Source organism: Adiantum capillus-veneris, chromosome 14 (assembly GCF_014529385.1).
Source record: "Adiantum capillus-veneris isolate H3 chromosome 14, ASM1452938v2, whole genome shotgun sequence".
Taxonomy (NCBI): Eukaryota; Viridiplantae; Streptophyta; class Polypodiopsida; order Polypodiales; family Pteridaceae; genus Adiantum; species Adiantum capillus-veneris.
This window is the reverse complement of record NC_140944.1, coordinates 64,995,361-65,139,539: the sequence shown is the minus strand read 5'-3', so window position 1 is coordinate 65,139,539 and position 144,179 is coordinate 64,995,361. Positions and strand designations below refer to the sequence as shown.

General features: G+C 41.8%; 3 protein-coding genes and 1 pseudogene across 4 annotated transcripts; 2 read left to right on the top strand and 2 right to left on the bottom strand.

Annotated features, from left to right (window-relative positions):
• Positions 1-6,484: 6,484 nt before the first annotated feature.
• On the bottom strand, positions 6,485-10,235 carry LOC147442516 (pentatricopeptide repeat-containing protein At5g27110-like). The gene has a single exon (XM_086528674.1). It carries the CDS (start codon positions 9,701-9,703, stop codon positions 7,130-7,132), a length of 2,574 nt encoding a protein of 857 aa, XP_086384800.1. The 5' UTR covers positions 9,704-10,235; the 3' UTR covers positions 6,485-7,129.
• A 28,182-nt stretch (positions 10,236-38,417) lies between these two features.
• Positions 38,418-68,084, top strand: LOC147442515 (S-adenosyl-L-methionine-dependent methyltransferases superfamily protein). 2 transcript variants are annotated; one of them, XM_086528673.1, is made up of 9 exons: positions 38,418-38,686; positions 41,107-41,251; positions 41,327-41,417; positions 41,488-41,909; positions 66,701-66,832; positions 66,920-66,987; positions 67,420-67,481; positions 67,608-67,698; positions 67,853-68,084. In XM_086528673.1, exons 1-8 carry the CDS (start codon positions 38,487-38,489, stop codon positions 67,676-67,678), a joined length of 1,191 nt encoding a protein of 396 aa, XP_086384799.1. In that variant the 5' UTR covers positions 38,418-38,486; the 3' UTR covers positions 67,679-67,698; positions 67,853-68,084. The 2 variants fall into 2 exon arrangements, with proteins under 2 accessions (XP_086384799.1, XP_086384798.1); XM_086528672.1 differs by lacking the exon at positions 67,608-67,698 and having other exon boundaries at positions 38,422-38,686.
• Positions 68,085-84,588: 16,504 nt separating this feature from the next.
• LOC147442514 (nuclear receptor coactivator) lies at positions 84,589-89,577 on the bottom strand. Its single transcript, XM_086528671.1, has 11 exons — positions 89,305-89,577; positions 89,159-89,223; positions 88,947-89,027; positions 88,784-88,864; positions 88,479-88,655; positions 88,297-88,386; positions 87,122-88,221; positions 86,817-87,037; positions 86,580-86,731; positions 86,453-86,491; positions 84,589-86,364 (listed from the first exon to the last, which is right to left on the bottom strand). The coding sequence occupies exons 1-11, from the start codon at positions 89,387-89,389 to the stop codon at positions 84,757-84,759; spliced, it is 3,699 nt and encodes a 1,232-aa protein (XP_086384797.1). The 5' UTR covers positions 89,390-89,577; the 3' UTR covers positions 84,589-84,756.
• A 6,284-nt stretch (positions 89,578-95,861) lies between these two features.
• On the top strand, positions 95,862-96,253 carry LOC147442513 (V-type proton ATPase subunit F pseudogene; annotated as a pseudogene).
• Positions 96,254-144,179: the final 47,926 nt, after the last annotated feature.

Sequence of the window (144,179 nt, the reverse complement as noted above, 5' to 3'; positions counted from 1 at the left end):
AGATCATTGTGAGTTGCTATAGACACCACATTTACCCTTGGTCGTTGTGAAAGTGCATCGACCACTTGAATGTACTTGCCAACAATGTGAGCAATATGAAATTTAAATTGCAAAAGAAAATTTTCCCACCTCATTTGTTTGTCGGAGAGCTTGGTTTGTGTCATAAAGTTCTTGAGGCTTTGTGATCATTTCGTAGGATGAATGGAGTCCCCAAGAGATAGTGTTTCCACGTGTTGAGGACATATAGAATATCTAGTAGCTCTTTTTCATATTTGCCCAATACTCACTTATCGAAGTCGAGTCTTTGACTCTCATATGCTATGGCATGCCCTTCTTGAAGCAAAATAGCTCGAAGGCAATCACCACAAGCATCACATTGGACCTCAAATGTCGTTGAGAGATCTAATAGTGTGAGCACACGTTGAGAGATAAGCTTCTCCTTAAGCTTCTCAAAAGCTTCTTGCACTTTTGCAGTCCATGAATACCTAAAGTTTTTTTTTGTTAAGTCATGTAATAAACCTGCTATTAGCGAGATTTTTTTTTTTTAATGAAGTATATGTAGTATGCACACATACCTATAAAGCTTCTACCTCCTGTAGATTCCTTGGATTAGGCCATCCTCTTATTATCTCTAACTTTGTTGGATCCATACGGATGCCATCCTTAGAGATAATGTGACCTAACTATTGAATCTCTTGTAGGAAAAAATCACTTTTCTTTTGATTAATTAAAAGCTTATTCTCTCTCACAACTTGAAAGATTACCTAGAGGTGTCGCTTGTACTCCTCAAGAGAATTTGAATGGCCTGAAGATTTTTGTCCATCATGAGTTTGAATGCGTCTTGAGCATTTTTTATTCCAAAACTTGTAAATTATCAAACAAATCTTCTACGCGCGGCACGAAAAATCTATTTTTGATTATAATCTTATTTAGTACTTTATAGTCGACACACATGTGATATGTGTCGTCTTTCTTTTGCACTAAAAGCAATGGTGAACAAATTGGAGAGGAGCTAGACCTCACCATCCCTTTTTCCACCAATTCATGCACTTGTCTCATGATCTCCTCTTGTTGAGCTTGTGAAACTCGATAAGGAGGCTTGTTAGGTAGTGAGCTTCTTGGTAGGAGCTCAATTGCATGGTCATCATCCCTCATTTTAGAGGTAGCTCACTAGGGATTGCATCAATGAAAACATCTTGGGATCCATTTAGGAAATTAGACAACTCTAATTCCTCTTGATTCCCTTTATTGCAAGGATATGGTGTTCCCCAACTCATTAGCATCTATGTACATGCTCCTTTCCCTGTAGGTGAAGTAGATTCTCCTTTCAAGGAAATTCATGTTGGAAGCCATGCAGATAAACCATGGTGCCCCAACGATTAACATTCTCATGTTTGAGAGGGGAGATGAAGAAATCCTTTTTGTCCACATAGCTTTGGACATGAAGCCTCAATTTTCCAATCAAGGGAGTAATTGAGAGGTCTTGTCCCTTGATAGCTCCATCAAATTTCAATGTATCTCCCATCTTGTGGGCTTGTATGCCTAGCTTAGTGGTCAACTCCGTGGATATGAAGTTGTGAGTTGAACTAGGGTCAAACAAAATAAAGTCATCATGCTCTTGCATCTTTTCCCAAACATAGGAAATGAGAAATCCTTGGCAATGAGCATTCTCTTTTGGAGCTTCATACATAGAGGCTCTAGGAGTCTCATTGCGGACAATTCTCTTGGGGCAAGGACGATAACCATGGCCTTGCTCCCCATACTTAAAACATTTGTGGTCCTTATGAAAAGATTATAGCTCTTTAGGAGAGATTTTATATTTACCTTTGTAAACTCCCTTCTCCTTGGACCAATTGTTGTTGTTGTTGGAATAGCCTTGGTAAGAATTTTGGGCATTGGTTTTCCCCTTGGCATCACTTTTGTCTTTATTTTCCATGGGCTTGACATTCCATCTAGCCCCTTGTTGGAAATTGATGCGCGAAGCAACCATGATGTGGTGGATTAATTTGGTGATAGAACCAGGCCGTTGAGAGTTGACATACTCGGCCATCTCTTTGGGTAATCCTGCAAAAAATTGTTTCTTTTGCACGTCAAAGTCTATCTTTTGAAAGATAGTAGTCTTGAGATAAAATCCCAAAACTTGTCCACATATTTGTGGATAGACTCATAAGAGAGAGAAGCCTAAAACTCCACCATTTGGTGAGCACTTTGTCCTTTGCATCTCTTGGAAGAAATTGCTTCATGATGGAAACTCGTAGAGTTTTCCATGTCTTTGGGGCTTCGCCGTTGCCACAAAGGCTAGCACGAGCCGATTTTTGGAAGTGCATAGCTACATGGCGTAGCATGGAGGACTCCGTGAAGCCCTCGTCTCCAAAGGCCGCGTGAAATTGTTGGATGAAGGCCAACACTTTGTCGGTAGCACCAAAGGTGCCATCATAGGTGTGAAAGGAGATACTCTTTCCTCCCTCTTTGAACTTCTTGAGCTTTTGTGACCTTCGTCATGCAAGATAAGATTTGCGATGTCCTCCCCTCTTGTATTCTCTAGGAGAATAACTATTGCTTTCATCGGAAGAGAGGGAAGGTGAAGAAGAAGGAGAAGAGGGTGACCTCTTTCTTGTCCTTTTCTTCTTTTGTTTCCTCTCTTCCCTTTTTAAAGTGATGAGGAGAAGGACTATGGGTTAACCGTTTCTTCTTGGGAGGAGTTGACGATCGTATAGTCCGCCATCTTCGTGGAGCCACATCTTCAGAGGAACTTAGGGATTCATTACTTTCTTGTTCTTTGGATTCCTTCTCTCGTATAGGAGAGAGTCTTCTTTTGGGGGTCTCATCAAGAGGCCTCCTAAGCTCTCTCTCCTCTTGGAGAGGGAAGGAAATCCCATAAGCGCAAAGTTGTTGAGCAACTTCGGCTTGCAAAGCGGGGTTTCCCATAGCTTGTTGCAACCTAGTAACAAGATAATTAATAAACATGGGGGCATCATCATTAGCACCTTCATATGCAAAATCAAAATTATCAATGTTCATTCCACTCTCTTGGTTATTGTCAGCTATGTTAATTAAACTTATGTGTTTACTTAGTGTATGCTTTGGCAATTCAAAACCTTAGTTGCTACTCCCCTTAGCCTTTGAATATAGGCACTTAAGTATCTACACCCACGGCTCGAATTGGTTAATTATAGAAAGTAGTGGAGTGAGTCTAACATAGCTAAGTTGTCGAGGGATAGTTCCTTTCAGACTTCTTATGGCTCAATAATGGTAAAGCCGTAGGCAAGTCTAGAAAGACTCCATTATTAAGACCAAAGCTCCCTAGGTATGCACATATCCCACATAGTGGGCTCAACAAAACCGATAATAGATCCCATTCCCACATTCCCTAATATAATTAACAAAAACAAACATTAATAGGCTACTTAACGACCTCTCTTCTTAAGCAAGAAAAGAGAAACCAAATGCTCTGATATCAATGTAATGGAAATGGCCTATGAACTTTGAGAGTAGTGGAATTAGAAAATTAGGTGAAGCACTTTTGTGAGATTACTTTGTGAGCATAGCGAGTGAACTTAAACAATGGTAGCAACATAAATATGGTACTTAGTTAACTTGGCATGAACAATACTTTTGCAAGAGAGAGAGTTTAGAGAACATGACAATAGTTGAGGACCGGATTCATATGGAGCCGGTCCCCCCTCCAATAGGCATTTGTATTATAGTTTCTCCCATCAAGAGAGACTTGGTACAATACAATCTTTGTGTTCCTTGTGAGTTAGGTGATGCAATGAAGATGGAAAGCTTCATGCATCACAAGCATAACATAAACTTTGTAGAAAGCATTAACTATCCCAAGCCTCAGTTCCAAGGCCTCAAACACCTTTGAAGGTGGAGAGAGCTAGTAGGGAATGAGGATAGGGAAGAGGAAGAAGAAACATTCCATAGGAGAAAGAAATAGTTCCTCACTTATCATTACTCTTCTTGCTAGCAGACATAATAGCATAGTAATGAATATGGAGAAGATGGTAAGCTTAAGCATTGAAGCATGGCTCTTGGTTGGATTTGCATTCCATAGCCAAGAGTGTTGATGTAGGCTCTCACTTCTCACAAGCTTGGAGAAGGAGGTGGTGTTCCTCAACTTTCACCAAGTGAGAATGGTCCACCAAATGAGTGTGTGTCTGTGGTGTATATCCCCCTAGCACCCCCCTTGCTTGCTTGGGGCGAGTTGCAACTTTTTCACATGCTGCAAGCTCATTGGACCCCTCTCCCCTTAGCCAAGCACATGCAACATGCAGTCAAGTACATGGGTAGTCTTTTGACAAGTGTCCTCCTTACCCCTTAGAGAGAGAGAGAGAGAGAGAGAGAGAGAGAGAGCTTGAAAATATCTAGATATTTGTTGGATGGAACTAAAAGCTCATTGGACCCCTCTTTAGTCCAACCAATAGCATTCAAGCACACCATGTGGATAAGATTAGTGAGAGTCTGACATGTGTCCCATATGCCCTTTTGGAAAAGGGATGCCCTTTGGGTGAGTGGAAGGTTAGGTCAAAGATTCCCCTAACTTCGGGACTTTCATGCATCAGAAGCTTCTCAAGCAACTTCCTCATTAAGTTTGTAGGGTCTCTTTTTGACTCAAGCACCTTACCCCCCATGCATAGGAAGCTTTTGAAGCAACTTCCTCATTAAGTTTGTAGAATCTCTTTTTTACTCAAGCACCTTACCCCCCATGCATAGGAAGCTTCTCAAACAACTTCCTCATTAAGTTTGTAGGGTCTCTTTTTGACTCAAGCACCTTATCCCCCATGCATAGGAAGCTTCTCAAGCACCTTCCTCATTAAGTATGACAAGTACCTTAGTCATTAAGCATGACAAGCACCTTAGGTGGAGTTCCCACCTCAAGCTTGCTTAAGGTCAAAGGCAAGTTTAGATCGTGTTCCCACCTCAAGCTCAGCCCTAGGTTGCCTAAGGTCAAAGGCAAGTTTAGGTCGGGTTCCCACCTCAAGCTCAGCCCTATCTTGCCTAGGGTCAAAGGACTTTTAACACTAACCATTGGAGGTCTTTAATGAAGCTAACCCTAAGGTCTTTTAAGCTCCATTAGATGCACATTGCTCTTTGATAGACTACCTCCTTTTAGTCCCCTATTGAGATGTAAACATCTCTCCTCTTGGTCCCCTGCTCTAAAAGCGCTTATTGCACATTGCTCTTTGATAGACCATCTCCTTTTGGACCCCTATTGAGATGTAACCATATCTCTTTTTGGTCCCATGTTGAGATAGATCTAGAAGCACATGTCTCTATTCTAACTCTTGTTCTTGTTTATTCTCCCACATTAAATGATCAGTTTAATATGAGAAAATCATTTGGTAAAGTTAGATATCATATTTTATGACAATCTCTATTTATAGAAGATTCTACAATAGCTACACTGGTAGTAGATCCAACTTCTTTCTTCTTAGATTCTTTGGCCTTCAACTTGGGACATTGCTTGATCAAGTGATCATTAGCCTTGCAATAATAGATGTTACCATATATAATGTAGTGATGTGTGTGAACACAGTTAGGACCGCAGCGGCATTTTTTTTTCCCTCACTAGGAGGTTTTTTCCCCGTGCATTGTATATACTCCCATCATTCTAGGACTAACTTATATTTCTAGTATGCACTAAGCAATATACTCCGTTGTGTTCCTTGAGCTTCTTCAGCTTCTCCAAGCTGTGTGTGTTTTCCTACAACCTATTTCCAATAATTGGTATCAGAGCAGGTTGTGTCCTTCCAGGTATAGTCGCCAATGTCACCAACACACGCCTATTCATTTTCTTCGATTTGAGTGAACTTTGGTGAGCGTCAGCACATCAACAGATGCTTTGGGCAAGCCCGTAGAGCTTGGTTTGCTCTTAATTTTGATTCGGACTCATTTCGGCTTCCGATTTCACTACAGACAGTACTGCGCAGGCAATTTCATCCTTTTGTGCAGAATTTTTGTCATTAAATTTTTTTGTAGAACAAGTCCTTACAGTCCTCTTTGGGTTGTGCTATATAGCACGTGGTGGTCCTACTTCGTTTTACCTCCTTCTATATAATTTTCACATCAGCCGCAGTTACTCGCCATGGCTAACAACAACACAGATATTTTCAAGATGTTTGATGTTGAGGATAAACTAGATGGGAATAACTATCCAATGTGGGCTTACATGATGCAACATGTTCTTGTGTCGAAGGACATTTGGAATGTTGTGCATGGCATTGATCAACGTCTGTCTTCTGTGGAGACACTCTTTTGAGGATGTTGCAGGTCTTGGTCGCAGGACAATTGCTGTTAGAGTTGTTTTGCCTACGGCTGAGCAGTCTCATTTGGATGTTAGAGATGCGCAAGCTCATGCATTAATTGCATTATCTTTGAAGCACACTATTACTTCTCACATTCACTCAGCTAAATCAGCAAGCCTGAAATCAGCAAAACATGCTTGGGATATTCTGGCACGTCTTTATGCAAGTCGAAATGAGGCTCAAAATGTATTGCTGCGTAGAGCAAAGATTATGCATGAGGAAGATGACATTGACATTTTCCTTGTTGGTATCAAGGATGTTGATGAGCAACTCATTTCTACAGTTGAAGTCCTTTCTGACAGTTCGACAGTTCACTTGTGCAGAGTGTTCTTGATGCATTGTCAAATTCTTGGAGACTTATGACCCAAGGAAATCTTGATGTTGTCAAGTTTGATGCATTATACACACTGTTGTTGCAAAAGTTACTTTTAAGAAAGAACAAGGCTAAACAAAGTGTACTTGAGCAGGCTTTTGTTACTGCTCAAAGAAAAGGTGGTAACAGCAATGTAGCCACTTCTCATGGTTCTTTAGTGAGTGGCAAATCACCTATTCCCAATGCTTCTGTTGGCACAACCTCGTCTAGGAATCTGGTGAAAAAGGCAAGAAGAAGATGCGTTGCCATTATTGCAAAACTAATGATCACTTGATTAAGCAGTGTCCTAAACTGAAGGCAAAAAAAGCCAAAAAGAAAGAGGCTGGTTTGACAACAAGTGCACCTATTGTAGAATCTTCTCTCAAAGGAGATTGTGATGCTGATGTAGATGCAAAAACTATCCTAGTTCAAACTAACAAAGACTTCCTAAAACAACAAACACAAATTATGTAGTTGCAAAGAACTTCAAGAGACTCTTGGATGGATTCAAGAGATATGAAAGATTACCTTCATCAAAACAGCTCTCAAACTTAATTGATGTAGTTTGTGGTATGGTGTTGGGTTTTGTTGGATACGCCAAAATAGAATCAAACTGTGGAAAGTACCCTTTCCCCTGCATTGCATCTCTCAAATTTTCCAATTTGCTGTGTATCTTGTCATACAAAGGGTGGGTCTTGTCTCCAACAATGAACTCGTGTACATTGCCCATTACCTCCAGCCAAGCCTTTCCAGGTCTTTTCCACGCCTTGTTCATAGCCCTTACCTCATGTAGTCTTTGAGCAGTATCATTGTCTTGAACATCAGCGTATATGTCTGCAAGAAATTCGTAACCAGCTGCATAACTCAGATCTTGCTCTGATATGCTATCAAAGGATTGCTGGCCTAGCTTCTTATTTCCATGAGTTCTGCATGCAGTCAACAAAGACATCCACCCCATAAGGTCCGGCTGGCCTGGCATACTTTGGAGCAGCCGCTTGGCCTCTTCTAAGCAGCCCGAATGTCCAAGAAGGTCTGCCATGCAATTCACATGCTCTAAACTTGGCATGATGCCATAATACTCTACCATGAGCCCAAAGTAGCGATGCCCATTCTCCACATGGCCTGCACGACCACATGCCGAGAGAATTGATGTGAACATAATTGGGTTCGGTGCCAGTCCTTGTCTTTCCATTTTCTGCATGCACTCCCAAGCCAAATCAAAACATCCATGCTCTGCATAACCTGAAATCATTGCACCCCAAGAAATGGTATCTGGCCTTGCCAGAGCATTGAAGACTTTCAATGAATCTTCTATACTACCGCTTCTGGCGTACATATCGATGAGTGCATTTCCAACAGCCACGTCTGCGTCAGCTTCAGTGCGTCGAATGTAATCGTGCAACAACCTACCCTGTTCTAAAGCTTTTATTATTCCACATGCTTTTAATATACAGAGCACTGTGACCCTATCTGGCTTCATGCCCTCTTGGTGCATTAGTGTGAAATATCCAAACGCACCTGGGACATTCCCATAAGCTGCATGGCCTGTAATCACAGCACTCCAAGATGCAGCATCTCGAGCGGACATCTTGTCAAAAACTCGACACGCAGATTCAACTAGTCCACAATTGCAATACATGTGCATCAAGGCATTTCCTATCATAACATCACATTCAAGTCCAGCAACAATTATAAGGTTATGCATTAGGGTGCCTTGCTCTTCCATTTCAAGAATGCCAATTGCTTTTAAGGCGCATAGGAAAGTGACCTTGTCCGGTTTCAGTCCCTCCTCCTGCATCCCTCCAAACAACTCCAACGCCATCAAGTCATGACCATGACATGTATGGCCTCTAATGATAGCACTCCAAGAAATGACATTTTGGCTTGGCAAGTTTTTGAAAATATTACAAGCTTCCTCTAAACTTCCACACATGACGTACATATCAATAAGAGAGCTTCCAACCACCTCATCCACTTCAAGTCCACCTTCAAACAGGTGCCCATGTAGAGTGTTGCCATCTTTTAAAGCTCCCAGATTACCAGATGCTTGCATAACGTACAGGTACGTCGCTTTGTTTGGTTTTATCTTTTCAAAATTCATCTTATCAAACAAATGCAGTGCATGTTCATACTGCCCATGATGGACATACCCACAAATCATCACATTCCAAGAGACGATGTTTCTGCCTTTCAACCTGTCAAACACATAAAAGGCCTCACCTAAACATGCACACTCAGCATACATGTCGATAAGGCTACTTCCAATGACAGTGTCCACCTCGAGCATATTTCTAATAATCTGGTCATGTGTTATTCTTCCCTGTTTTGAAGCTTCCATGGTACCACAAGCCTTCAAAATACATGAAAAAACGAAGCTATTCGGTCTCACACCATCAAAATACATTCGCTCAAAAAGCTCAAGCGCAAGAAAGCCTTGGCCTTGCTGCATATACCCAGCAATCATTGCACACCATGATACAACATTTCTGCCTGTCAAAGTCCAGAATATTCTCTCTGCTTCTGCTAAACTCCCACCTTTGCTATACATAACAACAAGAGTGTTCCCAATAGCTACATCTGCTTCAAACCCGTATCTGACACTCTTGTCATGCAACAGCCTGCCTTCTCGCAAGCTTCTTCTTGATGCACACGCCTTCAACACACTCAGAAGAATGACTCGGTTCGGCCTGATACCCTCCTGAATCATCCTTGCAAAGAGGTCTGATGCGATAGAGCTATAGCCATGCTGTACATAGCCAGCAATCAGGGATCCCCAAGTTATAATGTTTCTATTGGGCAGGTTGTTGAACAAAAAATGAGTGTCCTCAAGGCGTCTACATTTGCAATACATGTCAATTAGCGCACTGCTGATGACTACATCTGTTTCCAATTCATGCCTAAGGACATGGTCATGAATAACCCTGCCTTGTTGCAAGTCACCAAGATCCCCGCAAGCTTTCAAGGTGGAAGGGTATATGTACTTACTGGGTGCAACAAGGGCATGCTGAGCTTCCTCATATAGTCGAAGAGATTTAGCCATGTCAAATATGACCCATAATCAGGTATACAACATTGTACAATCTGCGACTGCCTTGTTGAGGAGAAATGGCATGTCGAGCCAAGCCCACATCCATAATTACACTGCTCCGACATTCTGCAGCCTGCACAAGAGCAAGCCGCCTTCGGATGCGCTGTGAAGGTATTGGTGGACTTGCCTGTTTTCCTATACGTGCAAAAACACACTGTGCTTGCCGCAGCATGAGAAGGGTTAGCGCACTCGTGCATCCACAGAGGATCATTTTATTGCACTCTCGTTTCGACACACGCAGTTCAAACTTCACAAGCTGGCCACCCACAGAACAGATCTCCGCTCACCCCAAGTTTGAGCACAAGAACACGCTCACTGATTTTGGAGTGAAAATCGTGACAGATTTGTGGTTGGTTGGCTCGCTGCCTGTAAAATACGAGGCTTAATTTTCCAGGTCTGGCTTCCAGTCCTGCTCAGTGCTGACCCAAGAAGGCGCTCCTGTAAGGAGGTGACTGACTGGCCGGCTGCTTATGCACGTAAGGGTAGCTACTAGCCAGCATTTATGTGGGTCAATGGTACCTACTAGGCACTTTTAATTGATTTCTTGGGTCCGTCCAAAACCCTGAATGTGACGACCCGGGAGCTGGGCCGTCAATGCGGAGAAGCGTGGTGGGCGCGTTTGCGAACGCTTGCGGAGAAAAGGGTCCGGCTCGGGTCAAGGTGCGTTTGTCTTCAAGGGGCTTGGCTCGGACGGGACCGGCTCAGGGGGCCCGGCTCGGACGGGACCGGCTCGGGCGGGGTGCTTGTCTTCAAGGGGCCTGGCTCGGATGGGACCGGCTCGGACGGGACCGGCTCGAGTCGAGGTGTTTGTCTTCAAGAGGGCCTGGCTCGGACGGGACCGGCTCGGGCGAGTTGCGGCTCAAAGGGGCCCGGCTCGGACGGGATCGGCTCGAGCGTGGTTGCGTTCCATGGGTCGACGGCCGTGGTGCGTTTCGCGAGTCTTGCGTTCCGGGTCCCTAGCCCCACGTAGCCTCAGGCTCCCCCGCACTCCCGGAGGGTCATAGCGTGCCCTGGGGAACCTTGCGTGGAGTCCCCACGGTGCACGAGTGCGTGGAGTGAGGCTAGCGTGTCTAGGTGGGGGGTCCCCTCCCGTGGCCGTTTTCATGGTTCTTTTCGTTCCTTCTTAGAATCGTCTTTCTTTGTGGAGAAAGAGAGGCAATAGAGCTTTGAGCTATGATACCATTATCACAAACGGAAGCAATCAATAAGCTGAATTTTACGAACAATTCCTTCTGTCTCACTTCGAGAAGGATATCCGAAAAGAATGGAACTGGCTCGCCTAAAAGGAACATGAGAAATTCACGGCCTATGTTGACAAGTATTGGTTGATTCTTTTTAAATTCACCCCTTTCATGAAGATTTCAAACGAGGAAAAGATGCGAAAGTTCGAAGTAGACCTTCAACCACAACTTCGAAAGAGAATGAAGGTGTATCCTCATCATATCCTTCAGAGGATGATAGAGTGGGAAATTATTGTTGGGATCTACACTCCACTGGTATCCCCATCTAGATGGAACAAAGCACGTACCCTACAAGACAAAGAGTGGTATATGATGATCATGGAAACCAAGACAAAAAGCGTTCTTTCATAGGACCCTGATCAGTCTAAGAAGCCAGAGGGCATAGGAAAACGGCTTAAATATCTTTCGCATGTCCAAGTGCTAACCTTCAAGGAAGAAGGAAGATGTTTCAACTGTGGAGAGGAAGGACGCATGAAGCCCAACCGCCCTGTTCGACAGCAACAGCGAGAACAAACATCTTCGAAGAAAGAACAAACGAAGAAGGAACCCGCTCCACCAAACTCGAATTCCGGTGTACAAGGGAATACGAAAACGGAGAAAGGGAAGCCTCAACTTCTAAAGGACTGGGGATCTCTAAATAACCAGTGAGTATTGATCCTCTATGATCCAGGATCAACGAACAACTTTATCTCACTTGATACTGCAAAATGCTTAGCTAGGCACGTCGGTCGCATCCGGATTAGCATGCGAGGGGTTGCCCACCAATGCAAGTCCCATGCAAGGATAAGTCAATCTTCAGATTGGCAAGTACAAGGACTGCGAATCATTCTTGATGGCACCCATCGAGGGATGTGATATCATCTTGGGAATGACATAGCACTTCCACATCCAACCAATCCCAGATTATGTGCAGAAGTCCCTCAATTTTGAGCATGAGGGCAAGAAAGTTAAATTTTTTGTTGATATTGGGGTCTTGGCTATTCTCTATTGTAATCCATATCTCCATCAATACGGAAAAGTGTGTTTCTTCTTACTTGATATTTGCACAAGAAAAGGATAAGTCTAAGGAGAGTTCGCTTTCAACTCTTGAAATTAAATGTTTTCAATTTATTGAAAGGTCGGAAGACTGTTTCACTAAGAGCCTCCTCAATAAGCTACCTCTAAAACGTCCGGAAGATCATCGCATTGATCTCATATCGAGTAGCTCTCCTCCAAACCAACCCCCTTATAGGGAGGTAAGTCTTGCTCAACAAGAGGAAATTTTGAAGCAAGTCAACGAACTTCTAGAGAAAGGTCTAGTACAACCAAGTATTGCCCCCTATTGCTCTCTAGTTTTATTGGTGCAGAAGAAAGATGGCACATTTCAAAAGTGCATAAACTACCAATCTCTGAACAAGATCACCATCAAGAATCCCTTTTTGATCAGATACGTATCGCCACTGAAGATGTCCACAAGACTGCTTTTCGCACTACTTTTGGACTTTATGAATTTTTGGTGATGCCTATCGGCTTGAGCAATGCTCTTGCCGCAATCAATCGAATGATGGATTGGATCTTAAGTTCGCACTGAGCTTTTATAAGAGTATTCTTTGATGATATACTCATCTTTTCGAAGGCAAAGGAGGAAGATCAAAAGCACTTGGATGTAGTGTTTCAGGATCTGCATAAGCATGAGTTGCATGTAAATGCAAAGAAAAGTGAGTTCTTTATTACAGAGATACACTATCTCCGTCATATAGTCTCTCACGACCAAGTGAGTATGGATCCACCAACAAATATCCAGGCAGTACAAGACTGGCAAACTCCCTGTATGATGTGATTAGCTTTTTGGGATTGTGCTCATATTATCGGAGGTTTATCGCAGGCTTTTCTCATGCAACAGGACCACTCCATGACCTAACAAGAAAGAAGATCCCTTCTAAATGGGGATCAAGACAACAAGGTGCCTTAGCTAAAGTATTTATGGAGTCATGGTCCTATTTTTATAGTGCCAAACTTAAGGAAACCATTCGAGGTTCACTGTGATGCTTCAGGTGATTGCATGAGAGCAGTGCTTAGCCAAGAAGCCCATATGGATTATGAAAGTTGACAGCTTAAGGATGTGGAATTTGCATGCCTGGATCTTTGAGAAGGAACTTATGGCTGTGATTCACACCTTGTCTGCCTGGAAGCATTACCTTCCAAGAGCGGATTTTGTGACCAAGACTAATCATCAGAGTCTGTGGTATTTCCTTATGCAATGGAAATTATTTGAGAAACAGATACGACGGGAAAACTTCTTATCCATGTTCCATTTCTAGATCCTTTATACGGTTGGGAGTAAGAACGTGGCTGCAAATGCACTATCCAGACAGCCAAGGGTGAATGCAATCACTTCTATATATCACCAAGAACTAGAATCACTTCTCGATTTGTATCCAGATGACTAGACTTCTCCTCCATTTGGAGAAAGTTACAAAATGGAGACAATGATTATCCCTATTCAATTTAGGATTGTTACTTCTACTACCACCAAACAATTTGCATGGCAGTGCCATTGAAGAAGAAATCATGGATGAAGTACATGATTCGCCTTATGCGGGTCATTGAGGTATTCTCCCTACAACCTAAGCACTGGAACAATATTTCTTTTGGCCAAGCCCAAAAGCAAACATTGATCAGTATGTCAAGGAATGCTTAGTTTGCAAAAAAGTCAAGTACAACTGACATAAGATGCCTGGGTTATAAAAACCTTTGCATGTGCCAAATCAACATGGGAGAGTACTGCCATGGATTTTATTATGGACCTCCCTAAGACTCATACTAGAAATGATGCAATCTAGATCATTGTAGACAGATTTAGCAAGCAAGTTCATTTTATTCCAATCAAGAAAACAATCAAAGTAGATCATATGGCTAGGGTTTTTCTAACACATATTTTCAAGCATCATGGGATACCCAAGTCTATTTTGAGTGATCGTATGTGTCATAAAATCTAATATATAACTAACCCAAATGATTTTCGCATATTAAACTGATCACTTAATGTGGGAGAATAAACAGGGACAAGAGTTAGAATATAGACATGTGATTATGGATCCATCTCAGCACGGGACCAAAGCCAATGGGTCCAAATGAAAGATGGTCTATCAAAGAGCAAAGCTAGCTAAAGGAGCTTGAAAGAACTTAGGGTTAGCTTCATTAAAGATCTCCAAAGGTTAGTGTTAAAAGTCCTTAGACCTAGGACCTTAGGCAAGCTAGGGTTGAGCTTGAGGTGGGAACCCGGCCCAAGCTTGAGGTGCTTGTCGTGCTTGGTGACTAAGGTGCTTGAGGTGATTCATGACTAAGGTGCTCAAGGGATGAGATGTTCCAAAATTCAACATGCATCCTTACACAAGGGGGGGCGAGCCCTACAAGTAGGGTCATGAGAGAGAACACACACACACACTCACTCAAGGCAAGGCAAGATCCTCCCCATGTTGCTCTCATAAGGTGCTAAAGCCTATTGGTTGACCTCTAAAGGGGTCCAATGAGAATTTAGTTTGTTTAATTAATTGTTTAAAGCATTTTTCAAGCCCTCTCTCTCAAAGGGGAAAGGAGGACATGTTATAAAATCTAATAACTAACCAACCCAATGTTAACCCTCACGGCTCACGGACACCCCATCACCTACGACGGACGTGTATTATGTATTTGGTAGAGTCAGGTACCGGGCTTGTCAGACCAATAGGAAAAGGGTAAGAGTGATCGCCGATGAGAGGCGCACTCTAACTGGGACATTCAAGGGATTAGTTGGCTAAGCATGGGCGCCCAAGTGTGAATGGGGTGAGCTCATATAAAAGCCAGCTAAACCTAAAATTCACTTATTCTCTCATTTGTGCAATAGAAGAGTGCTCTTGCTCCATCTCCATCTCCACCTTCTTCTTCTTCACCTCCTTGTGTGTGTGTGTATGTGAGAGAGAGAGAGAGAGTGGGCGATCGAGCATTGCGACGACGGCACGGCGGCGGCGAAGCGGCGGCTCCTTCTTCTTCGCGGCGAGGAATCCTCCACGAAGTAAGCGTAGAGCGGTGAGTGACACACCATCTCTTTCTTTGAGCTTCCTAGTTAAGCTAGTTGTGTGCTTGGAGCCGTCTGTGGCTCGCACACAGTGTTAGGCAAGTCCCTTGCTTCGACATTGCGGCAAGGAGCACACATTTTTGGCGCCGTTGCCGGGGAAATGCCCAACACTAAGCTCGGTTAAGCACCTTACGCTTTCTTGTGATGCAATTTCAATTGAAGGATTTGTGAAGAAGGAAGGTGTGTGGTTGTGTGGAGAAGGATTTGTGAAGAAGGAAGGTGTGTGGTTGTGTGGAGAAGATTTTTGTTACACTGTACTGTCTTTTTTGTTTTCTGTAAAGAAGGAGTTACAATTTTTTTGCAATCTATTGTTAGATATAAGGTATTAGCTATGGAATGTTAGTTCTGTAAGGTTAGTTTTGTAGATCTGTTAGCTACTGTAGTACTGTGTAAACAGTGTTAGAGTGTGTGTGGCAGTATCTCTATTAGCTGTAAGTAGATAAGTTAGGTGTAGGTTAAGTGTGTGTGTGCGCGCGTGCGCGGCGCGGCCGCGGCGCGGCCGCGGCGATTTTTTTTTATTTTTTTTAACTTTAAAAAAAAATTAAAAAAAGGATCGAGCTGGGGATCATTCCCCAAGCCCAAGCTCAAACCCAGACCTCAGTCCTCAGTTTTAAAATATAGTTTATACACCTTTTTATATTTAAAAACTATTTTTAGGATTTCGAGGACTATAAAGACTATTTTTAGGATTTCGAGGGCTTCACGTAGCCGAATAGGGAGCTGTAAAGCACGGCACGTTCCTTTAGCCAAAACGCTCGTCTTGAGCTATTACATTCCATATTTTGTGGCTTGGTTACAAAAAATAACCAAGAATAACGAAAAACTTGGGTTATAAACACCAAAAAAAAAAAAACTAAGTGAGCGGCCTTCACGGGCACTCACCAACGCGTTTAGAGTGTGAAGGTCACATATACCTACGCTCTGGACGATTGTTAGAGCACGAGCATATTGGTAGTGCCTCCATTTACGCAGGCACCCATTATTCCTCCACCCTAGGTTCTGGACCTTCGGTCGAGACTCAAGGTAGCGCGAACCAAGATCCTCATATCGCGTCTAGTGATTCTTCCTCTGACTACGAAGTCATGGAGGGGTATCCTACACCAAACCCGGATAGTTCAAGTCAAGACATGCATGCCATGGGCCCACGGCCCGGGTCCAGCGTGTTTAGCCGCTTAAAAGAGACCCTTAGTAGAGCTACTCACTCTGAACATGCGGTTAATGAAATAAATGAAGGGAGTAGGGAAGTAAATTCGTCATTCATGCCTAAAATAGACCCTATGCTTCTTGAGAGTGTGCATGTGAATGTTCCATCCACTGCACCTCCTGATCCTTTAGGACTATCTCCCTCTGAGGTTCTACTACCCGATGGTAGGAGTCTTGCCAAAGTGCAAGAGATCGAACGCTATATGCAAGCAACAAGGGAGAGGGAAATTGAGAACCTACGAAGGCTAGAACAAAGTCGAGCCCTGAAAGCAAAGGCTCCTATGACAACAATCATGCCAGCCGAGCAACCGAGTGCTCCCAAGGTATCACGGAGGGGCAAGCGATGGGGAGCAATAATGCTTCCACCTTGAGGGAAACCTCCAGCACGCCAAGCCTAGATGGGATATTCCTAAACGAAAATTGGGAGTATGACCTACAAGCGGAAGCTTTAACTGATCGGTACACAGGACACACCTATCATGTGGGTTGGTTAGATGTTCTACAATCCACATCGGGTGCTACTAGCATAGATGAGCAACAACAGAAAGTCTATGATGTCCTCCATAGGATTGTCGAGTTAGAAAGGCAGAACACAGGGATCAACATGCCTTCAACAGGCCTAATGAGATTCTTGGATACGGGAAAGGCCAACCAACCAACCCTATCACAAATGGAGACTCCCTCAGTGAGCCCCATTGATCCTCCATATGTTGTTTCGCCAGGAGCCTCAGTACAATCTGAGCCCACAAGTAGCAGCTTTACCTTCCCAGATCTAGCTCATCTTTCTCTTAATGACACTACGGCTACCATGCATATCCTAGTGGTGAGCGTGACAAGAAGTACACCATGGAGTTCATTTGTTAATACTGCGCTGATGCCTAGTAGCACAGTGCCCCCAACTATACCTACATGTATGTATCAATCATGTGCACCTGTCGTACCTCAGCCTCATGTAGCTCCTACACCTCCGATTATTCCAAGAGCTTACAATCCACAATGGCATTATCCAAGCTCTTATACAAGTGGAGCCATGCCATTTAATAATAACATGCCATATCAGGCACCCCCTATGCTTAGGGCCACGCCTGTAAACTTTGGACCACCGTCTGGTACACCACCATACGAAATATGGGACCCAAGAGCCGCGCGTATGCCAAGGCCAAGGCCAACTCCCATCTCACATGTGGTTCCAGGAGCACATACACCCATTATACCTGCTCAAATAGGAGATTTGGCAGCATTTGCTCAAACTATCGGTCGCTCTATTGCGGAAAACATGCGTAGTGCGCCTGATAGAGAGCCTAGGAGCAAGGCAGTTCAAGTAGCTAAGCTCACACAGAAATTCAGTGGAGACGGAGATGTTAGAAAGCATATGGAAGTCTTTGAACATGTGAGCGATTCCTTGGAAGAGCACAATGAGCTACATAAGTGTAAGGCTTTGAGTTTGACCCTAAGCGGAAAGGCTGGAGATTGGTATAGAACCTTAAGAGTAGAAGAGAAAACGATCTACTCTACTCTTAGGAGACTGTTCTTAAAAGAATACATACGAGAGGGAGTACTTTGGGGTGTAGCCTCTCAGCTCCAGAAAGCCCAACGAGAAGAAGGTGAATCCGTGAGAGACTTCATTAGTCGCCTAAAGAATTTGAATTCTCGATGCAATCCAAACGAGCGATTCAACAACAACCAATTGCTCGATAGATTCATTAGGGGACTACGACATGAAAGTATCTATAATGGCCTAGTCATTAGAGTTATCACTACTTGGGAAGCAGTCACCATGAATGCAACCCAATTGGAGGATAATTTAATGATTGCAGGAGAAAGAGTGTCTGCCGAGCCGAAGTCTAGTAGCTCGCAAGCGTCAGGGCATGAGCCAATGAAGATAAAGCCAATCGTAAAAGAGCAAACGATATCTGAGATGACTTTGGCAGATCTCACCAAGGCCATCCAAGAAAGCCTTAGGGGTAATCGTGCTCCACAAAACACTCATATGTATCCAAGAAGGGAGCAACAATGGTGCTCAATTTTCTTGGGCCCACATACTACGAGTGAATGCCCTACTTTCAAAGTAAAGTTTAACGGGACTTGTAACGCGTGTGGTAGGTATGGCCATCAAGTAAAGGATTCCCTAATGCTTAAACGCATCATGGAAAATAGACCGCCTATAGCTTGGGCAGACTCACCTCGAGTTCCTGCATTGATGCCTACCCCACCCATGGAGCAATAGTTGCCATTACAGCACATGGTCCCTAGAACCCAAAATGTGGTCCAAACCACACCGTTGCCACCTCCGGTGATAGGACCGCAACCCCCTCATCCAAGAGTTACTCCTATGAACCAAATAGGTTGCGAGTCATCTAGTACTTATGTAGATTGCGAAGAGGACATAGATTCTAGTATCACCTATGGAGTCGACATGCTTGAGGAGTGTCCCATGTACTATATGGAAGACCATTGGGGACAAATCAAACCGGTATATCAAGCTACTGCGCTAGTAGCAAGAGGCCAAAACATTAATAGTTTTGCCCGGAGACCACCTCTTCAGTGCTACGAATGTGGTGGACCACATCGAGTAGCTGAGTGCCCCATTAGAATGCAAAAGAATGCCGCACTAATGCAAACAAGTCAAGGGAGTGCATTGGCAATGCCAATACTCACTTGTAATCGTTGTGGCATAGATCATTTGATCGCACAGTGTCCTAACAATCCAAACGCACCGAAAATCACACCATTGAACATAATAGAGATTTTTGATGGGACACCACCAACTATAAACATAGCACCAGTGAATGCACTCACACGGTCGATGCTCCAAAAGCAAAATTACATCCTCGAAGAGAGGGATGCTGCATCCATTGGCCGAGCGAGAAAGAAGAAAATACGAAGAAAGAAATCCCTTAATGCTTCTAGCTCAAAACCTAGTTCAAAGACTAACATAGGGAAAGGAGAGGATCCCGTGTATATGAATGACCCTGAGGATGACTCAGATTCGATAGAGACCACGGAGACCAAAACTGTTACTACAAAGGAAAAAGCCAGTGAGGAGGATCACGAGAGGGAATTACGACGAACACCAAAAGAGTATTCAAAGTTAAACCACCCAGTTGCGAACCCCCAAGATAAGCCACGAGAGACAAAAAATGAGGATTGCAAGAGAAAGATTGGAACCTATCCAAACCCAATAGTGGAAATTGAACTAGTCCAACAACTGAGGGGTTTGGTGGAAGAAACTCAACGAAAATTAGAACCTGAACCCAAACATATCCAGATGTCGGGCACAGTGTTTCCCACACAAGTTCAACCTCACAAGAACTACAGGCCGTTAGCTATACCCAGTATCATTCGGGAAGAGAGTGAGGGTAGGACATCTGAAAGTGGACACACACCTTTCCTACTAGAGAGAATGTTCAATGAGGGAATGCCCGACCCCCTTGAGGAAGTGGAGATTCCATCTTCACCATTCTCTTGTCAGGGTCTTACGTCCCACAAGATGCCATTAAATGTTGCCAAGCTGATGGATTTCATGTCCTCAGAAACACGTACGACTATCATATCTAAGTTATACGGAGATCCAAAATTATTCCTAGCACTGCGAGCGCTTCTCAATGGAGAATTACAGGCCGGATTACCACAGTTTGCAAATATGAACAAACCTGACTCGGTGATGAATGATGAGGAACATTTAGCACCACCATCTGACCTAGCGGGACATGAATCTGTAATTGAAATACCCGTTAACAAGTTGGGGCAATACTTTGAAGGTGATGAATCTAATGCTACTCTACCAATCACTACTAAAGGATTAACTGTAAAGGGGGTCCTTGACGGTGGTGCGGGAGTCAGCATGGTGACAAAGAGTTGTTGGGAGTCTATGGGGAGACCTCACCTTGATGCCACAACCGTAGTGGTAAAAATGGCTAATGGATCTATTGTTACGCCTATTGGAATGCTAAAGGATCTCAGGATCAAGGTCTTGGGACACAAGGTAAGGTAGACTTTCATTGTTATGGATTTTTCCAAGCATCCTATGTCATTTGAGATGATCTTAGGGCATCCATTCATGAGGGAAGCAAAAATGGTGCATGACTGGTCTAAAAACCACGTCTACTTACAGTTCCAAGACTGTGTCATTCGAGTTGATCTTTTAAGTGGTCGAACGCATCCTCTAGGAAATAAATTCATCATTGATAATCGATCAGACACAACAATTCACTCAGCTCCATTACAGTATTGTTACACATGTAACGAAGACACGGATATTGGGGAGAACTCTCCTTATATGGATATCCTACCTGGGATGACTGAGTTGGACAATGTGGATTGGGTCCACCTAGTAGCAACCATAGACACTTGGGGAAATAGGGGGACAACCTGGGTAACACCTGAGGGGGATGAAATGCCTGTACCCTTAAATATGCTACAAGCAATGCATATAGCTTCTGACAAGACTCATCCTAATGTAATGAAGAAAACATACAAGTGGGTCCCTAAAGCTTCTTTAGTGACCATAGCTAGTGCTAAAGAACAGAAGCCTTGTAAGAAACGTACCACTCGCTCCAAGAAAAGTAAGAAAATATTGCGATGGATCCCTAAACGACTATTTGGGTACCTAAACGTAAAATGTGTCCTTCCCTATCGACAACAAACCCATATGAGTCAAACAGTGTAACGCTAAAGTCAATGGCAGACCGTGGGAAGGGAAAGATCACAGAATGCTACACACCTAGTCCAGAGCTAGTTTGGGCTCCAAGGCAAAACCAATTTATTCCACCTAGCTCAGGAAGGGGGGAGTTCCATGAAGCTTCTAGCTCCTCATGTAATACATCCATAGAGGTAAAAGCTTCTACACAGCCTCCATCTATAGTAGTGGACCTCCATGAAGCTACAAAAGAATCCACACCTCCCAGTGTTCAAGAATCACCTGATGAACCACTTCAAGTTCGATCCTGGGAGAGTACCTTACCACCCTTGCAACTTGACGAGGCACCTAGGGTAATAGAAAACTATTGGCAAAAATCCTCACCTATTACCAACTGGAACAATTGGTTTCAAAGGGTGATGACATCATTTCAAACGGTATGATCTACCCAAGGGAGGGGGGAGTGTTTGTTGACATCCATTATTCACTTGCTTCCCTCTCAACCTTTCTCCCTGGCCTCTTAATCTCCAATCTTAGGGAATGTATATATAAAGCCTTATACTCACAAAAACAAGATAAAAAAGTAAAAGAGCAAGAGCCATAACACAAAATCATAAAAACAAATTATGCACAAGAACACGACCCTTGTAATATTTGCACTCTAACCATCATCTATTTGCGTGTACAGATATGGCTAGTACGCTAGAGTCATCCACTCCTGCCTTGGGTGAGAGGTACCCTCGTTACTTTTTACAAATATTTCACATGGTCTTTCCAGTGCTTGCATGTGAATGGGATTTGATAGGTACGCTAGCATGTGAGAGGAATTTTGAGGAGTTAGAATGGTTGGTACGTCTCTTGACCACGTCTTATCCATACTTAGTAGAGAGCGTTTCTCCCATTGCACAAGCCTACCCTTTTGACCAAGATGACTATAGGCGTCTAGTGACCTTCTTAGTAAACATGGACACCTATGATGAAGAAGAAAATTTACAGGACTACACAGATGGCACATATGGTCTCATGGATGATGACTTTGTTTATCTCGACGACGAGGATAGGGGTTTAGCCTTAGGGTTTCCCCCCAACCTCTACAATATACTATTCCCTTGACTCTCTAGGGGGAGTGCAACTAATTAGGTTAGGGTTCCTTATGTTTTTTGTTGTGTTCAATAAGTGTTGGTACATTTTCCCACTAATGTGCCTCCTAGAGGTATTCCTTTTGTTTCCTAGTGTGTACAGGAGCGTGTTGCTATTGATAGGATTTGGACCTTCATGGAACCTTTCTCTCGTTCACTTTTCTGTTCAAGCACCACCATCAACACAAACAGGTGTTTCTTGTCCATTAGCATTGTCCCTTATCTTTTTTGCATCTATGATTGTCTGCTTTGATTGTGATTGGTTGCATAATATCCAACACATTTACTTAGTATCAAACATTTAATTCAATGTCTTTTTTGTCATAATCCCTTGTCTAGGTTTAAACATCAAGCAAGTCCGACTAAGCTAGTTTGACCAAGTTAGGTGTTAGAGATCTTCTCTTAATACCATGGGGAATGCCTTCCTAATAATTAATGGTTACTTAGGTTCTTAATCCGATTTAAGCAGCATTGTGTGAAATGTACTAGGGCTTTCTAGTGGGCTTGACCCTATTGACCTTTAGCTTAAGTATTATAAAGAGAGTTTACTAGTGTGATGAGCCTGGGGAGGTGTATCAGTGTTATATGACCCCCCAAAGTTACAAAATTAAAATGATGAAAATGAACAAACAAAAAATCAAAGTGCCACATTGTAAAATCTTAAGCTGGAAGAGAAATCTCAGCTTGATTGGGGACTTCACTCACATGTATCGCCTGTGGTACTAGAGCCCTAGAGGTTCCCAGTATGGGCGCTTTTTCTTGAAAAGCAAAAAACCCAAGGCATACAAAATAAGCACACACATCAAAATTGAATCACTGTGAAAAGAATTTGGGGGGTCAAAGAAAAAGTAATCAGTCAGGCGATGATTTCATGAGAAATTCCTTTTATGGTAGCTTAACTACAAGGTCTTCTAGATATAGCCTCTAGTCAGCCCTCGAACATGAATACTTGGCTCTCGCGATTAAACAACTTAATTGACCACAGAAAATTAAGAAGCTTACCCATGGTATTAATATTCGATCTCTAGTGCCTTTCGACCGTCAAATTAGTGTCCCCAGACTTGTTTAATTTTTTACCTTTACATCTGTTTATGCATTTGATTACATTGCAATTTAATGTTCATTGCTGACAAATTGTTTGAAATTCTTTTACCAATCAATTTGTCTATCTAAAACTGCATATGCTTTTTAATCACTTATGAGAATGCAATTACTGTGCCAATGTTGTTTGATTTTGCAGTGACTGAAGAAGGCTAAGGACATTCATCTCAAATGCTCTTCCACCTCGACGAACGAGCTTCAACTCAATAGCTTACGTGGACGGAATCTACATCAGGAAGGGGGGCATGTTAACCCTCACGGCTCACGGACACCCCATCACCTACGACGGACGTGTATTATGTATTTGGTAGAGTCAGGTACCGGGCTTGTCGGACCAATAGGAAAAGGGTAAGAGTGATCGCCGATGAGAGGCGCACTCTAACTGGGACATTCAAGGGATTAGTTGGCTAAGCATGGGCGTCCAAGTGTGAATGGGGTGAGCTCATATAAAAGCCAACTAAACCTAAAATTCACTTATTCTCTCATTTGTGCAATAGAAGAGTGCTCTTGCTCCATCTCCATCTCCATCTTCTTCTTCTTCACCTCCTTGTGTGTGTGTGTGTGTATGTGTGTGAGAGAGAGAGAGAGAGAGTGTGGGCGATCGAGCATTGCGACGACGGCACGGCGGTGGCAAAGCGGCGGCTCCTTCTTCTTCGCGGCGAGGAATCCTCCACGAAGTAAGCGTAGAGCGGTGAGTGACACACCATCGCTTTCTTTGAGCTTACTAGTTAAGCTAGTTGTGTGCTTGGAGCCGTCTGTGGCTCGCACACAGTGTTAGGCAAGTCCTTTGCTTCAACAGTGCGGCAAGGAGCGCACACCCAAATGATTTTCTCATATTAAATTGATCATTTAATGTGGGAGAATAAACGGGAACAATTGTTAGAATATAGACATGTGCTTATGGATCTATCTCAACACGGGACCAATGGTAAAGGGGTCCAAATGAGAGATGGTCTATCAAAGAGCAAGGGCTAGCTAATGGAGCTTAAAGAATTTAGGGTTAGCTTCATTAAAGACCTCGAAAGGCACTGCTAAAAGTCCTTTGACTTAGGCAAGCTAGGGCTGTGCTTGAGGTGGGAACCCGACCCAAGCTTGAGGTGCTTGTCGTGCTTGCTGACTAAGGTGCTTGAGGTGCTAAGGTGCTCCATGACTAAGGTGCTTGAGGGATTAAGGTGTTCAAAAAGTCAATGCACATCCCTACACGAGGGGGGGGGGGGGGAGCCCTCATTATAGGAGCAAGAGAGAGAACACACACATCCTCACACAAGGCAAGCTTGGTCTAAAGCAAGCAAATAGGACACTTGTCAAGTTCCTTCATGTTGCTCTCATGGTGTACGTAAAGCCTATTGGTTGACCTCTCAAGGGGTCCAATGATAATTTAATTAATTAAATTAATTGTTTATGCATTTATCAAGTCCTCTCTCTCAAAGGGGAAAGAGGGACACTTGTCCCAAGGCTAGCATGCTTGCTTGATATGCACTCTACATGTGATTTGCCAGGCTTGAAGGGGTCCAATGAGCTTCCATCATGAGCTAAGAGAGGGGGTCGACCAAAGCAAGGAGGGGACTAGCTTGGAGGATATACTCTCTCTCTCTCTCTCTCTCTCTCTCTCTCTCTCTCTCATATTGTGAGGTGCAAAGTGCAAGAGCTCCATCTCCTTCTCCAAGCTTGTAGAGAAGTTGAGAGCCTACACCAACACTCTTGGCTATGGAATGCAAATCCAACCAGGAGCCATGCTCCAATGCTTAAGCTTGTTATCTTCTCCATCTTCATCACTATGCTATTATGTATGCTAAGCAAGAAGAGTGATGATAAGTGAGGAACTAATTCTTTCTCCTATGAATGTTTCTTCTTCGTCTTCCCTACCATCATTCCCCACTAGCTCTCTCCACCTTCAAAGATGTTTGAGGCCTTGGGACTGAGGACGAGGATGGTTAATGCTTTCTACAAATTCTATGTTATGCTCTTGATGCACAAAGCTTTCCATATTCATTGCATCACCTAGGTCACAAGGAACACAAATATTGTATTGTACCAAGTCTCTCTTGATGGGAGAATCTATAATACAAAAGCCTATTGGAGGGGGGACCGGCTCCACATAAATCCGGTCCTCAACTATTGTCAAGTTCTCTAAACTCTCTCTCTTGCAAAAGTATTGTTCATTCCAAGTTAATTAAGTACTATGGTTATGTTGCTACCGCTAATTAAGTTCACCCTCTATGTTCTCAAAGTAGTCTCACAAAAATGCTCACTCTAATTCTCTTAATTCCTCTATTCTCAAAGTTCATAGGCCATTTCCATTACATTGGTATCAGATCTTTTGGTTTCTCTTTTCTGGCTTAAGAAGAGAGGTCCTTAAGTTGTCCATGAAAGGTCGAGCATGTTTATTGCAATAGGGTAAGTGGGACAGGATCTAATATCTTGGTTGAGAAGGACTTAGTTCGAGGTACACCGTTGGGAACTATGGTCTTAATCATGGAGCCTCTCGGGGCTTGCTTTTGGCTTAACCATTATTGAGCTACGAGCAAGCTCAATAGGAACCATAATCAATCGAGCAATGTTAGACCCTCTCCACTAGTCTTTGCAATCAACAATGTCTAAACCACGGGTGCAGCTGCTTGAAAACTGATTTTCAAAGGTAAAGAAGAGTAGCGACTAAGGTTTTTGAGGGTACCAAAGCACAAAATTATCTATACATAAGTTTAATTAGCATGGCTGACAATAACCAAGAGAGTAGAATGAACATTGATAACTTTGATTTTGCACATGAAGGTGCTAATGATGATGTCCCCATGTTTGTCAATTATCTTGTTACTAGGTTGGAGCAAGCTATGGGCAACCCTGCTTTGCAAGCTGAAGTTACTCAACAACTTCATGCTTATGGGATTTCCCTTCCTCTCCAAGAGGATAGAGAGCTTAGGAGGCCTCTTGATGAGACCCCCAAAAGAAGACTCTCTCTCATAAGAGAGGAGGAATCCAAAGAACGAGAAAGAAGCAAATCCCTAAGTTCCTCTAAAGATGTGGCTCCACGAAGACGGTGGTCTAGACGGTCGCCAACTCCTCACAAGAGGAGAGGACAACGCAAATCTTACCCTGCATGGTGAAGGTTCCAAAAGCTCAAGAAGTCCAAAGAGGGAGGAAAGAGTATCTCTTTTTTCACCTATGATGGCACATTTGGTGCTACCGACAAAGTATTGGCCTTCGTCTAGCAATTTGATGCGGCCTTTGGAGACGAGGGCTTCACAGAGTCCTCTAAGCTACACCATGTAGCTATGTACTTTTAGAAATTTGCTCGTGAATGGTGGGCTAGCCTTCGTGGCTACGGCAAAGCCCCAAAGACATGGGAAACTCTACAAGTTTCCATCTTGAAGCAATTCCTTGCAAGCGATGCAAAAGACAAAGTGCTTACCAAATGGTAGAGTTTGAAGCTTCTCTCCCATGAGTCTATCCACAAATATGTGAAGAAGTTTTGAGATTTATATCTCAAGGCTACTGTCTTTCAAAAGATAGAATTCGCCAGCAAAAGCAACAATTATGTGCGGGATTAGCCCAGTATGTCAACTCCCAACAATGGCATGGTTCTATCACCGGAGTAATCCACCACCCCATGGTTGCTTCGCGCATCAATTTCCAACAAGGGGCTAGAAGAAATGCAAAGCCCATGGAAAGCAAAGACAAAAGTGATGCAAAGGGGAAAACCAATGCCCCAAATTCTTCCCAGGGCAATTCCAACAACAACAACAACAACAATCGATCCAAGGAGAAGGGAGTTTACAAGGGTAAAAATAAAATCTCTCCTGAAGAGCTTGAAGATTTTTGTAAGGACCACAAATGTTTTAAGTGTGAGGAGCAAGAACATGGCTATCGTTCTTGCCCCAAGAGAAATGCCCGCAATGAGACTCCTAGAGCTTCCACAATCGAAGCTCCAAAAGAGGATGCTCATTGCAAAGGATCACCTCTCTTATATGCTTGGGGAAAGGTAAGGGAGCATGATGCCTTCATCTTGTCTGACCCTGGCTCTACTCATAACTTCATATCAATGGAGTTGGCCACCAAGTTGGGCATTCAAGCTTTTGAGATGGGAGATAATGTAACCGCCGATGCAGCTTTCAAGGGACAACAAGCCTCCGTTACTCTCTTGATTGGGAAGTTGAGGCTTCATGTCCAAAGCTACATTGACAAAGAAGACTTTTTCATCTCTCCTCTCCAACATGAGGATGTTATTCTAGGAGCACCATGGTTCAACCGCATGATTGCCAACATGAAGTTCCCTAAAAGGAGAATTTACTTCACCTACAAGGAAAAGAGCATGTATATAGATGCTAGTGAGTCTGGTCGTACTATACCACTTGTAAATCCTCCTGCTTTTGATAAATCAATGAAAAGCTCAATTTCTACGTACATGATTTTTGTCGAAGAATCCCTAAAAGGTCCTAATGTTTCATCAAATGTAAATGGTAGAAATCAAGAAGAGTTAGACTTGTCTAATTCTCTAAATGGATTCCAAGATGTATTCATCGATGATATCCCTATGGACTTACCTCCAAAACGAGGAGATGATGACCATCAAATTGAGCTCCTGCCAAGAAGCTCACCGCCTAACAAGCCTCCTTATCGAGTTTCCCAAGCTCAACAAGAAGAGATCATGAGGCAAGTACAAGAATCCATAGACAAAGGGATGGTGAGGCCTAGCTCTCCTCCCTTTTGCTCTCCAGTCCTTTTAGTGCAAAAGAAAGATGGTACATATTGCATGTGTGTGGACTATCGAGCACTAAACCATATCACTATCAAAAATAGATTCCATGTACCACGGGTAGAAGATCTATTTGATAAGCTACAAGGCTCTACCTACTTCAGTAGGATTGACCTTAAAAGTGGCTATTATCAAATAAGGATAGTGAATGAAGATATCCTAAAGACCGCGATTCGTACAATGTTTGGTCTTTATGAATATCTAGCCGTGCCTTTTGGCTTGAGTAATGCACTAGTCACGTTCAATCATTTAATGGAGAAAATCTTTACACCTTATCTTAAATTCACTCGAGTGTTCTTTGATGATATCATCATCTACTCCAAGTCCTTGGAGGAACACAAGCAACATCTCCAAGTAATTTTTCAAGCTTTGAGGGAGAACAAACCTTTTATCAATCAAAAGAAGAGGAAATTTTTCCTTCAAGAGATTCAATACTTAGGTCATATTATTTCTCAAGATGGTATTCGTATGGATCCATCAAAGTTGAAGGTAATAAAAGCATGGCCTAATCCAAGGAATCTACATGAGCTAAGAAGATTTATTGGTATGTGTGCATACTATAGACGCTTCATAGCCAGATTCTCTCAAATAGTAGGACCATCACGTGACTTAACAAAGAAGAACATTAAGTACTCATGGACTGCTAAGGAGCAAAATGCTTTTGACAAGCTCAAAGAGAAGCTTACATCTAAACCAGTCCTTATGCTTCTAAATCTCTAAAAGCCATTTGAGGTCTAATGTGATGCTTGTGGTGATTGCCTTGGAGCATTCTTGCTTCAAGAAGGGCATGACATAGCATACGAGAGGCGAAGGCTCAATGTCGATAAGCGAGTCTTGGGCATATACGAAAAAGAGCTTCTAGTTGTTCTACATGTCCTAGACATATGGAAGCACTATCTACTTGGGGACTCCATTTATTTTGCGAACAGACCACCAAAGTCTCAAGTACTTCATGATGCAAACCAAGCTTTCCAACAAACAAATGAGGTGGGAAAATTTTATTTTGCAATTTTATTTTCATATTGCTCACATTGCTGGTAAGCACAATCAAGTGGCCGACGCACTTTCACGACGACCAAAAGCTAATGCGATGTCTATAGCAACTCGCAATGTATATCTTCTATGATAGATGAGTATGCTACTGACCCTAACTTTAAAGACGTAATGTCACCCCTTGCAGTGGAAAAGAAAGAAGAACCATTCACCTTGCAGGATGGTTATCTTCTCCATGGCAATAGGCTATGTGTTACCCACTCCCTTCGTGAGAAAGTCATGTATGAATCCCATGCTTCTCCCTATGCGGGGCATAGAGGCATTCAACCTACTCTTTGAGGAGTAGAGACGTAATACTATTGGCCTACCATGAAAGTGGACATACAAGAGTATGTTTCAAAATGTGTGGTATGCCCAAAGACTAAGTATGATAGAGGGAAGCAGCATGGATTACTTCAGCCATTGCCAATCCCTAATTCACCATGGGAGAGTATATCCATGGATTTTATCTTTGGATTAGCCAAGTCTATCCATGGGAATATGGGAATATGGACAATAATCGACAGGTTTAGCAAGCAAGCACACTTTATTCCTATCAAAAAGACTATTAAGGCACAACAAATGGCAACTCTCTTCATATCTCAGATTTTCAAACATCATGGATTGCCAACATCCATCGTGTCAAATAGAGATCCTCATGGTGTCACAAGGAACACAAAGATTGTAGTGTACCAAGTCTCTCTTGATGGGAGAATCTATAATACAAAAGCCTATTGGAGGGGGGACCGACTCCACATAAATCCGGTCCTCAACTATTGTCAAGTTCTCTAAACTCTCTCTCTTGCAAAAGTATTGTTCATGCCAAGTACTGGTCTACAATTGGTGTTCCATTTTTTTTAATAGCTGAGATTATGATGGTTGAGATATATGTTGGATTAGGGCCCTCCTTGTTGCCATCTAGCCGTTGGTGCTCTATTATAATCCTTTTATCGGTAAATCCCTTTTTAAATGAACAAAGCTCAAAAAATTTACTGTTCGTGTGCATATGAGATGATAGTGACATCGATAACAAGTGTGGGGGTGCCCCAACACCTGTCTTCTAATCCAATTGGTATTAATTTTGTCTAGATCTTTTATTTTGATGGTGGTAGTTAACAAACCCTCCACTTTTGGATTCTTCGTATCTACACATTGACTTGGATCCTCAATATGCGCCTTTATGTAAGCGAAGCAAAACCAACACACAAGTCATAGAAGTAGGAAAAGAGAGACTCAAAGCAAAGGGAGCACAACATGTAGACACTTGGACACATGGATCCCTCTATCCTTTTAATCCTAAGACCAATGCCTCTCCTGCATTTACAAATCCTAATGGTCTATTGACCTTTGCTGCTAATGGAGAGAATGGGTTGTTTGGCTATTGCAAAGCTTTAATTGGCCAAATTGAAAATCACAAATGCAAGCTTCATGATCAAGCAAAGGAGATTCTACGACTCTCTAGTTTGCATTGTAATGACCAGAAAACCATATTGCAGCACAAAGCGGAATTACATGTCCTGCAAGAAAAGGTGCACAAGTTATGAAAGAAAGATACGAGATTGGGTGCTCGTGTGCGAAAGAAGAAACTACGAAATCTTGCAACCTTGAAGGTTGGATCTAGTGGTCTTAAAGAATCCATCCAAGCATTGAAGTGAGGAGTCCAATCTTTCTCTCTCTCTCTCTCTCTCTCTCTCTCTCTCCCCAACACAATAAATGATTGGACCATTAGCGCCATGCACGGTATTATGGCCAATTAAATTTTCACACGTGTCAGCATGCTAATCATATCATAAATGCATCGACTCCACTTACTTTTGGTGATTTGGTCCAACGGATCGCATATGCATGGAGAGAGAGAGAGAGAGAGAGAGAGAGAGAGATCAGCACTACCAATAAAGTTTCCCATCTAGAACCAACAATGAGACACAAAGCCTATTTTTTCAATTAGAGCAAAGCAGTAGGTATTGTTTTGTCTTAACGTAATGCCATCTATTCATATTGTCTCTGTTTACCTAGTTTCATGCTCCGAAGAATCGTATATGCCATTTTATTGAACCTAAGGCCAACGGTGCACGAGTGCTACATAGTTCATTCTAGAAGTGCCCTTGCGCACCGTTGATGCAATATTAAGCGCATACACGTGTGCACACACACACATGCATATTAATCCAATCTTGTTGGTGCCAACACACACACACACACACACACACACACACACACACACACACACACACAGAAAGAGAGAGAGAGAGAGAGATTTACTTAAGATTGATGTTGCTCTAGGGGGTCACACACACACACACACACACACACACACACACACACACACACACACACACACACAGAGAGAGAGAGAGAGAGAGAGAGAGAGATATTATAGTCTTACAAGGCAATGGCAAGAACAAAGGCTACTGCTAGAAAGGCTAGAAAAGGTTTGGATTTAGTTGTTAAACTAGGGGGCAGGTCTGCCAACAAGAAGAAGAGACCTTGAAATCTTATGAAGATTTTGAAGGCTCCAAAGATGAAGAGGATACAAAGAAACCTAAAGCTATTCAAGGAAACCTGGAATGCTCAGAAATGCATTGACCTTATTGTACCAAAGCATCTCTTTTAGAGGTTAGTCCCGTCAATATGCGAAGAGGCATGTTTTAGCACAATGAGGTGGAGGCTTGTTGCACAGTTGGAACTTCAAGAGGCAGCAAAAGATTTTTTGCTTGAATAATTCAATGATATAAATATTGTTGCAGCACGTGCACACAGGATAACCATTATGGACAAGGACAACAAATCCTTGAAGAGACTAAGATGGAGATATGATAAACTGCTTGTACCCACAAATTTATAAACAAGAAAATGACCAACATTTTGCTTATGCCTCCATCAAGGCCACAGTCAAAGGTGAAGATTGTGGAGGTCACCCATGATGTCAATACCAAGGCCAGAGCTCAATGGGAAAATCAACGCGCAAAGGAAAGGAAGAAACTAAAAGAGAAAGAAAAAGTACCACCCACTTTTGAAGAAGAGATTAAAAGCTATGACTCAATAACACTGGTACATGCAAAGTTGGTCGAGGCTAGAAGTAGTGCCAAGCAGTGCCAGGGGTGCTCTCGTGACCATGCTATGGCGTATGGCGATAAGGCGCTACGTGTCGCGCACGGGGCGACCCGTTTGGCGGGCGTTGGTTGTGTTTTGACGGCTACAATGAAAGTCGGTGGCGGGTGGCATTGTTCGGCAACGAGACGGTGATGATGATGTGGTAGACCCAAATATGGGCAGTTTCACACGGACCATTGGTCCCCCAATACTACGCCCCCCCCCCCCCCCCTCTCGAGCTTGAGAGTGGCAATGTGAGTAAGAGAGGGAGAAGTTGATCTCAGGAGATTTAATCCTTGTGAGAATTTTCAAACGGAGCCTCCGAATGGTCCAATCAAATTGGAGTTACTAAAAAAGGGCGAGGCTCTCCTGTAGACCCCTTTTTTGCTCATTTTAATGGGTCCCCCCCCCCCCCATTTTGAATAGTCAAGTGCTAAAATAGCCAAGAGTGAGCCCTTGGGGTCGTTTTTTGTAAGCTCGCCGTTTGTGGCATATGGGTGCTTGTATAGGCCTCGGATAAGCAATCAAAAGTCGTTCCCCTTGTTCTCTGGTGTCATTTCCCCCTTCCCCTCTCTTTTCTCTTGCTCTTTGCGTGTGTATTGGTGCTGACAAATTTATGTGCCCACGGACCGCCTTGTGGTGCAAAGGGAGTGAAAAGTGAGTTGTGTGGGCATTGGGTGTGTCGAAACAAGCATTGGCAATGTGTGTGAGCTGAATGGTAGCCTTGCTAGAATGTGTGAGTTGAAAGGTGTGCATGTAATGGCCTGTCAGAGTGTGTGCGTTAGGTGTGTCGAAACAAGCATTGGCAATGTGTGTAAGCTGAATGGTAGCCTTGCTAGCATGTGTGAGTTGAAAGGTGTGCATGTAATGGCCTGTCAGAGTGTGCTGTAACATTTGAAGGTCAGGTGAAGAGAGGCCAGATGAGTGGATTGCAGATTTTGAGTTGCATATGTTGTCACTACGTATGCCGAATGAGGATAGCAAGATGCAAATTTTTTTGTTGGTGATGCACAATACAACAAAAGTGTGGTACAAAGCTTTGAAAGGTGAGTCAAGGCATGCTTGGCCGACTCTATGGGCACATTTCCTACATGATTCTGCAAAGAGGCATCCCCACTTGAGATGGATGCCGGACTGAAGGCGCTCAAACAGGATGTAAGTGAAGAATTTAGTTTGTTTTTGGATCGTTTTATAGCTTGTTGGGTAGAGTTAGCGGCGGCCATGCAATTGTCTAATGGCGACTACTTTAAGCTGGATAAGTTCATGGCTGCATTGGAGAAGTACACATTATTGTATTTGCACCGATATCGTGCCACTCTCATCAAGCATTTGCTTTCTATTTCAAATCATGTAAGTATGGCCAGGCACCAAGGAATTTTTGCAATTTCTTCTTCCAAGGTTGCACATTGTGATATGGTCTTTTGTGCAGTAGAAAAATCTCAACCCCCTCATAATCGTAGTTTGCAACGTAGCCGAAATCGAGCGTTGGCAAGTTAATTTTATGTATTGCCAAACGCAGTGTCTATTCATCAATGGCCACTACCACCCTACAAAACCAGATGTATACCTTTATTACAAATCTTTTTCTCAAATCCATGTCCCATTTGATGTTGAAAACACTTTGTTGATAGACGACACACCACATAAGGGTTTACTTAATCCATCGGGCACAACTCTCTCTCCGTCCTCATTTGAAAGGCATGAACGTAACTTCTACCTGGAGGATATTTTGATCTCGTATCTGTAGAATTTATATTATAGCCCATTGACTGTTCCAAAATTTGTACTTACAGATACTCTTTGAAATGCTAACTATGTACATTAATATGATTCTGTGTACATGTCAATGTGGTGCCAATGATGTGTGTGTGTGTGTGTGTGTGTAGCTGTTTAAATCTTAACTAATAAGACATAATTGAATTTTTACATTCAAAAGATAGCTAGCCAAGAAATAATGAACTGATATGTACAAAAATAACTCAGTATCAGAATTATTTAGGTACAATGATTGTAGGAAAGAGATCCTCTTTTAGTAAGACAAGTAGTAAATGAACTTCCCCATTCCTCAGTGAGTACATCATTAAAGTAAGGTTGCTTGTCAAAGAAAAGAAAACCCTCCAAGATAAGATAGAGTCCTTACCTGCATCCATCCAAACAAGACAACAATTCAGTTAGCCTTGGATGTGTTTTACAGGTATCAATGGACCATATCAGTTGTTATCCATGTCCATCTTACATAATTTAATTACTTTAGACAAGCTAGGTCTTTTATTAGAATTTGTATGTTTAGCAGTCTTTACATATTTCTTCCAAATGAGTGGTACAATCTACCTTTTAATCTGATTGGTGAAGTCCACCAGGAATTAAAAATAAATAAATTATATATAGTGAGGTTTACTTGTTTAGCCATAGCTCGGTAGCTATGCTTAAGCTCACAGTAGCAACCATATACTTACCAATCAAATAGAGTATAAAAAACACTCCATTTTTACCGAGTGGAACCTCATGTCACGAGCCATAGTCCAGTATTTATGCCAAAAGCTGAGAGTAACCACCATATACTTACCTTCAAGCTTCCAATATTTCTATTAAGTCCTTAACATCCCATACAGTACTGTACTGTTCGGCCCTGTTTGAGTTAAGATACCTTCAAGTTTCCACCGCATGGGTACTAGATGGGCTAAGAAATCCCCAACACCTTCTCCTCATATAAAATCATGAGGGAAAGTATTGTACAGAAGTCCAAGTGTTGCCATAGTTCATCAAAGAAAAAACCAGACGTATCCATGCAAGTGTCCGACAGAGATCATCACCATTTTTGATGAAAAAACGAGTTTTTAATACCCAAGGTTCCATTTATATCAAGTGTACTTATAAATCACCAGCCATAGCCAAAGCCAAATGTATGAGCTATATACTTACCTTCAGAATCCCAAGTGATTAGTCTTCACACAAAAAACTGTAGTGTCCGGCTAATGCTGAGCCTGCAAAAGTCCTGTAGTGGCTAAAACAGAGCCAAAAAAAGTTGATTTGAATGTGCCTTACTTCAAAGAATAAACTCCTCCCTCCCCCTTTTTTTTGAGAAAAAAACTTAGTTAAGGCGGCAGTCGTCAAGACCCGCAGCGGCTTGAACAAAGCCAAGAGAACCCGAGAGATGCCAAATGATGCACATTTATTTTTCCAAAAAAACCAGTCGACAGAAAATCCCCAACCTCTCTAACAAATCCAATTAGGTAAGCTTTTAGCAATCAAATGTCTTGCTATAAGATCTAAGAGCCACAGCGGATAGCTGTCGAAAAAAACCAGTCAAGTAGAATACTGTCGAAAAAAACCAGTCAAGTAGAACCACTAGTTGAAAAAGATTGTATGTATACAGTTCAACGCTACTGCATGCTATGAGAGCTAATGCAAGCAGTAGCAACCAAAAGTTATGCTACTAGAAACAACTAATAATCAAAGCAAATGACTATTGAACCATCAAGCAGTTCTTCCTTTCCTTAAAGATTTTTACTCAAACACAGGCATGAGGTAAAAAAAGCCTAGAAGAAAACCTGAGAAGTTTGAGTAGTGAGCTCCATAGCTCGAACCGTGAAGCGATAAGAGAGGCCAGCCGCCCTGCTGTGTGGTGTCATCAAGCGGTGCATAGAAAGCATTGCAAGGGGAGATCCATAGCCAAGAAGCGCAGGCCGCCTACCAAGTGTAATGAGAACCCGACGTTTTACTCACGCTCGTTATTCCGGGAGAGACATTCTTTATGCTTTGTTATGCAAGGGCATAGTCCCGTGGCCCATTAGTGGCTTTTTGTGAGCAGTATCCCATTGCTGTTTGACAAGTTTAATGAGTGCTAAAGGGGGGGGATATATAGACGGAGGGAAAAAGAACCAAAGTAATCATAGTACCAAAGTGTGTGTGTGTGTGTGTGTGTGTGTGTGTGTGTGTGTGAGAGAGAGAGAGAGAGAGAGAGAGAGAGAGAGAGAGAGATACAAATTCATCTTACTATTCAAATAAAGATACAACCAACTAAAGAATTCAATTGAAAGAAACATTGCAATGGAGTTCATCAATATAGATTTCAATTGAAGGAAAAGTTACACCCAATAGAATTCATCCAAGTTACATTGGCACAATTTGAACTCATCCATGGCATGGATGCAAGGGTGAAACAATAGCCCGGATCTACTTGGCACAATTGGTAAGTCTCTTCCAAATCTCTTGAAACCTCCTCCCTTGAGAGAGAGAGACAAGCACACTGCTCCAATTTGCAACTCAAAAACACGAAATCTACAGCACACTAGACTCAAGTTGACCCAGTAACCACGAGAGCTGGTCGCAAAGATAGGCTTCCTTGTTGGCCATATCCCACAACCAATGCACTCCAAGAGACAACATTCCAGACAGAAAGCGCGTGAAGCAAGTTTTGTGCTTTTTGAATTACTCCACATTTGACATACATGTCGACCAAGGCAGTGTCAAGCACGATGTTTTTTCTAGATGATCCTTGACTAGCAGTATCATCCTGAATATTTTTGTCCATCTTAACGTCTTGCATAGTGCCACATGCCTTCAAAATGCAAGCATAGGTGTTTGCATCTAGAGAGATGCCATCTCTTTGCATCCGTTGAAAACAACCCAGAGCTTGCAGGCCCTATCCTTGTTGGGCATATCTTGCAATCAATACGTTGCAAGAAACGACATTCATGACAAAAAGCTCAATGCACTCCAAGGAACAACATTCAAAACAGAAAGCACCTGATCAAGTTTTGTGCTTTTTGAGATACACCACATTTGGAATATATGTCAACCAAGACAGTGCCAAGCACGATGTTTTTTCTAAACGACCCCTGACTAACAGTATCATCATGAATATTTGGGTCCATATCAACGTCTTGCATAGAGACACGTGCCTTCAAAATGCAAGCATAGGTGTTTGCATCTGCATTTGCTATGAAAATAGCCCAAAGCTTGTTGGCCCTGTCCTTGTTGGGCTTATCCCGCAATCAATGCGTTGCAAGGAACGACATTCCATACATGAAGCTCAATGCACTCCAAGAGACGACATTTCAGACAGAAAGTGCCTAAAGCAAGTTTTCTGCTTTTAGAAGTACACCACATTTGGCATACATGTCGATCAAGGCAGTGCCAAGCATGATGTTTTTTCAAAACTACCCCTGACTTACAATATCATCATGAATATTTTGGTCCATATCAGCGTCTTGCATAGTGCCACATGTCTTCATAATGCAAGCATAGGTGTTTGCATCTGGAGAGATGCCATCTCTTTGCATCCGCTAAAAACAGCTCAGAGGTAGCTCGCCCTATCCTTGTTGGGATACCCCGCTGAAAACAACCCAGAGGTTGTTGGCCCTGTCCTTATTGGGCATATCACGCAATCAATGCATTGCAAGGAACGACATTCTAGATAGGAAGCTCGTCAAGCACTTTTTTGAGCCATCTGAAATATTTAACATACATGTCAACCAAGCAACAACATCTTGTGTAATGCCACATGCCTTTAAGATGCAAGTGTAAGTAGGTGATTGCATATGGAGAGATGCAATCTCTTTGCATCTACTGAAAATGCCTTTAAGATGCAAGTGTACGCAGGTGATTGCAAATGGAGAGATGCAATCTCTTTGCATCTACTAAAAATAGCCCAAAGCTTCCTGGCCCTGTCCTTGTTGAGCAAATCCCGCAATCAATGCGTTGCAAGGAACGACATTCCGGACAGGAAGCTCATCAGGCACTTTTTTGAGCCATTTGAAATATTTAACATACATGTCAACCAATCAACAACAGCTTGTGTAATGCCACACGCCTTTAAGATACAAGTGTATGGAGGTGATTGCATCCGGAGCCTATTCCATCTCCTTACATCTGCTGAAAACAGCCTAGAGCTCTTGGCCTTGTCCCTGTTGGGAAAATCCCGCAATCAATGCACTCCAAGAGATGACATTCCGGACAAGAAGTTCCTAAAGCAGGTTTTGTGATTTTTGAAGTACACCACATTTGGCATACTTGTCAACCAGTCGACCAAGGCAGTATCAAGCACGAAAGCGTAGGTGATTGCATCTTGAGAGATATCTCTCTCTTCTCACGTGCTGAAAACAACCCAAAGCTTCCTAGCCCTACCGACCCTTGTGGGGCATATCCTACAATCTGCAATCAGTGCGTTCCAAGGACACGACGTGCCAATAAATTGAGAGCAGCTCATATTGAGATTGAAAAGCTACGAGCATGGTAGCAATTGGCCGCACGATAATGGCAGTAATCGCACGTCGATTAATTGCTCTATGTGGATGAGCGTACTGCCTAATTTCATTTGAAAAGAAGAGCTTTAGGCTGTATATGAACTTCAGCCTAATATTTATGAACTTGAATTCATGAAAGAAATAATCTTACATATATTTGTCGCTGTGGGCGGAAGGCAAGCGTAGCGGTATGGGGGAAATTGCAGTGGAATCTTGCAGGCTACTCCCTGCGTATCACCCGCATTACTGCCAGGAGGTGCAGAAGAACTCCACAGCGCATCCTCAACGCAGCTCCCTGCCACTGCCTAAACCTTTCCTCGATTACCTAGAGTGCAGTGGAATTTCGCCCTCTATCTACTCTATCGCTCAAACTCTTCCCCGCTACATCAGGTACGCATTCTGTAGCTCTCCTAGTACTTCAAGTTTGGAAGGGGTACCTGCTTGTTCTTGGTACACCATGGATTGTTGCCGTGAGTTCATTGTGGCCTCTTCGCACTCCAAATACATGATTATGGCTTAGTGCAAACCATCCGGGGAAAATCATAAATCACTGTGTCCTTGGGAGCAGGGGTATTATGTCAACTATCTGCGCAAATTCTACTCGACTTTGAGCCACTTCTTTTCCAGATCATTTACAGCTGAGAGACATCAGAAGTCATATATCCTTCTTGATATATCAAATAGATCAACTTTTCTCGGGTGAGCACAAAGTTGATAGCTTTGGAGGTTGCATCAAGAATCTGTTCGAGACATTAGACCAGGCTAGTCAAGCTCTTGCATGGAATACCTAGACTTGGCTAGAATTTTTTGTTATTGGTGCAAATGGAGACATGGAATGGATCTTGCTAGCTTGAGGGTCTTTCTATCATAGCAGATTTCCATGTTTATTACCACTATTCCAGCCGCAAAATTTCAGAGAGTGGTAGTAGTTTGGGTGTTGTGTTCAGTGACGATGGAGCACTGTATGATGGTGTTTTCACTCCTACTCTTTGGCTTATTCTTCACCCTTTTTTGTGAAGAGCCCTCCTCGTTTCATCTCTTTCTACAATACAAATTTTGGTGCCCAAGGAAACTCTTCACGGCTCAAGGCTATTACCAAGGGATCTTGGCACACTTTTCAGAGAGTTGGAAGCTGGATGGAGAAGACGAGTGGAACGTCCAAAGCAGAGACAACAGATAGATGCCATTATGTAGATGACAAGTGGAACTCTAAAGCAGAGATAACAGACAGATGTCCTTTGTAGGTGAATCTGGGCTCTTCCTGGATTCATCTTTGTATATATTTTAATCGTATTAGGGGACATGCAGATTTCACGTGAAATTTTTGTTCAAGTTGCCAAGTAGTTGATATTTTGGAAATTCTTCCTATTCTTAGTGGTGCGTATGCCTTTCACTACCTTTTTTGTTGCACTAATTCTTTCTATCTAAGCTTTTTTTCTCTCTGTGGTGATTGGTATGTGTGTGTATTTTCTTATGACATAGTAGAAGGACAATTTCCAACCCTCTTGGAGTTGATAAAAATGCATATGTTGGGAGATTTAAGAGATTGAAAACTAAGAAATAGTCTTGGTGCTTGTATTGTATATTTTGTGGATTTTTCGGAGCACATCTTTGTGGTGATTGGAGTATGTATTTATTTTATGTTGGGGATTTTGGGATTGCACCTCTGTGGTGATTGGTGTATGTGTCTATATCATCTTGGGGATTTTGTCCTCAGGCTTTTCGATTTAATATATATATATATATATATATATATATATATATATATATATATATGTATATATGTATATATATATATATGTATATATGTGTATATATATATATATATGTATATATGTATATATATATATGTATATATGTGTATATATATATATATATATATGTATATATGTATATATATATATGTATATATGTGTATATATATATATATATATATACATATATATATATATATGTATATATATATATATATATATATATGTATATATATATATATATGTATATATATATACATATATATATATATACATATATATATATATATACATATATATATATATATATATATGTATATATATATATATATATGTATATATATATATATATATATATATATATATATATAGAGAGAGAGAGAGAGAGAGAGAGAGAGAGAGAGAGAGAGAGAGAGAGAGAGAGAGAGAGAGAGAGAGAGAGAGAGAGAGAGAGATGAAATGTTATATTAACGTCTTCAAAAGGCCAAAGTGACCTATGAGACCAGAAAGTTACAATGTGGTGGATCTGATACAGAGTCAGAGTAACAAGATGACAAAAATGAAATGACAAATGTCACAATAAAATACTATGGATCCTAAACTACCAGGTGGGACCTAAGCAGCTAGCTGGGATAGCTAGATCACAAGAGATCCAGCATCGGTCGCTGGCGGATCTCATCAATCTCCTCCATGGTCAGTAGTCTGACCGGGCGTCGTGCATGTCGAGCCAAAGTGATCCGAATCCTCTGATGCAGCCTCCGTCGATGCTGTGTAGTCCTCCGCAGTCGTGGGCGTCTGGATCTCCCCAGCTCAGTCGCTCGGTCGATGAGAGAGAGAGAGAGAGAGAGAGAGAGAGAGAGAGAGAGAGAGAGAGAGAGAGAGAGAGAGAGACGCTTGGCTGAACAAGCAGCACATACAGGGCGCACGCACATGTTTATAGACACATGCATCTCATCTTTTTCTTATGAAACTAGTGGTTGGTTGGGTAGATGCTTTGACAGTCTTTTTAGGATTGAGCTTGTGTTTCTTATGTGTATTCTTGAACTGTCTTGCAAGGGTTAAACCTGGATTTGAAGATAAGATTCCTAGCCTTGAAATCGAATTAGGCTGTAAACTTTCTCCCCTTTCTTGGTTACAAGGGTTTTATAGTTTGCCACATGATGCTCACATCGCTAGCTCTGAAGCGTATCGAGCAGGCAAGGTAAGTTCGACCCTCACTTCTTGGAACTTAAGCATTTTAAGCCACTATGAGAAGTCTTGTTTCTGTTTTTTTCAGATATATGGGATAGATGCAGCTTCTGGAGCTGCTGTATGTGCCTTGGGTGTTTTAGAAGGGGACCATGTTCTCGACCTATGTGCTGCCCCAGGTACTTCATTAACTTTTCTGCACACCAACTTGTATAAACTTGGTACTTGAGCTTGCCTGTCGCATTGTAGGAGCTAAACTCTGTATGGTGGCGGATCAGTTGGGTAATTCTGGCACATTAACGGGCGTAGACATTGCACGCCATCGATTGGCTGCTTGCCGCACAATGCTCTTAAAATATGGGCTTGGGAAGTATTGCCGACTTTTTGTTGCAGATGGAACCAGCTTTACCCTGCTTCCATCACAGCAGGGCTTAGTCAGCATAGAGGTCGAATCCACGTCAAACAAAGTAGTGGATGGAGTGTTAAAAGAGTGGACTTCTCGAAGAACACGCAAGGAAAAGAAGCGTGATGCGAGACTTCAAAGAGAAGGTGGAAAGCCAGAGCTGCTTTTCTATGGAAGCAGTTCGGGTGTGGTTGGATTGACAAAGGAGCAGATTTTTGAGAACTGTTGCATGATTGAGAGGAATTGCTCAGAGAATGGTTATGACAAGGTGCTTTTATACTATTTAGCAGAAATTTGGTTCTTTTTAGTCTTGATTAGAGAAGAGGCATTTAAATGCAAAAAGAACAAGATTAAGTTGCTGCTTGCATACGGTTATCAGGGTGTGTGTGTGTGTGGGTGTATGCATGCGGCACGCTTTGGTGTGCCTCTTCTTCAACACAACTGGTCGTTGCTCTCGTCATTTTGTTTGGTGCTCAAACATCCACAGTATCAGGTTGTGTCGCTGGCCTCATCTGTGCAGTGTAGTGGACACCACTTGGAGGGGCTTCCCAAATCTTCTTTCACAAGCCAAAGGCCCTACTTTGAGTTGCGTTCGATGGTCTTTGTGGAGGTGTAGAAGTTGCTCAGCCTGGTGAATTCTTGGTATCGGTTGATGAGCGGGTTTGCATTTCTTTATTTGCTTTCTAGGTTTTGCTTGTTTTGTTTTTCATTTCTTTCAGCTTGCTTTTCTTACTCTGCTTTATGTGTGCATGTAAGTATGTTTGGTGGATGCATAGAGTTTTGTTTTGCATGCGGTAATTTTCCTCGTGCTCTTAAAATTGCCTTTTGGGTGGGTGAGTGTATGTGTGTGTATGGGTGGGTGTGTGGGTGTAGGTGAAGTCGGTTTAAGAGCATGCTTTTTGTTTTCTTTCACTGGTTTCCTTCTTTTTGTTTCCTCCTTTGTATTCCGCGTCTTCCTTGATTTCTTGTATTCTGTGCCTTGGGTTGGTTGGGTTTATTGTTGCTCGCTTGCTGCTCTGCTCTTTGCTCGCTCTACTAGGTTCTTACATCAGGTTCCTCAAGGTTGTTCCCATTAAAGCCTCCTTTATTGTCTTCTTGGAGTTCTCTCTCCAGCTCAGGTCGTCGGAAGCCACCTTCAGCAAGTGGACTGATTTCTATCCTGGATGCTAGCACATTGTCAGCTCTAGTGCAGTGTTTGGTTGCTCATTTTGTGGCTTCTTCTTGCAGTTTCTTGGTGATGTCAAGTGCCTCTTCTTCCTCATCTTCGTCATCAACTGCTACCTTGGCTTCTGTGTATCCATTGCTTTTGCTCTCAGATCCTATCAGTTGGCAGGCGATGCCCGACCTTTGAGCTATTGCAGATGTTCCTTTTCCTCACCAATGGTAGCTTTTGGTGGTTCAGGTTCTTAGTATACAATAGCAGAGTATGCACGCTTTTTTGGATCTCACTCAACCATCTGTTGAGGGGTTAATTGGAAATGCGATTTGGTGTTCGTGAGGTCCAGAAGTTTGTTGCAATTGAGTTGGAGTGTTATGGGAAGCCGTGTTCCGTTGTGGATGTGTTAGAGGTGTGGTTTGAGAGATCGATTCCTTTTTTATGATGTGGTATCTCACTCTGGCATGTGACATAAGGTGACGCATATTTGAAACCACTTTTCCTTTGCAGTAATCCTGCAATGGAAAAGGCAAGCCCTCTTGGTACTTTCCAATATGATCTGCAAGAGCAATGTTTCTGAAGGTGGGAAATAGGTAGATAAGCGTCCTAAAATTGTTGGTTGTATGTGTCCAAGGGGTATATCCTGAGGCTAGATGAAGCTGAAAGTATGTCCACTCTAAAAGTTTCATCAAGGAAGCTCGGATAGAAGGCAAGTTTGAAGTTACGCCAGGTTTTGGGACTATGAGGTTTCTTGGTTAAGGTAGCCCACCATATGAGAGCGCTATCTTTGAGGACTGTAACTTGCAGCACTTGGATTCCTCGGTGAAGTTACGGTTGCTGAATAGAATGTCGAACTTTTGTAAATACTTGAGAGCATTGTGAGAATCTTGGATGGGTGAAAAGGTGAAAAACTTGATTGTAGCACCACCATCCTTGAAAGCTTTGGGACCAGAATCTGTCGTGTTAGGTGCAGCGGAATGAATGTTGTATTTTCTCAAGATTAGTGATCTCTATTGCTCAAGGTTCCTTTTAGTTCTTTAGGGAAAGAGAGAGCTTTCCGTCTTGAAGAGTGCTGTGGTCACGAACAAAGTGAGTGGATGTTGTGCGTGCAAGTAAATGAGACTGAGAGAAGGAGAGAGAAGAGATACGACACCGAGAGGTTGTAAAACCCTCCTCTGAAGGCCCCACTCTCGTCGGCGAGAGTGGTCTATTCTTTGATTGCACAAAGGTGTACAATGCGTATGCAATGGACAGGTGTAAGTTGGACTATGCCGATGACGATGACGGTGATGACGACAACGACTCGACCCCGACTCGATGGCTAAAATTTGTAGGCTTCTAATCGCTGAATTTGGGGACTGTTTCGGTGGCTGAAAATGACTGTTTTGGCTGCGTTTTCTTGGGCTAGACTTGGGGGATCATCTGCAACTGAATGGGGGACTGATCTGCTACTATCCCTCTGATGAGAAGCTGCGTTTATCTATGGCTGAAATCTGCGTTTTCTTAAATGCTGAAACTGAGGATCTGCTAGCGGTAGTGATGGGCTGAAAAATGCTGGGAAGAACTAAGGTCTACTTGCGTTTTTGCATGAGAAAACGCTGGCTGAAAATGGAGTGGGAAATCGCTAGGCAATGGCTGATCTGGCGATGGATGAGGAAAGGCAAAAACGCTAATGCTGCTGTGGTTCTGTCGCGGGAAAAACACCGAGGGTGATGGGAGGTATGGCGATGGGGGGTCATGAGGGGGGGTACTGCTGAGAAGTTGCCTGTTGAGCGGGAAGCTCCTGCTGCCTCTTCTGCCAGAAAGTGCTAACTTGGGTTTGCTTATATATTAACATAGCAAAATTGCCCTACCTACTTTTGTTGGAAAGTCACTTAAAAATAATAAGTGAAAATCCCAATAAATAGGAAAATAGGCTAAATGCATTGGAAAATTCCCCTAACTGATGCTAATGGATTCTGATGGGAATTCCGATGATCATGCTGTGTGCAACCGGAGGATATGCATCTATGCTAAGTGATTGGGCATGCACGCTCTACGAATAGACTCACAAAAGTGCCGGATCACTGCTAATCTAACTTGATCGGACTGACTGAACCCTGTTGTGGTGTAGCTTGTCCACGGACACATAGGGTTGGGATGTGTCACGTGACACGCCGAGGGTGCCGAATAATAATAATAGTGATGATGCTGCCCATCTGATGAGTAAGATGGCGGAGGATGAGGAGTAGGTGGAGGTCTAGTGGGCAATGGTGGTGGTACTTCGGAAGTGACAAGTCGATGTTTTCGTGACGCCATATGCTTGAATGTCACGTGCACATTTAACCCTATGTGCAGGTGGACAAGCTACTTCATGACAAGGGTTCAGTTAGCGTAGGAAGTGTTCTAGCACCTTTTTGAGTCTGTTCGTAGACCGTGCATGTCCAGACTCTTAGAGTAGTTGCATTTCCTCTGGCTGCACACAACATGATCATCATATTACAATAAGCACCCATCAGGAGCATTTTAGAGTGCATAGAACCCATTTTCCCTATTTTAGCCATTTTTCACTTATTATTATTAAGTGACTTTGTTGGGAAACTGGGTAGGGCAATTTGGCTAAGTTAATATATAAGAAAGCTAGCACTAGCACTTTCTCGCAAAAAAGGCAGCATGAGTCCAACTCACAGGCACCTTCTCAGCAAGACCGGCAGAATCCCTAGCGTTTTCAGCCATCAAGAAGCCTAGTGTTTTCATCAACTGCAGATCAGCCCCAGCGTTTTGCAGATTGCAGCAGATTCCCTAGCGTTTTTGAAGCAAACAATAGATCAGCCTAGCGTTTTTGCACATGCAGATTACCACTAGCGTTTGCAGATTCCCGGCGATAGAACCATCTAATGCATCAGCGTTTTCAGTTTTCAGCAGTCAGAGTCCGCACCGCAGCCCCCAAACCTTGTAGATCTCACCTTCCTGCAGCAAATCCTCGCCGCACAGTCAGATCAGCTAGCGTTGGCAGATTCAGCCCACTATTTGCAGATTTCAGCATCTGCGTTTCAACGCATCGTCGTCGTCACCGCCGTCGTCACCGATATAGAGTCAGGATTTAGCAGATACCAGATTTGCAGATTTCAGCCCTTAGCGTTTTCAGATTTCAGCCCGTCTCGTCGCTGTCCTCATTGTCGTCGACATCGTCGGCAAGTCCATTGCATTTAGACCATTGTACGAGGATTGTGCAATCAATAGCATAGAGATCTCTCGCCGTAGAGAGTGGGGCCCTTGGAGGAGGATTTGACAACATTCTAGCGTCGTATTCTTCTCTCTCTATCTCTCAGTCTCAGTACCTTCATTTACAGTGTCTTTCCACTTTGTTTGTGATCATTTGCACTCTCTCACTAAAGGAACGGAAGGCTCTCCCTTCTGTAAGTAAAAGGAACCCTTGAGCACAGTTCGGAGCACTCATCTTGAGCAAAGTTCAACATTCACTTCCGCTGCACCTTACATTGGTATCAGAGCTTTGGCAGTGCTCTATATCACTCAAGGAAAGAACCACAATAATTTTTTTGCTTGTTGCGGTCGCACGTAACCCAAGTCCACTTGGGCGTGTCGATTCCTAATCGTGTTTTTGAAGAGTGACAGGTAACCCAAGAAAGAAGGGCTTGTCCGGCTTCCCCTTGTGCCTCTTTTCACTCATTGAGAGACTGAGAGCGGACCGTGCATTTAGCGGCCGGCCAATCGACGTGAGGTGGGAAAAAGCAACCTTGGTGTGAGCGCAAGGCCGCTAAGGGGTGCGTCCGCAGGGAAGAGTAGAGCTCGGGTAAGAGAAAAGCCTTCTTTAACACAAATTGCAAGCTAAAGAAGAACCTCAAGACCTCAAGAACTCAAGGACTCAAGAACCACAAGAACCCAAGTTCTTCGTGAACTTAAGAACCCAAGATCTCAGTGTATGGTCATCACCCAAAGCGGAATGGATACTTTATGTGAAGGTGATGAGCATGGAGGTGGTGAAGAAGAATATTCCCCACGAGGAGGTTTTTCCGACCCTCCCCCTTTCCCATCTACGCCGCGGTTTGCACCAAATTTGACGGAGGCTTTGGTCAAGTCAATGATTGACATGATGCCACAACAAGAGGCGCAACGCGCTACCTTGGAGCGTGAGCGCGATGAACGAAGGTTAGCCTTTGAGCGTGAGCGTGAGCAAGTGCGCTTGGCGACTGAAGAAAGACGAGCGGCCTTGGAGTTAGAGCGTGAGGCAGTTCTACATGTACTTACCTCGAAACTCGAGCCGGTCAAAGATGTTGGTAGTTCATCAAGTAGCAGAGACTCGAACTCCAACAACCCCGTCACAGAGAAGATCACGTTCCGTAAGTATGACGGTAAGATGGATGCTAGTGTGATTCATTCTTGGTTGCATCAATTTAATGCTTATTTCGTGACAACTAAGAAGACAGGGAATAACAAGGTTTTGACGACAGCTATGTACGTTGCCGGTGATGCCATTAATTGGTACCACACCTGGCAAGAGGCACAGTTGACCGCGCACCTAGAGGAAGCCGAGGAAGACGTGCCCCTTTCTTTCAATTGGGCCGACTACCAAGACAAGCTCAAGGCGCGGTTATGGCCACCCCAATACCTCGCACGGTTGAAGGACGATTGGCGCAGTCTCGAGCAAAATGGTTTGCCTGTTACGTTTTTCTCTAATCGTGTTTTGTAGCTCGGCACCCAATTACGCGAATCGGATGATGAGTGCAAGGAGGCTTTTATTTTCAGGTTAGACGACTATATCACGACCCCGTAGATCTCAACAAGGCGGTAGCGATTGCTCTCGCACAGGAGATGAATCACAATAAGGGAATGCCTAAGGAGAACAAGACTTCTCAAAGTACCTCTCAGACTTCTCAGATTCCGCAGAACGGTAAGAATGGTAACTCTTCTAACCAATCTTTCTCTAGTTTCTTGGAAAAGAACTCACACAATGAATTTAAGGGTAAAGCTAACACAATTGCTAAACCTAAGCTCACTCCAGATGAAAAAGCAGCATAAGGAATTTTAGGAGGGTACATCACGTCAGAAGAACAAGTCATTTATTGTAAGGAAGGTCGATGTTATCATTGTCACATCAAGGGACATATAAAGAAAACATGTCCTAAGATTGAATCTAGCAAATCTAAAGAACCCACATCCTCTGTTAATGCCATAAATGAGAACACTCGTGTGTCCCAAGTTTCTCATGATCCTCCCATTGATGAGTCTCTCATTAAGTGTTATAGTCATGTGAAGGGTCAACGTTTTGTCATCTTGTTTGATCCAAGCATTATGCATGATGTGATTAGTGACTCTCTTGTCGAAAGAGCCTGCTTGGAGGTTAGCTAGACATCTCCTTTCGAGGTGTCGGGCTTCGCGCTCGGTATGGACTCTCTCATTACATGAGAGTGCCTTGATGTGTTGTTCATTATTCAACAAGCGTCCTTTTGCAGAAAATTTGTAGTATCTCTTCTTTCAGGATGTGATATGCTTTTAGGCATTCGATGGTTTCGTGAGCATAACCCTCTCATTGATTGGGCAGCCAATACTTTCACTTTCAATGCCAAAAGCGACTCTCGCATTGTCATTCATGGGGAGGAAGTTGTTCATTCTTCATCTCTCATTTCTAATGTGCAGGCGAAGCTTGAAAAGAATCAGGAGGAGACTCTTTCAGTCTTGTCTTCTCCAAAGCACGACACATATGTTTTGCATGATAAAGATGTGATTATTCACAATGATGATGATTTGCAGGATAAAGATGTGATTGTTCACAGGGATGATGATTTAGTTGATGCTTTTTCTAGTGAAGCTAACCTCATTGCAGATTTGATCAATCACGAAGAACCGATCTTGGCTCTCGAGTCAAGATCTAAGGAACCCCACAGGAAGTATTATGCGTTCGCATGATTAGTCAGCACGCATTGTGTTGGAATTAGGGTTGCAGAGAGACACACAGCTTGGAGAAGACGAAGGAAGCTCAAGGCACACAATAGAGAGTGTGTTACTTAGTATACAATGGAAAGATAGATAGCCTTAGAGTGATGGGCGTATATACAATGCACGGGGGAAAAAACCTCCTAAAGAGAGAAAAAATGCCCCGGCGGTCCTAGTGTGTTCACACACATCACTACCGCATGTATATGCCATATGGTAACAAATCCCCCCTGGAGTGATGCGGTGAACGAGAGCTGGCACTTGAGTAAAGGGAAGTGCTATGCCCTGAGGACATGGTCAGTCCACAGAGGGGAGCAAGCCCAAAGCTTTGCGGAAAGCTTCGAGCTTCTCACGAGACAATGTCTTTGTGAAAAGATCTGCAAGGTTGTCCTGTGTTGGCACATAAGCCAAGCTGATCTCTCCTGCTGAGAGCCTCTTCCTGACATAGTGGTAATGCACCTCAATGTGCTTTGTGCGAGCATGAAAAACTGGGTTCCTCGCAACTGCTAATGCGCTCTGACTGTTAGTGTAGATAGTGTTGGCAGTGTCCTGTCCAACACCCAAATCAGCCATAAGGCATTTGAGCCATACACACTCAACCGTAGTTGTGAAGACTGCCCTGTACTCGGCCTCACAACTCGAAGTGGCCACAGTAGGTTGCTTTCTGCTCAACCATGATATACATGAACTGCCAAGCATGAAACAAAACCCACTTGTGGACACTCTCGTGTCAAAACAACCAGCTCAATTTGAGTCCGAAAAAGCATGTAAGTCTCGCGGCAATGATCCCCCCTTGGGATAAAACAAGCCAAGATGTAAAGTGCCACTAAGGTAGCGGAAAATCCTCTTGACAGCGTGCCAATGCTTAGACCCTGGGCTATGCATAAATCTGCTGACCTGTGAGACTGCAAATTGAATATCCGGCCTCGTGTTGCATACATAAATGAGGCAGCCAACAACAGTTCGGTAAAGAGTGACATCAGCAGGATCGCCAGCATCATGTAGACTCAACTTCAAACCTGTTTCCATGGGAGTGGCAATAGGTTTGCAATCCTCAAATCCAAACTTACATAGCAATGTCTCTATGTAACTTTTCTGACACAAGGCAATACCACCATCACACTGCTTAAACTGTATACCCAAGTAATGATGCAACAGCCCCAAATCTTTCATCTTGAAAGTAGCATTCAAATCAGCCTTAAATTCAGCAATATGTCTCTCATTTGGTCCAGTGATCAGCAAATCATCGACATAAAGAACCACAAGGAGAAATACATCATCCTCACGCTTTACATACAATGCGCTTTCTGTTGGACTGTTACGAAAGCCTTGTTTGACCAAATGAGTGTCAGCTTTCTCATACCAAGCACGAGGAGATTGCTTCAACCCATACAAAGCCTTCTTACATCTGCACACTTTGTCCTCTTGTCCTTTTATGACAAAACCGCGAGGCTGCGTTACATAAACTTCCTCAAATATGTCACCATTCAAGAAAGTAGTAACAATGTCTGATTGATGTACATCCCAACCAAAATGAGCTGCCAATGCACATAGAAAACGCACAATAGTCATACGACAAGTGGGAGCAAAAGTCTCTTCATAATCTATGCCTTTTTGTTGTGCATAAACCTTTGCAACAAGTCGAGCCTTATGGTGATCGATCTCACCATCTGGCTTGCGTTTCAACTTGTAAACCCACTTCGTATCAATGGCCTTTTTGCTAGGAGGCAAATCACATAAAGTCCATGTGTCATTTTCTATAAGTGCATCATATTCTGATTGCATGTCAGCCATCCAATTTTCTGAATTCTGTGCTTCATCAAAAGAGAGAGGCTCCTCAGCATCATGTAAGCTAGACACAGCCAAAGCATAACAATCTGATGCATAAGATGCATGGCGAGAGCCTGAACGAGTACGACTAGACAAAGGTGCATCCACTTTACTGTCACGCAAAGTGTGCACCAGCCATTTTGGCATACCTCTAGCCTGCTCATTTTCAGCCCTTTCCTCATCAAGTACATCATGTACATCTGCATCAGTAAGAGGCTGATCTGTAACATTTTTAGAAATCCCCATAGGCTTTACATTTGCCTCATTGGAACTTACATTCGTATTTCCACTATTGAAAAGAGGCAACAAAGTGTCATAAATGTCTTGTGAGCTACATTACTGTCTCTAGTACATGACAACAAGGGCTGAACAGAATCTTCCACAAACACTACATCCCGTGAAACCAGAATACGTTTTGTTTGCGGATGATACAGCCTGTAACCTTTGCTTTCAGCACTATAACCAACAAAAATACATTTGACAGCCTTATCATCCAATTTTCTGCGTTGTGTTTGTGGCACCAAAGCATATGCCAAACAGCCAAAAACACGCATGTGCTCAATAGAAGGCTTTCTATCATGCCATGCTTCGTATGGAGTAATAGACTGCAAAGCTTTCGTAGGACACCTGTTTAGTACATAAGTGGCACACATGATGGCCTCAAGCCAAAAAGAATGGCAAAGCTTGACTTTTGACCATACATCGTGCCATTTCCGTAAGTGACCTGTTTTCCCTCTCAGCAACACCATTTTGCTGAGGTGTATAAGGCATTGTACATTGGTGTTTTATCCCACGACTAGCCAGAAATGCATTGAATTCATGAGACATATACTTCCCCCTCGATCGGAACAGAGGGTGCCCATAGTACATTTCGAGACATTTTCAGCCATAGCCAGAAATTGTTTGAAGCACATAAAAACTTCGGACTTCGCTTTAAGCGGAAATACCCATGCATGCCTGGAGTAATCATCAATAAAAGTCACGAACTAAAGGTAATTGCCCAAGGACGAAGTTTGCATGGGCCCACAAACATCACTATGCACAAGTTGCAACCTGCATGTGGCCCGAACTGAACCATCCTTTGGAAACTTAGAACGCTGCATCTTACCCAAAAAAGCCTTCACAAACATGTTTGACAGGTGCTTCAAGAGGCGGCAAAGAAGCAACCATATGAGATTTCTGCAAACGCAGCAAACTGGCAAAAATTCAGATGACCAAAACGTGCATGTAAAGTTTTGCATCTGAAATAGCCCTTGAATCTGCAACAACATTTGTAAAATTTTGTCCACACTTGCTATACAAAGTGAGCTTATACAGCCCACGGCACAAAAGGCCAAATGCAACAATTTCATCACCACAACTGAGATCATGAACTGTATATCTGTCATCCACAAAAGTCTAAGTCTAGCAAGTGCGGATACAGACAAGAGATTCTTCTTGATCCCAGGTACAGAAAGTGCATCAACAAGTGTAAAGAACTGCCATTTGCAGCAGTAAGCACAATCTTTCCAACTCCCTGAACCGGATAAGAGGCATTGTTGGCACAAGTGACTGAATTCCCATGAGGGACAGACTCGAGAGAAGCGAACAATTCACGATGTGAGGTAATGTGCTTTGTAGCACCAATGTCGAATTACCACACATGTGAATCTGCAGCAACTGACAAGCATGCATCATGGACAACAGGATTGTAAGTGCACTCTGCGCTAAAAGCCCATTCTGCATCAACATCAGCATTACAGTCTCCCTTCACAGAAGACTCAACAATGGTTGCATTTGTAGTGGAACCAGCATTTGCAGTTGTTATGTCCCGCTCACAGGAGAGGGGATCTAGCCCAGATGCCGTCGGGAGGGGCGTCCAGTGTTCGGGCGGACGTAGTGTGAACACGGCCAGTGTGGCAGGCCATTATTATAAAAGGGAGGCCAAGGCCTCATTTGCAGTTACTGACCCCCACTGGCAGAGTGCCAGTGGTTAGTCCGCGAGGCTAGGAGTGCGCGAGGTCACCTCGAGGAGGTGAGGCCGGGTGGTATGGGACGCTCAATCTTACAGGTGCACGCCTACGTCCTCTGACGCTGGCCCCAGCACGGGGGAGCTGCCGAATGGTGGCTATGGTCGGGTGGCTTGTCCGACGCGTGTCTGTAGGCGGTCCGTGGCCGGGAGATCCTTTCTCCTCGTTCGTTTCATGGTATCAGAGCCGGCTTGGCTGCACGAGGGACTGTGTGCACACCTACGGATAGGTTCGAATCGGATAGTCCTTGTTTCATGCAATTTTTGATGAAATAGTTATTTAATTAATCATTTTTCTTCTTTTGAGCATGTTTGTAGGTGAAATTTAACAGACTGCTCGCTGGTTTTTGATAAAATTCAGCGATTTAAAAGGGGGAAGTGTTGAAAGTCAGAAGATTTTTTATTGAATTTACTGGTTTTCGATGAAAATCAGTGTATTTACCCTTAATTTGCTGGTTTTATATTAAAATTCAGCATCTGGTGACTCTTTCAATCTCTCTGTAACCTCATTCTTTGTGTGAAACGCAGAGAGAGAGAGAGAGAGAGAGAGAGAGAGAGAGAGAGAGAGAGAGAGAGAGAGAGAGAGAGAGAGAGAGAGAGAGATACCTCTCTCCTGTAGTGTGGGTTTCTGTGCAGGTTGCTGACGATTTTTGCAGCGCTACCTCTATTGCTCTCCAGCGTGGATTTTTTTTTTTAGCGCTAGCTCCTAGCTGGAGGCCCCTTCGCATGTTGCTGGAAGCCCCTTGTGCGTGCTGGCCATGGGCAACCACACGCCTCTTCTCTCCTTCGTGACCTCCACGCGGCACTATCAGCGCGCACCTTCCTTTCTTTTACGTTGCAGAGTTGCATTGATTTGTTTAAAAAGGGGGGGTGCCTATTATGTTATGTGGCCAAGGACATTTTAGTTTTTTTAAAGTATGGTCTGACATTTTGGGGTTTTTGAAAAATAGGTCTGAAACCTATACTTCATTAAAAACTCGCTTACAGACATTTGCAGAGTTTACAGAGAACTCATTTCTCAAGTCTTCTGCTTCTCTCTCGCGCTTTCTCTCACTCACCTGCTCGCGCTCTCGCCATCACCTGCTCACCTTCAGACGCTCACGCTCACGCGTGCAACTCCTCGAATTTCACTTTTTTGCGACCGAAAAGTGCAGAAAAGACCCGGTTTCGCGTGCAAATTCCAGTTTTTTTCACGCACTTCGCCATGGATTCCTCCAGCTCAGATGTGCAGCGTGACGATGTGCCAGGTAACATCCATGCTCTCTACCCATGGATTACAAGCACTTTCCAGAGTTTTGACCAGCGTGTTACCGCTCTGGAAAACGCGAATGTTCAGACGAACCTTCGCTTGGCCTCTCTCAAAGGGGTCGTACAGGGGCTCAATTCCCGGCTTTCTACTCTCGAAAATATGGCTCAGTCGATGACTGCGCGTATTTCCGAGGGGGGAATCCATCTCTAGCAATTGCGGATGCAGATTGCTGCTTTTGGGCGTTCGCAGGGTGGTCCAACTGCCACAATTCCGTACAAAACTACAAATTTCTCAAATGAAGAGGAGTGTACGGAAATGGCTGTGAATAACTGGCTGCACCAGTGGACCACATACTTTGATCTCCATGGGGAGCATGATGAATGGAGGATTCAGACGACTCCTCTCTATCTGCGCAGTAAGGCGCTTACCTGGTGGCGTGATATGACAGAGAAGCCTACGACGTGGGCTGATTTTTGTGTGCAATTCAAGAGGGATTTCGCCAAAATGGACCCTTTGAAAGCTTATGCCAAACTGCAGAGTCTCTCAATGAAAACTCTGTCTTTTGATAAGTATACGACAGCTTTCAAAGAGGCGCTCACCTTCTACAAGGTGGATTCTACGCACGCTGTGCACATGTATCTGCTGGGATTGCATGAGGATTACCGTTGGGCCTTAATAAAGGATAAAGCCCCGACTGACGTCGAGGATGGAGTGGCAAAGGCCAGGACGTTCCATTTGATAAATGGAGCGAATTATGAGAAGAAAAGAATTGCATACCATCAATCCGGTGAAGGTGCTTCGAGGAAGCGACCCTGATTCCAGCATAAGTCCAAATCACCGTCGAGATCTTCTCAGGAGAAGAAGAAAGCCAGAAATGCTTCAGTTGCTGATGCAGTGAAGAAGGGGGCTTGCTTCGGATGTGGCCAGACGGGTCACCAAATCAAGGATTGCCCCAAGAAGAAGAATGCGCAGAAACCGCAAGGCCGTCCTTCGGTTCAGATTCACGAGATCTCAGGTAACTCTGATGTTGTTCAAGTTGAAATCCATCATTTAGCGCACAGTTCATGCACTAGTTGCACTTTTAGCACCAAAGTGTTTGGTAAGCACGATCTTCTTTCAATCTGGGAAGATCAACGGTCACGACGTGAACGTACTCCTTTGATAATGGAAGCTCACACAATTTTGTGGATGCAAAATTGGTGCAGAAACTGAGCCTACGGACGCGAGACAGTGACCATGAGTATCGTGTGAAGATGGCTCGTGGCGTGGATACGGATGTATGGAATCGGATGATTCCAGACTTGTGCTCAAGCTGGCTGATTACAAAGAGAACCTGGATTTCCACATCATGCGCCTGGACAGAGCAGATGTTATTTTAGGAATTCCATGGTTTTATGATAAACAAGATCATTGTATATAGACTATGTATATCACTCTCTTGTTTTTGTTAAGCAGAACATGCCTCATGTATCTGTGTCGCTTTGTAATCAGAAGTCTGTAAATAATGGTTTTGCAATACCAGTTGTTACTGCTTTGGAAATGTATAAAGGAATAAAGTCTTCTGATGTTGACTTTTATCAATGTGTACCATCTGCTTGGTTTGATTCATTAGTGTTTGGTACTTCTGTCACTGAGTTTCGTAAAAATGTTTCATGTTCTTCTGTTGAACTTGGGGATTCCGACGAATCCAACCTTATCCGAGAAATCATGACTGATTTCAAGGATGTTTTTCCTGATGATCTACCTCCTCGCTTGCCGTTTTCAAGAGGAGTAGATCATGGCATTGAGTTGGTGGCTGGTAGTCAGCCCTTCTCAAAGCAACCCTATCAGTTTAGTGAAACCGAAGAGGACGAGATTCAGCGGCAGCTGAAAGATTATCTCGACAGGGGTTTTGTTCGACCAAGTAAGTCCCCGTGGGGAGGGCCAGTGTTACTTTCTCGAAAGAAGGATAACACTATGCGCTTCTGCGTGGATTACAAGGGGTTGAATAAGCTCACTGTCAAGAACAAGTATCCGCTCCTGTGCATGGACGATCTGATAGATCGGCTCCATGGAGCGTTGTATTTTACGAAGATAGAGCTGCGACCAGGCTATCATCAGATACGGATCAAACTGGAAGATATTACTAAGACAGGCTTCCATATACGTTATGGTCACTACGAGTTTTTGGTCTTGCCTTTTGGTTTGACTAATGCTCCAACTACGTTCCAGCAGATGATAAATGATCTGCTGAGACCATTTTTAGGCAACTTTGTTGTTGTATTTCTCGATGATATCTTGATCTACAGCCGAAGTTTGCATGAGCACCTAGTACATATACGCACTGTTCTCGAAGTAGTGAGAACTGAGAAGCTTTACGCTAAGGCTTCTAAGTGTGAATTCTTTAAAAAAGAGCTTCTGTACTTGGGTCACATCATTACTCGCGATGGCATTCACGTTGACCCTGAAAAATTGGATAAAGTGCGAAATTGGCCCATTCTGAAGAATGTACGCCAAGTAAAGTCCTTTTTAGGCTTTACTCGATTCTTTTGCAAGTTTATCAAGGATTACTCTTAAGTTGCTGCTCCGCTTACGCAACTTTTAAAAGGAGGGGTGAAAGGGCCGAAGAATTCGGGTCCTCATCGTAAAGGTAATCCCCTGTCGTCTGGAATGAGCGTCTCGACGAGAGCTTTCGGACACTAAAGCACTTGGTGACTACTACGCCAATATTACACATTGTGGATCCTAGCAAACCGTTTGTGGTTGAAACGGATGCTAGTGATTATGCTATTGGTACGGCATTATACCAGGATGGACGTCCTGTCGCGTTTGAAAGTAAGAAACTTTCTGACACTGAGATGCGTTATCCAACGTATGAAAAGGAGCTTTATGCTGTAGTCCACGCCCTAAGGAAATGGCGGCACTACTTGTATGGCTCTACGTTTGTTGCATGGACAGATCATCATTCCTTGCGCTATATCTGTGATCAGGGTGGTCTCAAAGGCCGGAAGGCTAGATGGGTTGAGCTTATGCAAGAGTTTGACTTTGAGATCCGTTATAGAAAAGGATCTAGCAATCGAGTTGCAAATGCGCTCAACAGGATTCCTGAGGTCAATGCCTTGTCTATGACTGGAATCTTGATGGACTTCTATCTCTCTCTCCGAGGGCTATGTCGTTCCGATGGCCATTTTGGCAAGATATGGAACGAGGTCGAAGCGGGGCATGACTCGCATACAGGCTTGGGTGATCAGGAGACCCAAGTGAGTCGTGCTGGAGAGACGAGACAGCGACAATATTCCATAAGAGGTGGACTATTGTTCAGAAATGGTAAAGTCTGCGTGCTGGAAATCGATGAGATTCGACAAAGGATTTTGTGCGAATGCCACGATGTTCCTAGCGCTGGGCACCCAGGCATCCAGAGAACTTTGGCTTTGGTCAAATGATATTTCTATTGGCCAAGAATGCGCTCTTACATAGAGAGCTATGTGAAGAGATGCGCTCAGTGTCAGGTCAAGAAGGTAGAGCGCCTTAGGAAAGCTGGCCTGCTACATCCATTGGAAATCCCAGATGCCCAAGGATTCCAAGCCTATGCGAACAGGAAAGCATTATAAGCTTTCAGCTAGATATTGTGGTCCGTTCTTGATCACAAAGAAAATTGGCCAAGTTGCCTACAAACTGGCTCTTCCTTCGGATGTTAGTGTACATCCAGTGTTTCATGTCAGCCGCCTTAAAGTGCAATTGGGCGAAGCCGACGTTGTTGTGCCTATGGAGGAAAATGTATGGCAAGATATGCAAACTGAGTATATTCCTCGAGAACCAGAAGCAGTTTTGGATCATCGTACCCGTCATTCACGTCAAAAAGCTTATGACGAGTACTTAATTAAATGGAAGGGTCAATCTGAAAGGTTTGCTACTTGGGAACCTGTTAGAGCTTTGAAGGCTCAGTATCCCCACTTCATTGATGAGGACATCAATGGTTCTTAAGGGGGGAAGTATGTTATGTCCCGCTCATAGGAGAGGGGATCTAGCCCAGATGCCGTCGGGAGGGGCGTCCAGTGTCCGGGCGGACGTAGTGTGAACACGGCCAGTGTGGCCGGCCATTATTATAAAAGGGAGGCCAAGGCCTCATTTGCAGTTATCGACCCCCACTGGCAGAGTGCCAGTGGTTAGCCCGCGAGACTAGGAGTGCACGAGGTCACCTCGAGGAGGTGAGGCCGGGTGGTATGGGACGCTCGGTCTTACAGGTGCACGCCTACGTCCTCTGACGCTGGCCCCAGCACGGGGGAGCTGTCAGATGGTGGCTATGGTCGGGTGGCTTGTACGACGCGTGTCTGTAGGTGGTCCGCGTGGCCGGGAGATCCTTTCTCCTCGTTCGTTTCAACAGTGGAACCACCCTCTTTCTTCTTAGCCTCTTTGGCCTGTAGAGAGAAAATTAGTAGCTTTTAGAGAGAGAGATTCAATGCGCTTGGTACTACTGAGATATTGAAGGGCACTGCGGGTACTTGGTGCTTGGTGCTTGGTACTACAGGGTACTTTGGGTATTGAAGGTACTTCGGTGCTAAGGACACAAAGGTCTTGATGACCCCTACGTTGAGCTAGGTAGGAGCCGAGCCAAAATGCAAGGGGTACTTGATGCTCAGGTACTACGTCGACAACGACGACGACGACGAGGAGTACTTGTGCTGCGGTGTTGTTGAGGTACTAAGGGATATTGTTGGAGATGCTTGGTACTGTGATGACGAGGAGGTTGTGGGCTGGTCTGCTATCGTCGAGGACGGCGATGGCTGAAAAGCTGAAAACGTTGGTCCTGTTGGCTGATCTGAAAACACTACTGATCCTCTAGGGTTGATCGCAAAATTCGAGGTGCTTGGGGCTGAAAACGTTGGATGGAGAGGCTGAGGGAAAACGCCAAGGCTGGCTGAAAACACTGATGGCTGCTGGGTACTACTGAGAGGCTCTTCTACTGCTCCTCTGCCTTCTACTGGTGCTGTCACAAGACGAGCACCACGTGCCAATAGAAAAGAACAGACTGAACAGACTTTTAGCACTTGAATAACAACTGAAACTGAGAGAGAGAGAGACGACACACGACATGGAGTGGCGGAATTCCACCCCAGAGAGTATTGGCCCCAAACCTTGGCGCCCCTTTCGGTATTTCTTTATATTGCATCAACTCAGTACAAGCCGGTACTCCAGACTCTGCACCTTCTCTAGGAAGCATGCTCGAGAATGAGCCCTTAGCACATATTTAAAGGCCCTTGGCCTATGAAAAGCAGTTTACATGAAAAGCCTTCAAACTGAAAAGCTTCTGGTCCAAAAACAATGCCAAAAAGCTGCCAGCGTAAATCACGGAATTCCGTACAATTGCTACGTTAGCAATGTCAGCGCAAATTGCGGAGATCCGTACAATTCTGCCACGTCATCAGTTGGTTGGGCAAGTGTGCAGGTCGTGCTTTATTTTAATCCTTTATGTCACTAGGGGCCCCATTGGACGGGGTCCCCATAAGTTGGTAGGACTTCTTCTTCTATTACTTGTTCTTCTTAGGGTTTAGGCCCCTCGGCTGACATCTGTAAGTTGGCTCCATTCTTCAAGGCTTTGACACGTCAGCAGTTTGTGACAGGTGCCAAAGGGTTTATTTTATGTCTTGTAGCCATTTGCCCTACCTACTTTTAATAAATGTCATGTAAAAGTTACTAAATGCTTAAGTGACTTAACTGTGAAAGTGAGGGTATGTAACTATGACCAGCTTGGACATGCACGTTCTACTAGAGGCTCACAAGGGTGCTAGGCTAGGTCCTAAGCTAAGATTGACGCTAGACTGTAGCAGAAGCATGTTCACGTAGCACAATTGTTGTGCGCACGTGACATTGGGCTTTATCATGTGGAACGAGTGATTCAAGCGTCACATGTACGAGTCAAACAACATGGTACAATGGATTATGAAATGGATATGATTTGTGATGCAGATGCATAAATTGTTATCGATGAATTTTTGAATTCATTAACGTCTCTTGAATCAATTGATGAAGGCAAAGATGATTTAAAGCCAGAATTTTTTCCAAGTAATACTCTGTTATCAAATAAAGATAAAGATATAGTTGCAGATTCTGAGTCAAAAGACAATTATTATGCCAATTGCAAGTCATGAAGTGATCGTTTCTGATGAATTATGGGATTCATTATTGGAAGGTGATTGTAATCTTAATTTGAAGAATGCCTTAAGAAGATCTCCTCTTTGCCGAATGTTTCGCAGTTATTGGAAGATTTTCAACCAAAAGTCTTACATCACATGAAAGATTTTGAAGATCACTCTCTTGTTTTGTCAACCTGATTAAGCCACTTTCCTTTAAAAAGTCTTTAAATGATGCAATGACTTGGAATTCAAGTAGTCAAAGCAAAAAGGTTTTGTAAGAAGCAAAAGTTCAAGACAAAAGTTCCAAATAACTCAAAGAGTGAAGAATTTTGGGGGTTCAATTCTTTTCCAAAATTCTATCAACATTAGAAGTCATTTCGTTAACCGAGGCTCTTGTGAAGGTCCGTCGTCACCTTGTAGCTTGTCGTCGCAACATCCCTCAGCTTGCCGTTGCCATGCAATCCTTCTCACCCTCTTGTTCTTCGCTGCCGCTCTGTTGTTGCCGTAGGGCTCGTGCCACCCTTAGCTTCAACCCTTTTATCAACGCTTCTTACATTCAGCCCTTCGCACCCACACCACCGTCTGTGTCACAACTTGGTGACGTGGCATGCTGGCACCAGATGGAAGAGAGTGTTTAGAGCCAAGCGTGAGCCGCACCAGAACGAAGTACCTGTCATTGGCAGTAGCTTGTGAAAGGTGGCACGATTTGCGACATGGAACGTGACGTAGCTGTACAGGCTGCTAACGTGGCAGTGGCGCATGAGCTTTTGGGCGCCAATTTTCAGAGTAGTTAACTTTTGAGCTTTTGGAGGACGCAATCTTTGGGAACAATCACTTTTGGTGCTTTTTGAGCACTTGTAAAAGCACAAGCAAAGTGCCCATAAAAGGAGAGTTATCATTGTCACTTGGTTTTTGGATGAGTGCTCCTATCTGCGAAGATCAACAATAAATAAATATTGCAAGGGGCGTGACCAGTGGCACTAACAATCGGGCATTCATACTCTTGTGGGACATCTTGGACTATGGATGTGGATGTTTCCATGGATTTTTTGTGTATCTTTCTTATCTTCTTGATGCGCTATAGATCTTTGTGTTCTTGATTGTGTGTTTTTTGCAAGTGTTCTAAGCCCCTCATATAGTTCGAAAGTTCCATGAACGTATAAATGGATGTTTCTATGTTCACTCCAAGGTTGCATGCTACAAAATGATGATGTATTAAGATTGGACCCTAAGAGCACAGGCCCGGAAAACATGCGTATGGTTCAGCTTGCTAACATGGTAGCTGTATGGGTTGATGACGTGGCTACAACGCACGTGGGTGCTGACGTGGTGTAACAAACTTGGACACCCCAAGTCGGGAATTTGACACGACACACAGGAGAGGAACTGAAAACAAGTTCAATCACAATTAACTAGAGGCGACACGGCCCGACGTAGTTCTGTGCCCAGAGATATTGGCCCCAAAGTTTGGCGCCCCCTGCAGTATTTATTTTTATCAAATCATCCCTTTGGGAAGCTCCACTCTTGGGGAAAGTCCTTTGGGTGCAGATTTGGCCACGACTGGCTAGTATAGCAGGTTGTTCCCTTGCAGTTTTTTGCCCAGCTTTCTGGCATGTTACAGATCAGCCCCAGCATTCTTCACGGGCTTGTTCCCCGAGTCGGTTGCTTTACTCTTCCTTGGAGTATTGGTGTCATTTTGTGTATTGGATATTGATTGCACAAGTGGGTATATTCCCTTCAGCACAAGTGGAAAGGACAATTTTGGTGAAGATTTTAAGGACGCAAGTTACAACGGTAGGAGTATATGTGCTCTTCCAAGTATGATGCGGCATATTGTATTGGATTGTACCTAAAGGTTTGATCTTGGCAGATGTAGAGAGGTTGTGGACGTTTGGTTTGATCTCCAGAATTATCTTGAGTAGCTAGGTTCTTGTTGGACCCCGACGGCTTCTTTGGCAAATATGATCCTTAGGTGACGATCTTTTAGGTCTTCCTATTCTTAATAGTCCGAGTTTACCAATGGTGTGATTCTCTTTGTGTCTCGAGTTTCTTGAGGTTCAGGTTTTGTTATTCAGTTACGGAGGAAGCAGTTTTACTCCAGGTTATCTGAGAGTTCTTCTGGTGGTACTTACCCTTTTTTTTCCCAGGATGGAGCGGGAGGGGGGGCTTCCTATCCTGGAGGCAGTTTTCAGCTTTAGCTTTGGAGCTTTCAATGACAATGTTTGTTGTAATCACTTCCGACGAGCGATCGAACAAAAACACAGAGAGAACTACAAACTACACACTTGGCACACTCTTAGTACGTCAAAACTACTTGAAAAAAAGAGAGAAGAAGACACGGCTCGTGGGAGTCCCGAGCCAAGACACGTTGGCCCCAAAGATTGGCGCCCCTTTTGGTATTTCTTTATTATTGATTCGACAAGGTACAACTCCCGAGGGGCCCAACTCTCTCCAAGACTCTGCGTCTAGATGTCACAAACTGTTGATGTGTCAAGCCACTGAAGAATGGAGCCAACTTGCAGATCCGGCTGAGGGCCTAAACCCTAGAAGAGGCAGCAGAAGAAGTTTTACCAACTTGCAAAGTCTTGCCGAGTGGCCTATTTTTAAAGAGGAGTTCCCACCAACTTATGGGTTCCCGTCAATAACCTAAAGAGATGAAAATCGGCAGCGCACACAGAAGAATTGCGTTCCCAGTTGATGACGTGGCACTGTTGTACGAGCCCCCCCCCCCCCCCCCCCCCCCCCTCCCACGGAAAACGCGCTGACATGCCAACGTAGCAGCCAGTATGGATTTCCACATTTTACATTGATGGTGCTGACGTGGTAGGTGTACGGAATCCTTGTTTTGTATTGGCAGCTTTTAGGTCATATGCTTTTGAGTTTGACTGCTTTTCATGTAAATTGCTTTTAGAGGCCAAGGGCCTTCAAATATGATCCATGGGCTCTCACTTTGGCAGTCTACCCGTGGGGGATGCAGAGCAGAGCCATGGGAGTTATACTGAGTTCAAGCAATATAAAGAAATACCGAAAGGGGCACCAAGGTTTGGGGCCAATGCTCTCTTGGGGTGGAACTCCGCCACTCCCCGTCTCATGCCGTGCATCTCTTTCAGTTCAGTTGTTATTTGAAGTGCATAAAGTTGTTCAGTCTGTTCTTTTCTGTTGGCACGTGGTGCCCGTCTCTCATGACACCAGATGCCCTGTGAAGAGTGGCCCATGGGGCACTTATAAACTTACAAGGGATGCCAAAAGTAGAGCCCCAAAAGCATTAGGTCCAAAAGCACATATTTCTAAAAGCATTTGCCCTCAAAATCTAGCGCTAAAAGCTGCCAATTTCAGCTAGCGCAAAAAGCGAAAATTCCGTACAGGTGCCACGTCATCATGCTCAACACAAATTGTCGGTGTTTGTTTAACTTTGCCACATGGCATTCTCAACGCAATTCACAGACGTCTGTACAGTTGTTGCTACGTCATACTTTTTATGCAAGGCTTTTGTGTGTGTCCTTGTTATGATTTAGGCCCATTCGGCAAGACTTTATAAGTTTGTAGTTCTTTGCTTGGTTCACAAAAACCCTAACCCTAAAACCCGTCACATTTACTCTGTTCCGACGTGGGGTTGAGTCAGTTGTTACCTTAGAGTGTACTTTTGAGGATACTTCTCTTTTAGACGGGGCTTCCAAGTTATTATCTTTAGTTGACTTCCGGTGCACAATGTCTTCTAGTCCTTGGCTTCCTTGCCCATTTCTTACGGCTTTGAATGCTTTAGCCTACAGTGCAATTAGTGTCTTGGCGGATGTTTTCTTGAGTCACTTCGGGGGTTGCTTCATCTATCGGATTTGTGGTGTGACGATTGCTCTCCCTTGTGCATCCGAGCAGTATTTCCCATGCCTCGTCTTCCAGATTGAGAGTACCATTCAAGACACACCTACTTCCCTTACCCTTAGACTGACGTGTTGTTTAGTACAGGTGGATAGTGGTCCTTCTTGGACTAAGAACCCGTTACAATTAGCCGGCATTCTTCAAAGAGGGGAGTCAGTCTTCTTGGTTCCCCTAGATTTGGTTCCAGGTTCTATAGGTATATTTTCTTTCGGATTCACCTACCTCTGGTGCTCTAGTTCCATGGTTCGGGTGTTTTCTCTATAGAGAGGGATGTGGAGCCAGCTTGGGAGTCAGTTTCTGGGACTACTTCTATACAGTTCTTGTGGTTCCATGTGCCGCGAACTGGATTGAGAGTCTATTTGGTGGCTTTCTATAGCACCTTGTTCTTCTCTTGCAAAGATTGGGTGTAGGGTCTCTTAATCTTGCCGTCTTAGCTGCAATCTCAGTATTGATGTGTGTTCCTTTCTGGTGGATGTTTATTCCCGATCCACTCTGAGAGTCGGGTTATATTCTCTCGGGCGAAGTCCCAGACAGATGAAGATCAATAGCAGTTTTCACTCTCAATTCTGATGAAGTTCCTTCAGATACAGTTTGCAGGTCATCATTGTATATGGTGGTTGGTGCAGTTCTTTGATTCTTTGTCATCGGAAAGTTGATTTCTCAGTAGCCTCGGTTATTCCATTCTTTGGACTTCCATAGCAGCTTGGAGATTCTAGCATGTGGTATATGACCGGGGGTACAGGTTTTCGACTCTTTCCTCGAGGGTGGAGTACTTTAGAGTTGGGAAATGATCCGGATACCAACAGTTTATACCTTTACCGTGAGTTTTGATGCATTCTCTTGGAGTGGTCAGGAGCAGTACCTTCTGCAGATGCTGGTTGTGTGATTTGTGAGTCGGTTGGGTTGAGGAGATTCTTGATAGAGCTAGGTTCACTTTCAGCGGACAGCATGTTACTGCCTGGATGTCTTTCGGGGGTAATGGTTGGTTGATACAACGTCCGTGTATTGTTCGACCTCGGAGATCAGTAGCAGATATCCTTGTCCACAAAACCCCCTCTTTACAATTGCAGATTGCTCATTCCAGCTCCCCGGTCCCAGGAGCTGAGATGCCTTCACGTTTTTGTGTTTCATGCCAGCAAGCTACGCAAGCCTTTTAAATAAGTATTAGGTTTTAGGTCGGTGTTAGAGTTCAGCGGATTCGTACCGTCCGTCTTAATTTCTCCGAGGGAGAGGTGTCCGTGAGTGAGGGCTGTTGTGGCTGTGCCCGGCCAGTGTGAGTTGTTCTCTCATGGCGGGGTGTGTAGCCATGTTTAGCTCAGGTTTTGGCTTGGTTTTATGTCCACTTAGGTTCACAAAGCATTTTCTCCCAGGTGCCCTGTGGCCCTCTCCAGCATTCTTCGCATTTTTGCAGGGGGTCGAGCAGCCAGGGGCAGGGCCTATATATGGAGCTCCTCTAGAGCATGCAGATCAGCCACAGCAGGGGGGCGCCCTTCCATGGGTGCCCCAGTGGACAGCCAGATGAGGCAGGCAGCCAGAAGGCAGGAGAGAGGCAGTCCAGCGTTTTTGGGCATCCCACCGCGAGCAGAGGATGGGAAGGTATGCAGCAGGAGGGGCAGCCAGTCAGGCATTCGCTGCAATCTTTCTCCGGCGTGGCAGTGCTAGATCCTGTGATCCTCAAGGCTTTCCTACCTTTGCCAGGAGATCTACACTTGCTTTCGTCGTGGTTGCTCTGTGGCTTCCCAGTTGTTGCAAGTGGTCTCATCATAGTTACCGGGGAACGCCCCCTAGCCCCCGTTCCGGGGGGCAGTTCTCTTCCCGAACGTTCCGAAACGTCTCGGAATGTCTGACATTCCGGGTGGCCAATGCAAACCGGAACGGCCGTTCCGGAACGTTCCGAAACGCCCCCGGACCGTTCTGGAATGCCCCTGGAACGGCCAACGGCTACAAACAAATTTGGCAAAAATTGAAAAAATTGAAGTAAATGTTTGGGCTTCTTTTGAAAGTGTGCAAGGCCTCAAGGACTCATAAAATGCACCCCCCTTCCCCTTTCTCTTCACAAGCTAATCCTCAAGGCTCAAGCTCTCCCTCTCACTCTCAAGATCTCTCCCTCTCAAGACTCACTCTCTCAAGGCTCAAGGCTTCAAGCCTTCAAGCTCTCTTCCTCTCCCTCCCACTCTCTCAAATCTCTCCCTCTCCCTCTCTCTCTCTCTCTCTCTCTCTCTCTCTCTCACATCATCTAGTCATAGCAAGGTTGAATGGTCTTCAAAACGAGTTTTTTGTGAGTATTAGAGTCAAAGCACTCTAATACTCCTTGTATTTAAACACAAGGAGCTAAAAATTGCACTATTTGGGTGTTTTTTATACCTCCCGTTCCGCGACGTTCCCGTTCCGGACCCCTAGCCGTTCCCCCGTTCCGCGGGGATCCCGTTGCTGTTCCCGTTCCGCGTTCCGGGTAACTATGGGTCTCATGTGCAGGAGCACTTGGTAGTGTCAGTAGCAGTCGCAGTTGTGTACCTTGGATCTAGCCATGAGGCATGTCAGATCTATGCCGGACCACCCTTGGTCACTTGTATGAGCAAATTGTTATCAGCATGGAGAGCCTTTCCCATCTCTCTCTCTCTCTCTCTCTCTCTCTCTCTCTCTCTCTCTCTCTCTCTCTCAGATGTCCTGTCTCTGTCTACCTTGGTGATCTCTCTTCTCCACAAGTGCCTCGTTCATGCATGTGGCATTGCAGATGTTCTAGATCGGAGTCGAGGTGTCCACCGGATCATGAGCCAGTTCTCGTCTTTATTGTATCTTCCGCTGCCACCTTTGACAGTAAAGGCGTACGAAGTGTGTGCACCCCCGTGGTTTTTCGCTTTCAGCTTTCTTTATTCTGGTTCTTTGTCTACAGGTTTTGGTTGATGCGGAATGCACTCATGATGGGTCTTTGAAGCACATTTGGAAGTATGAGCAATGGGGTTGGGAAACTTTCGAACGACGGGTTTTGGATCATGAGAGACTGGCATCTATTACAAGCCTCCAGGTTTGTGTCTTGGGTTTCTGTACTAATAAATTGTTCACTTGCTGGGCATGTAAAAATATTCTCTTTTCATGTGTGTGATTCATGCAGTTGCAGCTGCTCACTAATGGCTTCAGGCTGCTCAAGGCAGGAGGAACTCTTGTTTACAGCACATGCAGGTTTATCTTCTTAAAGTTTGCTTTTTCTTCCTGAATATTGTATAAAAGTATTTTACGGATAAACTTTGCAAGTAGCCTTTGCTTGAGGGCTTTCTGCTTTTGTGGTTGTGCAATTCTCTTAGGGGTGAACTGGGAATGATATTGGGCATTACTGAAATTGTTTGAAGTGCGATGTTGCCCAATATCATTGCAGACTTAATTAGGTTCATGCTAGATTATTACCATACTGCCGAATAATTAGATCGTCTCTTCATTCAACTTGAGAGAGAGATTAAACTCCTTAAGCTTGTCAATGTTGGGGCTCCCATCGACTTTACATGTGGAGCAAGCAGTTTGCCCGTATCACATTTGGCTCACAGCTTGTGGGATCAAAGTTGGGAGTCATCATTTTGCTATTTCTGTTCGTTTGTCTCACCAAATTTTGTCTTCCAGCTTAACAAATGCTCAGAACGAGGAAGTGGTGGGCAAGTTTTTGAGTGGCCACCCAAATGCAGGTAACGACCACTCTTTCTGCCTCTTGTATGTCCTCTTGTGTGTGTGTGTGTGGGGGGGGGGGGGGGGGGGAGCATACATTAATACCTAGTTCTACAGCCACCATTGGATATTGATGATGCCTGTAGGGTGTCCAAATATTTACTCAGTACCATGTAGTTATGTTCCAATCTTGTGGATGACTACCATGACTTTATAATTAGCAACTTTCTTTTGAAGGTCAGTTCGTGCTTTCCTTGGATTCATCTATGTGCGCGTGTGTGTGTGTGTGTGTGTGTGTGTGTGTGTGTGTGTGTGTGTGAGAGAGAGAGAGAGAGAGAGAGAGAGAGAGAGAGAGAGAGAGAGAGATTGATTAGTACCTTTATTCATGCAGAGTTGGTTGAGATAGAAGAATGCAAGAAGAGTGATTGGCCTTGTGAGAATGGGAAGTTACCTCACACGGTGCGCTTTAACCCCTTAAGCTCGAGTACAAGTGGCCTCTTTTTGGCTAAGATGAAGAAATGGCATTGAAACGGCCTCTATTTTGGAAGGTTTGAGTGAATTGTCCTACAGAGTTGGAGAACTCCCGAGTATCAATGGTGAAGAAATCTCTCTTGTTTTGTCTTGGTGAATGTCAACAAATCTCTCTCTCTCTCTCTCTCTCTCTCTCTCTCTCTCTCTCTCTCTCTCTCTCTGTGGATAGTTTCCTACAACATTAAAATTCTCTTCTTCTTCTTCTCTCTATCTCAATGTCGGGTTCGAATTCATTGTTTCGCACAAAGGCAATTGCCAATTAAAAGAAGCCAGACTACAAGATACAACCATAGGTGAAAAACCTCTCGAGATCTGCAAAAGTCGAAGGGAGCTCTCTCTCTCTCTCTCTCTCTCTCTCTCTCTCTCTCTCTCTCTCTCGTATGTGTTGTTATGTATGGCACACAAATTAGTCTAAGAATTGCATACACTACAAGTAGCTAGAATCAAGGGACAGAGAAAAAGGCTACAAGCTACTTAACATGTTTGGTATATTTACACAATTTAGAGACATGCAATGCTGTTCCATGCCTAGAGTTTGTATTTTGCAAGGTGTTAAGGAGGTGCCTATGCCAATGTGGACTATGGTGATGAGGAGAGCTTGTTAAAGGAGATTCAACCGTTGCAAGACTGAAAATAGTGTTGGTGTCTAGTGGAGGATTGAGCAAAGAACAATTTATCTCTAACATGATTATAACCACATAACCAAGAAAAAACAATCTTGAGCTAGACTTGAGAGTAGGTAATAGCTGGTGAAGGTAGCATCTCCATATGGTTCCAAATGCATGTGCATACATCTCCTCAAGAGGGGTCAACCCTACAAAGTCAACTAATGCGCATTGTCTAAGGGAAGGGTCATAGGATAAAGTCCATCTTCATCAAATCTTCCCTTGGGGCATAGACTATGTATCCTAGTCCTGTACAACATTGACTTTATCCTTGGTTGTCGTCATGGTGTCGGTGATGGTATGCTTCTTCTTTAGAGTAGCATTACATAGGTGGGTGGGGACTTGTTCTACTACAATGGGTGCATTTGTTATTTTTGTAGTATACCTTTCCTTGGTGGTTTATCTTTTTGCATGTAAAGCATTTGGTTTTGGAGGTACAAGCTAAATATATTTCTCCTAAATTGGGTATGGTGCTTCTCCTCTAGTCGTACAAAGTTGATGACTACTTCAAGATCTTGTGCAAGCTCTCTTCTAAGATTGTAAGAATGCAATCATATTGGGTTGAAAGTGCTTCCAATGACACTAACTTTGTCTTTTATATATATATATATATAAATATATATATAAATATATAGATAAGTCTTGTAGTCAAGCTTATGTCTATTGGTAAGACTTGTAACATCCTCCCACTCTCCATGGTAAGCTTATACAAATGCCTTTCCAAACCGACCAACTTTTTTGCCCTTGTCTCAATATTTTCCTCCAATGCTTCTTAGACTTCAAGAGCACTTGTGTACGCAAAAACAAAGCATACATCATTTGTCTGCAAGGTTGTGATAAAGATTCTTAAGGCTTGCTCTTTTTTGCTTTGGAGTTGACTTGTGATTTGTAAAGATGAAGCTCTGGTTTATGTTGGGTCTAGCTCAAATTGCTTATATTAAAATGTATGGATAATATTCCATAATTTTTTAATAGAAGTTAGCCTCTCATTTTAGTCTTTCAAGTGTCTTTTGCTCTTATTAATGCTCAATAGAACAGTCTTAACAAGTTGTGGGATTGAATCAATAAGTGCCAATGTCTTTGTTTTGTTCAAATGTGTTATATCATTTGTCACAATATATAGCTTTTGGCCTATTTAAATGATTCTCTCCCTAGAATTGTCATTCTAGTGAGAGAAAATAAGAGTTGAAGGGACATGATTAAGATTATGACAAAAAGATGCACCCTAGGGCTTTATGGTTCCAAAAGTTTGATGCTACATTCACAAGTGATTAGGAAATCCTTTAAGGGGTCTAGACACATTTTCTGGAACTAAAGCGACTATAGTAGAGAGAGAGAGAGAGAGAGAGAGCAAAAAAGCACATGTGAGAGCACTAAGGTATGCAAGGAAGTACACTCATGGATAAAGAAGTGTCAAAAGATGAATGCCATTTTACGAGTGCGTAAAAGATTTTCTTAAGATTTTACAAGAATTTTTTAAGACTAAAAAAAACACAATATGGCTTACGAAGAGTGGAAATGGAAGGCAAAGTGCGTAGAAAGGTATGTTTATGGGCATGGAGCTTAAAGCATTCACTTGACTCTTCAAAAACACAAAAGAGGTTAAATCCCCACTTCATACTTTGGACTCATTCACCTCTTAAAAATTCAAAGTTACTATTTTTTAAAAGAGGAAAAAAAGTAGTCCACTAAATTAATCATAATTTGTTCGTGTGCACTCAAAATATATTTTTTTAAAATAAAAAATTATATATTTTGCAAGCTCTATAAGTTTGTAAAAGAAATCAAAAGTTCATTTTGAGGTTACAAAGGTCCTTTGACAGGATTATCAAGATTGCTTGAAATTTCAGGAGTCTTTTTCAGTATACCATATACTAGTATGTTACGGAGCTTCTTTTTGTCAAACTTATAAACAAAGCCTATCAATTCCACTTGTTTTCTTTGTAATATATTTGTATGGATTATCTATTGATACTTTGAAAGAAGAGAATGACATATGATGATCAAGAAAGCTGGTAAGTTGCTTGGGTCATAGAGATTTTAGTCTCCACGGTTATATGTATTTTCAAGTTTCTCTTTGTTGTAAAAAATTTTGAAAGAATGAGTGATCAAAATCCTTTTAAGGGAAGATTGGCCTTATGAAATTTGGCCCTCAATCTTGGTGTTGTTTCATGTTAATAATTGTCTTCTTAATTTTGGTTATAAACATGTTAGTTTAAATATAAATGTGGGAATGATGCTTGATTATGCATCCAAAACTATAATTCATGCTAAGGTGAATTTATACTTAAAGAGAGGTAAATCTTATTAAGGTTTCACTGCTATGAGAGCACTTAGGATGGCTCCTTCTTCTATGGAGCAACTTGATCTAAGAGACTCCACCATTGTTAGGCAAGATTCAAAAAGTTCAAAGGTTTCTCATTTTCTCAATCAAGAGATGATTTGAGATAGGAAAGGAAAAAAAGATATCTTAATGTCGTATAATTAACAATTTTACGAAGAAAATTAAGGCAAAGAGTGTAAAATTTCTTGTTATTAGTTATTCAATTTTTTTCTCTCTATTGTTTCTAATTAGAGAAGAAGATCTCTTACTTTTAGACTTGTCAAGTAATTTCAACAACATGAGTAGCTCAAAGAACTCTATGGGTTTCTCTTAAGGAGAGGAAGAAGTCCTCTTGAAGTTTCCAAGAAGTGTTATGTAGGAGAAGTGATTCAAACCATGTATGTTTTCATGAACCTCTTCTCAAAAAGAGCATCCATTTACCTCTTTGAATGTTATGTTTAAGTAACCCAAAGATGAGAGTAGCAACATAAACACTAAGAGAGTGCAATGTAAAGTAGCCGTAGTCACAAAATGGAATCCAAAGAAGAGAACTCTAAGTACCAACTTGAGCATCTCATCAAGGAATTCCTTACAAAAAGGTGAAAGTTCTCTATGCATAAAGATTAAAATCACGTAGGCAATTAAAGATACCATACTTGCTCTTGTTTTGAAGAAGGAAGAATTGTTGGAAAAATATATGCTTCCACTAAATAACATACGTTATTCCTTTAAAACAAAATCATATTTTTGAATTTTCACATTGCTTACATTTTGGGCAAGCAAAGCTATGTAAATTATAATTTCTTAGAATGCACAATTTTTTTCAGTAGCATATCTCAATGGTACCTCACATGGGTGATATGATGCTACTATTATACTTGATACACAAGGTCTCGTGTCTCATGAATGATGAGATAGAAGATTGTGATTAGAACCCATGTCTTTCTTGTTAAAAAGCAATGTGGAATTTAAGCTATATTTGATTTTATGATGAAAAAACATCCACTATTAATACCAAAATTATCTTTGAATATGTTTCTCAATTTTGAAGTGCCACATAGAAAAACATGTTCTCAAGAGACATATTGATGGTATTTCTCCTCTCTTAAGTTCAAGGCACAAGAATCTTATATTATGGTAATAAGTTTATTTAATCTCTAGGTTTACAAAGCAAATATTCTTTTATGAATTATGAAAGAATATGTAAGAGAATCTAATACTTACTTCTAGATTCAACAAAATTTAACTATAAAAGGAGAGAATTTTCCTTGAGAGAGAGATAAGAAGGAGATTATAGGTTGTACCGGGATGATTTCTTTACACAATTACACATGAAAAAATATTATAATCATCATAATTTAAAGATAATACCCAATTAAGATTGACAAATCAATGAGGCCTGGATTTGTTTGGAGCAGGTTCCCCCTCCAAAAGGACTTGTTATTATAATCCTCTCAAAGAGAGATTTGCTACATTATATGTTTGTGCTCTTATGGAGATTTTCTTGAATCAAGAGGATGGTGTTCTTCAAGATTACATGGTATAACCCTCCTTTCCCAACCCTAAACACCCCAGCGGGAAGAAAGGAATTGCGTGGAAAGAGAAAGCTGGGGGTGAAAATAAGTATTTTTCAAACAAGAGAATTGATACTTTATATACGCTTGCTTATGGAAAGGCTCTTAGCATAGATCAGTAATAGAATAATAGAGATCGAGAAGAAGAAACTTTCATTGGCTTGGATTTACATCCATAGCCAAAAGCTTGAGCATAGAGTCCGTCTCTAGAGCTCCCATGTGTGTGTGTGTGTGTGTGTGTGTGAGAGAGAGAGAGAGAGAGAGAGAGAGAGAGAGAGCTTTGCCAACTTGGGTACTTGAGAGAGTGTGTGAGAAGACCAAGAGAGCCAAAAATCCAACAGCTTGTGCAAGTGTGCAACTAAACTTGAATTACAATACTTAACAGTTGGTCAATGAGGTGGGAACATCTCATAATGCAATTCATGTTTCTCCTACACTTATGCCCTCTTGCCATGCATGTGGAACTCCCCCCCTCCCCTGCCCCCCTTCTTTGGACTCTTCTTGGCAAGTGGAGACACCACACACACTTGTTAAGTTCACACAAAGCAAGCATGTGCTACCTTGGACATGTGGCCTAGTCAAGTTTAGTAAACAAAGACTAGAGTCAACATACTAAATGAGGAAGTGCTGATCTAACCTTATTCTTTAGCTTTTTCCTTTCATTTATTAAAAACCGTAAATTTATCATTTTATTAAGTAACTTGGGTGCAAGACCTTTGCACAAACGATGGAGGCTATGAAGCTGACTTGGGTACCTGCTAAATTAGAATAAACTTTGGTAAAAATAAAACTCATCCTTTTGGCTTTAAAACTTTCACCTCCTGTGGAAAACCTTAACACAATACTTTGGAGATGCCGCCAAGCTGCTCCCAAAACCTGTTAAATTTAGACCTACTAAATTTAGACAATTTGTGGTAAGTTAGAATTTCACCATAAGGCTTTCTAAACTTTATACTTAGAGTCTAAAGAGTTATTCTAATGACTTGAGCTTAACACATTCATTTTCTATTTTAGACTCCTATAATTGCTCTCGGCCATCTCCTTTGTCTCGTACCTTTGATCAAGGCTGTCGGGGATACATTTATCCTTGAACTATACCTATGCCTGAGATAACCAGCTAGAAATTACACTTGCTCTTTTATGGACTTTTTTTTTTTTGACCTCAAGCTTTGATTGATAGGTTCATCGGCACTTAATCAATTTCATTGTTCTCTTTTTAGTTTCCTTGGACTTAAGTGACCACATTAAGATGGAATATACTTTCAGAAGGTTAAGAATCAATACTCATGACATTACCTCTCCCTTGAAATCAAAGTCGTCCTCGACTATGGGCTAGAGAAAATAAAGTCATAGCTAATTGTGTTGCTTTGGATAGAGAATCTCTTTTTACCCATCGACATTCTTCCAAAGTGGTGATTAACTCCACTTGGTGCTTGGAAGGCTTAGCTATGGCAAAAATTTCTTTACTTAGCCCTAATCATCTTTCACAGTAGATTGGCCAGGTTTATTGGATGCTTGAGAGACTAAGATGCCACAAGCTTGATTCATGGTATGCATACACTAATGAACATTTAAAAGAAATCTTAGATTCAACATTAAACAAAATTCTTTATAAATATACTTGATTCTTACCTTTGACAAGAGTCATTGTAAGTATTTATAATGTTTACATTATTCTTGAGTTGGATGTCTTGCATCCACCTTGCATCTTCAAATGGATAATTCTTAAATTTGGCAAGATATCGTCAGATAGTCTTACCACTTCTTAAAATCTTGTCTTCATGTCGTAGAATTCTCTCTGGCTACAAAATCTCTTCTTGATCCTTAAACTTGGGTGGTTCTTCAATCACTGGTTCTTTGGGTGGCTCGCCCTTATAAGATTTCAAGAGGCTCACATGAAAGACATTATGAATGAGCCAGGTGATTTGGCAATCTTAACTTACAAGCTTTTGCATTGATAGGCTTAAGAATTTAAAATGGGTCATAATATCTTTTTGCTAACTTAGCATAATATTTTTAGTGACCCCTTGTGTGTCCTTGTGTTCCCTTGCCCGTACTGTGACTTAGGCGTGCTTTTGGAAGCTTGAGCAATACCCAATCATTTTCTTTGAAAATCAAGGCTCGTCTATTCTTATCAACAGCAACCTTCTGCTTCTATTGCGTGATGGATATAGCTTCTTTGATCTTTCGAAAAGATTCTTTATATTCATCAACAACAAATATGTTCCCAAGTGTTTAGACTATCAATGGGATCTTAGGTCTTCCTTCAATTACCTCGAAGTGTGCCTTTCATGTAGAAATATGGACAGTGTTATTGTACGCATACTCTACTAAGGTAAATATTTTTCTTTTGATCTTTATGATCTACTTTCGTAACATTGGCTTTAAGTGACTCAATGATGGTTGAATTTTCTATATCACTTTGGCCATCTGTTTGCAGGTGATAGGTCGAAGAGAAATTCAACTTAGTACCCAAATTCTCAAAAAGACCCTTCCAAAAATTGATAGTCATTCTTGGATCTCTATCAAATACTATAGATATTGGTAAGACATGGTACTTAAAGACATGTGAGATAAACGCGGTTTCCATATGGTGTGCTTTAATATTCTTCTTAACCGATATGAAATGCACTTGCTTGCTAAAATGGTCTACTACTGTCTATATTCGTGTATTCCCATGTATGGATTTTGGCAATCCAAAAATGAAATTCATGGATATACTTTCCCATGGGGAATCAAATATAGGTCATGGAGGAAGCAAATCCAGGGTGCTTCCCTCTATCATACTTTGTCTTTTGACATACAATGCATTTGGCAACATAGTCCGATGTGTATGCCTTCATTGTTGGCCAACAAAAATACATTTCTACTCTCTTGAGAGTAGCTTGAATCCCTCTATGTCCCGCATAAGGTAGAACATGAGATTTGTACATGACCTTTTCACGTAAATTATGTGTAACGCATAGCCTATTTCCATAGACAAGATAACCATCTTGCATATTATATGGTTCCTCTTTCTTCCCTAGTGCAATAACTGACATTACATCTTTGAAGTCTAGATTCGTAGCATTCTCATATATCATAGAGGATAGATCAAAGTATGCATACAAAGCCATGCAAACTACATCTCCTCAAGAATGATCAGTAATGCCTCCCTCCAAATTGTTGGTCGCCCTTGCTTTGTGTGTGTTTTTGGTTTTCTTTTTCTTTTTCAAACTAATTATCTTCATTTAATGGTAATGTAATGCACAAATTAAAACATGATCATATATGGTCCTTGTGTTGTTGATAACAATATTTTTCAATTGACCTTTGCAAAATGGACAGGCTTGGGTGGGATCTCACAGACAACTTCTAGGTGCACAATGTCAATTTTTAGAATGTAGTGTACACAAGTGAGCCATGTGTATAATTGATAGGGAAGGAGTATGCAAGCTATCTCTTCTCTCGTCATGTATTTAGCTACATGTAGGTGAAGTGTGCCACATACCAACCATGTGGATTGTTGGGGGGGGGGGGGGGGGGGGGGGACTCAATTGGTCTCTTCTATGATCATCTAAGGTCATCCATTACAACAATGACATCACAATTGTCTTGATAAGAAGATGGTAGCTTGCTACCACATAGCGAAGCAATGGCTCCCTATTGTATTTCTAGACAAAAGTGAACGAGGGGAGGATGGGTGGTGGGTGGCATTGGATTCCATCTTGGTGGCTACAAAAGAGTGGACCTTCTTGAAGTTGTCATTCAAGTCTATTGACTTGAGGATATAGCAATTAATGATGATTGCTCCTTGCCAAACATTTAGATATATTGGACTCCACGTACAATTTGCAAGTAATAATCCTCACTTCAGAATGATTCATGCAATTTTTTGGACTTGCATTTGTTTGAAACATTCTATAAGAACCAACACTGCTAAGAGAGCTGACCCTTAGGGAGTCTATCCCATGAATATGTCTTCCAAGCATCCAATAATGTATGTATGGTATGTATGATCTACTAGAGGATTATCTACTTCTATCCTAACGTAATCAAGGTTATTGAATGAAGTACACTAACAATGAAGAGATGACCTCCTATACAACATCCATTAATGCTCTCTCTCTCTCTCTCTCTCTCTCTCTCTGTCTCTCTCTCTCTCTCTCTCTCTCTCTCTCTCTCTCTCCTAATTAAGTGATCACATCAAAATGCTAGTGCTTGGCTTAAGAATTAGTGTGCTAATAAATTCAATACTTTGCACATCAATATTATATATATATATATATATATATATATATATAAGGAATAACTCTAGGATTGTAGGGTGCACGGTGCACAAATAATGTCTAATGATCAATTTTCTAAGAATATCTATGTGCTAATGAATCCAATGTATGCACATCAAACGCAAAAAAACATAGTTGTGAGCACTATTCAAACACTAGTGCCAATATGGAAATATGCTAGCTATGCTCATTTTATATGTGAACACATCAATGCTAAGCTATATAAATGTTGATCTCAAAGAGTAAACCTTACAAGGTAAGTCCATCCCAAGTACAAGCACAAGTATCATGACCTATGTAAAAGGTACAAAGAGTCCATGTAAAAGGATTACATCATCAAGAAACCTTTGTGTCTTTTAGTGTCATGAGAAAACATCTAACTAATGCTCAATTTATACAAAAGGAAATGTGTGACAAAAATTAAAAGGAAAATGGATTAAGACTCAAATGGAGACTCAAATTGTATTGCATTAAACAAGATGTTTCAATGGTGAGGGGATAATGTGAGTGTAGCTATGAATTATGATGTAAGTTCTCATGGATTAACCTTGCACAACCTTTACTTTTCTTGTCCAAAACTGAGTAGTGGATATGGATTGAAACCATTGTGTGTGCTTATCCACTTGTTTGTAGCAATTATCATTGTGGAAGATGTTAAAGTCCTATTATGCATTAAGATACAAATCCATCAAATAGATTGAGAACTTCAATATAAAATACCCATCTCTACGTAAACAAGTTACCTTATCTGCTCCCTTAGAAACAAATGACCATCGTTCTTCTCAATAGGTGTTGTAGATGGAGAGATGTAGTTTAAAAATAATAAGGGTTGCTATGGAAATGGAGCTATTGTAAAAGTGAGAGATGGCATTATAGATGAAAAATATGGTATGGAGAATGTGATACAGATGGAAGAAATATTTAGAGGTTGAGCATGGGGATGGAGACGAAGGTGGAGGTAGAGCATAGAAAGGGGTAGAGAGATAGAGACAATGATACTCATTTCCAACAAGCCACAAGATGGCTTCACATGTATAATCTTTGGATTGTAGGGAGAGAGGAGAGTTGGAAATGGAGGCTATTCTTGTGGAGATGAAAGATGCAAGCTGACCATGGAGATGGAGGTAGAGCATAGAAAGGGGCGGGGAGATGGGGAAGGAGATGCAAATTTGTAATGCAAGCCATTGTACCCTATTGTACTAGAACTAAGTGAGGGTTGAGGGGTTGGAGACGGAGGTGCAAATCTTAGAGAAAGCCATTATAGATGGAGGTAGAGTTGAGAGAGAGGAGTGAAGATGGAGAAGGAGAGGTAGATCTATAGTAAGCCATTGTACAAAGGGATGGATTCATGATGTAGATACACATTTACTAGTAGCTATGAATCCAAGGGAAAGAGTTGGAGGGGTGGGGAAAAAAGGCTCCCAAGTGAGTGAAAATCATCTACCCATGGCCTCTATAGAGAAAAAATAAAGTGTTTTCCATTCAGATATGGTAGAGCGTGTTTTACAAAGAGAGTGTAGAGAGAGAAAGAGATCCCCCCACGCACTAAAGTAGGAGGGAAGAAAAGTGATGAATTTTTTTAAACTAGGGCGTGGAAGAATGTGTGGATCCATGAAGGGTTGTGGAAAAGATAGTGGCAACATAAAGGTATTTTTTAGGTAGTTAAAGCTACATTCCTTCCCTATGTAGCTAGATCTACTTATTAGGTCACATGTTCTACAAAACTTATTTTATATAAAAAAAAAAATATATGTCATGCCTATGCCTCTTGGCTTGGTCAAAGTTGGATTAGCATTTCAAGCATTTCACTAAATTTCCAAATAAAAGAACCCTACGTGATTCCATTGAGGCCCTAATGATAGAAATTGTTAGATGGATTACACATACACGCATGCCCTAATGATAGCAATTGCTAGATTAATTACACACTAGCCGTAATGATAACAATTGCTAGATTAATTAGACATACACACATGCATAATAAGAAAGAGAGAAGAGTGATTGACATCAATTGAGAACCAAATATATGGAGCCAACCTCCTCTTTGAAAGGTATTGTATTGATTAACTCTTTCTTGAATAAAAATTCTTGAGTTCAAGACTTGCAGATAGATCTCTAAGATCTCTTGGGATTGTTCCTACGATGTTTAAATCTTCTCTTGTTCTCTTCTACTAGAGAGACTTTAAATCAACACACTAGTATAACATTTTTGGCTCAAGAAGATGAAAACTCTACAATTCAACATCAACATTGTTGATTCAATCCTTGTTCATATGTGTAGCGGCTACTATAAAACAAATTGTGGTATCCGTTGAAATGTTTAATGGAATAATTAATGATAACTATGATGTCTTATTTGGTTCTTTATTACTTCCAGGTTTCTTGGCAAGCACATATGTCTCATTCACCAAAGTTTGGATCCTAGATTCTAGTCCATCCTTTCATGTTACTTGAAGAGTGGTTCTTTACTTATGATGACAACAGATGTGGATGTGTACTCTTGAGAAATAAATTTTCTTATGATATAGTTGGTGAAAGAGAGATACATGTAAGGCTTTTCAACGATTCTCAATTTGTTCTTAACAAAATAAGGCATGTGCCTAATTCCACCAAGAGTACGACTTTTGATGGGTAGTTAGATGAATCATGGCTTTCATACATGTGTTGGAAATGGCTCATGGAAGATTCAAAGGGACCTTTGCTCTTGAGGGCTAAAGGAGATAAGTGTGGTACACTTTATCCACTGCATGTTTCAAGGTCATGTTGCTAGCATAACCAAGTAATCTATGCCTCTTTGTGGCATGGAAGGTCAAGCCACTTTATAAAAAATGGAACGAAATCTCTATCTTGTGTGGGCTCTGACTCAATCTTCAATCTTTGCAAGTTGAACTACGTAAACATTGTGTGTATTGTTAGCATGCTAGATTAGCACATACCTATTTGCTAGGTAAGAAGAAGCTTGAGAAGCTAGCTCTAATGCATTTAACGCTTATGTCTACCAACTCACTAGGTAGTGTTGTGTACTTCATTATCTTCATAGGTGTTGCACCCATAAGGGTTTGGGATATCTTTGTGACATAAGGATTATACATTTTTTAATCACCCAAGAGTGCATTTTGTAAATTCAAAATTGGTCAAGTAATAAGTTTACATGCTTAAGGATGATAACAGCAAAGAACATGTCTCCCATAAACTCCAATGCACATGACAGTTGGAGTGATACATGATAGTAAGAGAGAGATTGTCTCTTTTGTGATACACATGGAATTAAGAGAGATCTTACAACTCCTCATGCAACTACCCAAACCAGAGTTTTTGATAGAATAAATTGTCCAATTCAAGAGAAAGTTTAAGTTGCTCATGGGTTTTGGTTTAAAGCTGTGAAAATCATAGCTCATGTGATTAATATATCTCAAATGAAGGCACTAGGTCGTGGTGTTCCAAAAGAAGCCTCAAGTGATTGTAAACCTTTGTATGATCATTTGAAATTTTATCTTTATGAAGACTTTGCGCATTTACCAAAGAGTATCAGCTTTGTAGCTTCATAAAAAACCATTATAAGTTTGAGGTTGGTCCATTGAAAGACCCTTTCTATAAGCTTTGAATTTTTTATACATACATTTTTAATTAACAAGAGTAATCTTTAGGTCATAAAACTTCTTGACTTACTATCCTTGTGCCTAAAATTCATATTGTGAGGACTCGTCCCTATTGACTTAAGTCTCTTATTATCAATATCTCTCCCGGTTTGGTATGTTAAATGTCCTTGTAGCATAATAAGATAGTGAGTTTCCTATCCATTTTTGTGGATTTTCTTTGACTATGCATAATCTGAGGGACAGAGCATAGCCTTACTAGGCAACTTTTATTGCATGAACTTCCTTAGAAATATCATTCTTGGCTGTGTTCATAACCAAGCTTATTGAAGCAAGGGAAAAATAGAACCTCTATCTTTGAAATTAATTATTGGTAGTAGCCAAGTGTTCCCACCATTGCGTAGTTGCTTTAGGAGATGTTGAATGGCTATGCTTGAATCCAACTTTACACAGTCCTCCTATGGATCAATTGTTTGAATCCAACCTTGCACGGTCCTCCTATGGTTCAATTGTTTTGGTGAATCTCTGAAAAATTTGAATCCAGCTCTCCATACGTGAGAGAAAATTATCTTAGTCTACTAAACAGAGACTCATTTGTTGAGAACAATTTTCTCAATGGGAGACTTCGTACTTCTAATCAATGCAAAAAACTACACAAGATATTGTATTCCTTAAGCATTTGATGCAATCATGAAACTTCTTTTGTGCTACTCAAATTTTTATTTTTGCTTCTTGGATACACAACAACTAACATGAATTGGACACGTGATGATAATTCTAAGTGGACTTCATGCTCAAGCAAAGTTTCCTCTATCCATAAAAGAGAATAGAGCAGTGAGTGTGACCGTGCAAATGCCCATATGCATTGCCAACTCATTGGGTCTCCTTGTGTGTGAGACGTAGTATTGATTTCTTTCAAAATTAAGGGTGGAATCATGTAGTGTTCACACCCTTGCAATTGTTCATTGTTAGAAAGTAGAGGAGTGGGACATAACAGTATGGTCCTTTAGATGGATGGTCCTTGTAGGCTTAGGTCTTGTCCTTGAGAATAATAAAGTCATTGACAACCCCCAAAGAAGCGTGCTATAAAATCACAAGCTCCCATGTTGTGTCCAACAATGACAGAGGTCTGATAATAGCTCCCAATCCTCCCATTGTTTTTCATTAGTAGAATATCCTTTCATAGGCTACTCATTGATCACTCCCTTCTTCATAATGAAACGAATACTATGCTTTGATACCAAGGAGATCTAATCAGCAAAAACTAAAACAACTTATAATCATTGTAATAAAAAAACACACACATTAACCCATAAAGCGCACAAAAACTAAATAAATAAAATTGGAAAGTGAAGCAATGTAGAAGGCCAAATTTTTTGAGTTAAATCCCCCTTTCGAAAGGAATGGTTCATCGGAAGATAATTATGATTAGAAATTATGAAACCAATAAATTTTGGAGCTCTTGGCTAATCACCTACAAACTATCAAGGCTCAATAACTTCGTGATTTGCACGTTCAAAGCTCAAATTTTCCTTCAAGATCCTTTAGTCCTAACCTCACTCTTATCTAATTATGCATGTCGAGTGGAGGGAATATAAGCACATAATCATCACTAATTAACCATAACATAATCATCACTATTTAACCATCACCCTCTTCTTTGTCGTGTTGCTATATAATTGTAGAAACTTGATAACAAGATCAAAAGATTGGAAAATTTAAAGCTCTAGAAGTGCTTCAAAAACACTTTTAAGGACAACACAATTTCTCACACGTGCTTTACACACAAAGAAAGAGCCCAAAACAAAAGATAGTATCACAAAAGCTAGAAAAAACTGTGAAAAATAGTTGCATGCAACTTTTTCAAATATTTTATGGCAAAAAATGACCAACTTTTCTAGTTTCTAGGTTGACCTCTCTTTTTTGCGATTGAGCAAGTAATCATAGCGTCTCCTTCAGCCTTGCCATCTCAATTTTAGTCTTAGGTCATATGCACATGATTTCATGCAGTTCACACACCAATTTTGGGATGCGTAAATTATGATTCAGATGTCTTTTTAAAGCTATTTTGATCCCCAAAAATTATTCCTAGTTCCGTAAAGATTTTATCTTGCAATGTAGGTTCTAACGCTTTTGACACTCTCTCGTTCATACTATCTTGTTACAAGGACATTTCGATGGTTGTAAGCAGGTCATTTTCAAGATAATTTGTTCTCAAAATAATCAATCCAAAGCCCTAAACAAAATACTAGCCGTTTGTGAATGTTCCAAAGTACATTATGCATGCCTAGCTGTGGCCTCGGGGGAGGGGGGGGGGCGACTATGTATAAAATGTGTATATCACGTGCATTCAAGGATTATTTTTAGAGTTTTTAACAAATAAAATACACCCTTTTCCTATTCAATCTTTAATTCTTTTTTTCAATTCCATTTTATGGTACCCTTTTGTATGTAAAAATGTGAGAATATAAAATTTAATAACCCCTGCTGCACTCACGTGATAGTCACATAATTATTAGGTGACCCCCTCGAGACTGTGGCATTGCGGTTCCCACTCATTTTATGACACATTTTCAATACACTCTCTAGCGCGCGCACGTGTGCGCGCGTGCACACACACACACACACACACAGAGGCTCTAAATTGCTCAAACTTGCAATTTGGTCATATATGAGCGATCATAGTAAAATTTTGCTGACTGCTAGGGCAATTGGAGCTCACCAAACTGTAAACTGAGAGAGTCAGCAAGATTAAACATGCTAGAAAGAGAAAGACTATTGCCATCTCCCTCTACAAGCTTTTATCCATCCCATTTTTCGGCTCATGAGATCGATGCAACTGATTGCAAGAGAAGTAACAAAAGCGTTTTTTTAAGAAATGCAAAGCGATACAGATAGAAACTTCAAAGAGAGAGATGAGTGCTGAGCACGTGGCATTTCTCTAGAAGATTGGTAATCATCCCTCCATTACATATGTCATAGATGATGGATGTTTTTCACATTGATATGGCATTGATTCAAAATGACCAGCATGAATCAATACTGATAATTTGGCTTCTGGCCAAAAGAAGTCGATCTTAACTTTTAAAATAAATCAAAGCTAAAGTTTGTGATCTATTTTAGACCATCTTTAACCCAAAAGTAGGTGATTTTTGAAATCATTTTCTCTCTGGCCTTAAATCGGGATCCATGTTCATTGTGGCCATTTAAGATGCACCGGAATATCCACTTGACAAATAAGTTGTTTGAATCCAAAGATCATGGGTTCTATGTACAACAATCAAGAACTGTATTTCATAAGAGAGTTCTAGCCATACAAAGTTGCCGAAATATTTTGATTAGCAGACAAACAATGGTGAGATGTTTATCAAACAGCAGCACTTTTTCTCGACACAAAGGGAAGCGGATTGGAGCAAGGAGGCAAAGATGACTAGAAGATTGGAAGAGATGTCAGTATTGGAGTTATTGGCCAGGGCAGACATTACCATATCAACTTGAAATTTTCCCTCCTTTCAGAATGAACTCCTAAGACACACACAGTGGTGAGGCACTATTTCCTGCACCATACAGGCATGGTTTCATTTGTGGCAGCTTAAACCGTATATAGGGTATGCATATGTCGTGCAATGACGACATTGAACATCTCTTGCTTTCACATGTATTAATCAAAGCTGGTCACTACGACCTAGGAGGAGATAAAAGGATTCTTTTACCTATGGATAGAGCTTGATGGAAATTTATGGATACAAAGCACCTCGGGCTCTCATTCCGACTCCCATGACATCTCATCTACAACTCACTATGACAACAGCCATGCGATGATATAAGCATCCATTAAACTGACTGATGCATATCCAAAATGACGAGGAGTATGTCTGAGGCAGTGCTATGCCTCGTGATAAAAGCCTCTTCAGAATCATCACATGAACACAAATTCAATTATCAAAGCATTTCCTTGGTACTACAACCCATACACACAAATGAAATTCTGAAGGAGTCCCCTTCAAATTATCATAATTCCTCTGAGCAAAGATACACAGAAAATAGATTGCGGTAACCGTATACAATGTATGCATTTTCTACATTTCAAGGCGCATGGTCCTACATGCAATCACAGGTCCAGTTCCGTGAGTGAGAAAAGTCCTTGCGCAAAACGCTCAAAACATGAGAAAAACAAATCTCAAGGATTGGATGATTAGTGCAAAATCAAAAGCTCTCATACAAACATTATTGATTTGGCTTCTCCAAATAAAAACATGGGAAGTGTACAAGGGGGACGGTATACAGCTGTAATTTTGATATGTTTACCCTAACATTTACAAAAACTAGACTGGATCATCAACCTGATGATAGCGAAGTTGCACTACAATTTGTGATGGTTGGCTCCATGTTGTTGGCGCTTGTTACACTACCCACATTTTGAGAGCTTAGCTGAGGGCTGGCAGGTCCTCCTACAAGCGACCCCAGGACCCCAACTGCACCCTGCTGCTGGGAAGAAGGGTTCATTGAGGCCTGCGCACTAAGCTGCGATTGTTGTGGTGTTTGTGGAAGAAGAGATGTTTGCGGGTTGAGCATTTGTGGGCTATTCTTGGCCTGCTGTAAGTTAAGCTGTTGTGAGGGATTAGTCTGTTGTTGCTGTTGTTGCTGCTGCTGCTGCTGCTGCTGCTGTTGCTGCACGTGCGAGCTCATCTGCGGTGCTTGCGTCAACTGCATTTGTTGGGCAGCTAACGCTTGCTGCTGACCCGCCTGCTGCTGCTGCTGCTGCTGCATTGAGGTCAGCTGTTGTAGATTAAATTGCTGAGAGTTAACCTGTTGAGGGCCGTTCAAATACATCCCTTGTGGAGCACCTGCCGGCATGTTAGACATCGCTAGCCTTGGACTCCCTATTGCCGACGCTCGCTGCATCGGTGTTAGGCCGACCCTTCCAGCCCTGTTCATCGCTTGCCCCATGATTGGCATACCTGCCGAAGCATGTAACTGGCTTGAGGTATTCAGACCAGAGAGATTATCTCTTGCAGCTGAGTTGGGATTTGCAGCACCCATTGGGTGCCCACTCCTCCCTTGGGCAGCAAGATGCGCCTTGGATGAAAAGGCTGCCAATTGGGCTGCGCTCAAATTACCTGAACGACCTATCAAACTACTTAGTGCAGGGTTCTGCCCCATGTTAACCATACCCTGTAATTGCCCTACATTATTAAGTCCGGTCATAGAACCCATCGATCCTGACACATTATTTATTCCTGACATGCCGACAACATTGTTCATGGCATTGACTCCCATCATGTTTCCAAGACCACCTTGGTTGCCACCATTATTTGGAATACCCACCCCTCCCAAGTTACCCATTCCCAAGCTTCCCATCCCCATAATTTTACGCTGCAAAACTGACGTCGGTGTTTGTTGGCGGTGCTGCTGTTGCTGTAACAACTGTTGCAACTGACTCGTGTTAGCTGCCATCTGTTGATTAAGCTGCTGCGCGGCAGGATTATGATTCAACTGAGCAAGCGGGTTTGGCATTACCATCTGCTGTGCCCGTTGCATATGCAATTGTGGTTGATGCTGCTGCTGTGAATGTTGCACAGCTCCAAGCTGAGAGCCAGGACCATCTAATGGCAATGGTTTCGAGGCAGACATACCCTGCTGGTTTAGATATCCGTTGGAGATCTGCCGATTTGCAACATTTCCTGGTGGTGGCATACGCGTCGAAGCAAGAGCACCAGGGGAGGATGGTTGAAGGGCAGACATCCCTGGCATTCCACCAACACTCGCCATTGCTGACAAATGTGGACTCATGAGAGAACGCGGAGAAGGTAATGGATTATTGCCAAGGGATGATGCACCAGCAGGTAATGGTTGGGCAGCACAAGCTGCATTTGCAGTGGCACTACCACGAGGAAGTGTTGGTTGGACTTGATCCTCCACTAGCTCGAACCCTTCCTTCTCTAACTGCAAGATATATGCATCTTTAGTAAAAGAAAATAGAGATGTGGACTATTTGACCGACTCTTGTATTTTTCTCTGGCCAAGCTCTTACCAAAGCACAAAACTGCTTTGCAAAGACGTCCGCAGCATGCTGAGAAAGTAGCAATAGCAAAACAACTTAAGAGTCAAATGCGAATTGAAGAGCATTATAAAACCCGCATGAACAAACATAGCCTTACAGCATTTGCCATTGTGGGCAGCACATGATGCGGAACTGAATTTAGTGTTTCATCGTCCTGGTCATCACCAAACTGTACAACTGCCTCCACCATGGCATCCCTCCCCCTTTCACACATGACAAGTCGCACTCGCACACGGCGAATATGAGGTCCTGTTGCTTAGTGCCAATTCAATTAGCAAACAGCCAATCAAGTAGAACAGATGAGCAAGAAACCTCCAAACAGCAAGTCGTGTACCTTGGGCAACAGCTTTCTGAAATTGCAGGAAACGTGTTTTGCGAGAATTGATGTTCCCACCCACAAGGGAGTCAGCCATGTTCCTTTGGCCCTTAGGGTCCTTTATCTCATCGCTAGAAGTGTTCAAAGCGCACACTAATTCGTGAAAAAGTGGAACAGTTTTCTTTACATCTTGAAGAGGCAGATTGTCATTTTTAGGCCGCTTTGCTGGGATACCATGCCTGTAAGCAGTGGGAGAAAAAAGCTGCTCAGAATTCTGGGTGAAACCTTAAGAAACACGTTAACATATTAGAAGGCTTTATCACCTCTGGGCCACAGCCAGTAAGATCGGGAAATTGTCCAAAGGGTCTCGTTTAGCCATTGGCACCATTAATCCTTCAGGCTTCGCTGAAACAGTAGGGGGCATGCTCGCAGTGGAGGGGCTATTAACAGCAGCAACTCCTCCAGAATTTATGGTACTCCCAGGTGATGCAGCCCCTGCTATACTTGCTGCATTCTTTGGAAGGGAGTTTGTCCGTCGCCTCCCTTGCAACAACATCTGATCACTAAGAGCCATCCCCCCTGACACCTGTAGTTGGTCTTTTGTTGAGGACACAAGCGCTTGATTGCTCGACGCCACCACAGATGACCCATTCTGAGCCAACCCTGATGCCATACGTGAAATATCATTTGCCATTGGCTGCTGAAACACTCTCCCATCAAGTTTCTGCTGAATCAACAGAAGCCTCTTCCTTTGCAAAATCTCTTCTTGTTTACTATCTCTGTCACCCACTAAGCCTGAAACCTGCCATGACTGATTGTCCATGTCCTGCTGTACCAATCTCTGATACAAAAGTTGGGAGTCATGAACTTGAGGCTGCCCACCCACCATTCCAATGCCACCATTCTCATCAGACCTCTGATGGTCAGAATTTTCAACCTTAACAGCTTCAAATGAATTTTCATAACCCATTCCAAGAGCCTTGAGGTCTTGCTCCTGATCGACCTTATAGCTGTGTAGTTGAGGCCTTGGTGACTCTTGCTTAAGCTTCTTGATGTCAAGCTTACCTCCAAAGTCCCTGCCATCCCTTTTCCCAAGCAAAGATGCCTGTTTCTCAGCAAAAAGACCTGTCATCTCCGATACATTCGGCAAGCCAGGTTTAGGAGACAAAGCTAAAGAGCTCAATGGCCCCATATTTTTGGACTTCAAAGCAAACTGCATGGGAGAATCTGCGCTCATCATAGAAGACTGCCGCAGTGCGTCACCGACTAATCTCTCAGGAGTCATCTCAAAACCTATCTTCTTACTATTCACAAGGCTCCCTGCTTTCACCGTGGTCTTTGCTGACGCCCAACGTAGCCGACGACTTAGGTTAGAAGCTCTTTTGCTTCGGACTTGCCCAAAAATTTTGGGACCAGAACGCAGCTGTCAGGCCAAAAACTGTTATAAGAACCAATATTGTGGAGAAAATCAGACAATGACAAGTAGTCCTAAGCATACCAATGCCTTTTGTTCGGTCTGACAACCAGATGGCTCTGGATCGAGACGCAATTCTGGCCAAGCTGTTTTCAAAATCTTGGACTCTACCTCCTGTGCATGCCAAGAGCAAAAACAGCAAGTATGAAAAGGGGGACAAGGGCAAGAGCAACCAAACAATAAGGGAGAGGAGAGAAACAACCAACCATCAAGTCTTTGTAAGTCCAAGTCTCGTCTACCATTGAGGAAACGTCCTTCGTGATACTCTCCATAGAAGGCTTCAGTGTTATTTTATACACAGCGGGCACATCTCCTGTAGATTTTGATGAGAATGCCGAGCCTGTATCAGCAAAAGAGAGGGCATCTACAAAATACTCAAGTACCTACAAATCAAAATAACAAAAGAGCCCTTAGCGGCACTTTCGGGTCACTGTTGATCAGCTACAATAGATCCATCATGCTCCACACTTCAAGAACTCATCTTAGGACAAATTCTAGCCAATGAATGTACCTCACAGGTTATGCAGCCATTGACGTATTTACATGGTATTTCTTCAAGCAAATCTCCCGGAATCCAACCACCATCAAGAGCCTGCAGCATAAAAATAAAAAATTCATGATAAAGTGTAAGAGGGTAGCCTACCAAATTACTCTCGTCAGGCCAATATTCTTACCCGCAGAAAGCTTTCGCTCGAGCGATTGTAGGGATACAGCATGCCCATTGCTTCATGAAGTGGTGGAGGAGCTTTTCCAGCCTGGATTGAAGAAATAAAATTGAATTGACTCTAAGCAATCAGGGGGGAGAGAAGAAGGAAGGAAGGAAGAAGGGACGGAAAGGGGGGGGGGGGGGGGGGGGGGGGGGGGGGCGTTCTCTGCGAGTCCGTACCTCTAACGGTTTTCCAATGGAAAACCCTTCCGAAAACAATCTGACGGAGAAGGAGGCATCAATGTCTGCATTAGGTTAATCAATGGCGTAAGCAACAAAGCATTCGTCTGCTGTTTGCATGCAGAACAATTTGGAAAACATTGAACCTGGCATATCTGAAGGTTGTTCTTCATCGAGGACTTTGAACCCGCCTACAGCGTCAGGAAGCTGATGAAGCACATCCACACTCATCTTTGCAGAGGCGCAGGACCATACAACAACTCACAATAGCCTCTTCTGGCTCACAGATTCGTATGCAACAAACTGATGGGAGCGTCTGCTTGGCGATCCTGTCTGGGAGCGGCCCAATTCATGCGCTCGCTCTTCTAACCCAATGTGCAGGACGATCTGCTCGTTGCCATACTCTGCTCCTCAGTGTGAAACATACAATTAAGGTTATTAAGGTTAAAAAATAAATTGCTAGGGACTTAGCCTAGGCTGGATACACACTCGCTACATGCTTGCTTGTCATTTTTGGGGATGGGCGGGCATGCATTACACACCAGCTACCTTATATTTTCAAAAGGCCAGTTCAAGAGGTGGCGGGTCCAGAGAGATGTTAGAATTTTTTAACCCAATGGATACGTGCCAGGTAGGAAGCACGCACCTTCCTTCGAGTCTGTCATCGGCCGGTTTGAACCCAGCTGAGTAGATAGTATTTTTGCTTTGCTAATAGCAAAATTTTTTCACATTTTTTTCCTCCGCTTGGATGGGGAACACACCCCCATTCAAGAACACACAAAATCGTAACGATCACGATAGCCTTAGCAATATTTGAACCCTCAACCTTGGGGGGTAAGGGATAGTTTACCAAGTGAGCTATCACCAAATTGTTGGCACTTTGTGCTAGTAGTATTGTGGTTTGTTGTACTCGACGAGGCACATTCAGACTCAACATGTCACGCAATTAAGAGTGGGCAAAGCTCACTAAATGCCACCAACAAATCTCAATGGATCTTGCCAAAGCTGCTCAGGGCTTGGAAAGTGCTACCCAAATGAAAGGGGGATTTTTTGTTCTAGTTATGAGTTGCCCAAGAAGCTAAGGAGATAGCTAAGGAGGATAATGCTCTATAGCAAATGCAACTTGTATCAACGCAAGAAACTTTCATGAAGGTGTTGGCGGCCCGTAGACTTTAGGAGCCACTACCCCAACCATCGACCACTTATATTATCACAACTACCAACTTAGGCAACAACTCAAATCCAACAATGAAGCCCTTTAGGAGGAAAAGGAAGAGAAGGCTCACCTCTAAACTCAAAATGAAGAATTATGGAAACAATATGGTAGCCAAAGAGAAAGAAGTGGTCGAGCAGCCTCGTCAAGCAATTATTAAAGAGTCACACTGGGAAGTTGAAGAGGCGGCTAAAGCTATCAACAAGGAAATCGGGTTGAAGAGGCAAAAGGAAAAGAATCTCATGAAGCAGAGGATTTGCAGAGAAGACCAGAGAAAGAATGGCTCAAAGCCAACTCCAGCCATGGAGGTCTATAGAGTGGATCAAGAACCAATATTGCAGTCACAAACCCTGTAAATTTTGATAGAGCCACAAAATACCCCGAAAACCTTAAATAACTTTGAAGTTGTGTACACAATGCCTTCGAATCCCTTTTGGTGGGGCACGAAAAAGGCAAGTGTAAGAGGCAAAAAAATTCATAGATACAATGAAAGACCTATGACTCTACCAATTGGATGATGATGTGCTCTACCTAACAATGGAGACACTAAGAAAGAAAATCAGCATGGATTGGGAAGATTGGAAAATGAAGCATGCCACTCCTAATCGAGCAGCTTACGACCTCTGATGATCCTGCCAAAATGTTCTCTAAAATCTTTGCAAAAGGGCAGCCCGTATGGAGAATGAAATGGTTTTGTAGATTTCTAAAGTTTGGCAAAGTATACTATGATTCTACTAAAGAGCAAAGAGTGGACCCCAATTACTGCCCAACCCACCGCGGGCACATTTGGGAGGATATGCACATGGGCAAAAAAGTTATCCCTTGGCTAAAAATTTTCCAAAGTTTTCCTCTGTACCTCCCAACAAAATGCTAATAGAGGAGTCGTTGTCCTATACATGCTCTCAATGTCTTAGCCCTAGTTGTGGTAGTAAAGCTAGGCATTTGCTTTTAGTCTATTCTCACTAACACCCCCCCTCAACAACAGATGTTGAGAAGCTACAGAGGAAAATGTCGGAGTCCTAACAAAATTTGGAGAACCAAAATGGGTGCTAAGCCAAGAAACAATGAACTGTCTAGTACCAAGTGAAGATGACCATAGTGGAGGTTTCATTGATCAACTCAACATGGAAGCTGAAAATAAAGACCAAAAAATGTAACAAGTTATAGAATAGGATGGAATGGAAGTGCCAAAGATGAGTGTTTCTTAGCCCATCAGCTAATGGTGAAGTAAGTAGAGAGAGGCAAAGAACGGGTACCCCCCTGAAGTAGAACACTCTGACCAAATGAGAAAGGCTATCGAGGTCGAGAAGAAACTGGCAATACTTCAAGTCCAAAAAAACCAACATAGGAAGGAAAAGGGTAAAATGAAGTGGCTAAAGGACAATGATGACAACCAATAACTTGGTCAAGGCATCAAAACCTACAGAGGGTGGGCTATCCCGATTGTAGAAGAACCATTATCATATGCACCTCTGCAATGTTCATGCCAATTTATGTCCATGTCTTCCACAATAGGTAAATGTAACATCAGATCAAATTTTTTGGCTAGTGCAAGGTTTCCTTTGTTGAGTAGTAGCTCCACCACCACAAGATGCTAAATTGGTGTGTCGGTCGCAATAGGGTTGGGAAAATCTCGATCCTAAAGATGTGGAGAAATCTAATGCAAAACAGGTAGTAGATTCTCCCAAGTGGTAGGACGAGTTGAGGAAATGCCAAGGCAAGAGTAAAAGGGGTGGGAAAAGGTCCTAGGCAAGGCCACTGGCGTGAAAAGTTTAGGGGTCTCCTAAAGGTAGAGCCAAGGGCACCTATAAGAGGACATGGTTGGATGAAGAAGAGCATGTAGTAGTCCCCTTGTTCCTTTAGTGGTATCAGAGCAAGCAAGGCCTCATGGACCTATTCTTGTGATATGCCTCTCCACCGGTGCTAAATATATCACACCCCCCCACCTGTTCTCTCTCCCTCCTCTCACTCTCTGCGGTCTTTTCTAGATTTGTCATGGCTTATACATGTTTTAGTGGATTCAAAGTGCATACTTCACCTCGATGATGCAACAATCATGAAGTGATACAACATGGACATGAGAACACAAGAAGATGTGCAAACCCGTGTCAATGGAGATGCATCAACCATGAACTACGACCAAGTATTTTTTATTTTCTTTCTTGGGTATTAAGTTAATCGATGCTTTTAAATGTGCATATGGCAAAGAAGAACAAGGAGAAGGAGAATCAATATTTTGCTATGTCATAGGAAACAACCCTAAGAGACCACAATGGTCACTCTTTCCAAATGGGTGATACCCCTTTCATAGGAAGAAACCCCTAGAGACCACAAAGGTATCTCTCTCTCTCTCTCTCTCTCTCTCTCTCTCTCTCTCTAAAAATCATATCTCTATTGTCAACGATCAATAAGTGCTCAGTCCAGACAACAACTAACCTTCAAACAATAGCAGTGACACCTATTGTCCAGTAGATAGTGCAACCATAGTATAGCACTCCTTGTTGTTCCAAAAATGCATGAGTAATACATTTTTCCATTCAACGCCAAGCCAAAAGTAGTTGTTATTTGGCAACAACCACATCCATGAATCAATCAATATTATAGTCACTGCAATTTGATGGATACATTGCCAACTGTTAGGAAATAGGGTAGTTAAGTAGATATTAGAGTAGTTTACTTAATGGAGAGAGATAATTTTCACACACGAAAGATCGTAGAGTAGAGAGAGAGAGAGAGAGAGAGAGAGAGAGAGAGAGAGAGAGAGAGAGAGAAAGAGAGAGATTGAATTATCGTCCACGGAGGTCACATATGACCTATGGGACCAAAAAAAAAAACATTACAACGCTGCTTCTAGTGGAGGCATCATGTACATATCAGTTAAGGACTGAGGGTCCATTGGCTAGGAAGAAAGAAAAGAACAAAAACTAAAACTAAGAGGGGCCAGATGCGGGTTTAGGAGTTTGAAACTCTTGGATGACGGCAGCTTTACCGCCTCGATAGACTGCCCATTTGCCTTGTTTGCGCGCTTCGTGTATCTTCTTGAGCTCGCTTGTTTTAGTCTTCAGTTGGTTTGTAGTTAATTCTTCGACGATTCAAAGATTCTATCCCTTGAGAAGGCGCGGTTGGTGTAGCAACCGCATCTGCTCGTCTTTGTCCTTGAAGGTGAGGATACAATGCTTAGGTGGCACCTACCTATGTGTGTCGTTGATCCAGGAGATGGTTTTAGGCTTTATGTTAACTGGTCGAAGAATATCGTTGAGCTTGGAGAAGGCTTCTTCAAGGATGTCCTCATAGGTGCACCATGGTGAGGGAAATCCCCCAATCCTGACCTTGAGACCAAGGGATTCTTGTAGCCGACGTTCTTGTAAGACCACTTGTATCTTAGTGTCAATCTTCTTGGTGATGTCGTGTGTGGTCGAGTGGGCTTGGGTGATCTTTGCTTCAACATGCTTTACCTTGTCGGTAATGAGATCTACCATGGAGTCGAATCGTGCCTCAAGTTTGCTAATGTGAGCCTTGAGGTCACGATTTTCTTCCATGACTCAGTCCAAAGCCTCCTGGAGTTGTCCGATGCGGTGAGCCTTGCTCGGGGCCGCTATGACGGTGGCAAAACTTGGCCGTGTTCTCGTAGGCGTCTTCGGGAGTGATGTCTTTGCCTTAGTTCCCATCACCTCACTTTGTTGGTCGAAAAAAAAAATCCACTATGTGACCCTCTATCTCTCTGATGGGCTTAATGAAAGATTCTTTACTACATGCTTCATTTAATATTGTTGTCAAGCTATTTGTCGAGCGCACTATAGCGCATGCGATAAAGCTTGAGTGCGAGGAGCGTGTGGGGACTGTGGTATGCAACCACGTGGGGAGCGTAATATTCAACTGGAATCGGAGCGCATGCGACAGTTCATCGGAGTGTGGGTGTTGCTTGACAAGGTCAAAAGCGTGCAGACCTACTAGAGGAGAGCATGGCTATTTATTAACGCCCCCCATAGGGAAGCCCTCGCCCAGGGGGGACATGCGGCAGAACAGAGAAATGAGAGCAGGTGGCAGAGCTAGGTTAACGCACGCAAGAGAGAGAGAGAGAGAGAGAGAGAGAGAGAGAGAGAGAGAGAGAGAGCACGTTAGACATGGTTCACCCAATGTGGGGTACCTCCATGGGAAAGCAGCCACTCAATGGCTTTAGTACTTCAAACTAGAAGTATGTTACAAAGGGATTATACTCTTGATCGAGCTCCCACCTTGCTTCACTCTCACCACCTCGCATGCACCCTGCTTCATCAACTTCACAATGCATTTTGTGTGTATAAGAGGCCTCCTTTTATATGCCAAAAGTACTTCCCTCTCTCATGAGAGACAGTCGTGTGGTCGTGTGTAGCTGCCCTTGTGTAGACAAGTCCAAGTTGGACCCTCTCACGCGTCCATGTGTGACTAGCCCTTGAAAAAACAAGTCCGCCTAGCAATCAGCCATCGGCCATTGACTACCGCTAACCGCCCCAACCGATCGGCCGTTTTTTGATCACTTTTCAACCGCCATTCAACCATAATATTTCGACAAAAAGAGAATATTTTAGTAATTTGTTGGTTTTTCGGTAGTGATTTTTTTAATGCACGATGGCTTCTCCTCATAATGAGGGTCTTACAAATGTGCATTTTTAAGAGTAAAAGTTACAAAAAAGGTAAATTAGGTTCCATAACACCAACAACGACGACGCTACTTTATGAGGTGCGAGTGAGCGTCACATGTGACCGACATAGCCCGTGTAGCATAGAGCATCTCCCTCAATATAAAGCCCTTGTAGCCTCGCCCGCCTTAGAAGTGAATGTGGAGGTGGGATTTAAGCAATATAAATAGCTTGTACTATCTTTTTGGTTGTGGCAAAGGCCTTGACGTTCAATTGGTTTCTTTTAGCTTTGGAGATAAGGTAACGATGCTTTTCTTTAGTGGTGAATTGTGATGTGACCAATGAGTGATTATCTCTTGTGTTCTCTCAAAGAGATTGATCATATGATCTTCTTCAAGATTGTATGGTTTCATTTTTTATGCAAAACAATGAATGCAATCTTGACTCTCAAGACATTGAGGGGGGGGGGGGGGGGGGGGGGGGGGGGGGGGGGCTATTTACTGACTATGTAGCATTGTGTACACTGTATAGGTATAGAATCTACAGATGTGTTGGTCAATTGTGAGTGTATATATAATAAGGGGTGATACGGCTTTCGACGAGGAGTCACTTGACACCAAGAGAAGCAAGTTGGCCTAGTGGGGGCTTGACTATGTGGAGAACTTCCACATGAGGTCCTCAAGAGGAGTTGCCACAATCCATTCGTGCGAGGGCTACAAGGTTGCCCTTGGGGATGTCAGAATTGGCCAATGAGAGGGCTACTATGTGTGTGTGTGTGTGATGCTTGAGAGAGAGAGAGAGAGAGAGAGAGAGAGAGAGAGAGAGAGAGAGAGAGAGAGAGAGAGAGAGAGAGAGAGAGAGAGAGAGAGGGGTGACGAGTAGAGCGACTGTGGCAACAAACTTAGCGTTGCTTGCTATAATCGGCGATGAGGATATCGTAACGCGCTTTCTACTCGTAGGTGTGGGCAATGTCGATCTAAGTGAAAAACCAACTATTTGATTGTAGATGATAAGACCTCAATGAAAACTATAGAAGAAGCCTTCAAGGAGTTTACAGCAAGGGAGGACATTTCCATAGTTCTTATAAGTCAATATGTGGCAAACATGATCCGCTTTGTTGTTGATTGATTTAATGAGCCATTGCCAGCCATCTTGGAAATTTCATCGAAAGACCATCTATATGATCCTTCACAGGACTCCATCTTAGCACGAGTAAAGCATATGGTCTCAAGTGATCCATCAGGTCCATCCAGCAGGTACTGAAGTAGCTATGAAGAGTTACAAGATTCCATTGAAATGGTTTATTGGAAACGCCTTCGCAGTGGTCAGTTTCATAGAGTACATATTTTTTGGGGAGGGTTAGTTTGGATGTGTTGTAAGACAAGATATAAGCATCACCAATGCTGATCATTTCTTCCAATCTTTTGTTTGTATAAGACTAACGAGCTCAACATTTTGTGCCCACTCTTTTTTTGTTTGAATAACTAGTTATAATAGTGGACTTTGCCGTCATGGACTCATCCTATACGGTCTTCAATTTTGGTAAGGAAGGGGGCTCGGATTTGCCCCCCGTGGCCCTCTTTCTAGCCTATCTTAGAATCATGTTGAGTATGCAAGCAACTAAGTTGGATTGCAAAGTTGGACTTGCAATCTGAACATGGCTTTTGTCACGCGAGAGAGAGAGAGAGAGAGAGAGAGAGAGAGAGAGAGAGAGAGAGAGAGAGAGAGAGAGAGAGAGAGAGAGATTAAATGGGATCAATAAGGAGTGGCCATGGAAGTTGGGGTTGTTGCCATGATGCCAAGTTCGAGTCCACCTATCTCACCCCTCTTTGATATAGGAGCCAATACTTGTGGTTGCATGGGTATCATACGTAATAGTAGAAGATCCATTAGTACTACGATAGCTGGTGACTTGGCTTGCACCTATTGTACTGTTGGAGTTCTATGCTCATACTAGCATCCACTCATTGCGAACTCCTCCAGCATCAAGAACCTTATTGAAGCTTTCATGTGCTACGATGGCCCAAGGGACTGGTTGAAGAGGGGAGGAGAGGGTTTGCATGAGAGAATGATTTTGAAGAAAAAGGCCATGAGGAAAAACAATTTTCTTAGTTGATCATCACTACTCACTGGTGGAGCAAGCTTTTGACTCTATGGATACCCTTCCTTCTCCTCTTTGAAAGATCTCTGTAAGTTGTCCTTAGCCTCAAGCCACCTTCTAGCTCTGGCCTCCAACTCTTGTCCACTGGTTACATGCTTTAATAGGTCTGTTAAATTTTTGTTGGCTTATGTTACCCACCCACCACACTTAGTGCACCTATAGCACTAAGACAAAAGCTATCATAGAATCGTTACAACTCTTGTAGCTCTTCTATCCACGGCATACTTGGCCTAACCTCTACTCTTCACACAAGCCCTATCTTACATAGGGCATCTTTCACAGTTGAAAAGAGGCATGCTTTAAAAATATTGTAAGAAAGCTGCAGTTAACATTGTTGAGACATTTCTCAATTACATGTTGAGTGTGCTCTCAACCTTTAATCTTAGCATTCACCAATACCTTGCTCTTGTTCAAGCACCAATATGCTTGTCTTAGTTATAGCCAATGCCTTCTAGGAAAGAGGCATCTACTTGCTTAACCTCCAAAGCTTTTGGCATGCCAGCATACACCTCCAATCTCAGTCCATGATTGGCATTTCTCAATAGAGTGCAGCTAGGCCTTGGCAATTGAGCAGCTTTGGGCTCCTAATGTGAGTGCACCCGTGAGGCTATATACGGAGGACCACAATAGAAATTATATAAACTGCATGTAATTAAGAGATGGCATTCATCAAGAGTGAAAAAGATGATTGAGACATTTCATTCTTCCATGCTTTTCATCTTTCTTATGTTGGAATGCACTTTAAACTTTTTCATCAATGATGGTTATAGATACTCAAGTTGAGGTAGGGCAAGTGACAATATACAATCAAGTAAAAAATAGGCGGTTCATAATTAAATAGGCACACCTTGTAAAACACTAATAGAGAAGATCCAACTGTTTGCATTCCTCAAGCAAAATTTCTCTCCATGTGAAGGCCTTTGAATCAATAGGAAGAAGCCCACTGCAAATGATTTAAAACAAGCTTGTTTCAAGAGTTTGAGTGAGGTGCAAGTAGTTTTGACCTTCCACCGTCCACTTTGTCACGTTTACTTTGATGTTTTCACATGTTCTCTTCAAGCTTGCTAGTGAAGTTTTTTTCTATGCTATAAAAAATTTATAGGTGGACTCTACTATGTGATATGTTGTTGTAAGACATTTCATATTTTGAAAGCTATGTCTATGGTATGCGTGAAATTTCACACTCTGTACTTGGTTGTTATACCGGTTTGGACCTTCTTGTTTTTAATAACCTCATTAGGTTGACCATCACTTGTAGTCATGGTTAGTTGCTTTGTAAGTTAACCTCATTGACTTTTTGTATGTTAAGTAGCTACCTTTACATCCCATTCATTCCTGTTAATTGGCAGGCCTCATGAATTTTTCACTTGTTCTCTTAGCACATGTGGGTCTAATGCCCAAGCCTTTTGAAAGCCTCACCCTTACCCCCTTAAAAAAGAGATTTCAACCCACCTCTTTAAGCAAAAATGACCTTTTGATGAGTCGTTAGTTTTTGGCAAGGTAAACAAAAAATCAAGGGCTTTTTTTTTGGGTGTGGGTAGCCTTACCGACACACACATGTAGACTTGTGAAGCTCCTCTCATGCTGCTTTCTTACTCTCTTACACTTGCGTACAATCACTCTTGCTCACCACTCACTTGCTCTCTGCAAAACCACAAGCCTTTGCCATACACACTTGTTTGTTTCCATCCCCATGAACTCGCCATTGTGCAAAATCCACAACCAACCCTCCATCTATTGCAACTATTGCATATCCCATGACCAAGCTACCATACACACAAATACACAAAGAAGCATCATTTTGAAACTTAAAATTTGGGAAATAGGCAGCAAGTGGACGTGAAAGTATCTCCTTTTTAACTCAATACAATAACATAACTAGCACTTTGTCAAATCTATCCTCTATAATTCCTCTTGAATAATGTACTTGCAGTGATCAAATTCCTAACTTGTCATGGATACTAATGACAAAACTCCATAAAAAACGCAAAACGACTCTCCCTTGCTAGGATCAACGTTGGAGCAATGAATTTTAATGTAGCAAATCTTGAAATATGTGCAAGCAATGCCTTGATGAATGTGACAGCAAGAGGGCTCATGAAGACAACATTGAAGATGACATCACCATCAAGACCATGAGGGTCGCTATTGAAGCTCAATAAAACTGCAACGAAGGCAAGATAGGTAAAAAATATTTCATATTCTTCCATTACCCTTTGGTCTCACTAATACACCAGCTACATTTGTATGCATGACATATAAATTTTCTCTTGTTCATCAAGACTTTGTAATCGTATTTTCTAATGATATTTTACTTTTTAGTCGAAGTGAAGAGGAACATAAGGATCACTTGCATATTAAGTTACTGCATGAAAACACTTGTATGCAAATCTGGATAAAAGTAGCTTCTTTCACAAAGCGATTGAGTATTTAGGCCACATAGTGTCTATGACGAGCATATGTGGTGACCCTAGGAAACTAGGGATCATTCAAAATGGAACCATACCCAAGTTTGTGCATGACATGGAGTCTTTCTAGGATTGGCTGGATTTTGACGTAAATTTGTGAAGAAGATTTCTTGCATTTATCTCCCAAATGACTACCTTGCTTTTTAAACAAGTACCTTTTCAATGGAGAAATGACTAACAAAGATCTTTTGACACCCTTAAATCTCTTGACTCGTGTCATTGTCCTCTAGCTGGCCAACTTCCAACAACCATTTTTTGAAGTTGTCATTGATGCTAGTAGCTCCAACATAAGAGCTATTTTTATGTTGAATGACCATCCAATTACTTGGCTTTGATAGTAGAAAATTGAAACGATCAAAGTTAAAATATAGCACATACGACATAGATTTTTTTTATTATTGTACTATCTTATAGAACATACTTATCAAACACTTGTTGATTCAGTCTAGTATATCAAATTGCCACATAAAATGGGCTTGAATCTATACAAAAGTTTCATCATATGATTTAGTATCATCCTAGTAAAGCTTATGTGGTAGTAGATGCTTTGAGTTGTGAATCAATTGTGTATAACTCATTCTTGTTTTTTTTAACACTACTAAATAATGGTGGAGACTACATTAGAAAATCTTAATCATCCTAGTAGCCACAACATAGTCGGTAGTCTCAAAAAACAAAATGTCAAACCTACAAGCCCTTTTGTATGTTCCCCTATCACATATACTACTATTCCATTGTTAGACTTGCTAAAGGTAAGACCAAATTTATGGGAAAATATGAAGACATACAATAGAGGAGAGAACCCTTAAAGACTGGTCAACCAATAGAAGCCTTCTTATTTTATTTTATTTTTGCAAAACCCACAATATGTAGTGAATTGATTATAGAAAACCAAAAAATGTACATAAAAATCGATGCTCCAAATGAGCCACCGATGCCCACCATAGCCATTAGTTACACAGATCGAAAATGAGCTTCAACTCCTATTATTAAGGTTTCCACAAATTTTGTATAGATTGTCGCCCCATACAAAGGTCATCACCAAGCAGCTTCCTCCAGAGAAGACATCATTACATTGGCTATTAAGGGATCCACCCGACCCAAAAAAAAACACAACAGATAACTAGGAGAGCAAGTACTTGTCGAGAGGGCAGGGCCCAAGGTCCCCATCACCAGAGAAAACTCCTCGAGGTGCCACCATGTCGGCACTGCTGACACCAGCAAACCGCATGCCAAGAGAAGGTCTCCAAGGCTGCAAGTTGAGCACTACACAACCAACAAACGAACCTTTGCACCATCCACAGAACATCACCAAACATCACCCATCACGTCCAAGCAGGAATGAATACAGTCTGCTGAGCACCCCACAACCTCTAGGTCCCACAAGCCTTCATAAGGGGGCGAGCCCTTTCCAAACAAATCCCCCTGCTACCACACAATGAGCCGGCACAAGAACCATATACCTGGTGCACTTTCCCCACCCCAGGAGGAGCGGGAGGGGTAAACTCTCTCAAGAGATCAAAAATTTGGGCGTCGACAAGGGAGAGCAGTAGCAGAGATTGCTTACAGCCTAGTCGCCCACTCCAAAGCCCACCACTACTAACAAATATTGACCAGAACACCCTCCAGTAGCATTCGTTCGAGCTTCACCCTACCGGAAGAACCCCCTTGAACCTCCCCGCTCCGGGCCCTCGTAGGTTGTAACGCCCTAGCATATGTGCTCCAACAAAACCCTAACATTCTCAACTTCAATCATATGGTATCATGCTTGACACCTATTTTGAAGAGCTCACTTTGCACATGCATGGTTTGACATTATCAAAACAATTGTTTTACTATGAGGACATTACACATTTGAAAATGATTTTCTCTCTCTCCAAAAGAAACTTTGCATCATTGCATCATTTAGAGAATAAAAAATCAAATGAGATGCATGCTCCACCATACATGAGTCATCAAGGAAGACAATAAACTCTCTTTGCATTTAGAGATCATTTCTTTTGGCGGCCTAACATGAAGCACAATATAGGTAAATCTATTTCTAAATATTGGATTTGTCAAAGTGTTAAAGGATACCATGGTATCTTAAGGCCTTTTGATGCCTCTCTCAATACCCAATGGTCCTTGGAAGCAATCATATTCTATACCTTGTAAACAGACCTCTTTTGCACCTCAGGTTGTGAAGCTTTTTCTTAGGACCATATTTTCTCATCATGACCTTCCTGTGGCTCTTGTAATCACTTTTGGGCTGCCCTCTAAGAACTTAGGCTCTAAGATTGACTTCACTTTTGCTTTTCACCTTCACCTTGAGAGTAATGGCTAAATCAAACCAATAATAACACCATGGGTCTCCTTAGATCTTACACGAGTGAGAGCATTACTAATTGGGACCAACACCTTCCTATGCTTTAGTTCACTTATGATAGCACACCTCATTCCCTTTAAGATTGTCAAGACTCGATGGCAAGAAATTACCTGTCATCACTATCGTTAGTCTGGTTTTTGTAGCAATTGAGGAAAATCTTCTTTTAACCCTAGAGTATGTAATAGAAGTGAATTGTTTACTTGGAATTGGTTTATTGATGATACATTGATTGATATGACTTTTCACATTGCACTTAGTGATTGTGTTCCTTCTCTCCGTCTCTGTCTCTATAGATGCACTAGCCTATGTTTTCACACATATGTGCTCTTTTCCTCTTTGTCTTTCTCTAAGATCTATCAATTGCTTGGTTTTCTCAGCCTCGGACACATAGATTCACTCTAATTATAAGCCAAGGGCTTTGACACTCTTGAATTGACGAATCCCACTTATCCATGATTCCTCTTCTGTCATGACATCTTCCATAGGTCTTGGCCAAAGTTGTTGCAGCTAGTATCATTTTTCCAAGATATGCATAAGTATACAAAGGCCAAGGTGCCATACTCAACATGTCAAATTTCTTAATTTAACCAAATGTGATGGTTTTTAGGTTTGTTTATTGATCTATCAGGTTTATCAAACCAAAAGGGTGGTGTTATACGAATGAAAGGCTTTGTGGGTTAGCAGGCTTGTAGACAACAACCACACACTGATATCATTTCTTACATAACATTGTGTTTACAATGGCGAGTTTCATCCTTTACAGAAAATTTATACAAATTTACAATAGGATTATGATGAATATGACTCACAGTCCTAAGCAAAGGGCTTGTTCTTGCCAAAGGTTTATCAATGATTATTTTTCCTATTAGGACAAGGCTTCCACAAAAGCTTCAATTCTCTTCTATTTCTTCAAAGTTTTGGCTCATATTATTGGCTTCTATAGTAAAGTGCTCACCAGGATGTTTCCATGAATTTATAACAAAGTGAAAGTTAGGATTTTTGCAAAGATTTTGTAACAAAGTGCTTCTACAACCATGGAATTTGAGCCAGCTTTTGTTTTTGTTGCAAAGTGCTTATCAAAATTTTCTTTACAGATTTAGATGACCTGATAATGGGTATCAATTTTATGGTCTATGACCAGTTTATGGACTATGGTAGTTTCATTATGTCCAAAGATGGAGAGCGGATAAAGTATGCTGCATATTTTTTGCAAGGGAACACCAATTCTTTTTCATACAAGAGATATTCTCACAAAATTTTCCACTTTTTTTATGAAAACTATGCAACTAAGAGCAAATATGACATATGTTTCTAGTTTTGAATTTTTTTCTCAACAATTCTATTGTTGAGAAAAAAAAATTCTATTCTATTCTATTGCATTCTATCTACATGATGATATGGTGTATCTTGAGTGTAACACACTGAGAAAAGTATAAATCAAGATCATTTGTGACTATATCAAGACACTATGTGTGCAACTGATGTGTTTCTAGTTTAGTTTTTCACCTTAATATTTTTGTTTTAGAATAGAAGTATGTATATATGGCTACAAGAAATAACAAAAGTTGTTGATAATTTTAAATTTCTCTTATCAACATTACTATTCCAGAACACTGAGTGTGCACGTTGACGTTAGCCTTGATCACATTTAGGGTCACCTTTGGCAACTAAATTAGAAGCATTGTGCAACCATAAGGGCACAAACTCTCAAGAAAATGGATGTAGGTTCACTTATTGTGTAGCCATGATTGAGCACATTGTAACATCCATCAAATTGTGGACTTAAGAAGTTTAGGGATCTTGTTCAATTCAGTAGAGGCACTCCACAACAAGTCCTTTTTCTTTCAGAAGAACATCACCAATTTTGGGGTTTACTCCGCATGTGGAGAGTAAATGTACCTAAGGACTTAGACACATGGTGCCAAACTTTTATGTCTCATAGACAAGTCAAAATGCTAATTAATTACTTGATTGATGGGCTTTAGTTTGTAAGCATTCTAGTTTTTGGAAGAAATTGCTTGAGAAGTAGGAGCAAGAAGTTTTGTTTGGTTAGATCATCTCGTTTGAGGTATGCTCTACTATTAATCTGAGCTCTAGGCCGAGGTTCGTTTGAGCCAAACAAACAATCTTTCGAGAGGATATTTTCAATGCATTTTTCTAGTCTTTATTTTAGCCACAAGTGTATAGTTCCACCTATGAATACATGAGTTGGTATTTTTTAGTGAATGAGTAGATTGATGCAGGTTTAGTTTACAGAACTATTGGTGACCTTACGAAGGAATTTTTTATTGATGTTATCGAGGACAAAATTGGGGAGTACTGCAAGTGAAGGGTAGGACCAAGGGAGGATAGGGCTCCTAGACAAGGCCAACTAGGAATCCTATAAGAGAAGTGATTGGGTGGAGAAGAGCATGCACAGTTCGTTGGTCCTTTCATTAGCATAGGAGAGAATCATCAAAATCTCACATTAGGTAAACGACCAATCACTAGGATAGCAATCAAGTGAAAATTTGAGATAACAAGTCCAACTATCTTGTAAAACACATGTTAATGCTAGAACACATGCAATATGGTCTCTCTCTATGTATCCTATAGAATATAGAAGGATGGACAAGATCATCACATATTTAATTAGATGAGGAACAAGTGATACAATCAAGAGCTTTCCCATTATCTGTTTGATCAATTAACATATGAACTAACCCCAACCACTTATTTTGCAAAAAGAGAGAGACCCTTAGATAGATAGATAGATAGATAGAGAGAGAGAGAGAGCACATTTATCTCTTTACCTTTTCAATTTCCCTCTTCAAGATAAGGCAATGATAAAAGGACTACTCCTTGAGCATGTCAAGAAATTCACAAGCATCCATTAGGTTATTTTCTTCCAAGAAACAAATCAAGAAATGATTTTGTAATGTTAATTATCTCAAAAAGGTCAAGCAATGATATGGCCTTGCCCTTTGGATAGGCAAAAGAAAATTCAAATATGGTGGGGTGATGGTGACAACTAGTGATGTGTAAAGGTAAATGAGAAAAAATTTGCCTCATCTAGTTAGTTCAATTATGAGCTTATTGCACCCATGCCATAGTGAAGCTATTGTGCCAATGGTATGTGCTCTCTCTCTCTCTCTCTCTCTCTCTCTCTCTCTCTCTCTCTCTCTCTCTCTCTCTCTCTCTAAAAGAGTCGATTGCCTAAAAGAGAATTGAGCACCGTGAGCAATGCCACTTGACATGAATTTATTGGAGTGTCATATAAAGAGGCACTTAAAAAGCCTAAATTAAGGGTGGGCATTGCCCTAAACATAGCCCATCTTGTAGCTTAACAATGATCTTTTTCCCTAGCTTAACGAGCACAAAAAAGCTATTGGCTCAAGTCACTATCGCATGCAATTTGTTTTTTAACTCTCCCACACAACCATCTTACTTTTGCAAAGTTGCCACATTAAAGTAGCCCACATGTTTGGGGTGGAGTTCACTAGTGTCCAAGAAAAATAATTTTTGCAACCATACACATTTCATTTTTAAAAGGAAAATTCAAATAATTCAGCTAAATTTTACTAATTTTACTAGTTTTACACTAATTTTCTCAACATATAGGCAAAAATTTTCCTTTTTCTCTTCCTCTCAACTTGCCTTTTGGAATTTCAAAGCACCAAAACTGTAAGCCGAGACATACTTTACTCAAACACTAGGGATCACCCTTCAAAAGTTCTAGGATGGAGGTGACGGCCAACCAGCTCTTGCCCTCAACTTTGGCCTTATTCAATGCAAGGGCGCATGGCAATGAAAAATAGTCCCATAAGCCCTCAGGTCTTAGGACATCTAAGTTCACATTACACAAGATATTGAGAGTATAAAAGCTGACAGAGTCTCTTGCATCCATTCAGCTTATTCTTTTGACTGAATCAAACCACGAGGCTACAATCCATCCCTCAAATTTGAAGGGGGACTCTACTTTTCATTTTAAAGGCATGAAAAATCCTCTCCTTTTCTTTCTACACAAATTGGAAGGACAAAAAACTATTTTTCCGAACTACCAGCAATTCGTTTGAAGGGTATCATTTCCTTGCCCTACTTTAGAAGGTTAAGTTGTGTGCACTAGTTTCATGATTGAGAGTAGTGCAAATGCATTTGTGTTTGAGAGAGTAGTGTGGGCCATTGTTGCAGTGGCTCCGAAAGCCTTTCACTTTGCTTACCAAACGAGTGCTGGCCACAATCGCTTCTTGCCCCTGTCTTAATGTCTTGAGTGGATATTCTAAACCCAACCTTTATGTGTGAAACAAAGCAAAGCACCCATGTAGTATTGGCCTATAGAAGGCCATATAGGGGTGGTAGAGCAAAGGGTCCACTTTGTCAACCGTGGATGCACAGGCACGGGATGTTGGACATGTCATCATGCTTGGCTGAAAGTGAAGGCTTTACAATTTTTTTGAGGAGCATGTCCCTCACTCTATGAGTAGAAGGTGTCTATTGAAGGTAGGCATGTCATGACTGCAGGTCGCACACAATCACATTAATGAATAGGGAACTTTCAAAATATTCCATGAATGATCCTTTATACTTCAATGTTCAGTAAAAAACAATCATATGGTGACTTGGCGCTTTTGAGATAACTCATTTTTTGCCAACTTTGCAGCTCCAGTGAGCCTATTTTTGTACTCAAATTCTACTTTTTATTTCACACCACATAAGGAGTAATATTTGAGGTAAAAAAAGAGGACCATGACTTTTTATTTTGGGTTTTCGATCAAATCCCTATTCCTAATATAATTGACAGATAAATGAATCGGGGAGAGGTGCTGCATGTGCATGGGAGGGAAGACTTTCAAGTCCAATGGCATCTTGCAAGTGACTCCAAAATATTGAAGTGTATGTATAATCATGGAATGGGTGCCATGGCTAGGTCTCTATGTTTGTTCTGCATGGAGTCGACAAAGGTGCTAGATCCAAAGTGGTGGAGAAAGGCTTCTACTTGTCAGAATGAAGACCGTGATTTTTGTCAAGTTCTGGATATTCCATTTGTTAATGTCCACATTTGTACGATGCATGCCCTTTGTCAAATTGTGGGGAAGTTATTATATCTCTACATTGGTTTTGCTTCAAAAATTATGACATCAGGTGAGTAACATGTGGCTCTATAGGCCCTTGAACTAGTATTGTCAGATATGGGTCTCCATGGGGGCAATGTTAAAATCCAGCAAGACAAAAAAATATCACCCAATAACAAGGACATGCCTTCCAAACCATCCATTGGTGGGTCAAGGCACACACGTGATTATCTAAACCACTAGGCATAAATAATGTAAAGCTAACAAAGAGTGGGAGGATATATCCAAAATTTAATATCTACAATGGAAAAAATGGCAATGAAGGATAAGGAGCCAGCTACTTGCAACGCCAAGGGTGAGGTGTGGCATTCTATAGATGCACTCTTTCTGATGTGTGACAAAGATGATTGGTCACAAGATGATCTTAACAAGTTTAAGGAGAACCTTTAGCTACTAAAAGAATCATTCAAGATGCCATGGACTAACATTCAAATTACTCATTACATGGTATTATTCAAGCACTCTTGTAATTAGAAAGAACTATATGAGTATTTACTTTACTTAACAAATTTTTAAATTTGCGACATATCATTTTGAATCATTTACCATAACTTAATCAAAAGTATGAAAACCTAGGCATATGGAATGCCCAAGGGTTGGAAAAGTCTCATTATGTGCAACATGATTGCGAGTGGAGGGATTCCCATAGCTTCATACCTTGCCCCTCATGGGAAGACCCCACAATCACTCCATTTCAAGTGACATGTCACGAACATAAGTTGTTCGAGCACTTGTTTGTGCATTTTAAATGCACCATAATTTTCACATCCGATGAAAACAACCCACAACTTCCTTCACTGCCCCTCTTGGGAAAAATCAATCCATTTGGAGAGACAATGTCCTAGAAAGAAGCTCCTCAAGCACTTATTTTCTCTTTTTAAATGCACCACCTTTTTATACATGTCCACCAAGACATTCCAAAGCAAAAATTTTGTACTTTTTGAAGCACACCATAGTTGGCATACATTGATTTGCATCCACTCTTAAAATAGCCCAAATTAAACCCAGACTTATGGAATGCCCAAGGCTTGGAAAAGTCTCATTACATGGTTAAGAGTGCCTACTTGAGAGACACACAACATCATGGCTCTCAAGACAAGGCAAATACTTCAAAAGAACTATTTCAATGCTTCTATTGTAGAATCCTTCACCACATGCAATAAAACCAAGTATTAGCCTCTTCAATAACAACACATGCAATCATGCATTTACAACAAACAAGGACTAAACAATCAAAGGCATTCAAACAACTTGAGTGCTCTTGAAGGCCAACAAAATTGGAGGGAGACAATGGAATATGTGAACCATAGGTGGAGCAAGAGACTCTAAGTGTTTAACACAACATGTACAAGTCATGTTATTACAGGAACACTAATTTGTGTTTCAGCTTCTTCTCGATTTACACATATCTTTTGATACTTTGCCCTTGTATCAGATCATTGTGTTTGCCATACTCTAAGAGTCATTTGGGTTGTGTTTTCCTATTGAGAGCACCATTGTTGTGTACGTGTAGTTAATGACTTCCTCAATCTCGGCCACTTCATTGTAGTCCTTGTCTAAATCCTCTTGTTCACCCGGTGGAAGATCCTCTTCCTCCATAACTTCCTCAGCTTCTTTACAAGATTACCAAATAGGCAATTGAGGTGTATAAGAAATCCAAAGGATTCTTTGAATAGCTTGCAATCTCTTTCATACATGAGCACCAAAAAGGTCTATAGGAAAGTGCTAGCTGATGGTACTTCTTGTATGAGCATCCTTTACCATCACAATATTTTAAATGGACCACAACCATGTCATCAATGATGATTCGTCCCTTTTGAATCTCCACCTCGAACTTCTCTCTTTCAATATTCATGAAATTGTTGTGCTAGATTAAAGGGCGCATTAAAAATAGATGATAAATTGTGAACATTTTCAATAGCTCTCAAAGACACTGCAAAGTCAAAAAGTCATTCATCAATGATTGTGGGCTCTTCTTGAACGACTGCCTCTTTTTCACCTTGCTTGTCTATTGTACTGTTGGCCGTTGGCCTGTGGCAATAGTAGCGAAATCCATGTCCCTCTTTTTGAGGTCGGCATATGGACCTTGGGGAGTACAAGGTCCTCCTCAATTGCATAGAATTTTGAGTCTGCCTGTGAGGCATCCACATTTGAACTCTTGGCAAGGTCCTCTGCGCCCATAGTATCCATAGTACCCTTAGACTCAAACTCAAGGTCCTCTCTACCAATAATATCTTTAGGCTAGGTGAAGTTAACATTTATCTTGATGAAACCTTTTAACAATTGAGGAGGATCCTCTTCTGCATGTTGGTACCCAAACACGCACTCTAGATCTATATTTTTGCATCTTCCTTTTGTTGGTTCTTAATCCTACCAGACAAAGGATAAACACATATCAATTAGTACTAGCCTAGGAAAAAGCATTGTTTCTTAGTAAATCAAATAAATTTGGAATAAACACTATCTCTAATAGAACTTCAAAGCACATACATTCAAATTCAATAGCAAGATCTGCCGATCTATCTAACATATATTTATATTTAAAGATTATGTGAATAAGAAACAATGAATAATATATATATCTCTATATATAAGAGTATATATACATATTTGTTTTCTCCTACAATGTGCGAAGAGGATTCCTTTCTTTGTTGATACATCCACACATGCCATAGGAGGAAAGTAAATTGCTACTTTCCTTCCTTCTTACCTTTCCTCCCATGGCACACACATATGCATTTATTTAAACACAATTTCATCTATGTGCACCGTTGTCGAAAACTCCTATCCATTAGATGAAAAGGAAAAAACAACAATTATGAAAACAAAGACCTTTTCATGGGCTAAGCATGGCTTTGTAACCCCTTTTTCTCTTTCTGCCTTCTTTGTGAAAGATATGTGCTAGTTGCTCCAAAGAGACAAGAAAGTTGCCTTGTACCTCTGTCTTTGATGTGGAAACCTTGAGCTCTCTCCCTCTCTCCCTCTCTCTCTCTCTCTCTCTCTCGTATATCACATCTCTTTCTCTAATAATTTATTTGATCGTTGGTGTCATGCATGGCTCACTACCAAATTAAAGTATTACAATTGTAAATTGACTAATGATAGTTAGTGGTCATTTAATACATCGTACATGTCCAATTATTTTTTGTCACATTTCCATTGAACTTAACATACCACATTTGGTGAGCGTGGATAACAGGCATCCCTTAGGCAAAAGAAAGAGGTGTTTGATATAGATAATAGTTAAAGGCTAGGCACAACAAAACCGAGAGAGAGAGAGAGCGAGAGAGAGAGAGCGAGAGAGAGAGAGAGAGAGAGAGAGAGAGAGAGAGAGAGAGAGAGAGTTTTCCATCACAGCACAAGAGCGACTATACCTCCAGTTATTCAAAGAAGGACTTATACAGAGAAGGCAACTACATTATTGAGCATTCAACTAATCATTTGACGTTCCTCACAAGCTTCGCAACCCAACAGATATTTTTGAAATTCAAAGCTTTAGGTTTTTGGTGTCACGAGTATCATAGCTTGACTCATAAGGACCAACATCTATCCCATAAGGACCAATACCTATCTCATAAGGACCAATACCTATCACATGCATCATAAAACAAGAGACAATACATTTCAATACAACCACAAACGTTGCATTTGTATGAGAAATATATTTCAAGCTTTAAAGATACACACACATACTCACACACACACAGTCAGAACTCATATATGATATTCCATACACATCAGTATTGTCCATACATTTCTTCTCCTAATGTGCATAGGTAAGCTTTTGTTCAGTCCCCCATGTGCCATAATTCCACTCGTGTAGAGAGAAAAAATTGATCAACACCCCCCATACCCGCGTATCATACATACAAGTGTTTTCTTCTCCTCATGGCACGGGGGTTACATTTCATTCATTCCATACAATCCCCTGCATGCTGTCATAATGCTAGCTAATTTAGAGAGAGAGAGAGAGAGAGAGAGAGAGAGAGAGAGAGAGAGAGAGAGAACGTGATTCGAATGGGCAAGAACTAAGGAAACTGCAAGGAAAGTAGGAAAGGGCCAGGTTTAGCTGCAAAAGCAGGGGCTAGACCACCTAGCAAAAGAAGAGGGATGGAAACCCAATGAAGTTTTTCAAGGGGCCACAAATGAGGAAAATGCAAAGAAGCTTGGGGTTGTTCAAGAAAATTAGAAAAGAAAAAAATGCGTTGAGGTGTGTGTGCCTAAGATGCCATTTCAAAGGTTGGTTATGTTTATATGTGAAGAGGCATGCGTAGGCACTATGAGTTGGAAAAATGTTGCCTTGCTAGCCCTTCAAGAGGCAGCTAAAGACTTTCTGTTGGACTTACTAATTGATTGTTATGGACAAAGACTCAGAGACCCTGAAGACATTAAGTTGGAGATATGACAAACTTCTCGTGCCCAATGAATTCATCAACACCAAAATGACGGATATTTGCTGATATCTCTAGCACGAGCACTGCCAAAAGTGAAGTTACCCATGAAGTAAACACTAACGCCAAAGCCAAGCAAGAAGCCCACTGGGCTGTGGATGCTAAGAAAGTAAGGGAGAAGGAAAAGCAATCATTTGGTGTAGAAGCAGATAAGGAAAAGCAATTAGTTGCTACAGAAGAAGAGAAGAAAAGATACTACACAGTCACCTCTGAGATACATGAAAGAAATAAACAAATCTTGTACTCGGTGAAAGAAGGACTGCTAGCAAAGATACCACTTGCAAATAGGTCAAGGCATTTAGCAATTGACTCTATGGATATCAATATATTACACAATTGATATGATTGTCTATGTATGCCTAAAGTAAGTCCCATCATCTTGCTTTAACTTAGTCATTGCTTTAACTTCTAGATAATAAATCACATTTACTTAGTCATTAAATTTTGGCTTTGGATTGGAGAACAATAGCTTTCTAGCTTTGGATTGCAGTTTAATTAAGATCCAACTTCCTCAACAAATCCAGACTGAATTATATATTCTAGATCCACAAATATATGTGCTTCTATGAATGATAAATATGTCTTAGGGTACATTAGAGAGGTGGTTTTCTCATTGCCCAATGCTCCAAGTAACAACGATAGTTTTTCTGTACAAAAGCAATGATAATAAAAGCTTGGTATGCATTGAGCTTGGCAAGGCATCAAGGTGTTTTTGATGAAGGCTACAACCTTGTTTTCGGCATAGCATCAAAGGTCTTTTTTGATGAAGGCTACAACCTTGTTTTCGGCATTGACACCATCTATTGGCGGTTTCAATTTGGTGTTTTTGACAAAGGCTACCGCCTTGTTTTTGGCATCGATACCATATATTGGAAGTTTTAATTTGGCATGGCCAAGTAATCTACTGGTAGAAGGTTTTCTTCGATTTTCATCTGGCGATTTTTGAGCTAAGGTACTATTTTTTCTCTTGCTAGCACATCACAAACCACCAGAATTTAACATGAATCATACGTTTGATTTTGAGCATCTTGTACCAAATCCACATGATGTTGCCCCGCAGGATGATGGCTACGAGTTGTATACAAGAGTTTTGCGTACTGCAAACATGCATGTCTATGTTAGAGAATAATGTTGTATGTTTGAATGAAAATGTCACTAAATTATCAGATTTAATAGTGCAATATATGCAACAACAAACCAAGGGCTCAGTTGAAGTAATGTAAGCTCACAAGACATTTATGACATTTTGTTACCTCTTTTCAGTGGTGGAAGTTCGAATGTCAATTCAAATTTGGCAAATGTACAAGCTATGGGGCTTTCTAAAAATGTTATAGATCAATCAATTTCTAATGCAAATGTACATGATGTACTTGATGAGAAAAGGGCTGAGAATGAGCAGGCTAGAGGTATGCCAGAATGGTTGGTGCATACTTTGGGTGGCAGTAAATTGGATGCACCTTTGTCTAGTCATACTCATTCAGGTTCTCACCATGGATCTTATGCATCAAATTGTTATGCTTTGGCTGTTTCTAGCTTATGTGATGTTGTAGAACCTCTGTCTTTTGATGAAGCACAAAATTCTAAAAACTGGATGGCTGCCATGCAATCAAAATATGATGCACTTATAGAAAATGGCAAAGGACTTTATGTGATTTGCCTCCTAGCAAAAAGGCCATTGGTATGAAGTGGATTTAAAAGTTGAAACGCAAGCCAGATGGTGAGATTGATCACTATAAGGCTCTACTTGTTGCAAAGGGTTATGTACACCAAAAAGGCATAGATTATGAAGAGACTTTTGCTCCCACTTGTTGTATGACTACCGTGTGTTTTCTATGTGCATTGGTAGATCATTTTGGATGGGATGTACATCAATAAAATATTGTTACTGCTTTCTTGAATGGTGACATATATGGGGAAGTTTATGTAACGTAGCCTCACGGTTTTATCATTAAAGGCAATAAGATAAAGTGTTCATGTTAACCCATGATGCCGCCATTATTCTTTAGTGCATATGTTTAGTCATGGGCCGGGCTTGTTGGTCCAAGAGTTTTACAGTAAAAGGCTGGTGATCGTCGATCAAAGACGCACCAGACCCATTTAGCACTGACTGACAAAATATGGGCACCCATATGTAAAAGGACGAAAAGCCCTAGATACGGCTGTAAACTAGGGTTTTCAATTATTCTCAACGTGAAAGCTTTTCTCTTGCTTCACTTCTTCTTGCTTGTCTGTGAGCGAGAGGAAGAGAGCGAGTATTACTTTCAAAACTTAACCCATGAAGCCAAAGAACTCCACCTGAGAAGAAGAAGCCAAAGAATGAACCTCCAAAGCTTGTTGCTTATCTTTCCCTTAAGCCATTGTAACACACGCAGAGTACAGTCACTCAAACAATGCTAGCTCACCACAACAACTACTGACAGAATGTACATAAGCGGGCTAAATGAGGGAAACCCTCACCTTTATATAGGATTGAATGATCAAGTTTGAGAGTAAACCACAACTCGTACATCCGAATGCAGCTCCACCACTCTTCCATGGCCAATCATCAATCGGAAGTTGTTTTGCTATAAATGGGGCCATGTGTAATGCCAACAGAAGAACTCCAGACAGTATTGGGTGGAATCAACCCACTTGCGGATCCAGCTCATCGTGCATAAACATGAAGGCAAGTAAAACTACTAGCTTTGACAACCTAACACTACTTCTACACAAAGCCATCAGTATATACCGATTAAGTGAGGTCAACATAATGTAAACCCAAAAAGGACCATACACATGTGGCCATGAGACAAAAAATTCAATGTAATTACAAGCTGCACTAGATGTGAGCTAGGCAAGCCCATGAATAAGATAAGCCTAAAAATTTCTCCCAACCAGACATTTGTGTGTGTGTGTGTGCGTGCCCGCCCACCCATACCCAGGCACATACCTAATTAGGTTGTAGACCCATTAGGTATGGGACTACTTCCTTATTAGATTGCAAAGTAAAACAGGATCAATTTTGGCACCCGGCTAGCTATTTAAGCTAATAGCTTTTATTATACTAGTAACCAGTTCATTCCGCAGGAAACCATTATTGCAAAATTTGCATATCAGCTTGTTAATTTCTTCAAAGGCGGAAAAGTTATCCATAGATGAGTATATAATAAGCTACAGAATACCTAAGTAGTTATTATGTGCATTTTTTATAGGTATGTTACTTTTCTTCTTAACGAATTTAGCAGGATTAGATGACAGATTATCCCGCTTCCAAAATAAGTGTGTAGTGTATTGTCCAATAAAGGGAGAGTGAAGCTGAATTTCCATGTTTAAAAAGCACGGTTTTTTAACTATAGTTTTATCATATACCACCAACTCTTCTAGTGAGGTTGGCTCTATCACGAGGCAAGGTGGGTAAATCTCAGCCAGGTAGTCTTTGAAGGTGTGATTGTTAATACTCAATAAATCATCCATGAATCTGAAGTGTTATTGAAGACTAAAAGTTGTTTGGCCTCCTCATAATGTTTCATTTTTGAACACAACCTTTGTACATTATTGGTGAGTAGGAATTGCACATTATTGGTGAGCAGGAGAATCCCATAGGTATTCCCATCTATTGTCTATAACAATTTGACCCTAATTGAACAAAGCAATTTTGTAATATCCGTTTAATTACCATAATTAGAGTGCTTTGTCAAAGCACAGCGATGGCTTTTTGACTGAATTTTTAACCCAACAAGGTGTTCTTACAAGTGAGATCTTTTCAAACCCTTGTGTTTTTTTGTTAGAAAAAGCCAGGTTGATAATCTCATCGAGCACTTCCAGAAGGACGTCATTACTTGAGAGGGGAATTTTTTCATAACATTGTGTAATATCAGCAGCGAAGATACAATAGATATCCATAGGCAAGTTGATAAACACCTCCGACGAATTCTTAGCAGGCCGGAAAGTACAACACTCTATACTACTGAATCTTTTAAGGTATGTTCTTCGTTTAGCACAAAGATTGCAAACCTCTGTCATGACTAGGTTCAGGCAGGAAGTAACATCTTTTGTAACACAAGAAAAAATAATGTTTGAAGCATCAAAAATCCATCGAAACTTTTATTTGTGTTTTTTAAAAGTCGGGAACAACACAGGAAGCTTACTTGAAGTTTCATTGTATCCCATATTGTCCAAATCTCTCAGCAAAGTTAAAGCCACATCCTGTAGTGTTTCATTTGCCTTTTCAAATTCATTTCCACCCAACCTTACCAGGGCAGCTTCATAAACAAGCTTCTTACAGATAGCCGATACAATGTTGGCAGCTTTATCGAGGCCGACTATAAACCAATCACAAGTCAGCTCATGGCAATCTTGCATAATTTATTGAGTGACCCAAGTAGTATCCAAGTTGAACCATTTATTTGGCAAACGACTAACCTTTTGAAAAAATACCGTCTTAAGTTTTTCAACAAGATCGTGTAGGATTTGTTGCTCCAGTTGGAGCTTTAAGGCCAAGTCAGCCATACAGTCCAATAGTGCGGACAGTGCCATTCTAGGATTTAGAGGCTCTATAGGTATGTGATGCAAACCCATTCCAAGTAAATCTCAAAGAGAAGAAACCTTAATAATAGTTAGGTTTGTTGTACAGACATGTACACCAAGTATACCAAAATCCTTGCAGTATGCGGTAAAATTTTTGCATTTACACCTTAAAATAGGTTCATGTCTCAAAAATTCATTTGAGTACACAAAACAATTAATAGGGTCAAAATATTTCCAACCAAACACCACATTTTCAATCACAGAATGATTACCATATATCAAATCAAAGCATTCAACAAAAATTGATTTTGGTGAAAAGAAATCCAAAATTCTATTGGTGAAATGACAATGAATGAAATTTACACTACAATCTCCAATTTTGCTTGGTAGAAAGCGCCTCCCGATCTCATTGACCGCTACCTACATAGTCACATTTCCAAAAGATGTTTAATAGGCAGCCCTCGACCCCTTCCTCTTGTAAAGCTTCTAGACTTTCCCCTTCCAAATTTGGAGTCTGCAGATGAAGAGGGGGTAAGAAAGGAAGTAAACGTGGAGTTTGGAGTTAGAAGTGTGTTGGGTCTTTTTTGAGAAGAGGACTCATCATCTTCAATGTTAGGCTTCATAAGACCTAGAATAGTTTTAATCCCTTTGTAAGAACCGTAAGTGGTAAGGAGCATCCCGGGTTCATTTTCCCCGAGCTCTTTGAGCATGTCAACCATCAACTTACAAAATGCTATGAAGGGAATTTGTGCCAAAACCAACTCCTTGGCTTGCCCACCTAAACAAGAGCAAATGAGAGTAAGATGAAAGGATGTAGGCTTTTCTAGGAATATAGATTTCGGATTGTTGATTGCATACCAAAATGCATGGTCGAACCATATAATGCTAGACTCACATGATGCTTTAGGGTCAAGAAATTTGCAAGCACACTTGAGATATGGTCTGTAAATATTCCAGATTGATTTTGCATAATAATCAGCATTGTTTTTATTGAATTCCATGAGACCTTTGTTTCTCACATAAAGACCTGCATTAGAGCTACACTTCTTGGAATCCAAAAAATACATGTTGAACGGAGCTTTAATAAGCTCTCCTTTTTCCAAACATTGCACTCCTTTGAGTATCTTTAGCCGAGAATCTTCCATTATAGCATATGGTAGATTTTCCAAGAAAAAACTATTGAGATAGGAGCCAGAAAACCTTTGTTTAAGTTTGCGCTCCACCCCTAAAGATTTAACCTCCACTTGTCATATAGGTAGAAATTGGAAAATTCTGGAAACCTTAGGTATCAATTCCAAAAGAGAAGTCTCACTAAGAGAACATAAATCTTTTTGAAACTCTTTAACAGCTTCAGCAGCAGCAACATCCCTACAGAAAAGACTGTTGGTAGGTGGGAGAATCAGAATAGTCGAGGCCCTGACACAACTTGGGCTCACACTGCTTTCTGAGAAGGTTAGCAAGTTCAACACTATCCAAAGAGAACTTATCCAAGTTCTCTTTATGAGATTTAATGATAATTGGGATATCAACAATAATGTCGGTAATACAGAGACACCCTCCTTACTGTTTTTAACCAAAACATCCAAAGTTTTGACCCATTTGTCAAAGGAGACTCTGTGAATTAGGGAGGTAATATGATTACTAGACGAGGCCACAATGAGAGTACATGCTTTCGCATCTTGTATGCATCTAAGAACCAAAAGTGAAGCTCGTGAAAGTGGCTCCATTGGCAAATCCACTCCATGATACAAGGAAACTGTTTGAAGGAGGCATAGTTAGATATGTCCCAAAAATTTGAAAGGAAATCTTATAAAAGGCAGAATCTAAATTATTTTTTTGGAAAAATCAAACTATAAAGATAACAGTGTAGTGTAATATTCTGGTAGCAGCCTCAACCTTCAATTGGTCAGAAAACATTCATAATGACCTTGTGAGGCTAGCCCCTACTTGCTCAGATCAATGGTATCACCAGAGAACCCTGACCTTAGTGCAATACTGGGAGCCTCATCCTGATCTGGTGGTAAGACTGGATCTAAGTGCAATTCGTGTGTGTTTTAGTTATTTACTTAAATTACATACAAACGAACATAAACATGTTCAAAGATCAAGGTACCTAGATAAATACAAGGTTATTATACAAAACAAACTTAGATAGCATGATTTTGTACAAATGAATAACATCAGGTTGGTACAAGTCACCATCCTAAATGGTAGAAATTCCTTCACAAACTTCGAACCAGCAGCCAATCTTCCCAACAATAAAGCAACCAAAAAGCTGAACCAAAGAGAGTAGCCCTCACCTGCACCCATAGAAACAACACAACATTCTGTTACCATTGGCTATGTATGCAGGTGATGCACGGGCATCCTAGTTGTTATCCATGTCACACAGGTACAACTTTTTTGTGCAAGTAAACTTATCATTGAAAGAGAAATTTCAAGAGACTTTAGTACCCAATAACACCATCATAAACAAAATTTCAACAGCCTACAAACTACCAATGATTAGCATTAGACAAAATCTTCGTCAAAGGTCTTTATAGTTTATCTCCTTATTCTTGCAAGTTCTATTAAGGAAGGTTCTCTTCCTAGACCACGCCATGTTCTTAGCTGCAAAAGAGGCCACATATTCTGTAGCTGCTTTAAACTTTTTTGAGATATGTGCCCTCTTGATAGGATCGACTATAGTACTCATCCAAGTAGTCAACTTATACCTTGGTATATCCCGATAACAATAGACAAATCATTTTTGGCTTTATTAGCATCAAAAACGTCATATACACACACTCCTATATACAAGAAAACCCTGACAGGTTCTGCCATAATCGTGAACAACACCAACAAGTAAATGGTCAGATTCCCACAAAATTCCAAGGAACCCGAGATTCTCACTAACCAGACGCTATGCGAAGTAATCAAACATGCTACAATAACATGCCGAGATAGTAAGGAACCACCCAAATTTGTTTATAAGATAAAAAAAACCCTTAGTCTGGTCCTTCCAAAGTGACTCCCTCTTACTCCTTGTAGCAAAAAATACTAGGAGATAAAACAACCTACAAACAACAAATCACGTCTATGTTCCCATACATATTGTCCATGTCCAAAATAACCAAAAAATGTAATAAACCAGGTGTTTTATATTCAGGTAATTCTATAGTCTTGCAAAGAAGCGGTAAACATATCAACCCAGCTATGTCATCCACTGTTTCGAGGAGCCATAAGTTAGCATAATTTCATTAGACCTCCATAAACAAGAACATGAACAACTATTTATGCTAAGATATACATCATCAGCCGAGAAAATCTAATGCTGAGCTATACCTACTAAACTAGAAGGATAATTACCAGGTTATCAATACAAACCAAAATCAGCCCCATATCAGCTACATAAATGGTAGTGGTGCCTTATACCAGGTTAAGTGAGCCTTAGATCGAGACTAAATGGAGCTAAGGAGTTTAGTGTAAAACCCATGCCTTCCTAGGAGGAAGCCAAAAGAGTAGTCACATTAGCATACCAGCAAAAAGTACTCACCCGAAAAGCATCTACTCAGCATATCAACCCAAGGCATTCCTCGAAAAAACAACTTAGCCCAAATTGATCAGACCAGCACATATACATGAAGGCAGGTTTTCTCAACAGATTCTTTCATGCATGTTCTCAAACAAACCAATGAGAAGTTTTACCATACCAAGCAAACCACCAATTCAATTCTCAATAAACCATCTTAGGTAGAAACACAAATGAGCCTTAGGTCAAACCCAAATGGAACTAAGGAATTTAGAGTAAAACCATGCCAGCCCAGGAGGAAGCCAAAAGAGTGGTCATATCTGCATACCAGCAAAAAGCACTCACCCGAAAAGAGTCTTCTTAGCATATCTTCCCAAGGTATTCCTAAAAAAAAAAACCCCTAAACTGACAAGACCAGCACATGTACATGAAACCAGGTTTTCAAAAATTATTCCTTCATGCATTTTTATCAAAAAAACTAGTGAGAGGTTTTACCATACAAAGCAACCCACCAATCCAATTCTCAATGAACCAATCTCAACTGATATAATCTCCATCCCCTTAAGGTGGTTACTCACATCCATATTCATAAAAATTAGCTAAACCAAAGTCGCCCATCCATTTCGCAAGCAAACCCATTCCATAAGCACATCACAACACTGATAAGACAAGCACATGTACATGAAACCTGATTTTCTTGATATATTCCTTTGTGCATTTTTATCAAACAAACTAGTGAGAGGTTTTACCATACCAAGCAACCCACCAATCCAATTCTCAATGAACCAACTTCAACTGATATAATCTCCAGCCCCTTAAGGTGGTTACTCACATCCATATTCATATTATTATGAAAAAAACTAGCTAGACCAGAGTCGCCCATCCATTCCTCAAGCAAACCCATGCCATAAGCACATCACAACACATTTAGAAATGTCCTATAGTTCTCAAATACCAAGCAAAGAGGTATTAATTTCAAAACTTAACCCATCAAGCCAAAGAACACCTGAGAAGAAGAAGCTAAAGAATGAACCTCCAAAGTTTGTTGCTTATCTTTCCCCTTAGCCATCGTAACACACAGAGAGTACAATCACTCAAACAATGCTACCTCACCACAACAACTACTGACAGAATGCACATAAGCCTGCTAAGTGAGGGAAACCCTCACCTTTATATAGGATTGAATGATCAAGGCTAAGAGTAAACCACAGCTCGTACATCCGAATGCAGCTCCACCGCACTTCCATGGTTAATCATCAATCAGAAGTTGTTTTGCAATAAATGGGGCCATGTGTAATGTCAGCATAAGAACTCCAGAATAGGGCGGGATCAACCCACTTGCAGATCCAGCTCATTGCACATAAACATACAGGCAATTAAAACTACCAACTTTGACAACCTAACACTACTTCTACACAGAGCCATAAGTTAATACCAATTAAGTGAGGTCAACGTAATGTAAACCCAAAAAGGACCACACACATGTGGCCATGAAAAAGGTCCAGGGCCGGCCAAAAATTCAATGTAGTTACAAGGTGCACTAGATGTGAGCTAGGCAAGCCCATGAATAAGATAAGCCTAAAATTTCTCCCAACCAGTCATTTGTGTGTGTGTGTGTGTGTACGCGCATGTGTGATGTGTGTGTTCGTGTTGAGTGCGTAGTGCAGAATATGTGCGGTGCGATGCGTGCAAGAAGGGGAGAAGGAGAAGGTGAGAGCACTGTTGTGTGGGTGGAGTGAGTCTCAAAGTGAGGACCTCCTTATTCTTGGTATATGTACAAGAATAAGGTCATTGTCAGTGGGCGGGTGCCCATAGCTTGGGCAGTGGAGCAAGGCACAGAGACCTTTACCCCAACAATCTCCCACTTAAGGCGAATGTGCGAATAAGTTGGTCCTACTATCTAAACTACTAGTATGTACAAGAAAATAGGTGAGAGACTCTCTCAACCTACGTCCGTTGGCTTGCTCGGTCAATCTACATGTAGTCGTATCGGCTCTAGTGACAGGCAAACGTGCGTATCCATGCTAGAGCCTATATATAAATCCCATAGACTACTACGTATGGTCTACAAGACTCCACTATGCATCATGCTAGTGTCAGTCATCGTAGGACTAACAATCGCTACTGCAAATGCTCCCACTGAAACTGCTACGTTGGACCTCGACACTAGGTCATACATGAGATGCCTGAACGCTGACAAAATCTGTGAAAATATGGTAGTTTTAGCCTCCCCTATGCTATCTGCATGCACTACATCATCAAGACTACTCATCGCATATGAATGTGTCATGGTTGACACTGGGATGGCTACGTCCCTATCACCCGTAGGCCAAACTATGTGTCCTGGCATCAACTCATCAACCTCTAGCATTAGCATATCAAAGAAATCCATGTTGTCATCTCTGCATGTGTCTCTAGGGAGCAAACCCGCTCTACATCTACCTGCACAGACTCTGACAACACCTGATGTGTCTTACTAGAGCACTGCCGCTCTATCTCTGTCTTAACAGAGTCTACTGGCACATCCTATAGAACTAAATACTCTGTCTCGTGAGCATGGTGGAGCTCACCCACCAAGGAGACACATTGGTATAGCCAAAGTGTGACGACCCTAGTAGAGGGCACAAGAAATGATATGTATGCTAGAAGGTGCATGCCAAAGGGGTAGAGCAGATCGAAAGAGCCTCGACATGCAAGCGGTAGCGAAAATGTATGCCTTATGTGGTTTTTTAGAGTAGATGGGCTTCAGAGAGGGCTTGAAATGGTGGTAGGTGAAGGACGTCCAAAGTGATAGGTTTTGGTCTGTGTATATAGAGCTTGAAGTAGTGAGTCAGCTAGTCTAAACGCCTCATCAAAGAGAGTCACGATGTGCAAGATATGGTAGTTTGAAGTTGGAGGTGATTGCATATCTGAAACAGACAAGGCAAGCGAAGACATGTGGTCAAAGCTGGTTTTAGCATATGGATGTGAAGAGCTCATTATGTGGAGCATGTCGATCTTCTCAATCGGTGATTGGAGTCTTGGATGTTGGGTTATTGCCAGGGGCAAGTTTTGAGCCGGTTTGGTTGCTTCGAGCGGTGTTCCATATGAGGTTTTTAAAGCCTCTCCAGGATTTGTATGTGTTCTATGTGGCAAGTGAAGGCCATGGGAGTTTACGGCTTGTCAATCAGGCATCGGATCATTAGATATTGAATTTTCAAGCTGGCGGCAATAAACAACTGAGCGTCATGATGAGTTTTTGTTATCTTAGCACACATTGTTTGAGGTTGCCGGATAATGGGAGTGCAAAGTGGAGTGGCGGAGTTGAAGCCTAGCACCGGGATTTTCCATGGATGTTAAGCCCGCCGGCCGTCGGGTAACGGAGCGAGAGACTTCAGTAAATTGAAGCAAGGGAAAAAAACAAGTTTTTTTTATAACTTTGAGGATTTTCAAGGTGAGTAAGGGGTGGCGAGCCACCACATGGCCATTGGAAAATTCCCATATGCAAAAGTTGAATCCATTTTCTGGGGTACATAAGCCGGAGCATGAGCTCCCATTGGACATCAAATGGTGTGAGCTCCTTAGCCATGGCTCCTCAATGTCGGGTGCTGCCTGCGGCTGGAGGTGATGGTGCCATGGGCGCACACGGCCAATGTGGCAGGGGTTGGTGTATTTGCGATGGCATCTGGTGCTGTTGTGGGTGACGACAATGCCGACCATTGTTGGCATTCGATGCTAATGTGGCACCGTTGCGTTGCCAAGGTTCCCACTATGCCCAACAATGTGCAAAAAGCGTTTATATGAAGGTAAAGGGAGGGGGTCCCATGGAGTTTTCCCGTCGTTGTAACAACAGGGGACCTTCCCATGTGACTTGGAGAGCAAGGGGGCCCCAAATTAGAATGCCGGTTACATGCATAATTGGAGCCAAAAATAGAATGGCGGTCGGCTAAAGATAGAAATGCTAGCAACACACGCCCTAGGGGTCAAACTTTTTGGGAATTTGGGACAGTTGGAGAGGGAGGACAAAGGAGAGCTCAACGAGGAGCTCGTTTGTAGAGAGGAGAAGCTCTTAGAGAAGGAGATTTGGCACCAACATAGTGGACTTTCTCTTGCCGCTCTCAATGAGGAGAGCCACACGAAGGCGAAGCCAGTGATTGCCTGAGTTTTTTTTGCACTCATCGATGTTTTGCCGATGGAGTCATTGCTAGCAGGTTCCATGGTGTTGTTGTAGATGGTGATTTGATCAAAACTGAAGCAAACTATAGCCAATTTTGGTGCTGTTTCTTCCCGCTTTCCCCCTTCTCGTCTTTGCTCTGCTCAAATTGTTTCGTGTTGGTGTGTGAGATGCGTGCTCCTCCCCAGGCCTATGTGTTTGTGTGAGAGAAAGAGAGAATGGTGTTTGTTGTGTGAAGGTTGAAAATGGGCAAGATTGGTGTGGTGTGTTGTCAATTGATTGTGGAAGCATGCATGTGTTGCTATGTGTGTAGACGATGATCTGTGTGCGAAGGTATTGAGTTTTGAAAATGAACTCTAGTGGATTGGGGTGCAATGAATATCATGGGCTATAGAGAGGCAATTGTCTGTGTGCCAAGTGTGTTCCCTTTTCCCCCTATCCAACATTTGGTGCCCGCACTGAGGAGCGCATTGATGCTCCGAGTTGAAGTTGAAAGCAGTGTTTGAAGCTGACAGACGGTTGATGGATGGTCGAAGAATGTTTGGTGGTTGGATTTTAAGCTAGCGGAGATGATGGAGCCAAGCTTTGGCCCCATATTTACAAGTGTTGAAGACCCTAAAGACTGGCTAGCTCATTTTGAGTTATGGATGTTGTCTATGCATATGCTGAAGGATGTGAAAAAGTTGCAGATGGTGCCGTTGTTAATGTGCAGAAGTGCAAAGATTTGGTTTGCTGATATGAAGGGTGATGATCAAAGTTCATGGTAGGAGCTACAAAGTCAGTCTCTAAAGTAGTTTTGAAAGGTGGTTACTTCGGAGGAGGTTGGTGCCAAGCTGAAGGCGGTACGCCAAGATATAAGTCAATACTTTTCAATTTTCTTTGATCAATTTGAAGCATGTTGGAAGAAGTTGGAGATTGCTACTAGGGTGAAAGGAAATTAGTAATTGAAGTTGTCAAAGTTGTTAGAGTGCTTGTACCCAAAGATCAGAGAAAAGGTGAATACGGTGCAGATAAGTATGGTGATATAGTGTATCTGGCCAAGATGAAGAGTCAAAAGGTCAAACAAAAGATGGAATTGGGATTGTTGAGGCCTACAGATTATATGCATGTTGCAACAGTAGCAGTGAGTTCTATGGTTCAACCAAATGCAGTGCCAATTGTTTGGAGTGCAAAACCTATTGAGGTAAGGCTAGTGGTCAATTATGCTCCTTGGAGGTTTCCAGTTTGTAGTGTGCATGTGTCAGTGATGGGCAAGCTTGTCAATGAAGATAAGCCTCTTGTCAAAGAGAATTGATGTGCAAAAGAGCTAGCAGATGTCGGGTTTCCAAAGCAGCTTGAAGAGGTAAAGCCGTTTCTTGTGGAGTGCCTATATGAAAGGGTGGCAGAGTAAAATCAAGTTGCCGATATCAAGCGTCCAGAAGTATATGAAGAAAGTGTGCAAAGCCAAGAAGGTGGTCAAGCCTTTGTGGAGCAGCAAGAGTATGACGATGCGGATACAAAGTCGCCACGTAGCACTGATGAAGATGAAGATACAACCTCAAATTTTGAGGAAACGAGCAAGGAAGATAGAATAGATGAGTCCACATCCTATGGCAAGGAGAACAAGTTGGATGATCATGTGCCAGTAAAGGTAAAGCTGCCTCATTATGTGTCTAATGATATGGTGATAGCCAATGTTCAATAAGAGCGGGTTGAAGTGCCAAAGCGAATGAAAGAGTATATGCTATCAAAGGGGGCACGCAATGCTATGTTGGTGACCATGCTATGGGAGTTGCAGTGGAAAGTGCTATTGCATTGCAAATGGTTCGGAGCTATGCAGGGAAGGGCAAGGTTGCACTCATGGATAGCCAAGCTGGCCTACCATATTGACAAGAGGATGATGATGAAGTGGAAAGCGAAGGGGCTGGGCATATTGTCGATGCTCATGAGGGATTGGATGCTGACCAAAGGGAGAAGCAGTTGGAGGTGCCTATGGCTTGCATGGATGATGTGGTGGATACAGGATATTTGGATCGGGTATGCCTTGAAAGTGAAGATGATTGGGGATTTGATGATACAGAGGATGCCATGGATGAAGGTATGCATGTGTTGGCGGATAGAGCTTTGACAAGGATACATGTAATGCGAGGATTAGCCCCTCTAAAAGAAGAGATTCCACTGGTGGATGAACTGTGTGCTATGGATGTGCTGGTAGAGGCTGATGTTGAGGAGTGCTTGGCCCCCTTGCAGTGCAATTTGGGGAAGGTTTCTTGTATAGAGAGCCTCACTTTATATGGTTGGGAGAGAGGGTCAGGCTCAGTTGTTTCGTATGTTGATTTACAGGAAGAGGTCATGGCTGAAGGAAATCGAAGAAAGCAGGTTGATGGTTGGGAGAAGCACTATGGTATTGCAGGTGAGGGGTGAGGACAGATTGTCCTATTTGAACCAGGAGGTGTTGGTGGTTATTTGTGTGGTGCAGCAAGTGGCTGGCCATTTGATATGGGTGGAAGATATGCTATGATGTAGGGGGTGGGGCAACCCACTTGAGGTTTGGTAAGAAGCAGGTGTAGGGCCTTGTACATATGTTAGTGTTTTTTGGTTTTCTCATAGTGTTGTCTAGTTTTGTAGTTCCTAGGTGAATAATGCAGTTTTGTGGTTGAACATGAATGTTCAACAAGGGGGTTTGGCAATGATGGTACAACCAAAGTGTGGTGACCCTAGCAGAGGACACACGCAAGGATATGTATGCTAACAAGTGCATGTCAGAGGGCTAGGGCAGATGGAGTCTCAAAAGGAAAGTGGTAGCAGAGATGTATGCTTCAGGTGGTTTTTTAGACCAGATGGACTCCAAAGACGGCGTGACAAGGTGGTAGTGAAGGATGTCCAAAGTGCTAGGTTTTGGTCTGTGTATATAGAGCTTGAAGTGTTAAGTCGGTTGGTCTAGACGACTCATCAAACGGAGTCACGATGTGCAAGATATAATAGTTTGAAGTTGGAGGTGATTGCAGATTTGGAGACAGACAGGGCAGGTGGAGACTCGTAGTCAAAATTGGTTTCAGCATATGGATGTGAAAAGCTCATTATGTGGAGCATTCCGGTCTTTTCAAATTGGTGATTGGAATCCTAGATGTCGAATTATTGCCATGTGAAGTTTTGCCAGGGGTCGATTCTGAGCCGGTTTAGTCATTTCGAGTAGAGTCCATCTGAGGTTTTTGGAGCCTCACCAGGATTTATATGTGTTCTACGTGGCGTGTGAAGGCCATGGGAGTTTACGGCTCATCAATCGGGCATTGGATCGATCAAATATTGAATTTTGAAGTTGGCGGCGGTTATAAGCCAAGCGTCAGATGATTTTTTGCTATCTTGGCACACGTCATTTGAGGTTGCCGGATAATGGGAGTGCAAAGAGGAGTGGTGGAGTTGAAGCCTAGCACCGTTGCATGGCTAAGGTTTTCTGACGGTGCCCAGCAATGGGCAAAAAGCTTTTATATGAAGGTAAAGGGGGGGGTGTCCCACGGCATTGTCCCATCACCGTGACAACAAGGGACCTTCCCATGTGACTTGGAGAGCAAGGGGGCCCAAATTAGAAGGCCAATCAAATGCATAACTGGAGTCAAAAAATAGAATCGTGGTCGGCTAAAGATAGAAAGGCTACACATGCCCTAGGGGTCAATTTTTTGCGAATTTGGGATAGGTTGAGGGGAAGGATAGAGGAGAGCTCAACGAGCTCTTTGCTTGGTAATTGCGAACTATAGGACATTTTAAACTGTGTTGTGATGTGTTTATGGCATGGGTTTGCTTGCGGAATGGATGGGCGACTCTGGTTTGGCTAGTTTTTTTTCACGCTAATGTAAAAATGGATGTAAGTAATCACCTTAAGGGGTTGGTGATTATATTAGTTGAATTTGGTTGATTGAGAATTAGATTGGTATATCCAGAAAACCTGGTTTCATGTACATGTGCTGATCTTATCAATCTTGTGATGTGCTTATGGCATGGGTTTGCTTGCGGAATGGATGAGCAACTCTGGTCTAGCTAGTTTTTTTCATGATAATATGAATATGGATGTGAGTAACCACCTTAAGGGGATGGAGATTATATCAATTGAAATTGGTTCATTGAGAATTGGATTGGTGGGTTGCTTGGTATGGTAAGACCTCTCACTGGTTTGTTTGATAAAAATGCATGAAGAATATTTTTTTAAAACCTGGTTTCATGTACATGTGCTGGTCTTATTAGTTTAGGACTAAATTGTTTTTTCGAGGAATACCTTGGGAAGATATGCTAAGAAGACTCTTTTTGGATGAGTACTTTTTGCTGTATGCAGATATGACCACTCTTCTGGCTTCCTCCTGGGCTGGCATGGTTTAACCCTAAGTTCCTTAGTGTTGGGGTATAAAGCCCAATGTGGTCGCCCAGGTAAGTGGGCGGGCCACCAGGTATGTACACATATTCTTTTGTAAAAACCTAATAAGAACTCACTATGCTCTACACATTACAGTAGAGCGAGTTCACCATATAGTCGTGCTCTTCTTCTCGCACTCTCTCTCGCGTCGCACTTCCGCTCGTACTCCTTCAACTGGTATCAGAGCTCAGATCGAGGCTCGGGGCAGCACTGCAGGAGGCTAGAGTCACCAACTCAGATTGGAGTGAAATTTGACAGGCGAAGACACGACCCCAAATCTTGTGGGCGAGCTCTAAGGGCTCGGTGTGCTCAGAATTTCATTCTGAGGTCATCTCGGTTACCGTTCGGCTTCGACAAAGTTCTGCGCAGACCATTTTCGACTACGTGGTCTCAGCGGTGCAGATCCGACTCTGCAAATTTGGGGTTTTCGGCCTACGACTGCAGGTGCTGAGGATATCGACACTCCCAGAGTGTTGATTTGTGGCTGTCTACACATCGAAGGACGGCTCACAATTCTTGGAGGCGTGTCACATACGACACGGGTGCATCTACACATAGACTGTAGGCAACATCCACTAGTTCATCATGTAGCTTGTGTTTGCTGCTTGATATTCCAGATTTCATCCTGACATTGTAGGTACTTCCACATGGGATGTATTGTCAGAGATGATGTATGTCTGTTGAGGGTTTGTTGGCTGTGAGTCACGCAGCAAACAACCGCCGCAGCGGTTACAACATACAGTGGGAAATTTGTGGATGTATGACTTTGTGGGAATTCTATGTACTGTCAGATTTACTGCAGCCTTTGTTGAGGGTCGAGTGAGGTTTTATTGAGCTGGGGGATTCTCGAATGTTGAGATCCTTTCGGTGATACAGGTCTTGGAGCGATCCCTCGAGCACCCTTAGATAGGCAGCTAGGATGTATTGACTGTGAGTTAGACAATTGGGATTGCATCTTTGCTTTACTGCCGTTGAGGCATTGTCGCAGTCTATGCTTACAGGACAGTGACAGGACAGTCAGAGACAGTACAGGTGCAGGACAGGTTTACCCACAGCTTACAGTGTCAGAGAGACAGTGTTTTTGAGCTGTTTTTGGTCTGTTTTTTTAGTACACTAGAGCCATTTTACAAAGGAGACTCTGCCAAAATTTATGCAGAATCTGAAGCTTTCTTGGTTCATTTGACAGGTTGATATTGGTTCAGAGGTCAGTTTACAGGGGAAACTCTGCCGAATTTTTCCCAGGAAAGTAAACTACTGTGAAGGGTAGCTATGGCTGGATCACAGGACACTGCTCTTTACAATATCAAGAAGCTGAATGGAACCAATTTCCCATTGTGGAAGCAGCAGATTTGGTACGTGTTGGTACAAAAGAAGCAGATAAAACCTATAAAGCTCAAGGGAATAAAACCAGAAGATATGGACGAAGATGAATGGAGCGAAATGGATGAATTGACACTTTCTACCATTATGCTGACTTTGGCAGAAAGCGTTTACTTCAATGTAGCAGACGAGATGTCGGCTTATCAAGCATGGTTAAAGCTAAGTGATCTTTATGAGAAGCAGAGTGCAGCTTCACAGGTATACTGGCTTAAGAAGCTCGTTGACTTGAAGATGAAAGAAGGGACACCTATGTCCAATCATTTGAATGAATTCAACACAATCTATAGTCAGTTGTCAGCTCAAGGTGTCAAGTTTGATGAACCTGTTAGAGCTATGTTCCTGTTGATCACATTGCCGGAAAGTTGGGACACTTTTCACACAGCTTTGAGTAATTCTGCACCTCCAGATGGTTTGAACATAGCAGGTGTAGAAGGAAGTCTGCTTACTGAAGAAACCAATAGAAAGACAATGGACAAAGGCAAAGGAACAACCTTAGTTGTCAAGGGAAGGAGCAAAGAAAAGTACAAAGGTGGAAAGAGGAATCAGTCTCGTAGCAAGTCCTGCAGTGCTAAAGGCAAGAGTGACATAGAATGCTACCATTGTGGCAAGAAGGGTCACATGAAAAGAGACTGCAGAGAATGGAAAGCAGAAAAAGGCAAAGAGAAAATTGAAGACCATGGTGAGAAGAACAAGTCCTCAGTGAAGATTCAAGAAATAAATGTGACAAACACTGTTGCAGAGGATGACAGTCTAGTGTCAGGAGACATCTACTTCTTCAAGAATACAATGGACTCAGCTCTTCTTACAGCATCTGATGGAAATGCACTGAGTGACTGGATTATAGACTTAGGGGCATCACTTCATGTGTCTCCAAACAAGGAGTGGTTTACTTCTTATGTGACCACTAAAGATCATGTTCGGCTAGGCAATGGGCATACATGTGAGATCTTAGGTGTTGGAGATGTTCAATTGAAGTTTCAGAATGGCTCTTCTTTCACGCTGAAGAATGTGAGACATATTCCCGCAATTACAAAGATCTTGATCAGCACAGGTTTACTTGATGATGCTGGCTACATCACCACTTTTGGACAGAACATGTGGAAGATATCCAAGGGTTCTATGACAGTAGCACATGGAGTAAAGTCTGGAGGACTTTACATGATTTATATATCAAATGTCTCTAAAAATGTAATCAATGTAACTGAGCAGCCGAACGTTTCTTTGTGGCATTGCCGGTTAGGACATATGTCCAAGAAGGGAATGGAACTCTTGTCTCGTTCTGGTTATTTGCCTGGCTTTTCATTTAATGATTTTGAATTCTGTGAACATTGTCTATATGGTAAGCAAACATAGAAGCCACATAAGCATAGAAGCAGTAGAAGAGATACACAGTTGGCACTTGTTCATAGTGATTTGTGTGGACCTATGCCTAACCTATCTCTAGGGGGAGATTCTTACTTTATGACATTTATAGATGATTACTCGAGGAAAGTATGGGTTCACTTTCTCAAGCACAAGGATGAAGCGTTTAGTGTTTTCAAAACTTTTGTGACACTTGTGGAGAATCAGAGTGTGACACTTGTGGAGAATCAGAGTGGCAAGAATCTTAAATGCTTACGCACTGACAATGGTGGAGAGTATGTTTCAAAGGCCTTTCAGGACTTTTGTGAGTCAAAAGGTATAAAACGTGAACTTACTGCTCCTTACAATCCTCCTCAAAATGGTGTTGCTGAGAGGATGAATAGGACCATACAAGAGAAGGTCAGAAGTATGTTGTCTAATTCACAGCTGCCAAATGGGTTTTGGGCTGAAGCTGTATCAACAGCTGTTCATCTTGTAAATAGATCTCCTAGCAAGGTTTTGCAGAAGGATTCAGTGCCAGAGATGGTATGGTCAGGCAAAATACCCTCATACAAGCATCTCAGAGTCTTTGGCTGTGAGGCATATACTCACGTTCCAAAGGAATTTAGGAACAAACTTGAGCCAAAGAGTAGAAAGTGCATCTTTCTAGGCTATGGTAATTCTGGTGAGATGGGGTATAGACTTTGGGATCCCGAATCTAGAAAGGTTGTCCGTAGCAATGATGTTCACTTTAATGAATCCAAATATCATTCTAAACCAGAGAGGGTTGAGGAGATTAGAAGAGTTGTCTTCCAAGAAGATGGACCTGCACGTGCAAGACAAAATGTCAGGGCTCAAGAGGAGCAAGGACAAGATAGAGTGGAACCACAGGTTGTGGCTGAGCCTGAGCCACCTATTGTGCGTAGATCTGGACGTGTCACGCGACCTCCTGATAGGTTTGTTCCATCTATGAACTATGTCATGTTGACTGATTGCAATGAGCCTTCATGTTACAAGGAAGCAGTGCAAATGAAGGACTCCGGGAATTGGCAATTGGCAATTGGCCATGCAGTCAGAGATGACAGCTCTACATAAAAACCAGACATGGAAGCTAGTTAAATTACCACGGGGCAAAAAGGCTCTACCCTGTAAATGGGTTTACAGGTATAAGATCACCGCTCATGATAGTCAGCCAAAGTACAAAGCAAGGCTTGTTGCCAAGGGCTTTAAGAAAGAACAAGGCATTGACTTTGATGAAGTCTTCTCTCCGGTGGTCAAAATGACTACATTGAGATGCTTTCTTGCATTGGTTGCCATATTAGATTTGGTGTTGCACCAAATGGATGTCAAGACATCGTTCTTGCATGGTGATTTAGATGTGGAAATTTACATGCAGCAGCCAGAAGGGTTTGTTGAGAAAGGCAAGGAAGATTGGGTATGCCAGTTGTTAAAGAGTCTTTATGGCTTAAAACAATCACCGAGGGCATGGTACCATAAATTCCACAAGTTTATGCTTTCTCAAGGCTACAAACGTAGTGAGTTCAATCACTGTCTATATACAAAGAAGGCTAAGGATGGTAGTTGGCTGATCCTTATTTTGTATGTGGATGACATATTGATTGCTGGCAAGCACTTGGAAGAAATTTCAGCTTTGAAGTCAAAGATGGCAAAATCGTTTGACATGAAAGACATGGGTGAGGCAAGTCATATACTTGGTATGCGCATTGAGAGAGACAGATCAAAGAAGTTGATTTGGTTATCTCAAACATAGTATATTGACAAGGTTTTGCAACTTTTCAATATGGAGAAGGGAAAGGCATTGAGTGTTCCATTGCCACCATATGTGAAACTTAGCAAACAAGATTGTCCTGTGTCTGAGGAAGAAAAGGCTGAAATGGATAAGATTCCATATGCATCTGCAGTGGGTAGTTTGATGTATGCAATGATTGCTACTCGCCCAGACATTGCATTTGCAGTGGGAGTAGTAAGTCGATACATGTCAAACCCAGGCAAGAAACATTGGGAGGCAGTGAAAGGAATATTGAGATACCTGAAAGCTACAAAGAGTATGCGTATATGCTATGGGAGTCAGGAGCTAAGTGTAAAGGGTTTTACAGACTCAGATTATGCAGGTGACTTAGACAACCGAAGGTCTACGTCAGGGTATGTCTTTACATTGGCTGGTGGAGCAGTATCATGGCGTTCTAGATTACAAGATTGTGTTACTCAGTCTACTACAGAGGCTGAATATGTTGCAGCATCAGAGGCATGCAAAGAATCAATTTGGCTTAATCGACTAGTAACAGATTTGGGAATCAAAGAAGAGATTCCTGTGTTATATTGTGATAGTCAAAGTGCTATACAATTGGCTCGCAATCCAGTTTATCACTCAAAGACAAAGCATGTGGATGTGAAGTATCATTTCATCAGGGAAATGCTCGAGGATAAGCAACTTCAGCTTGTCAAAGTTCACACCACAGAAAATCCTGCTGATCTACTTACAAAAGGACTTCCCTCAAAGAGCTTTGCGCATTTTCGCAAGCAGTTAGGTGTAGGGTAGTACATCACTTCTCTACATCTCTTGTATATTAGCTTGTATAGTAGCTTCTCTCACACTTAAAGTACCACATTAGACTTTAAGTGGGAGGTTGTTGGGGTATAAAGCCCAATGTGGTCGCCCAGGTAAGTGGGCGGGCCGCCAGGTATGTACACATATTCTTTTGTAAAAACCTAATAAGAACTCACTATGCTCTACAAATTACAATAGAGCGAGTTCACCATATCGTCGTGCTCTTCTTCTCGCACTCTCTCTCGCGTCGCACTTCCGCTCGTACTCCTTCACTTAGTTCCATTTGGGTTTTGACCTAAGGCTCATTTGGGTTTCAACCTAAGACGGTTTATTGAGAATTGAATTGGTGGGTTGCTTGGTATGTTATAACTTCTCATCACTGGTTTGTTTGATAACATGCATGAAGGAATCTATTGAGAAAATTTTCCTTCGTGTATATGTGCTGGTCTGATCAATTTGGGCTAAGTTGTTTTTTCGAGGAATGCCTTGGGTTGATATGCTGAGTAGATGCTTTTTGGGTAAGTATTTTTTGTTGGTATGCTAATGTGACTACTCTTTTGGCTTCCTCTTAGGTAGGCATGGGTTTTACATTGAACTCCTTAGCTCCATTTAGTCTCGACTTAAGGCTCACTTAACCTTTTGGTTCGTATTGATAACCTGGTAATTATCCTTCTAGTTCAGCAGGTATAGCTCAGTATTGGGTTTTCTTGGTTGATGTTGTATACCTTAGCATAAATAGTTGCTTATGTTCTTGTTTACGGAGGTCTAATGAAATTCTGTTAACTTATGGCTCCTCAAAATAGTGGATGACATAGCTGGGTTGATATGTTTACGGGTTCTTTGCAGGACTATAGAATTACCTATTTCCAAATATAACCTCCTATTTCCGAATAAAAAACACTTGGTTTATTACATTTTTTGGTTATTTTGGACATGGACAATATGTCTGGGAACATAGACGTGATCTGTTGTTTGTAGGTTGCTTTATCTCCTGGTATCTTTTGCTACAAGGAGTAAGAGGGAGTCACTTTGGAAGGACCAGACTAAGGGTTTTTTTAATCTTATAGCAAGTTTGGGTGGTTCCTTACTGTCTTGGCATGTTATCGTAGCATGTTTGATTACTTCGCATAGCGTCTGGTTAGTGAGAATCTCGGGTTCCTCGGAAGTTTGTTGGAACACGGCCATTTACTTGTTGGTGTTGCTCACGATTATGGCAGAACCTGTCAGGGTTTTCTTGTATACATGAGTGTGTGTATATGACGGTTTCGATGCTAATAAAGCCAAAAATGATTTGCCTATTATTATTGGGATATACCAAGGTATAAGTTGACTGCTCGGATGAGTACTATAGTCGATCCTATCAAGAGGGCGTAGATCTCGAAAAATCTTAAAGCCGCTAGGGTAGAATATGTGGCCTCTTTTGCAGCTAAGAACATGGCATGTTCTAGGAAGAGAGCCTTTCTTAATAGAACTTGCAAGAATAAGGAGATAAACTATAAAGAACTTTAGCAAAGATTTTGTCTAATGCTAATCATTGGCAGTTTGTAGGTTGTTGAAGTTTTGTTTATGATAGTGTAATTTGCTACCAAAGTCTCTTGAAATTTCTCTTTCAATGATAAGTTCACTTGCATAAAAAAATTGTACCTGTGTGACATGGATAACAACTAGGATTCCCATGCATCACCTACATACATAGCCAATGGTAACAGAATGTTGTGTTGTTTCTATGGATGCAGGTGAGGGCTACTCTCTTTGGTTCAGCTTTTTGGTTGCTTTACTGTTTGGAAGATTGGCTGCTGGTTCGAAGTTTGTGAAGGAATTTCTACCTTTTAGGATGGTGACTTGTACCAACTTGATGTTATTCATTTTTACAAAATCATGCTATCTAAGTTTTTTTTTGTATAATCACCTTGTATTTATCTGGGTACCTTGGTCTTTGAACATGTATATGTTCGTCTGTGGGTAATATAAGTAAATAACTAGAACACAAACACACACACACACACACACACACACACACACACAGAAGTTGCGGTTTTGTGTGTGCAAGATCTATAGCCTATGGGCATTGGAAATATAAAGCTGCAAGTAGAGAGAGAGAGAGAAAGAGCAAAAGAATTTGCATGATATACTTGGTAGGAAAAGAGACCACCCATTCACATGAGGTAACTTGCTTGCTAGAGGGGTTGCATGGGGTTGGTTGTGCTACCATGTAGAGGTGATGGTCTGTTGGGTGCCTGATGACGTTTGTGAGTGGTCAGGAGGAGTGTCTGCTTGGTGGTAGGTGGAAAGGGGTAGTTGTTGGTTGAGAGGGAGAGTGAGCAGAGAAGGGTACATGTTTCAGGTTATCGTTTATTACGGTTGACACACAAGTAGTATCAATAGCACCCAACCATAGTGAATATGCAGCATGCATGGATGACGTGGGCCACTAGTTTAGTGGCTCTCACACATCATTGAAACATGCTGACGTTAAATGGGTATTGTGACTACCTACTGATGGTGTTGTTGTGGATAGTAGTTTTGCGCTAGACGTTGGTGGCATAGGGAGTATGATTATCAACTCCTTACCTTCTAAATCGGTCCGCCCTTATCAATCGATCCACTCATCTCGTGCATGGCTAATATTTGCCAGTTGTAAGGGTCACAACCTTTTTTTCTTTAAATAGATCTTCATTGTGCGGTAGTTTCCCCCACGAACAATGAATTATAATGGAGTGTCCTCAAGCCAAGGGTCTTGACTCGTCAAATATCTCCTCCGATAAAATAACATCTCTTTTCTGCTTCTTCTTTCTTTAACACTCTTCTCTATCAACATGCCTTCTTCTTTTGCTCCTTCTTTTTGGACCTCATTCTAGTGTAGTAATTGCATCATTCATTTTCCTTTGTGTTTAGCTCGTGATTAACAAGCCTGGAATCCACGGCTCATATATGTATTTTTGGATTTCTCTTCTATATATATTTTTTAATGATTTTTATATATATATATTGAAATGTGCTCTTGACAATGACAGGGAGTTCTGAAAATTAAAATACACCTCTTCTACCATGCTTGCCTGTTGAGAGCAATCCTCATCTTTAGGATTTATTTATCCTCCTTCCACTCTCAAATGTTACTTCTATTATCTCTTTTAGCCACCTACGATTTTGAATCTAGGGGCATCTAAAAGCAGGCGTTTCTTGTGCATGCTAAAAATTTGGATAATATTTGAATCATTCATGGGAAATTCCTCCTTGTCCATGTATATAAATTTTTCTCCTAATACATATATCTATATTTTTTGTAATAAGCATACCCTCTTTGAATAACCAAGAAAAACAACAAAAGAAAGGCATGAAACAATAAAACAAGTTTGAAAGAGTGTGAAAGCGGAAAATTAGCTTAATCTTCTTTATACATAGAAATCTCCATAGCTACGATACACGCATCACTATAAGTGTTGACATGGCTCTGATACCATTGCAACAGTCAAGAGCACCTGCAAAATACCAAAAATAACATACTACAAGCCATAAAACAATAGATTTGGATACCTAGCAAATCGCACAAGCACGTAATCAAAGCTATACACGAACAGAGAGAGAGAGAGATAAAGAGAACAAGAGAGTGAGGGAGCACGTGCATATGCACCTCTAAGAGCGAAGTGCTACACCGGCACGACAAGAGAGAAGAGAAGAGAGGAGAGAAGAATAACACAGACACTGGGTGCAATCTCCCCCCGTGCAACAATGAGCATTTTCTTATTGTGAGTATTTACTTATAGATTTCTTGAATGCTCAGAATGAATACAATCTGTTTGCTCGAACATATTAATGACGACATCCTTTCACATAGTACCTAATTCCCTTATGCTTTTTCCACTTGTCAGCTGCAATAATCAAATAATTATCAATTTCCATTACATCAAGTTGCACTTCTTTCTCTTAAAGCTATCTTTCCACATCATGGTTTGCCTAAAATAATAGTATGTGATCAAGATTCCAAATTTTGTACTGCTTTTTGGACTATAGTTTTTGAAAATCTTGGTACTACACTTGAATTTACTTCTGCATTCCATCTTGAGCCTAGTGGTCAAAGGGAAGTAACTAATTGTACCATCATTGATTTACTTATGTTTCTTCCCAACCAAAGAAATGGGATGATTAGTTACATATTTTACAGTTTTCTTATAACAAAACCACTCACTCTGCTACATATATATCTCCATTTGTGATTCAGTATGGTCATTCTCTTCCTACTTCTGCTTCACGTTTTTCTAATCTTATGCTTGTTGTGGATAATTTTGCTATAAATTTTCATGACATTTATGAAAGTGTTCATTCTGCTCTCAAGCATTCACAAGAACTTTACACTAAACTTGCTAATAAACATTGCAAAGCACATAAGTTGAAGGAAAATGATTATGTTATGCTTTGAACATAAAAGCAAAGAATTAAAAGTGTTTGACACGATTGTTTTTGTAAAGCTTGCTCCCCATTTGTATGGACCTTTTAAGATTTATGCTATTATTGATTATGTTTCATTTTGTTTAGCTTTACCTGCACACTGGCACATTCACAATGCCTTCCACATTAGTCTCTTACGACCCTTTCGAGGACCCCTACCTACACATCACATTTATGAGGATCCACCTTCACTTGTAGATCAAGAAGAATTAACTCATTCTTGCATAGATTGTTGATCATGATACCACCACCACATGCACTAGCATGGTTTGCAACCGCTATCTTTTAACTTTTAAAGGCCACCCTAGAGAAGATGCTAAATGGATGCCTGGAAAATTTTCCAAAAACTTTCCAAATCATCTCCACATTTTTCATTAATCACAGCCTAGTTGCTTTTCTATTGAGCAATTGAGAACAGTTGCTATCCCTAGTGGAAGGAATGTTACGAGATTGGGTACCCTCCTATTGTATGTGGATAGCATTACAATTGGGATAGCTAGTGTATAATGGTTGATTATTGTAGTGTCTTTTATTTTTTACTAATAATGAGTTTATACTATGTAGATTGAAACTCTGGGAACTGAGGAGAACGCGCTGCCAATAAAATAATACAGTTTTGTCCACTTACCTTTGCATAGTGTTGTAGTTAATAAGCTGATATGGTCCCATTGTAGGTATTTAGTGAGAACCCACCCTAAAAAGGATCATGCAATAAGTGATGAGTACCACACACAAACTAAATTGTAAAGAGGGACTCAATTTTTTGGCACTTAAATAAATCGACAATAAAATTAAGTACTAAACTCTAGAAGAGGTGTTGTGGAGTTTAGGGCTACAATTTTACACCATTCTCTTGCAAGATTCCTCTCTCTCATCTCTTATGCTAAGCTATGTGTACAAAAATCATGTCTCCATCTTCTTCTCTTACATGCTATCACTATTATATCTATTCTCTCTCTCTCTCTCTCTCTCTCTCTCTCTCTCTCTCTCTCTCTCTCTCTCTCTCTCTCTCTCTCTGAATAACTGAAGTTGAATAAGTTGAAGCACTCGTTCTCCTAATCTCCTAACGCATGAACCTGCTAAGGCTGAAACAATGCCTGAGTGTCAAATGGAGGACCATAAGCGGACAGCTCTGCCAAGGAAACACAAGAGTCTAGGATTGTGGATGCACAGTTTCCTGAGGAGGAGAACCTTGACAAAACAAATGACAACATCACCAATAGACAAGACAACCTCAACACTAGAGAGACACATTATGGACCTTTGCTACAAGTAGACATGGTTGTTCTAGTAATATCCAATATAGTGAAATGAAAGAGTCGTTTTAGTTTCTAACTACTTATATGCTCCACACAATGTTTGCAAAGACTGATTACTTTGGACCTCAATGGAGTATTCTTGTTGCGAGAGCCATATAGAAAAGATGTAGACAACATGGGGTTTATCACTTTTCGAGTGGGCAATTGGAACTCTTCGTCTAGGCACCAAGGAGTTCTTGCATTTGCTTCTTCCACGGTTCAAGGTTGCCATTTGGTCATTGTTTATTTGTGTGTGTTTGGAAAAAAAGAGATATGGTGAGAGGTTTGATGGGGGTATGTGTGTGAGGAAAGTTGAATAATTTAAGCACCCGTTCTTCCGATCTCTCAATACCTCAACCTCCTAAGGCTAAAACAATGCCTGAGTCTCAAACGGAGGACCATAAAGCTCAAGAAGCGGACACCTCTGCCATGGAAACATAGGAGTCTAGGATTGTGGAAGCATAATTGCTTGAGAAGGAGAACCTTGACAAAATAGCTGACAACATCAACACTAGACAAGACAACCTCAACACTAGAGAAACACAATATGGACCTTTGCTACAAGTAGACATGGCTGTTCTAGTAATATCCAATATAGTGAAATGAAAGAGTCATTTTAGTTTATAACTACTTATATGTTCCACACAATGTTTGCAGAGACTGATTATTTTTTACCTCAATGGAGTGTTGCTGTTGCGAGAACCATACATACAAGATGTAGACAACATGGGCTTTTTTGGGTGGGCAATCAGAGTATTACTATTTGTCCAGGCACTAAGGAGATCTTGTGTTTTCTTCTTCCACGGTTCAGGATTGCCATTTGGTCATCAATGCGACCCCAAAACATCGAGACATTGATAGGGATCATTTGAAAATCAAAATTCAATTTTATGCATAGCCAAAAACACTATGCTGTTAGTGAGGGCCACTATCACCCTACAAGATCCATTGTATACTTGTTTTACAAACCTTTTTCTCAAATCTATGTGCCCTTTGATGCTCACACAGTTTGTTGATAGATGATACATCACACAAGGTTTTCTTAATCCACCTGGCACAAATCTCTCCCTGCCCTCATTTGAAGGGCACCTTCATGAGTTCTACCTAGAGGATGTTTTGATCCATATTTGTAACAATTGTATTTAAGCCACTTGTCTACCTCTAAATTTATACTTGCAAATACATTGCATTACACTAACTCTAGACATTAAAATTATTCTTTGTACCTATCAAGCTGGTACCAATGCTTTGTTATAGAGAGAGAGAGAGAGAGAGAGAGAGAGAGAGAGAGAGAGAGAGAGAGAGAGAGAGAGAGAGAGAGAGACACTCAAATACTTATCACTATAAACACAAATTTGAAATAAAGATTTGTATTCATTAAAAAAATACAATTTTACGAAGACATCCAAGATGCATTACATTGAAATGATTTGAACTTGGCCACAAAGATCTCTACAGAAAACTTCCTTCTCCCTTCATTGCATTACTTTGCGTTTGCCCAAAAATAAATAAAATTTTAAAAGATCGTTGTCCACCATCTCCTCCGCTATGTCATGTTGGAGCTGGAGCAAGTTATAGTGCCCCCTTATTGTTATTACTATCACAAGGTTGAGGCATTTATTCACCACTTTCACATCTATGACATCATTTTTCTCCAAACATGATGACTCTTAATCAATAGGCATATAGCTCTTCAACAAGGTGAGAACTCTTGTGCCAAATGGAGATTATAAGTGATTGAGTGGCAATCATATACTTGACAAACAGAGTGTCAAGTGCAATCTCGGAGTAAATGCCATCCACCTCGATCAAGAAGCTTATCATAGAAAGAAGAATCCAAGGATTTGCAAACTAACATAGTTTTAGCAGCATGTACATGGCAAGAGTGAAAAAGCACAACAAATATACTAATAGAACAAAAATTTGCAAGCTTCATCAATTTAGTGGGTACAGAGTTTCGAAGGGACCTTTGCACATCCCTACAAAGCTTACTCCATAATGCCTCACTCAATATTGCGTTGGGAAGTGGTCAGTCCATGGAGTTCCATTTGGTTGGTAGAGGAAACTTTATCAATGTTCCCTTTTCATTCCTTTGGTTAAGTTAGTAGAAATGATCATAGAAGAATATGCCTTCGTTTGCAAGTTCTTCCTGTATAGTGTAAAATACCAATGTGAGCATGGGTTATAGAGATGATGCCTATAATGCACTGATCAGGCTCCCATTGCTCATACAAGGATAAACATCTGTAAATGTAACAAAACAAAATGAAAGATAAGCACCTTAAAATGGAAGAGCTAACTATAAGACTCCACTTACAGTTGCATCGTAGATGATGTACCATTGAGACATTACCACCATGAGCAATCACATCAGAGTGAGTGAAAATGTGTTTAATTGAAACCTCTTTAACAGTCTTTTTTACTAGCTTCCACTTTAAAATCCAAAACTCTTTCTTTTCATGAGGAATGAGAAAGATTTGCTGAATAGTACCTTTTTCTCCTTCTTGGTTGTATGAGAGCCCAGGAACCTTTACTTATCCTCTGCTCTTGCCGTTGATATCTATAGTGAGGGAGTTTAAAAATGGAAATAGAGCTTATGTTAGTGCTAGGTCTTCTTGGTAGACTCATGGTAATATTAGTTGGGGGAGAGAGTAGTGTAATCCCTAGAGCTTTCTGGACAGAAAGAAGAGGAAGCCATTTTAATGGAGAGAGATAGAGATTTGAAATCTTCTAATGGAGAGAGATAGAGATTCAAAATCTTCTAATGGAGGGAGAAATATAGCATTCTAATGTATAGTAAAGTCACTGTCTAGCAGTACCTGACGGCTAAATGTCTCTTTGGCAACGGATCTACATATTGAAGAAGAAGCCAACTTCGTAAAAAGAAGAAGTTACCTTTTTTGGAAGATAGGATTCTATCCATTTTATAATTATTTTTTTCTTATTTCTTGATTTATTTTATGTATTTCGTACGTTACGTAGCCTTGTTTCTCATTGGTTGCGCATTTTTATTCTCTCTCTTCAATATGGCCCTCTAAAAGACCTTCGAAATCTCCTAATGGCATCTGGCTTGACTTGAATGCAGTCACATTCTTATACAAATGACGACATAAGAGAGTGAGATTGAGTCATAGAAATAATACTATTATCGAGAAGAAATATTAGATGTGCTCTTTACTTCAATTAAATTGGCTTCACTTCAATTCAATACAAACACAAATAACAATGCACTTTAGGAAGTGGATGTTAAAAACAAAACATCTTACTTAACGATGATTTGGTCACATCTGCTTGCATTTTGAACAGTAAAAAACAAATTTATGCGCTTGTTCATCGTAGGTTATTGAACATATTTTTTTTAAAATGTTGGGCACACTACAACAAAAACAGGTATTATCGACGCTGCCCGTCGTTATGCGCGTCGCTATGAAGCCAGTTGCTATTAGTGACGCGGATAGCGACGCTCATAGCGACGGGCATAGCGACGCATATAGTGACGACCATAGCAGAAATTTTTTTTCTTGGGCAGAGGGCAGGTAGCCTGGCCTGTGCCCAGTTAAAAGATGGACACAGCCACAGCCAGACTTCCTGCCCTCTCTGCCCAAGAAAGCGAGCAGCACCAAAATATCAACCATGCTCCCGCGCACAAAAATTTCGGTAGAGTTCCCTTTGTTTTTACATAAACTTTTCAAAAAAAACCATATCATGTATAAGCCTCCTACATGCTATCCATGTAGGATCTCACATGAGATTTAAGGCCAATGAAAGACAACCGTACCAACTGAAAAGCATAGCCATAACTTAAAAGCATAACCATAACTTAAAGGCATAACCATAACGAACCATAACCATAACTTAAAAGCATAACCATAACTTAAAACCATAACCGGCTATAAACACTTTGATCAAAACCATAATGCAGATAACCATAACCATAAACAAAATTAACAATAACCATAAGCATAACCAGAAAGAGAAACAATAATTGTCTATACAATGACAATGACAATAATCATAACCATAAGGGAAACAATAACTGTCTGAACACTAACTGTTTGTACAAAAAAGAGACACAGAAGCGTGTCTGTGTCTCACAAAGCATATAGATGAAATCTGGTCCACTAATGACTAGGCGTCGCAACCTGCACATAGGACAACTCACAAAATTAGTATTGATATTACTTCACATATACTGACTTAATTAAATCAACTCACACATATTAACGTCTCACCTCAAGCGATCAACGAGACTGTAAGGTCTCCCAGTCTACAGGCTCTCCTGAAGCTTCAAGATTATTCAGTACTTCATAGATACCTCTGCGATATCCATCTGACTCCTCCTCGCGTGATGGAGCTCGATGCATCGCAAGATTCTGTGTTTATACAAAAATCAAAGTAATAAGAATACATGATTCATCGCGTTTTAAAAAACGCCATAGTTAAGATTGGATTAGAAACTCACAAACTCATAGCGAAAGGTGTCGACGCCTCCGCTGCCAAGATAAGATGACCCCCTAGTCATCTGTCGTACCTGCGCGACCTCACACTGCTGTATGAACCGTGTGGCCGCTGTCTGCTCATCCTCCCTGATCTGCAGCCACGTCTCGTGTGGGATGCCCGAAGGCTTCGGCGAGTCGGTCCTGAAAGCCTTCCGAGCTGCATCTCGTCGATGTTTGATGGTGTCCCGTGCAACACCCTTGATCCACCGCGCCGAAACAACGGAAGAACCCGGAGCAGGCTGGTACTCTCTCAGGATGGTCTCCACTATGTAAGTGACTTTTTCCTTGTCTTGCTGATCCCAAGACGTCAGAATGCTGGTCGAAAACTGCAGCTCCACGAGTTGGCGAATCCGCTGTCGCATCTCAGTCCCGACTCTATCCATGTCAACAGAACCATCTCCCCATACAGTATAGAGCTTGGAGGCACTAGGATCGTGTGCCCCCCAAGGTGTGCCAAGAGGTGTGTCGAGAGGTGTGCTTGGGTAAGACGGGGGTCGTGAGCGAGGAGGGGTCGAAGCATCTGTGGACCCTCCTCCATAGCAACCA

Bases quoted from the DNA above. Each gene is read 5' to 3' on its own strand.
- LOC147442516 (XM_086528674.1), bottom strand. From the start codon at position 9,703: ATGGCTAAATCTCTTCGACTATATGAGGAAGCTCAGCATGCCCTTGTT.
- LOC147442515 (XM_086528672.1), top strand. From the start codon at position 38,487: ATGGGGGAAATTGCAGTGGAATCTTGCAGGCTACTCCCTGCGTATCAC. The intron at 38,687-41,106 runs GTACGCATTCTG...CTGTCTTGCAAG, and splicing joins ACTCTTCCCCGCTACATCAG to GGTTAAACCTGGATTTGAAG. The intron at 66,988-67,419 runs GTTTATCTTCTT...TTTGTCTTCCAG, and splicing joins CTTGTTTACAGCACATGCAG to CTTAACAAATGCTCAGAACG.
- LOC147442514 (XM_086528671.1), bottom strand. From the start codon at position 89,389: ATGAGTGTGGATGTGCTTCATCAGCTTCCTGACGCTGTAGGCGGGTTC. The intron at 89,028-89,158 runs GTACGGACTCGC...TCTTCAATCCAG, and splicing joins CCATTGGAAAACCGTTAGAG to GCTGGAAAAGCTCCTCCACC. The intron at 86,732-86,816 runs GTACACGACTTG...ACTAAGCAACAG, and splicing joins TCAGAAAGCTGTTGCCCAAG to GACCTCATATTCGCCGTGTG.